Source organism: Microcaecilia unicolor, chromosome 2, assembly GCF_901765095.1.
Source record: "Microcaecilia unicolor chromosome 2, aMicUni1.1, whole genome shotgun sequence".
Taxonomy (NCBI): Eukaryota; Metazoa; Chordata; class Amphibia; order Gymnophiona; family Siphonopidae; genus Microcaecilia; species Microcaecilia unicolor.
Genome location: NC_044032.1, coordinates 343797802 through 343941980, shown reverse-complemented (window position 1 = coordinate 343941980; position 144179 = coordinate 343797802). Strand labels below are relative to the sequence as shown.

The 144179-nt window shown below is 44.8% G+C and overlaps 1 protein-coding gene and 1 long non-coding RNA gene across 2 annotated transcripts; one reads left to right on the top strand and one right to left on the bottom strand.

Moving 5' to 3' along the window:
* Nucleotides 1-40247: 40247 nt before the first annotated feature.
* LOC115463697 (zinc finger protein 184-like) lies at nt 40248-134155 on the top strand. The gene is made up of 6 exons (XM_030194417.1): nt 40248-40553; nt 70142-70268; nt 93904-94017; nt 97940-98068; nt 105418-105525; nt 132412-134155. Exons 1-6 carry the CDS (start codon nt 40530-40532, stop codon nt 133149-133151), a joined length of 1242 nt encoding a protein of 413 aa, XP_030050277.1. The 5' UTR covers nt 40248-40529; the 3' UTR covers nt 133152-134155.
* On the bottom strand, nt 92243-117652 carry LOC115463698. Its single transcript, XR_003941062.1, has 3 exons — nt 117641-117652; nt 115946-115952; nt 92243-92352 (listed from the first exon to the last, which is right to left on the bottom strand). It is a non-coding gene; the product is annotated as an uncharacterized LOC115463698 (long non-coding RNA).
* Nucleotides 134156-144179: the final 10024 nt, after the last annotated feature.

The following is a 144179-nucleotide window of genomic DNA, read 5'->3' as shown; positions in this document are numbered from 1 at the left end:
GGCAGCGGCGGAGCCATGGGCTTTCTACTATCCTGGAAGGAATTGCATATCCCCTGCAAATGCTTAATTACCCCAACCTGGTATCTGCTCATGACGGTGTTACACTGTCTAGGCAGTAGCAACCTCTCCAATTAGAAAGGAGCTCAGTATCCAGTAGGTATAATAAGATAGTTTATTAGCATCAGCATCTCACCCAAAGATAGTACAGGCAGGCAGGTATTCATATGGTTGAGCAGCACTTCACAACACATCCTCTCTCTACAGCCTTCTGGAGTCTTCCCTTGTAGCCTTCTGATCTAATACCCCTCAGACTGCTCCTTTTATACCATTTGGCCCCATTGATTCCAATGGACCCTAGCTTTCTCACCAGGGCTCTTGGCCCTTATCAGTTGATAAGGATGACTTCATCATATTCTCAAGCTCTTAAGTATAAACAAGATATGCTCAGAGCGCATCTTGTGAGATGACTTCACAGGTCATCTTGCTCTCCTCAGCTCCCCCCTCCCCTTACTTGCTTCTGACACACTACTATCTTTCAGTTTAATCAAAACATCTTGCTCATGACTTCTCACAGGTGCCAGTGCCAGAATTGTTGACAAGAGCAAATGCCCCTCCCTCTATTTGCTCCCAATTACCTCATTTCAGCATTTGCTGCAGTGAAATGTATCTTGTGTCAGAAGTGATCTTTGATTTTAAAAGGCCTAGCTCTTAGCCTGAGCCATTGGCCTGTATTTTACTGAGAGCAAGGGCTAGCATATTTCTACAGTTTGGAGCCACTGTTGCGCACAATAGAAGCAGACCCTGAGATCTATGGAGTACAGCTCCTGGCCCATTCAGTGAAAGTCTTTGCATTTGCTGATGACTTATTCCTAATCGTGACCTGCCCACAGGATTCACTCAACAGGCTGTTATCAGTTATAGATGAGTTTGGGTTTCACTCAGGGTTTACTTTGAATCCCCAGAAGTCAGTGGCTCTCCCCTCTAGTTCGGAGATAAAGACGGAATGGGAGGGACCTTTCCCATTAAAATGGGTGTTATTTAACTGTAATATATATTCTTAATATGGACAACTTGGAAAATCAAGTGGGGAAGGCCTTGCATAGTTGGCAAGCGCTCCCCATATCTTTGATGGGGAGGGTGGCATTATACAATATGATATTGTTTCAAATGTGGATATATATGTACCAAATGTTACCTATCTTTTTACGCTGTAAGGACGAGAGGTGGCTGCATAAACAGCTAAATAAATTTTTATAGCAAAGTAAAAGAGCTCGCATGACAATTACAAGAGCTATGCTCCCACATGACAAAGGAGGCCTAGGACTCCTAGACCTGTGTCTCTTTTCTATAGCGAGCTGTATGCGCCATCTCTCGGACTGGTTTCGTAATACCCAATATTTCTCCAATACGCCATCAGAAACTCAGTGGTTCTGGGGCAGACACTTTGCAAGTTGGCTCCATACCCCGACGGGCCAGGGGTCGGATTTGGGGCCGGCATCCCCCATATTTAAGCCTCTGCGGCAAACACAGAGGTGGATAAATACGTTTTTTGCCCTCAACAACTTGACTTCCCCTTTGCTGCCCATCAGAGGCAACCCAGAGTTTCCAGTGGGGAATACCTCCAGAACATTTCAAGAATGGGAGAAACGGGGGGTGCGCTATGTGTACCATGTGGTAACCGAGCAAGGAACAGTAAAACCTTTTTCAGATCTTTGTCAGGAGTTTAAATTGACTAAACGAGATAACTTTGCATACTTACAATTACGACATTATGTGCAATCCTTACCGAGGACCTCATTGGACTTGGAAATGTGGGATAGCTATAATTCTATGTTTGGTTTGGACACCCAGTCTCGTATACCATTGAAATACTTTCATTCGCATCTCAGAGAGAATGTACCGCAGTATGATTTTGGCAAAGAGGCGCAGCAGTGGAGTGTGGAGCTGGGAGTACAGGTCACACAGGAACATTTGAAAACTAGTCTCATGAGGACTTACAAACTGACTGAGAATGTGAGTTGGTGGGAGACTCAATATAAGTTCATATTCTGCCTCTACATATCCCCTCACAGAGCATATCGGGCCACGTTAAGAGCTACGGACATCTGTCCAAAATATGGGACAACAAATGCACATCTAGGACTCATGTTTGGGACCTGTCCGAAGGTCCACAGGTTTTGGAACAACGTGGCAGTGCATGTGTCTGATATGTGGAGGTTAAAATGGCATCACTCCCCAAAGCAACTATTAAATAGATTTACTTTGCAAGGCCAAGCACCAGCTGGAGTGGAGGCTTTCCTGCAGCGGACAATCTTGATGGGGAAAAAGGTGATTTTGCAAGTATGGCTTACAGCAGACAGTCCCACGATTGCCCAATGGCGCTCTCTAATGATTCAAATGTGCTCTCTGGAACGCAGGAGCATTTTGGACTTGGCTTCGAAAAAAGGGGACACTTTTTCTATAACATGGGCTCCGTTTTGGGACACTTTGACCCCAGTGACGAGAAGCAAAGTGCTGAATTCCTGAAGTAGGGGGGGAGGAGGAGGAAAGAGGGAGGGGAGGGATGGGGTGGAAGGGGTGTGGGAGGGAGGAAGGGGAGGGGGAAAACAAGACACTTAATGTATATTGGTTGAATTGGAACTTGTATTTCTGAAATAGATGTAAATCAGGGTTCTCTGTAAAATTCTCAGTTTGGAATTGGTGCTAATAAACAAGATATTTAAAAAAATGGATAGGCAATAATAAATGTCATGTCATGTAATATGTAACAATGGAGGCATATACTCTACAGATGTACACAAATTTCACTGAGTCAGAAGGTGTTTTAAAGTGTGCATATTGAAGAATGTTAAAAAAACAGAAGACACGAAATCTGTAAGAAAATAAACATAAGAAAAAGACACCCTGCAGAGGAAATAAAATCCATCAGGGTGGGTTTCTGGACTGGTCTGGTAGGACTAAAGGAAAGAAAATTATCATGTAAGACATTGTTTTTCCTTCTTTTCCAATCAGACCAGACCAGTTCAGAACCAGTGGGATGTAGCAAAGCGGTACCCAAAAATGGTGGGACCAGAAGATCAAAATAATATAAAGAGCAAGAAAAGGTGCAAGCTGAAATTTCTTGAAAAATTCCATAGTATACTAATCTCATAAAGAGACATAAGAACTGAAGGTCCATGAAGACAATGAACAAAAAGAGACATTAAATTACTGGAGGACATGAGATGGAATGCCCACAAATATTAAAAACTAGAATTGTGTCAAGAGAAATAAAGGTTGTGTTGATGTACCTCCCAATAGATCTTGATAAGGCACAGCCTAAGGACAATGAAAACAGAAGTAAGGATATGGTATCTCCAACTGAATTTCCTTTCCACTCCTGAAGTAGAGAGGTGTGGTAGCAGTGTTAGTCCACTCTTAAAGGTTATCAATAGAAATCAAACAAAATAAAACATGGAAAAGAAAATAAGATGATACCTATTTTATTGGACATAACTTAATACATTTCTTGATTAGCTTTTGAAGGTTGCCCTTCTTCGTCAGATCGGAAATAAACACTCCTGAACAAAATAGTGGAAGAAAAAAAGGAAAATGTCAAAATTTGAATGACAATGGAGATTCCTTTGTATCAAAGGGTCCATAATTAGAAAGAAACATTGCAAGTATAAACACCATCCTTAAAGCAAAAAAGGGAGGGTAGGCAATGCAATGAGGAAATTAGCCCAGTGGATTGAGGACAAAAGCTGGTACTGGACTTAGAGCCAAGAATGTTTTGACATAGAAGTTAAAATGTTATAATTAAGACCAGAAACATCCATAAGCCTGGAAACTACGAAGAACATTAACAGGAGTGCCATTATAGGACTACAGCATCTGGGAGAAATAATGATGAAAAAGCACACTGCAGCAGATAAAGAACCTAGTAGACCCCTAAGAAGGAATATAGTCCTTCTTTTGACAGCCAGGGAACTCCAGGTAGGAAAGAAAAAGGAGTGAATGGTAAAGTTCAGAAGAACCACGACTGCTGAGAGGGGGGCAGGAGGGTAAGATTCCCTGGGCCCGGCCATAGAAAAGTTGCTTGTTTTCAGTAACATCTCTGCTGCATAGGCCTGAACTATAATTGAATTCTTCAGCTGTGAAAAAGAACTGGATTCCGGAACCCTGAATAATAAATAAGTTGCATAGCACATGCTTGTGTTCAGAAGCTGTGGAGGGGCATTTTTAATATGATTTCTAAATCAAGTTTCGGTTGTTTTGCTGAAAACATCCAAAAATCAAGTGGCGAACATAGCAATTTTCAAACCAGAAAAACGTCTTTTTGATTTGAAAATGGCCATTTTCTAGATGTTTTGTGCTCAGTGGGGCCGATATTCAGACCACAGGAGTTAGCTGGGCTGCCTCTTGAGGTTGGCGCTGAGCTCGGATATTCAATGCAGAGCCATTTACAGTGACCAGAATTAAATATCCAATTATTTTTTGCCGGTTTAACTTAACTGGCCAAGTCGATATTCAGCGCTGGCCAGTTAAGTTTAAACCACCCAAAGATAGGCTTGCTATTTTGTTGGCCTGCACAAAAGAGGTCTGGGGAAGCCACTGATTCAAATCAAATGACCTTTTAATTTGTTTACACCACTATGTGAAGGAAAAATGTTTTTAACCATTTCACTTGCTTTGCCCCAATCAGGAATGTGTGAAGTTCCTAGCTCTGAAAATACGTGAGAAATTCCTTGCAAAGTATAACTAAGGATGTAAAAAGCCAGGAGATCATTTGCATCTTGTAGCTACCTACACTTCGCAGAAACTGGTACCAATCTGCAAACATTTTTGTAGGTTAGTACATAAGAACATTAGCGTTGCCATACTGGGACAGACTTAAGGTCCATCAAGCCCAGTATTCTGTTTCCAACAGTGGCCAATCCAGGTCAATACATTTTATGCTGCTTATCCTAGAAATAAGTAATACGTTTTTCCGAGTCCATCTTAATAATGGCTTATGGACTTTTCTTTTAGGAAAATAGCCAAACCTTTTTTTAAACCCTGCTAAGCTAACTGCTTTTACCACATTCTCTGGTAACAAATTCCAGAGTTTATTTATATTTTCTCCGGTTTGTTTTAAATTTACTACTTGGTTTCATTGCTTGCCACCCCCCCCCCCCCCCTCCCGTCCTAATATTTTTGGAAAGAGCAAAAAAGCAATTCACCTCTACACATTCCATTCTACTCAGTATTTTATAGACCTCTATCATATCTCCCCTCAGCCATCTCTTCTCCAAGCTGAAGAGCCCTAGCTGCTTTAGCGGCTGGAGCCGCTGCTTTTTAACATTTATAAATGATCTAGAGATGGAAATAACTAGCAAGATAACTACATTTTTTGATGACACAGTTATTCAAAGTTGTTAAATTGCAAGCAGACCTTAAGAAACTTTGAGACTGGGCATCTAAATGGCAGATAACATTTAATGCGACTAAGTGCAAAGTGATGCATGTGGGAAACAGGAACCCAAACTATAGCTATGTGATGCAAGGTTCCACATTAGGAATCACAGCCCAGGAAAGGATCTAGGTGTCATCGTTGATGATAAGTTGAAACTCTCTGATCAGTGTGCAGCGGCAGCTAAGAAAGCAAATAGAATATTAGGAATTATTAGGAAAGGAATGGAAAACAAAAATGAGAACGTTATAATGTCTTTCTATAGAGCCATGGTGCAACTACACCTTGAATATTGTGTGCAATTCTGGTCACTGCATCACAAAAAAAAAAATACCCTGGATTGAAGGAGTAGCCTAGTAGTTAGTGCAGTACACTTTGATCCTGGGGAACTGGGTTCAATTCCTAACACAGTCCCCTGTGACTCTGGGCAAGTCACTTAACCTCCCCATTACCCCAGGTACAAATAAATACCTGTACATACTGTATAAACTGCTTTGAATGTAGCTGCAAAAACCACAGAAAGGCAGTATATCAAGTCCAATTCCCTTTTCCTTTCTAATTTCCTCAGGAGTTTTTCATTAGGTACTTTGTCAAGTGCCTTTTGAGAGTCCAGATACACAATATCAACCAGCTCACCTTTATCCACATGTCTATTCACCTCTTTAAAGAAATGTAGTAGGGGGTTATGTGTCACCATGATACGGAGCGGACGTTGAGAGGCTAAGCTCCGTATACATCATCCAAAAATCAGCGAAATAACCGCATCGTAGTTGACCACGAGACACAAAAGAGACACTATAAGATCCGGAAATACTCGGTGATATATCTGGGAACAGTAACTCTGAAGGCAGGAATGGCAGTGAAAACGGTCCGCAAAGACAGAGAGCGGCCGAGAGCGGCGACACACAAAATAGCTGAACCTAATAGCCCGGGAGAAGCGACGGCAGGATCAGCGTGGGTTGCAGAAATTACCGCCGAGATTAGGATGGCAGTGGAAGCGGCACTGGATAGCAAACTGCCAGATTTATGACCGGGCGGAGGAAGCACATGAAAGGCTGGACTCTATTGGTTTGGAGCTTGATGCTGGATTACAACGTACCTCAGAGCTAGAGGAGCACACTAGGACGATTCGGGCTGACCATAAGGCCTTGGAACAGAGAGTGGCAGACATGGCAGCTAAAATTGACGATTTAGAAAATTGTAGCAGAAGAAATCATTTGAGACTGGTAGGACTCCCGGAAGGAATCCTTGATAAAGATTTACTGACATTTTTGGAGGACTAGCTACCAAAGGAGTTACGGATTGAAACGCAACTGGAGAACTTTTGCGTAGAACGAGCACATCAGGTTGGACCGAAACGACCCTCGATGACTCGACCAAGAGTAGTAATCTTCAAAAGTATGAATTTTCGGCACAAGCAGCAAATACTAGCGGAGATCAGAAAAGGGCATCAACTCCAGTATCAAGGACAAAAGATATTATGTTTTCAGGATTATTCACAGCATGTGCAGCAGCTTAGGAAAACATTCTCGCCCCTTTGCACAGAGCTCTATAAGAAGATTAAGTTTGCACTATTATATCCCGCTAAACTTAAAATCACAGACAACGGAATAACTAAGATATTTGAACAGGTGACGGAGGCTAAAGAATACCTACAGCAAAGAAATATAACAGGAGCAGGGGTGGATAGAACACCAGAAAACTGAATCGATGGAAAGGGCTTATATAGATTAACGGACACAATTAAAATAATGGTGGAACGGTAGTTGATATGAGGCTGATAGAACTGCCTTAAGATGTGAGTACGGATTGATTGACTATATCAAAGATGGGAAGCTATGATAGAGTGATGATTGAAGAACATCTCAAGGAATGGGGATATATAATTTAAATAGGGGAAGATTTGGACACTTATGGGTAATGAGGAAATATGACTGCATTGTTGTGATCAGCCAAACGGAGGGATGGTTTGGAGGCTTGATAGGAAGGGGGAGGATGGGGAGGGGTGGGGGGATGAGGAGAAAGGGGGAAGGGAGGGAGGTAAGATAAAAGATGAGAACCTGGAAGATACTCAGAATAATGGGAAGGAGGGGCAGCATGTACGTCAGAAAAAAATAGAGATGCAATATGGTGGGACAGGTAGGCATGCGGGACTACTAAAGCTGGGATGGCGGTCTTGATGGTATGGGAAGTATAGACTGCTAATAGAGACCATAAGAGCAGAGATAACATGAAGGAAATGACAATATACTCTTGGAATGTGGGAGGCATTGGGTCACAAACGAAAGAAAATATTGAGTGCTTTGAAGAAAAAAGGAGCCTCAATAGCAATGTTACAGGAAACACATTTAACCTCACAGGAACATAAGAAGCTCCAATCCTGGTGGGTAGGCACAATACTAGAAGCCCCTGCGGTGGGGAAAAAAGCAGGGGTGGCGATATTGTTTCATCAATCGCTGCACGTGGAGCAGAAATATGTATATATGGATCCTGAAGGTAGATTCATCATAGCAAAGGTAAAGGTTAATGGATTAATGATGCTACTGGTGAATGTATGTGCCCCCAATGTTTATAGTAAAAAAATTTTCATGAAGCTAATAATGAAAACTCAGCAGCTAAAAACCCAAGAACCACACATAAGGCTAGTGATAGGGGGAGACTTTAATATCATGGCAGATCCAAACATGGATAGAACATATAATCCACACGACAGCTCAGGAGACCTCACTAAGGGGATTCCACTGATATGTGACACATTGGAAGTGATAGATGCGTGGAGAATTTTAAATCCAGACATTTGAGACTATACCCATTACTCACGAGCACACCACACTCAATCTAGGATTGATTACATCTTGGTAAATGAGGGAGGACTCACCTAAATACAAGAGGCGGGAATAGAACCCACAATTATATCGGATCATGCAGCGGTATTTGTGAAATACACCACACAGGGAACACAGAGGAAACAGCATAGATGGACATTCCCTCTAGAACTCTATTATGATAAAGAATTTTTGAGCTGTATTAGGAGAAAATGGATGGATTACAAATTTTACAATGAGACACATAGATCAGAGCCCATCCTTTATTGGGAGGTGGCTAAGGCTGTACTATGTATGTACTATGTATGTTACTATGTTACGAGGAGAAAAACAAGAAATTGCAAGGGGCAGCAACATACTCCTCCTACAATTCGACATGTCCAGTGCCTTTGACATGGTTGACCATGAAATACTATTACATATACTAGAATACTTCAGAATAGGAGGCACAGTTCTCAAATGGTTCAAAGGATTCCTGACCACAAGATCATACCAAGTAACAATGAAAGCGGACAGATCACCCCCATGGACACCTGAATGTGGAGTACCCCAAGGATCCCCCCTCTCACCAACCTTATTCAACCTGATGATGATACCTTTGGCTAAACTTCTAGCAACTGAAAACCTCAACCCTTACATATATGCAGATGACGTCACGATCTCCATTCCGTTTAGACACGATCTAAATGAAATTACCAATGAGATTAACCAAAGCCTCCAAATAATGCACTCCTGGGCAGATGCATTCCAATTGAAACTAAATGCAGAGAAAACACAATGTCTTGTTCTCACCTCACAACATAACACAAAAAGCTTCCCTACCATAACCACACCATACTGTTCTCTGCCTATCTCTCAAAACTTGAAAATTCTAGGAGTAACCATAGATTGAAACCTCACTCTCGATGCTCACATGAAAAACACAATGAAAAAGATGTTCTATTCCATGTGGAAACTCAAAAGAGTAAAACCTTTCTTCCCGAGATATATATTCGGCACCCTGGTACAGGCAATGGTGATAAGTCATCTTGATTACTGCAATGCACTGTACACAGGCTGTAAAGAGCAGAACATCAAAAAACTCCAAACTGCCCAGAATAATGCGGCCAGGCTCATATTTGGAAAAACCAAATATGAAAGTACAAAACCCTTAAGAGAGAAACTCCACTGGCTCCCACTTAAGGAACGTATTGCATTCATGATCTGCACAATGGTACACAAAATCATTCACCCAGACGCCCCAATCTACATGTTAAACCTTGTGGACCTACCTCCCAGAAACGCCTCAAAATCATCCCGCAAATTTCTTGACTTGCACTTCCCCAACTGCAAAGGACTAAAATACAAGACGATGCATGATACCACCTTCTCCTACATGAGCACGAAGTTATGGAACGTACTACCTAGAGACCTGAAAACAATCAACGAAACAACTATCTTTCGCAAATCCCTCAAGACATATTTCTTCAACAAAGCCTACAATGAAAACCCAGAACTGTACTAATCCACCTCTGAAAACCCATCACCTAAGAAAACCCATCGTTTAATATACCTACTAAATTCCTTCTTTCTTCTCTGTACTTCTCCCCCTAATTAATCTCTGCACAACAATAATTGTACCTGACATCCAGGATTAACTGTGTGTAACAAAACTATGTAAGCCACTTTGAGCCTGCAAATAGGTGGGATAAGGTGGGATACAAATGCAATAAATAAATAAAAATAAATAAAATGTAATTGCATACTGCAGCCAAAAGAAAAAGAGTAGAGAAAAAGAGATACTAAGACTGGGGAAACAACTGATTAGATTAAGACAGCAGTACGGAGATAGGGCCCAGAGGCCAATAAGAGAGCAACTGCTGGCAACGCAGGCAGCCCTAAACATGCTAATTCACCAAAGAACACTTAAATCGGCCACGTATTATCAGTACCAGTTGTATAGATTTGGAAATAAACAAGATAAATTAATGGCAGGGATGATCAAAAGAAAGAAAGAAAGAGGTACAGAAAATTCTCTCTCTACAACATTTCTCAAGCAAGCTAGTACACTCAGATGACAAAATTTGACAAGTGTTTTTGACATATTATAAAAAGCTGTACAGACCAGCAACAGAAGAGCATTTAGACCCGGAGATGTTTTTAAGTAATGTGGAGCTGCCCAAGCTAACGGAGGCACAAAGGGCGAGATTAAATAAAGCTATTGATCTGGATGAAATCACCAGAGAAATCAAAAATATTGCCCTACATAAAGCCCCAGGACCGGATGGATACCGGGCAGAGTTCTACAAACTATTAGAAGTAGATGTAGCTCAGCCGATAATGCATTAGTTTCACAAGGCAGTAGAGATAGGGGGGACTCCCGGAGACTTCGCGAATGGCAGATATAGTGGTGTTTCCTAAGCCGGGGAAGGATCTGGATAAGCCTGAATCATACAGACCGATCTCGTTAATTAATTATGAAGCTAAAATGTTTGCGGGGATCTATGCTAGAAGGTTGGCAAGGATACTACCAGATTTGATAGCACTGCCTCAAGGAGGATTTATTAAAGGGTGTCAGATAGCTAAGAATATTGGGAGGATATTAGCCTCATTGGAATGGATGAGAATGAGGAAGGAAGACTCTTTATAATAAGTTTTGATGCCGAAAAGGCGTTCGATAGGGTTAATTGGGAATTCCTGTTTAGCACTATGACGGCTTATGGATTTGAGGGAACATTTGTGAACGCAGTAGCCACGTTGTATAACAGGCCACTAGCAAGGATCTATGTTAATGGAGACTACACTGAAACATTTGAGATTAGTAGAGGTACACGGCAGGGGTGCCCCTGTCCCCTCTATTATTTGCTCTAACACTAGATCCATTCATCAGGACGATACTGGGAGACCCAGAGATCAGTGGTATCCATATGGGATATCATGAATTCAAGATATAGGCCTTTGCTGATGATCTTTTAGTTCATCTATCTAGACCAACGGCCACACTACCGGTGTTGCTGGAAAGATTCAAGGAGTATGGGTTCTTCTTTGGTTTTAAATTAAATATGCAAAAATCGGAGGGAATGCCCACTAATGACACACTTCCAGGAAGATGGGAAGGAAAGTTTCCATTAAGGTGGACAGTAGGAAAATGTAAATACCTAGAGGTTATGTTAACAGCGGATCCGCAGATGATATATAGGAAGAATATAGATGGGCTCATGCAGCATTCGAGACAGTTAATGGCTCAGTGGCATAATCTGCCTTTGACACTCAGCGGCAGAATTAGTATGTATAGCATGGTCCTTTTTCCCAGATGGCTTTATATACGTAGACAACTACCACTATACATTCAAAATAAAGAATTGCGACACCTTAGAAAGCTGATTTCACATTTTTGCGGGGGAGGAAAGAAGCCTAAAATTAGAGAAATTGTATGGAGGGATGAAGGTAGGAGGGTTGGGGATGCCTAATTTAAGATGGTATAATTGGGCGTGTTTGATGAGACACTTGGCAGATTGGGTAATGGGAACGGAAGAGTATACACCGTGGCAACTAGAAAGAACGCTGTTTAAGCCGCTCCACCCTTACTATTTATTACATGCATCAACACAGAGGATACCCAAAGAGTGGAGGAAACACATATTATTAGCGCCAATGAGACGCACATGGAAATATGTGCTGCAATTATTGGGGAGGAATCCATGTTGTACGGTCATGATACCACTGATTGGGAATGCTGAATTTGAACAGGGGATAATGGACGATAGATATGAAAAATGGGCAAAGGAGAAGGGGTGGTGGTGGTGGCGGATCTACTGCAAAATACAGGAGCGATTAGAACTAAAGAACAACTAGAGATGATAGTGGGGAAGAATAATATAGATTGGTATTCGTATCTGCAGGTGTTTACTTATACTTCCAAATTGCTACAAACAGCTTGCTCCAGGGAGATTTTTTCACTATTAGAATTATTTTTTTTACCACTGGGGAGTCAACATGTCACGGTCTCGGGGCTGCATAGGGCAATAGTAATACCAACACCACCCAAAATATATGACGGGGTAGCACATAAGTGGACAATACACCTAGGGAAAGAAATTAAAGATGGAGACATCATAGGCTATATAAAAGAGATTAAGGACAAAGTATTTAGTGCTTGACATAGAGAAACTCAATATAGAATAATTGTGAGAGCATATTTCTCACCCAAGCAGGCATTTTACGCTGGCTGCATATTAGAAATGAGTTGCCCTAAATGTGGCCACACAGACCCAACATTAATACCCATGTTATTGGCATGTACGTATGTGGCACACTTTTGGGATAGTATTGAGCGATATTGTGAGCGCAAACTGAAAAAACAAATAAACTTGACATCTCAGATATGTATACTAGGATTTAGAGGCACTAGAAGTAACTTCGGACGGCCAGAACGTCAGTTTATTTATAAGGCATGTATAGTAGGGAAACAATGTATAATGCAATATTGGATACGGGAAGAAACACCATCATTCTGGCACTGGCGGAATACTTTGCATGTATTAGCTATATGGGAAGCTAAAGACGCCAGGGGAACTATGAAACGTAAAAAGAATTATTGGTTGACCTGGGAACCTTATATTCAGTCACTATCTAGTAGGACCCGCAGCTTAGTTTTGAACATCATACAAATGTAATGGATAGGGGAATGTATCTCTGTACGAGTTTGGAGGAGGAAGGAAGGAGGGAGGAGGGGGATTGAGGGATAATTAGGGGTGTGTTGGAGGAATTTTGTATATGAGTATAATAATTACATGCTGTAGCCTTATAATTGTGTTAATTGAGCTTTCAGGTCATAAAGGGGGAATTAATATGGGGGGGAGGGAAGGGGAGGGAAAGTATCTTGCTAAGGATGTAAAAAGAATTGAAGCGGTGCAAAGAAAAGCTACGCAAATGGTATAGGATTTGCGTTACAAGACGTATGAGGAGAGACTTGCTGACCTGAACATGTATACCCTGGAGGAAAGGAGAAACAGGGGTGATATGATACAGACGTTCAAATATTTGAAAGGTATTAATCCGCAAACGAACCTTTTCCGGAGATACGAAGGCGGTAGAATGAGAGGACATGAAATCAGATTGAAGGGGGGCAGACTCAAGAAAAATGTCAGGAAGTATTTCTTCACGGAGAGAGTGGTGGATGCTTGGAATGCCCTCCCCCGGGAGGTGGTGGAGATGAAAACGGTAATGGAATTCAAACATGCGTGGGATAAACATAAAGGAATCCTGTTCAGAAGGAATGGATCCTCAGGAGCTTAACCGAGATTGGATAGCAGAGCCGGTAGTGGGAGGCGGGGCTGGAGGTTGGGAGGCGGGGATAGTGCTGGGCAGACTTAAACGGTCTGTGCCAGAGCCGGTGGTGGGAGGCAGGGATAGTGCTGGGCAAACTTATACGGTCTGTGCCAGAGCCGGTGGTGGGAGGCAGGACTGGAGGTTGGGATGCAGGGATAGTGCTGGGCAGACTTATACGGTCTGTGCCAGAGCCGGTGGTTGAGAGGCGGGGCTGGTGGTTGGGAGGCGGGGATAGTGCTGGGCAGACTTATACAGTCTGTGCCCTGTAGAGCACAGGTACAAATCAAAGTAGGGTATACACAAAAAGTAGCACACATGAGTTGTCTTGTTGGACAGATTGGATGGACCGTGCAGGTCTTTTTTCTGCCGTCATCTACTATGTTACTACGTTACAGTTCCTACTACATGACTGGAGTCCAGAGAGGTTGTGAATTACTTCTACCTAAGCAAGTTAAGGTTTATAATAGAGTTATATAAGCTGGAACTTCAGTTTGCTGCAAGGAGAATTCTGGGAAAAGCAGTAAATGTGACCTTCTCCTTCGCTTGTTCCCTTAAACAACTTGTGTTATGTAACTATTATGCCTCATTTTTGTAGTTTGGGGGGAGGCCTCGATTAGCATCTAATGCGTGCTCTACTACACCCGGTTTACAATATGGACCTGGTGATAGTGTGGTGGTATTGGTTAGAAAATTCTTATCGTGTACAGTGAAGCAAATTTTTAATGATAAGTGTGGAAGGAGTATAATGATTAAAATTGCATTGCCAGGACTCACATTTCATTGACTAGCATTCTATGTCCCGAATCAATATAAGCATGCATTTTACAAGGGTCTGGTGTGCTTGGGGATGACTGAGAGATCAAGACATGCCCCTACAGTGGTGGAAATAAGTATTTGATCCCTTGCTGATTTTGTAAGTTTGCCCACTGACAAAGACATGAGCAGCCCATAATTGAAGGGTAGGTTATTGGTAACAGTGAGAGATAGCACATCACAAATTAAATCCGGAAAATCACATTGTGGAAAGTATATGAATTTATTTGCATTCTGCAGAGGGAAATAAGTATTTAATCCCTCTGGCAAACAAGACCTAATACTTGGTGGCAAAACCCTTGTTGGCAAGCACAGCGGTCAGACGTCTTCTGTAGTTGATGATGAGGTTTGCACACATGTCAGGAGGAATTTTGGTCCACTCCTCTTTGCAGATCATCTCTAAATCATTAAGAGTTCTGGGCTGTCGCTTGGCAACTCGCAGCTTCAGCTCCCTCCATAAGTTTTCAATGGGATTAAGGTCTGGTGACTGGCTAGGCCACTCCATGACCCTAATGTGCTTCTTCCTGAGCCACTCCTTTGTTGCCTTGGCTGTATGTTTTGGGTCATTGTCGTGCTGGAAGACCCAGCCACGACCCATTTTTAAGGCCCTGGCGGAGGGAAGGAGGTTGTCACTCAGAATTGTACGGTACATGGCCCCATCCATTCTCCCATTGATGCGGTGAAGTAGTCCTGTGCCCTTAGCAGAGAAACACCCCCAAAACATAACATTTCCACCTCCATGCTTGACAGTGGGGACGGTGTTCTTTGGGTCATAGGCAGCATTTCTCTTCCTCCAAACACGGCGAGTTGAGTTCATGCCAAAGAGCTCAATTTTTGTCTCATCTGACCACAGCACCTTCTCCCAATCACTCTCGGCATCATCCAGGTGTTCACTGGCAAACTTCAGACGGGCCGTCACATGTGCCTTCCGGAGCAGGGGGACCTTGCGGGCACTGCAGGATTGCAATCCGTTATGTCGTAATGTGTTACCAATGGTTTTCGTGGTGACAGTGGTCCCAGCTGCCTTGAGATCATTGACAAGTTCCCCCCTTGTAGTTGTAGGCTGATTTCTAACCTTCCTCATGATCAAGGATACCCCACGAGGTGAGATTTTGCGTGGAGCCCCAGATCTTTGTCGATTGACAGTCATTTTGTACTTCTTCCATTTTCTTACTATGGCACCAACAGTTGTCTCCTTCTCGCCCAGCGTCTTACTGATGGTTTTGTAGCCCATTCCAGCCTTGTGCAGGTGTATGATCTTGTCCCTGACATCCTTAGACAGCTCCTTGCTCTTGGCCATTTTGTAGAGGTTAGAGTCTGACTGATTCACTGAGTCTGTGGACAGGTGTCTTTCATACAGGTGACCATTGCCGACAGCTGTCTGTCATGCAGGTAACGAGTTGATTTGGAGCATCTACCTGGTCTGTAGGGGCCAGATCTCTTACTGGTTGGTGGGGGATCAAATACTTATTTCCCTCTGCAGAATGCAAATAAATTCATATACTTTCCACAATGTGATTTTCCGGATTTAATTTGTGATGTGCTATCTCTCACTGTTACCAATAACCTACCCTTCAATTATGGGCTGCTCATGTCTTTGTCAGTGGGCAAACTTACAAAATCAGCAAGGGATCAAATACTTATTTCCACCACTGTATATGATGGGAGATTACAACCAGGTCCTAGATTCAGCGATGGATCGGTCTTTGGGGTCCAGTAGTACTCTGCCTCATTCAGATCGAGGCATTCCCTATCTGTGCAAGGCATTAAACCTTGTGGATCCTTGCAGGTTCCTACACCCCATGGAGTGAGACTATATGCACATGTCTAAAGCACATGGGACACTCTCTCATATATAGATTACATCCTGCTCTACCACTAGGAGTAGCCTAGTGGTTAGTGCAGTGGACTTTGATCCTGGGGAACTGAGTTCGCATTTCCACTACAGCTCCTTGTGATTCTGGGCAAGTCACTTAACCCTCCATTGCCCCTGGTACAAAAAATAAGTACCTGAATATATGTAAACCGCTTTGAATGTAGTTGCAAAAACCTCAGAAAGGCGGTATATGAAGTCCCATTTCCCTTTCCCCCTTTCTATATTCCCTTCTATACAGAAGGCAGAAATGGGCCCCATAATGGTTACAGATCATGCTCTTATTTGGGTAGACCTGGAGGTGGGACCGATCTGTCATGTTGGGGACATCTTAGCGTTTTCCAGCATATTTGTACAAAGATCCCCACTTTCAGACCTATTTTCATACAAAATGGGAGGAATACAAGGGATTTAATGCACAACACATGAACACTCCTGTTCTATTTTGGGAGACCACCAAAGCAATTATAAGGGGAGATATAATAGCATATGTGGCAGCCCGTAGTCATAGCTCAGGGCATACTGCACCTGGAGAAGAAGTACACTCTAGCGAAGAGAACATATGTCAACCACCCCACGTTAGCAAACAAAAGTCCTGATAGCGACGCAAGTGGTGCTTAATGCGCTTACACACGAATGTATGAAAAAATGCTATTCTATAGGAAATTCCAATTTTATAGGTTTGATCACTGTACTGATAAATTATTGTCTCACGTAACCAAACGCTGGACAGGATCTAGATATATAACCACTGTGCGAGATGAGAGAGGACAACTCCATAATGAAACAGCCAAAGTTGCGGCCATACTTGAGCAGCATTTCAGAGATTCTTATGTTTGTGGGGTGTCCCCGGAGGGTCTGTCAGTTCTAGATTATCTTGTAGATTCGGGAATACTTAGGTTGTCCTTAGAGGCCCCCTGATAATGGCAAAGGAGCTTCAAAAAGCAATCAGACGCATGAAAACTTGTACAATCCCATCCCTGATGGATACGCCCCAGAGTTTTACAAGCTCCTGCAACTGGAGATATGTGGCCCCCTCATTGATTACTACAAATCGGTGGCAGAACAGGGTTCTCTACCCCCAGGGGCAAACGAAGACTTAATTACTTTGATATCAAAACTGGGTAAGCTGGGAGATGTTCGAGTCTTATCGCCCAATCTCTTCTAAATGTAGATTTAAAATTATTTGCTTGTATACTAGCAGGCCGGTTGTCAATATATTTGACTTTAATTTGTGAAGTGCAGACGGGATTTGTGAAGGGACGCCAGTCTGTTCTTAACGTAAGAAAAGTCTTGCTGGCAATGCCACATGCTCAACATATTCAGCTGTCAAGCATGGTGGTTAGCTTAGACACAGAGAAAGCGTTTGACCTAGTTGACGGGGCATATTTGTTTGATGTATTGAAATACTAGCCGTTGAGCCCGTAAAAACAGGCTAGTAAAGGAAGGGGGGGTTTGAAAGCCCCCCCCCCGGATAGGCCACCGCCCCACCCACCCCCCCACCCCCGGAGTCCCCTCCACCACCCCTCCACCCGGGCCGGGTACCTGGCTTCACTATTCAAACCGCCGGAACGCAGCACACAGCTCATCTGAACTGCCGTCGGCCTTCCTTCTTCTCTGCGTGTGTTCCGCCCTCGTGTGACGTAACATCGGCGAGGGCGGGACACAGGCAGGTAAGGAAGGCCAACGGCAGCTCAGATGAGCTGTGTGCTGCGTTCCGGCGGTTTGAATAGTGAAGCCATGTACCCGGGCCGGGTGGGTGGCGGCGGCGACTCCGGGTGGGTGGGGAGAGCAGTAGCGGCAACCCTGGGGGGGGGGAGAGCAGTGGCAACGGCGGTTCCCTCACTCGCAGGTGTGCAGGTTCCCTCTCTGTCACGCCCCCGTCATCACGTATTGACGCGGGGGTGGGACAGAGAGGGTCTCTACTGCGCATTTGTGAGTGAGTACGCCTCTTGCCATTTATATGTTTGATGTTGGACTAGATGGTTGGTATTATCAGGCACTGCAGGTTTTATATAGTTCTCCTCTGGCGTCTATATTAGAAAATGGTACTAAAACCTCTTCCTTCCCCATTGAGCAGGGAACCCGCCAGGGCTATCTCCTGTCTCCACTTCTTTTCTTTCTGTATTGGGAACCTTTCCTCCCCATGCTCCCAAGAACTGGATATCCAAGAGGCACACATGGGCATTCACGAACTTAAAGTTTTTTAGCTTTCACAGATGACCTGTATTTGGTATTGTCCCATCCCCGAGACTCCTTGGGAGGTCTTCTTGTCGCAGTGGAAGAGTTTTCTTACTACTCAGGATTTAAACTTAATCTACACAAGTCAATGGTACTTCTCCTACAACCAGAAGTGCAGACGGGATGGGAAATGAGACTTCCCCTTCCAATGGGCCTATGGATCTCTTAGGTATCTGGGGGTACACCTCCCTGGAGATTTGCATACATTACATGATGTCAATTTTCAACCGCTATTAGAATTCACGAGAAGCACACTAAACAGTTGGCAAACTTTTCCCCTCTCACTTTTAGGAAAAGTGGCATTGCATAACATGGTATTATTGCCTCATTGGTTGTATTTTTGCCAAATGTTACCAATTCTAATTACAAAGGGTCAAGAAAAAGTACTTGCCAGGGTTCTTAACTGTTATTTGTGGAATGGGAAGTGAGCTTGTATGTCATTATCTCGAGCATATTTACCTAAGAAAAAGGGGGGACTGGGTTTGTTTTTTAGATTTTTTTCCCTAACATGTAATATGCGTCAGATTAACAATTGGTACCGAGCAGTATCCCATTTCTCTTTTACATTGGTGGAGCTACTCCTTTTTTTTGTCCATACATGGAAATGGTGTTTTCCCTCTGGGAATGACGTTGGCATGGTTCTACTTCTGGCACCTACAGGGGATATGGTACTTTCCATGTGTACATGAATCTGGCAAGATACTCCCTTATGATTCTTTGAGAAGAGATTATCGATTGGAGATGCTTGATGTTTTTCCTTATATGCAACTGCAGCATTATATAAACTTATTGCCTCAATTGGCACTAACAGCTGAGATACACAAGGTTCTAGCTGAAGCCTACAGTTTGGAAGCGCAATTGCCTCTGTGAGCACATCATAAAATTCTTTTGGAGCTATTACTGACCTATGATATGACTGCTCTGGCACAACATTGGACAATGGATCTACAAGTCACCATTACCCCTACACAATTATCAAAGAGCTTATGCACCTATCGTACTTTGACCAAGAATATATTGCATAGGGAGCAACACTATAAATTTGTTATGTGTTTATACATATTCCCTAATCATTATTGCAAGGCGAACTTTGCATCATCGGATGTCTGCCCAAAATATCAACATCCGAAAGCAACTCTTGGCCACGTTTTGGCCATGTCCAGTGATTGCACCATTTTGGTTTAAAGTAGGACACCACGTCTCTCTACTCTGGAACCCATGATGGATGCCATGCCCGCAGTCTTTGTTTGCTGTATTTGATATATCATGACCTTTGCCACGTGGCTACCTGGGCTTTTTACAGCACACTATATTATTTGGCATAAAATGTATTTTGCAGAAATGGCTCCAAGTGGAACCTCCAACCCTGGCCCTGCAAACATCTTGGACTCAGTGCGGGGGTGGTGCTTCTGCGCATTGTGGGCAGAGTTTTGAACTCTTAAAAATGGTTTCATCTGGTTTGAACATTTGAGGGCGCGCGGGGTTTACACAGAAAGAGAAAGAAATATATATTGTGACAAGGCTAGCACCTGGGGCCCCATAGTGAAGCAGCTAAACCCAGAACTATGGCCCCCAGAAGCCCTTGCAAGAAGGAGAGAGGAGGGTAGCCCCAAAAAGATGAAATGGATTTCCAACCCCAGCAGGGGTAGCAATAGTGCAGGGTGAGCCAGTTACTCCCTTCCCCACTAGAGGGAGAAGGGGAGATGAAGCTCAGTTCCCTTGGCTTCGTTGCTAGTATATAATTCCCCCCCAGCTGTGAGAGGGGGAAGGCAGATTTCCTGGAGGCTCCCAATTATTTACAGGAGGAGGGAAAGAGCCTGCCACTGGAGCTTTCCCAGAGAGGGGGGGGGGGAGAGCAAGTTACCATGGAGTGGGAGAATACCAATGCCTCCCTGTCCAGCACATGAAGGCAGTGTGGAAGGCCACAGAGGTTGTGGGGCTGTGAGGTGGGAGGAAAACTGCCAGCCCTGTTCATTACAGGGTCCCCTCTGTGCTGTAAAGAGGACAGGTGAATCAAGTATTGGTTTCATTTGAAGAGACTGTTAATGAAGGTGTTTGAACTATTGTGCTGTATAGAAAAGCAGGCTGAACTGTTACTGAGCCCTTCTGAGGGGGAGGGGAAGGTGGTGCCCATGAAGTGGGCCTGAACTGTTGAGGAACTGAATGTTTCCTTGAGTTTTGAACCTGGCCTTTTTTTTGGGGGGGGGGGGGGGGACTCCATTATGATTTTGGGTGTGGAACTGAACTGAGAATAAAACACTTTGGCCCTGAGTCCAAATGTCAGCCTTGTTCTTTACCGGAAACCTGTGAGCCTAACAAGGCTGCCGGCACCAACCCAGAGTGGAGGCAGCGGAATCCTTTACAATATATAATCATTTCTTTTTTTTTGTTTTTAGGGTGGGGAGGGAGATGGGTACAAACATTGTTTTTGGAGACACAAGAAATGCAAAATTTGTACTGGTATGTTGTTGGATCTTTTGTACTTGTGATAATAAAGATGATATTTTAAAAAATTACATTTTCAATGTTATCATTACTCTGGGAAGCATACCATCTGATCTAGGAGATTTGCTACTCTTCAGTTTGTCAAATTGCTCCATTTCATCTTCCAGGTTTACAAAAATTTGTTTCAGCTTTTCTGACTCATCCGCATTGAATACCATTTCTGGCTCTGGTATCTCTCCCACATCTTCCTCAGTGAAAACCAAAGTAAAGAATTAATTTAATCATTCCGCTATGATCTTGTCTTCCCTGAGTGCCCCTTTTACTCTTCGGTCATCTAGTGTAGTGTTTCCCAAGTTGGTCCTGGAGTACCCCCTTCCCAGTCAAGTTTTCAGGATATCCACAATGAATATGTATGAGATTGATTTGTATATACTGTCTCCATTCTGTGCAAATTTCTTTTATGTATATTCATTGTAGATATCTTGAAAACCTGACTGGCAAGAAGATACTCCAGGACCAACTTGGGAAACACTGATCTAGTGGTCCAACTGATTCTTTTACTGGTTTCTTGCTTCTAATATACCTAAAAAAGGTTTTACTATGTGTTTTTGCCTCCAGTGCAATCTTGTTTTCAAAGTCTCTCTTTGCCTTCCTTATCAGCCCTTTGCATTTGACTTGCAATTCCTTATGCTGTTTCCTGTTACTTTCAGTTGGATCCTTCTTCCATTTTCTGAAGAATTTTCTTTTACCTCTAATAGCTTCCTTCACCTTACATTTTAACCATGCCGGCTGTTGTTTGGCCTTCCTTCCTCCTTCTTTAATGCATGGAATATATCTGGTCTGGGTTTCCAGGATGGTATTTTTGACTAGCAATAACAATTTTAACCATGCCGGCTGATGTTTGGACTTCCTTCCTCCTTCTTTAATGCATGGAATATATCTGGTCTGGGATTCCAGGATGGTATTTTTGACTAGCAATAACACCACCAAAGGGTGGAAGCAGAACCAAGTCCACATGGCCAGCCCAAACAGGAAGTAAGAGTGTCAAAACAGTTTATTGGGACCCTACACGGTCCGTGTTTCGGCAACAAGCCTTCCTCAGGGGTTCAAAAACATAAAAAACGATGTTTAAAAACATGAATCATAAAAACATAAATTAAAGTAATAATGATAAAAGGGACACACACAATAAATTAATAGGATCAATATGAAAGTACAAACATCATCAATGGAAAATATACATGAAAAACCACACAAGGAGGGACATTTTCGATATGACGTCTAAGTCCGACTTTGTCCAAAATCTGAATAGCAAAGAAAGTTATTTTCAAAAAAGAAAAACGTCTACCTTTTGTTTTCGAAAATAGGATTTGTTATTTGGACATTTTGTTTTTTGGTCCATTTTCTAAAAAAAAAAAAAAAAAACGTCCAAGTGCAAAACGCACAAAATCAAGCCATTTTGTGAGAAAAACATCCAAATGCAGACTTGTGCCACGTTTTGGACATTTTTCTTTTTTGAAAATGAGCCCAATGGTAACAGAAAATGAAAATGATAGAAATGATAATAAAAGGGACGAAGAAAAGGTACCAGCGATGGTTCACCATTTTGATTTATTTTGCACAGTTCCTCAACTTTTCGTTTTTGTTTTCTTTGGTTCATGTGGCTTAGTTTATTATATGTACACACTGGCACATAATCACTCCCTCCCGCACCACGTCGTCTTTTATATCCCATGTATATGGAGGGTACAGTTTATCTGTCATTTCATCTGGTGGCGGGGTTGTCTTTTTATCCTAGCACATTTTGTCTGTGCCTTTTTATGGGCTTTATGCTCTCTGCATTGCAGTTGTACCTCTTAAGTATTTTGGTATGTATGGATTTGTCACTTTTATCATTATTTCTATCATTTTCATTTTCTGTTTGTATTTTATACTTACATTTGTTTGTGATGGTATCTGTATTTTTAGTCATGTTTTTCTTTATTTGATGTATCTGCATTGGTTATGTTTGAATTTGAACCTTGATTTAATTTCTTCTTGATATCATTATATTGTTGCAATGTAATATTGTTACCTTGTGTGGTTTTTCATGTATATTTTCCATTGATGATGTTTGTACTTTTGTATTTATCCTATTAATTTATTGTGCGTGTCCCTATTTTCAATATTACTTTTATTTTTTATAATTTATGTTTTTATGATTGATGCTCTTACTTCCTATTTGGGCTGATCATTTGGACTTGGTTCTGTTGTGCTTGCTTCTTTTTTGTGGAAGGTGTGGACCCCTCCCCCTTTGTTTCCCCATTTTTGACTAGCATCCACATCTGATATAAATGTTTGATTTTTACAGCTGATCCTATAAGTTAGGGTTTGTTTGTTTTTAAATCATTTTCCTCATTTTATCATAGTCTTTTGAAAAGTAATGCTAACATATTTGATTTCCTGTGTGTACTTACTCCAGAGATCATATCAAATCTGATCATGTTATGATCACTGTTACCAAGTGGCCCCAGCACCTTTACCTAATGCACCAGATCATGCTGTCCACTAAGGATTAGGTCTAGCATTGTTCCCCCTATTGCTGGTTCCTGAACAAGCAGTTCCATAAAGCAGTACTCGATTTCATCAAGGAATTTTACCTCCCCAGCATGTCCTGATGTAGGCCCCAAAGATAATCATTTTCCCTGAAATCTCTGCAACACGATTAGTTCTACTGTATATATGTATTATTTGTACTATAATTCTTTCTTTGTGTGTTTTTCTGCAGGTTTCCCCTCCCAAGTGCAAATAGAGCAATTGATTCCACAGGGGGGAAAACTAAAACGTTCCTGTACGAACTCAGGATTCCTTATTACCAGCTATAGTATACACTGGGTTCGAAATGCCAATAGTGGAAAATTGGAATGGATCGTCCCACTACCAGATGGAATGATATGTGACACTAATCAAGAGGGGTAGTGAGAAGAGCATCAGAAAGATTCATATATGAACAACTAGCTGTTATATATTCCACTTTTTGGCCTGGTGGAAATAAAACCACTGAAAAGTTAACGGTTATTTTAACATTAAATAATCCTACCCATTGCATTAACAATTTGTCAAGATTCATTCTTTCATCTTAAGCTAAATATTAGTACAAGCACTAATTCTCTCAAAGCTTCATTATTGTAATATTATATACTTGGGTTGTACAAAATATTTACTGAGAAAACTCAGAATCATCGAAAATACTGTGATTCGTCTCATCTGTGGCTTAGGTAAATTCAATAGAGTATCTCCATCTCATGAAATACTCTACTTGTTGCCAGTGGAGGCAAGAGTCTTTTTTAAGCTTTGCTGTGTTGTCCATAAGATACTACAAGGAGTGGCCCCTAGCTATATGTATCACATGTTGAAAATATTGATTTCCAGGTGTGGAACTCGAAATAATCTAAACTTAAAATTCCAAGAAACATTTTACAGCTCTATTCTCATATCAACATAGTAACGTGGAGGGGCATAATCGAACGGGGCTGGCCATCTTTAAGGCCGGCCCCGTAAAGCGGCATCCCGACTGTATTATCGAAACAAGATAGCCGGCCATCTTTCATTTCGATAATACGGTTGGAGCCAGCTAAATCTCAACATTTGGGCCAGCTTTAGAGGTGGCCGGCATGGGTTTTCAGCAATAATGGAAACTCATGGCAGCCATCTCAAACCCGGCCAAATCCAAGGCATTTGGTCATGGGAGGAGCCAGCATTTGTAGTGCACTGGTCCCCCTGACATGCCAGTACACCAACCGGGCATCCTAGGGGGCACTGCAGTGGACTTCACAAATTGATCCCAGGTGCATAGCTCCCTTACCTTGTGTGCTGAGCCCCCCAAATCCCCCCTCAAAACCCACTGTCCGCAACTGTACGCCACTACCATAGCCCTTAGGGATGAAGGGGGGCACCTACATCTTATGGTGGACCTGACCTTTTTTGAGTTTTTGGAGAACATGCAGATTTGAAGGGTAAAGTGAGCTTAGGTAGTGGTTGGACCATGGTATAGTGGACCAGTTAATGTCAGACACAAGTGACGAGGGGTAGCAGGTAACTATATCAGTGGCCTGTCCCCTTTCGTGCATGGTTGTCATGTGGCCAAGAATTAGCTCGGAGAATGATAAAAAGGATTTGAGGCAGTTGAGCCTGACATCGTCTTCTAGTTCAAGTGGTAGATTTAAGTCACCCGTTATTAGCAGTCTGGGGAATTATGAGAAGCATGAGCTTAGGAGTTCAGATAGGCCTGCTTGTGCATTGTGCCAAGGGCCAGGAGGTCTGTAGATTAATAAGAGTCCGATGGAGCTGCAAGGTAAGGTAGAGTCATCCTGGAGTTGGCAGAGCATTAACTGAATTAGGTGCTGTGCCAGAGTTGATTAGATGGAAGTGAAAGACCTCCTGCTTGCTTATCGACCCTGGGGCAGTAGAGGGTGATGGTTCAGGGCTGTTTAGTTCTTTTAGCCAGGTCTCTGCCAGGAAAATAAAGCCAAAGTCACCTGATTCGATCAGATCATGGAGCAATAAGAGCATGTTTCTAGTTGACATAACATTGGCATAGATGCAAGGCACTGGAACATGGGGTATCCCAGCAGGGATGTCATGGAGGTAAGGGATGAGAGAGAGATTTGATAAGTTTCTTTGGCGAAGCTTGGGCACTGTCCTTCTTGGGTTGGATCCTGTCTTCCATTTTTAGGAGGTCGTTGGGAGGGCCAGGGGGACTGTGGGGTAAGGTTCAGAGTCCTCATCATTCTTCCTATTCTTGGGGATATGGTATGTAGAACAAAGGATTGAGATGGGTTGGTTTAAAGTGACCCCATGGTCTATCCCCATGTGGGCCAGGCCCACCTGAATAAGTAGAAGCAATAGACAGGTTTGCCACTTCATCGTGTAGTTTGTAGTACTGTCTGGTGGTTTTGGCTGGCAGAGATGAGCTTAGTCAGTGGGAATTTGCGGGTGTCGTTGGTTGGTTGGTTCAGAAGTGACCTGACTGGGTGTGCACCATCTCCATGCCCAGTGCTACAAAAAAGGCGCCTGTGCCTTATGCAGTGCACTGGGCGCCGCGGTAAAGTTCCCACAGCGTCTGATATCAGGGTTGGTGGGAGGAGCTGGTAGTCATGCTGATCTCAGCTGGGATGGGATTGCTCTGAGGTGGGTTTCGCCTAGCTCTGGTGGATGGGCTGTGTGTAGTGCAGCATGTGCTCTGAAGATCCAGCCGGGGTTGGATGCAGAGGTGTCCCGCAAAGAGAGAGGATCCTGAGCTGGATTCGGTGAACTGGAATTTAAAAGTTCCCACGGCGTCTGACATCAGGGCTGTTGGGCAGAGCTGGTAGTCATGCTGATCTCAGCTGGGATGGGATCGCTCTGAGGTGGGTTTTTGTCTCACCTAGCTCCGGTGGATGGGCTGTGTGTAGTGCAGCATCTGTATTGAAGATCTGCCCAGGCAGGATGCAGAGGTGTCCCGTGAAACCTGGATATGCGAAAAGCATGCTAGTCAGATTCTACTGTACTAGATATGTGCTGGACTGAATTGCTGCTGGGTGTGTTTTTCTTATACAATCTGGTTCAGTTATTTGATTCAACGTAATGTTTACTCATTACCTCTTTTTTTAAAATGAAGTATGTTTTTAAGTCAGTTTATTTGTTCTTTATAGTTTATTTTCTTGTATTAACAGTAGAACCCCTGACAGAGCCCAGTAGTGGGTGAAACGTGGCCACTTTGGGTGATTTTTATGTGACTCCCTGTTAAGAATAAAAGATTTTATCCTACTAAGGCGTACTCTGTTCTTCTTGCACGCCTCTTGGTGACTATAAAAAATTATTGGCCAAGTAGACTTGGGAGAGCCATAGTTCATCCCTGGAAGGAACTATGGGGAAACAAATCTGCTGGGCACTTATGACACAGACTGGCCATTGTCGGAGACAGGATGCTGGGTTCAATAGACCAAGGAGTTGGAGAAAAGACAGCAGACAGCCTGATATCACAAGGCTGAAGCTGTGTCCATGTTGTCATTGTTCATTGTTATCTGCAGGATACAGATATACACAGAGGAACTATCACTGTAGGACACGGATATACACAGAGAAACTATTTGGAATAACATTTCATCAGTTAGAATAGTAATTTGTCCTAAATCGTAATCATTGTGTCATTTGAAGGGCTGGTTATAGGGACAGCCTAGCACCCTAGCAGGTATTGTATTGATGCTGAGATTTTTTCACCTGGTAAAGGGCCACCAAAACAGACATCATGTTATGAGAATCAGGTGCTCAACATTCAGAGTTTTTATTTTTAAGTACAAAGGTTTTTTAAACATTACCCCCCTGTTTACTAAGCCGTGCTAGCGGCTGTCGTGCACTGCCGACACAGCTCATTCACTTTGAATGGGCTGTGTCTGCATTGCCACATGACAGCTGCTAGTGCAGCTTAGTAAACGGGGGGGGGGGGGGTGTAATTAGGTTGAAACCTGGGAGCATTTAAAATCTATTTTTCCTGTGAATGGATCAAAAGAGAAAGATGGTATGTGGAAACATACTCTTTTTGTTTTGTGGAATACAGTGGTATTGTTGCAGGAATTGATGCATGAATTACCCCTATTGTTAGCAGAATCTGTGGTACTTCAGGAGTCAAACAGCACACACCAGAATGAGGGAGAAATCTTCTTTATTTGCCAGCAAACAAAGTAGGACATCAGTTCTAGCTCTCTTCTTCCCTTTCTCAGCTCTCTGGATGTTATGGCTTCTGTCTCAGCTGCTTCTCTTCTTCTGCTGTCTGTCTTCCTTCAGCTCTCCTTCTTCTGTCTGTTCCTTCTGACGTAAGCTGCTTCTACTCCCACTTATATACCGTTCTATCTCCCTCCTAGCCCCCCTTACTCTCCAGATGGTAAAGAATAGATTGATCACCCTGCCTTGAACTAATTATTACCATACATATATTCCAAATATCAGTTACATAGGTTTAATATTTCTCAAACTGACCTATGACCTGGGGCCCCTCACATTAGACAATATGGCACCAGTCTCTTGCATTTTCATTATGATTAATTTCTCAGCTATAGCTTAAACTGGGTTCATTTAGGGGCTAAGGGACATTCTCATATTCCTAGTCAACTTCATACTAACTGCTAACTGAACTCTGGCATTCATTAAGGGGTCAAGGGCCAGTCTTACTTAATAGCATACAGCTATAGTTTGTTATTTCTTTCAGAAAGCCCAGTCCTACCTTTACCTATAATTAATCAAGGAGAAGAGAGTTGACTTCTCTTTCACCTAGCCAGGACTGCAGCTAACTCAAACCATATGCTGACCTTTTCAACTACAGTCTTACTTAGAAAGTCAGACAAAGAGTTGGACAGACATTAGATTTAAAAAGGTATTCTACATATTAACTACACAGAATAAACATATTCTAAAATAAGCATCCTTATAAGACATATTCTAAAATACACAGAAATCAGAATTCCTTATAACAAAATCTACATATCAAGAATTATTTAAACAGCATTCAGCCTACTTTTAAACTACAGCATGTCTGGCTCATGCCTTGTTCATAATAGTATACAGATGTATGTGGTAAGGTAATATCTTTGAACTATCCTTCACCCTCCATCACTCACAAAGGGTGAAAGAAGTTTCTCTCTCTGACCTTTTAACCCAGCAAAGCTAGATTTCTAAATAATCTAAACCATCTGGCATTCCTTCACTTTACTTGCAAGGTGAAAAGTTCACAACTCAAACACCAAGCTTTTAAACCCCAAATTTTTAAACAGAATTAACAATTAATATGATTTCTTATATATATAATTATGCCCATGCCGCCTCATTCCCCCCTTTGAGACTAAAATCAGCTTATGCAGAGATAAGTCTCACAACTCAAATTCTGGAGATTATAGTGATCCTAACTAGGAATAGGCTTGTAAATCACCATTACCTTACTTGTTAAGGTCCGACGGCATACTGCCGAAGCACATGAGGCCAGGAAACAAAACAACAACCCTGCTAAAACTAAGACTATTAGGGAAATAAACAAAGGACATATCCAGGAGGTCAATGACCACCACCAGGAGGTAAGGTCTAATCCTCCTCGGTAATCCTCCACATTAAGGCTGGCCAACTGTAGGACTTTATCCATAGCATGCCTAACTACATGCGTCCTATTTATGACAATAGTACAGCACTCTGAAGAATTTAGCACTGTGCAGAGGCCACCCTGGGCTGCAAAGAGGTAGTCAAGACCCATACGGTTATACCGAGAAACTATACTTAATTCATTAATTTGATCCTGCAATGCATTGACTACCACGTTCAGCTCATGAACTAAAACATGGAGTAGGGACTGAAGTCGCCGGGTAGCCATGCCTAGTTCAGTAATACCCGCTACCGGACCCCCAATTGGAATCCAGGCCGTGGCAGAAAGGGCTACAAGTCTCTTTTTAGTCAGAGGATAAGTAGAATTGATGTACTGGAGGGCTAATTCAATCGCCTCATCCTCTGTGGCAATGGAGGAAGGTAAGGACAAGGCCTCTCGCTTAGAGCGGTGCGGGGATGGTGGCCTGAGGAGAGGAATAACTTTAGGAAAATAATTCAAGGTTACCAATACACAAAAATCATATGTGGGGGGAAGAATCATGTGGAGGACATTATCACAGAGCCAGTAATGACCAAGGAGAGGGCGAGGAAAGTTCCCAATAAATGTTGGCACAGGATGGACATTAGGATGCCCATAATGCGAGCCCCTATCCCAGGGGGAACGAAGAAGAAATGGAGACTTTGTACACCATAGGTGCCAATCCCCAATTGTGACAAGCTGCTCATATGTTGTAAACCTTTCATACCCCGGGGACTTATGAAAGTAGAAAATAGGCCGGGACACTATAGTCTTCTCAGTAGTATGGTTAGGAGCCAGATAATCACCTTGGTCATAATCTGCAGGTATGGTAGTAGGGCACATACTGTAGGAGTACCTGAAGACACTATCCACACAGATTCCCCTTTTTCTGGGAGAACATTAGTATAGTTACAGGGAATGGGAAGAACAGTTGAGATGTTTCTTGTTAAACAAAACACTCCAGAAGCTGGATAGGGAGACGTAAAGACTGGCCTTAGAGAAGATTCAGAGGGGGAAGTAGCATTATAAAAGGACCACCAAGTATAATCCTGGCTCCAAGGGCCTGAACTCGAAAAGTAGGGAGGTATAAGAGCTGGGAGCTGCACAGGGACAGGTACAGCTGGAACATCTGTAGTATAAGGAGAAAATCGGGAACACACAATACAAGGGGAAGTAATCTTTGCCTGGCTAATTAGTTCCTGGACAGAGTGTAACCAAAGGTTGGAGCGAGTTGGGGTATTAGGAAAAAGGAGGCAAGGAGTAGAAAACAACAAAAGCATCCAAACTACTAACATTTTCTTTCTTCCTAATCTAAAACAAATACAGCAAACTAATTAAGCAATAATATTTCAACAGTCTGTGCTAATCACAGATTACTCTAATATAATGTTCTCAGTCTTTGAGTTCTTATACCAGTTGGGATAGACCCTCAACTGACAAGGATCAAGCTCTCAAATTCCAAGAAAGCCAGAATCAGGGCAAGAAAGAGTCTCAGTGTGAAGCCGAAGTTCAGCAGCTCCTGCAGTATGCAGTTGACCCTTCTTTTCAGCTAGTAGATTCTTTGGTTCGGGTCAAGCGCAACTTCAATGGCTCCGCTGGATCACTTTCTGCTCTCCACTGTCTAGGCTCCGTCTGATCCGTGCTGAGCTCAGTCTGGTCAGCAGACTTGATTCGAGACCAATGGACCCATGGAGTTATCCCTGCGACCTTCACAGCTGTAGGGGTAGAAAGCAAAACAGTAAAAGGTCCTTTCCACCGGGGCCCCAAAGGCTGGAGCCTCCAGTCTTTCACCCAAACTCTATCCCCTGGCAGGAAGGAATGTACCTGAGCCTGGAAGGGGACAGGGTTTATTTTTCTCACATAAGACTGAAGCTCAGAAATTATCCTGCCCAAGAGGGCTACCTGCTCCTGCACCTGGGCAGACCCTAAAATCCCTATGTCTCCCTTAATTCCCTGCAAAATGGCTGGGGGCTTCCCATACACAATTTCAAAGGGAGAGAGGGCTGTTCCTTTAGTTGGGGTGCATCGGAGGCGGAAGAGGGCTAGTGGCAGTGCCTGTGGCCATTTCAGTTGGGTTTCCTGACAAATCTTTGCTAGGCTATTTTTCAAGGTTCTGTTTGCCCGCTCAACCTGCCCTGAACTCTGGGGACGGTAGGCACAATGCAATTTCCAGGTAATGCGCAATGCGCGGGACAGGGCCTGAAGTGTGGCTTCAACAAAGGCGGGACCATTATCTGAACCTATGGCAAGGGGCAGTCCATACCTGGGGATGACATCCCTAAGGAGGGCTCGAGCTACTTCTGTGGCTTTCTCAGTGACTGTAGGATATGCTTCCACCCACCCAGAGAAAGTACAGACCATGACCAAGAGGTATCGGAGCCTACCGCTCCTGGGCATTTCTGTGAAGTCTATAACTAGAGACTCAAAGGGTGTTAGTCCTCTAGACTGAACTCCTGGTGGAATACGGGGTCCCTGACGAGCATTATTCTGGGCACAGAGAGTACATCGGGCAGAGGCAGTGGCAACCAGACTATCCAATCCCTCCAGCACCACTACTCGACTGAGTAGGCGGGCTAGTGCTGTTTTCCCTAAGTGTGATAGGTCATGGGCTTGAGACACTACAGGCCAAGCTAGGTGGCGTGGCACCAGAACTCTGGTATCAGGGAGATGTAACCAGCCATCAGGTCTCCTTACTGCACCTTCCTCTTGAGCCCATTTCTCTTCCGTTTGGGTGTACATAGGCGTCCATTCTTGCAGTCGAATTTGGAACAGGGGAGTCACAGTACTTGCTGAGGGTCCTCGAGCAGCTTCCTTGGCCACCCGATCAGCATGGCGATTCCCTCGGGCCACTGGAGTATCTATCCTTTGGTGTCCCCTGCAGTGAATGACAGCTACCTTTTTAGGGGCCCAAACAGCCTCTAGCAGCTGAAGTATTTCGGGTCCATACTTAACAGGTTGGCCTGCAGCATTTATGAGTCCCTTTTCCTTATACAAAGCTCCATGAGCATGTAGGGTTGTGAAGGCATACTTGGAATCAGTATAAATGTTGGTTACCAGTCCTGCTGCTAGCTCCAGAGCTCGTATGAGGGCCACAAGTTCTGCTTTCTGGGCTGAAGTTCCTTGGGGCAGGGCTCTTGCTTCTATCACCTTGTCCTCTGTCACCACAGCATAGCCTGCCAATCGCTTGGAGTTCTCCACGTAACTGCTTCCATCTGTGAAATAAATTACATCTGGGTCCCTCCAAGGAACATCTTTAAGATCTGGTCGACTGGAGTACACTTCATCCATGGTTTGGATACAGTCATGATCCGGTGGTCCCTCAGATGCTGGCAAAAGAGTGGCGGGATTGAATGTAGCCACTGTTTCCAGGTGTATCCGTGGATTCTCACACAAGCTAGCTTGGTACTTAACCATACGGTTATTTGTAAACCAGTGGTTGCCCTTATACTCCATGAGGGTGAGAACTGCGTGGGGGACTTTAACAACCAGTTCTTGCCCCAAGGTCAACTTATCAGCTTCCTGGACCAGTAAGGCTGTTGCTGCAATAGCCCTCATGCAGGCTGGCCATCCTTTAGCCACTCCATCCAGCTGTTTAGACAGGTATGCAACAGGCCTCTGCCAGGATCCCATCATCTGGGTCAACACACCCAGAGCAACCCCCTGTCACTCGTGGACATACAGTGAGAAAGGTTTCTCCACATCAGGAAGGCCTAACGCAGGGGCTTGGAGTAGGGCTTTCTTTATAGCATTCAAATGGTTCCTTTTCACCCCCCTTTGTGGCCTGATAAAGGGGTTTCGCCATCAGTGCAAAATTTGGAATCCAAATTCTGCAGAATCCGGCTGCTCCCAGAAATTCCCTAACTTCCCTTCTGGACTTGGGTTGGGGAATTGCAGCAACTGCTTGCTTCCTACTGACATCCAGTCTCCGACTTCCCTGGGAAATGCAAAAGCCCAGATACTTCACTTCTGACTGACAGAGTTGGGCCTTTGAGCGTGAGACCTTATAGCCTGCATCCAAGAGTAGCTCCAGCAATTCTCTGGTAGCCTCAAAACACTCTTCCTGGGTCACTGCTGCAATCAGGAGGTCATCTACATACTGGAGTAAAACTCGCTTGGAAGGCTCAGATTTAAAAGTCTTAAGGTCTTGTCCTAGGGCAGTCCCAAAAATGGTGGGGGAGTTCTTGAACCCCTGTGGCAGGCGGGTCCATGTATACTGAAGCTTCCTTCCTGTTACTGGGTTTTCCCATTGAAAGGCGAAAAGCAGTTGACTGGCGGGGGCCACCCGAATACAAAAGAAGGCATCTTTTAGGTCTAGTGTCGTGAAATGGGTAGCTCCAGAAGGTATCAATCCCAGCAGGACATATGGATTAGGCACTACAGGGTGTAATGAGATAGTGGATTTGTTGACCACTCGTAAGTCTTGGACTGGCCGGTAGTCCTCAGTCCCTGGCTTCTGAACTGGCAACAGTGGCGTATTCCATGGAGACTGGCAAGGACGAATAATTCCATGGGATAACAAACGATTCAGGTGTGCTTGAATCCCTTCCAGAGCCTTTCGGGGAATTGGGTATTGGCGAAGATGGATTGGCCGGGCACTTGGAAGTAAATCTACATGGACAGGAGGAATATTTCGGGCCAACCCTGGGGGATTATCTTCTGCCCATACCCCACTGACCTGAAAGCTGTCTGCCAGGGGTAGGTCAACTTGGCCATGCGACTGATGCAGCCGCCATTCTTCTTCAAGAGGGCAGCAGAAACTCAATATACCCTTAGGGCTGGATATCGGGGGCCGAAAGGAGACTGAAGTCTGGCCATCAGAGTCAAAGGAAATTTGGGCCCTAAGCTTGGACAGCAGGTCTCGACTTAACAAAGGGATTGGACAGTCTGGCATATACAGGAATTCATGAGTGACTGTGTGTGAGCCTAATTGGCATCTACGGGTCGTCAGGAAGGGCCTCCGGTTCTGCACCCCCGTGGCTCCCACCACTCGGACAGTTTTTCCAGACACAGGCGCTAATCGCTCCGTCACAACAGAATGTTCAGCTCCTGTATCAATCATGAATGGAATTGAGCGGCTCCCTATAGTTAACTTGACCATAGGTTCCTGGGAGCCCAGTTTAGGAACCCGGTCTGTCCTATTCGTCCCATTCTGCCATCTCGGCTATCCCGATGATGTCAGATTCAGGAGGCTCATACCTTCCCTCTCGAACTCGGCCTCGGCTTCCTCGATCTCCTGGTCCCCTTCTCAGTCCCTGGCGCCTCTGGGGGCATTCATCTTTCCAGTGCCCTCTTTCCTTGCAGTAGGCACACTGGTCCCTCTCCAATCTTGGTCTGGGATTCTCCCCCCGTGGCCGGGATTGATTAAAGGAATCTCGGGGCCTGGCTGGTGGTCCAGGGTCCCACTTTGGCTTTCCATTAGCTAGAGGTCGACCTCGGTTAAGGGTGGAGTTAGTAATGGCTGCCGCTAAAAGGTCGGCCTTCTTCTGCATCTTCCGGTCAGCCTCTCGGCGCACCTCCTGATCCCTATTAATGAAAACCTTGGTTGCGATCTCAATTAGCTGGGTGGTATTCATCCCTGCGAATCCCTCCTGACGCTGCAACTTCTTCCGGATATCTGGCGTACTCTGGGCCACCAATGCGCTATTCACCATTCTCTGGTTTTCTAGTGCCTCAGGGTCAAATGGGGTGTATGTTCTGTAGGCTTCAATTAGTCGCTCTAAAAAGGCCCCAGGGGATTCAGTTGCCCCTTGGAGAATTTCAGAGACCTTTGCCAGATTAATGGGCCTTTTTATGCCTTTCCTCATACCTTCCAACAAGTCCCGGCAATAGCCAGACAACAGTTCATAGTGCTGCTCATTATTTGGATCCCAAGCTGGAGCTGCGCGAGGGAACCGAGTTCTAACCCATTCCTCTAGGTCCGGTGTCCTCTCGGGGGCACGCGCTCGCGTGATAGCCTCAGCATTTTGCAAAATCTTCCGCCTCTCCTCAGTTGTGAAGAGGGTCAGGAGAAGTTGTTGACAATCAGTCCAGGTTGGGTTATGGGTGGCCATAATGCTAGCCACTAGGTCCACCACTGCCTGAGGCTTTTCAGTATAAGAGGGGTAATGCGTCTTCCAATTCAGGAGATCGGTGGTTGTGAAGGGTACATACTGGTAGGCCTGTGCCTGTATAACCTGACCCTCATTATTAGGATCCGGTCGAGTGGTGGTTACCTGACGCAGGGGCAGAACTCTCGAGGAGGTGGGAATGGAACCTGAGGCAGAGCTAGGAGCTACCCTCCTATCATGCTCAAAGGTGATTGCAGCAGGTCTAACCCATTCAGTGGAGGTGTGTTGAAACCCTGAGGGATGGGGAGGGGTACTCATAGACTGAGAGGTGGTCACAGGTGATTCAGTCCATTGAAAGGGATGCCGGGCCCCTGATGAGTGGGTAGGGGTACTAGAGGGAAAGGCTGGGCTGTCGGGAGTTGAGGAGTCAGGGGGTGCAGCCCAAAGCGGGTCTTGGGAGGTTAACAGGGGAGAATGTGGCAAAGGAGGGTAGAGGCTGGCTGAAAGGTCCACCCTAGGATGTGACGGGGTTTGCACAGAAGAGGAGCTATCCGGAGAAGCCTGTGCTGGAGAAGCTTGGGCTGGGCGGCGTGGATCTCTGGGGGTGGCACGGAACCCCAACAATGGGCCATAAGGTGGTGGCTCAAGATCTGAGGGGTCATCAGAGAGTATGGGTTTCTCAGGCAGGGTAGGGGCGGAAGCCACCGATTGGGTGGTAGGCTTCCTAGGGCTCTTTCCCTCTTCCAATTTAGATTTTCTAATCTTTCTTTGAACGCGGCCCAACATGAACTTTACTGGGGATCCCATATAAGTTTTCAACCAAGAGGGAGGGTCAGTCACAAGGCTGTCCCAGGAATCTATATAGGGGAGTTGTTCAAGATATTCTGGTTCTCCTACAACTATGCTGTAGACCTTCCGGATTACTTCAATATCTAAGCTGCCACTAGGGGGCCACCCCACTCCCATAGATGGCCACTCAACTTCACACAAGGTTCTTAGAGTACTTGAGCTTAAAGTCTGTCCATAATCATTAATTAAAAATCCTTTCTTGAAATTCTTAAGCATACAATCTAGGGGAGTATCAATTTTTCTAGATGATGTCCCTCCCATAATGCTTACAGTTACAACACACAAAGGGAGGGAAATTTTGGATTTGTGGTAAGGGGTCCACAGATCCGAGACACTAGGTAGACAGACAACAATCGCTTCCTTCCGTCGCTGGCCAATTGAACTCGCGTTAATTGGAAACGCAGCTATAAGAAGTCCGCACTCTTTTAACATTCATTCATGCATCACACATTCTGCACAAAAAATCCCACCCAACAATTTCAAATTTCTCAGATACAGATAAGCTCAAGCGGTTTCGCTTCTAATCTCCACTAGACTAAAAGCTACTAAGGCCTTCGCTGAGAGTTGATCAGACTCCCCTTCCCTCAATTTATGAGGGGCTGGTTTACAGTTTCCTAGCTAGGATTACAATACAGAATACAGAATACATACCCGGCTAATGTTCCTCAGTCAGTTGGGTGCCAGAAATTGATGCAGGGTCCGGGATCCCACCGCTGCCACCAAGAATTGTTGCAGGAATTGATGCATGAATTACCCCTATTGTTAGCAGAATCTGTGGTACTTCAGGAGTCAAACAGCACACACCAGAATGAGGGAGAAATCTTCTTTATTTGCCAGCAAACAAAGTAGGACATCAGTTCTAGCTCTCTTCTTCCCTTTCTCAGCTCTCTGGATGTTATGGCTTCTGTCTCAGCTGCTTCTCTTCTTCTGCTGTCTGTCTTCCTTCAGCTCTCCTTCTTCTGTCTGTTCCTTCTGACGTAAGCTGCTTCTACTCCCACTTATATACCGTTCTATCTCCCTCCTAGCCCCCCTTACTCTCCAGATGGTAAAGAATAGATTGATCACCCTGCCTTGAACTAATTATTACCATACATATATTCCAAATATCAGTTACATAGGTTTAATATTTCTCAAACTGACCTATGACCTGGGGCCCCTCACATTAGACAATATGGCACCAGTCTCTTGCATTTTCATTATGATTAATTTCTCAGCTATAGCTTAAACTGGGTTCATTTAGGGGCTAAGGGACATTCTCATATTCCTAGTCAACTTCATACTAACTGCTAACTGAACTCTGGCATTCATTAAGGGGTCAAGGGCCAGTCTTACTTAATAGCATACAGCTATAGTTTGTTATTTCTTTCAGAAAGCCCAGTCCTACCTTTACCTATAATTAATCAAGGAGAAGAGAGTTGACTTCTCTTTCACCTAGCCAGGACTGCAGCTAACTCAAACCATATGCTGACCTTTTCAACTACAGTCTTACTTAGAAAGTCAGACAAAGAGTTGGACAGACATTAGATTTAAAAAGGTATTCTACATATTAACTACACAGAATAAACATATTCTAAAATAAGCATCCTTATAAGACATATTCTAAAATACACAGAAATCAGAATTCCTTATAACAAAATCTACATATCAAGAATTATTTAAACAGCATTCAGCCTACTTTTAAACTACAGCATGTCTGGCTCATGCCTTGTTCATAATAGTATACAGATGTATGTGGTAAGGTAATATCTTTGAACTATCCTTCACCCTCCATCACTCACAAAGGGTGAAAGAAGTTTCTCTCTCTGACCTTTTAACCCAGCAAAGCTAGATTTCTAAATAATCTAAACCATCTGGCATTCCTTCACTTTACTTGCAAGGTGAAAAGTTCACAACTCAAACACCAAGCTTTTAAACCCCAAATTTTTAAACAGAATTAACAATTAATATGATTTCTTATATATATAATTATGCCCATGCCGCCTCAGTATATTATACAAATACACTTGATATGTTATCACTATTTAAAAGAGGGATTGAATAATGAGGGAAGAGTTACCTTCATGCAGAAGTTCTGTTCAGAGTCAGTCTAAATGTGCCAACACTTTCCAGTTCTGTTGTATATATTTATTTCTTCTTAAAGTCTGTTTGGATGTAAATGGCATGTTTTTTTCTGCTTAAAAAAAAATCTTTGTCTCCCAACTGTGTGTTTGTATATAGATGAATCCTGTTAAATGTATTTGCATCTTTAAATGCCTTTTTGATGTGCTCCAACAGAAAACGTATTCACAATATCAATGTCTCTGGTAACATTCAACCACTTGTATACACAAACCAGGACTCTTAGCCACCAACTTCAAGAAAGTGCTAGCAAAACAGTTCACACCAGTATAATGTGGCAGATCTATAATTTATATGTATAGAGTACCCTCAGATATAAACCGCCTTGTTTTGTGGATTGCTTGAACAAAGAAAAGAAGCAACAAAGAAGGAGGAAGATAACATCTATGCAGCCTTAACCCTTGTCCCTGAGGAAAGAGATTGAAACCCCGCGGAGTCGGGCAGTTCCAGGGAAAGGCAACTGATAAATGTTTTAACAAGGCAAGACAGTTCTGCCTGGGAGGCAAGAACTCAAAAGATAAGTGCACAGTTTTCACCTAGTATATACTATTTTAAAAGTTACAAGTGATTTTATAGCACTGTGGTGATTGGGATGCATAAAAAAATGAGCATATGTTGCTCTCCCCAAAAAATTGTCAGAGTTACCCAATGAAAGAAGTGCTATGCCACTTTTTAGCAGCATTATTGACTGCAGTTACAGTGGTTTATATCTGAGGGTACTCTATACATATAAATTATAGATCTGCCACATTATACTGGTGTGAACTGTTTTGCTAGCACTTTCTTGAAGTTGGTGGCTAAGAGTCCTGGTTTGTGTATACAAGTTTTTGATGTGCTGACATTGTGAAATTTGAGATGTCAAGGTTCCAAGGCTCCATTGCAAGCAGCAAACATAGCTGATAGGAAGTCCATTTTACACACTGTACGGTCTTATATAATATCTTTGAAGGAGTCCAGACATGACATGTCTATGTTAGACTTAGTTCGTAAAACTGGATTACAGGGGGTTTATAGTTTGCCTTGACAGTTTGCTGATGCTGTCTGACTTCCTGATTGGTAAACCTGAATATCAAATGAGAATCCTGTGTGCCTTTAAAGTAAGCCAAGATCATTTGGAGTTATTTTGTAGCAAAATTTGGTTTCTCAGGGGCTGTAACAACAAATCTTCAGCAGAGTTTGCTTGGGGCAAGCAATAAATAATAAAGGGGCCCCTTTTCCAAATTGCAGTAAAACTGCCTTTTTTCAGGAGGACCAGTAAATGGTAAGCAACATACTGCCGCGTGGCATACCAAGGGTGGGGCCCGGGTGCATGCTGCAAGGGGGTGAAGGAAGCAGCTACGCGGCTGTCGGCTCCACCGGTTCCCTGCTCCCTCTGATGTTACTTCCTGTTCCGGGGCACCCCCAGGAGGTAAGACCGATGTGCTTGGGGGGGGGGGGTGTTATGATTTGCGGGAGGTGTTATTCACTGAGGGGGATGATGCACTGGGGGGGGGGGGGGTGCAGCGACAATCCACCCTGGGTGACACCACTGTGCTGAACAGCCATTTACAGCTGGAGCCCTTACTGTCTCCTATTTAGGAGGTGATGAGGGCTCCAGCGGTAACCCGGCAGTAACCGGGCAGCATGCAGCACTACCGATTACTGCCGGGTAAACCCCCTGGAAAATGGCGTGCGGCAAAGGTGGGACTACCACCGGGCTCGGCAGTAGACACTAATTGTCGTGTGCCAAGCCAGCACCTACCCCTCCTGCCATATAGTAAAAGGGTTCCAAAATCTTTTATCCTTCACCTTTTAAGGCACTGCCTATCCAATTGGTCCACCTTTAGACTTTTTACAGATGGACCACACATAGGCAGTCCAGCCTATTGTTTTAGTAGGCATTCGCTATTGATTTGTGTGCCTACAAGCTCCAGCCCACAGAATGGCCCAAGCACGCTCTTGCCGTCTCCTTTCTCCAACCTCCTTACAATAGACCTTAATTACACTTAGCATAGCTTTCCTTTTATAATACGTTTTTACCAACTGCCAGCTGGATCTTGACAGCCCATTTCCTGTCAACTTCAGATCCACCTTAACAGGCGGAATCCCTTCAACGTGACCTCAGAATCAGACAGGAGCTTTACGCATGCTCTGCTGTCTTTTCCAGTGTCTTTAGGCAGAGCAGAAAAGATTCTGAATTAAAGCGGAAACTTTCTGCTATACACTGTTGCTTTGTCTGCCTTTAGTGTGTGCAGAGCTGCACAGAGTACAAAAGACTTCAAATTAAACCTGAAACTTTCTGCCTCCCCTGGACTGGAAATCTCTACAAGCCCCGGTCCAAGATCTGCACTGCAGTGGGGAAGAGGAGGGGCCTCAGGTCCTCCTGTTTATGTATTCATCTTTCCAGGAACAGGAAAATCTCTAGCCTGAATCCATCCCACTAACTGAAGAATTCAGAGGAAACAGGAGGGAAATGTCTACCCTGGTTTCTGATCAGGTAAGAAATTCTATTTCCAGTTGCTACTAAAGGGCTCCAGCACTAAAAGGAAAACTATTGTCTGTGCAGCTCTTCCAATCTTCCGTTCTCACAGCAGAGTGCAAACATTTTTCCATTTTTCCATGCATGGGAAAGTTTAGTTTTGATTTTGAGATCAGCAAGAGGTGGGGGGGGGGCAAACATTCTCTCTCTTACACACACATGAACACATTGTTATTCTCATAGATGCACACTCTCTTTTTCACATATAGAGGTTGATGTACTGCAGTGTGAAAAAGTTCAACCAAAGGGACCAGCTTTGCAATAAAGTTTAGCATGTGGTCCAGTCCACCACTTATTAAAGTTTATTTGGATCTATTTATATTCTAATAATAATAAAATAAAATTGGAGGGGACCAAGATGGTATTTGCAGGCTGCTGCATTCTTCTAAGCCTGCTGAGAGTTTGGGACTTTCTATTAAAAAACAAAACAAAAAAACTTTTTCCTCATGCCTAAATCCAGGAATAAAGTTGAGAGGGTTCTTCTCCTCACTCTGGGCATTGATCTGAACAGTTAGCTCAGAACTCTTTTCAGAGCTTTATTGAATCTAAAAAAAATAAGACAGGAGCCAGCATGACCTCAAAAGGCTGAAGCCAGTTTCCCCCCATCAGCCGCTGTCATCTTGGTACTCTAAAACAAACAGCTGCTGCATCCACATTGTTATTATTTATTTATTTCTTTATTGCACTTGTATCCCACATTTTCCCACCTATTTGCAGGCTCAATGTGGCTTACAGAAATCTGTTATGGCATTACCGTAACAGAGAAGACTACTACTACTACTTGACATTTCTAAAGCGCTACTAGAGTTACGCAGCGCTGTACAGTTTAACATAGAAGGACAGTCCCTGCTCAAGGAACTTACAGGTTATGCAGTTATACAGTGAGACATTCTGAATAAAGGAGCATCAGGGTTGTGTTCTATTCATTAAGGATTTTCGTGGTAGGCTTTGTTAAAGAGAGAGGTTTTCAAGGCTTTGCGGAAGCTATTTAGTTCATTGATCATTTTCAAGTGGATTGGTAGTGCATTCCACATCTTCGTGCTTATGTAGGAGAAGCTGGACGTATGTGTTAACTTGTATTTGACCCCTTTGCAACTGGGGAAGTGTAGGTTGAGAAAGGTTCGGGAGGATCGTTTAGCATTTCTGGGTGGGAGGTCCACGAGATCTAGCATGTAGGTCGGGGCGTCTCCATGAATGATTTTATGAACAATCGTGCATATCTTGAACGTGGTGCATTCTTTCAGTGGGAGCCAGTGTAGGTTCTTTCTTAAGGGTTTTGCACTTTCATATTTTGTTTTACTGAATATGAGTCTGGCTGCAGTATTTTGGGCTGTCTGGGGTTTCTTGACGGTTTGTTCTTTACAGCCAGCGTAGAGTGAGTTGCAGTAGTCCAGGTGGCTTAGTACCAGGGATTGTATTAGGATTCGAAAGATGGCCCTTGGGAAAAAAGATTTTACTCTTTTGAGTTTCCACATGGAGTGGAACATCTTCTTCGTTGTGTTCTTCACGTGGTTTTAATTGGATTTTGCTCACACCTCTTTCAGTAGTAGCTCAAGGTGAGTTACATTCAGGTACACTGGATATTTCTCTGTCCCAGGAGGGCTCACAATCTAAGTTTATACCTGAGGCAATGGAAGATTAGGTGACTTGCCCAAGATCACAAGGAGCAGCAGTGGGATTTGAACCGGCCACCTCTGGATGTCAAGACCGGTCTAACCACTAGGCCACTCCTCCACTCCATTGTTCATAGTTATTTTATCTCACTTATATTTAGAATCATGCCAGCTTATGCTGTATTGGTGCTGAAATTTTTTTTCACCTAGTAAAGAACCAACAAAACAGATAGCATGTTATGAGAATCAGCTGCTCAATATTCACGGCATTACTAACACCCCCTCCCCCAAGCCCCGCAACTCCACAATACCCGGCGAGCGCTGCTCCATCTCAGCACAAGCTGCATCTTTCAGCCAATGCTCCATGTCCCTGGAAAGTCACCAGTCTCCTTCAGTAATCCATGTAATAACCCAGAATTGACTGGAATGAGCTGGTGGTGGTGGGTTACTGGTACATTATCATGCTGTGCATGGTGTCATTAGGATTTCTGCCACATCCCTGGAGTGGGAGTAGTGATGGCAGCACCTGCTTGCACGGTCACTTGCTGGCAGGAGTCGGGCAAGTTTATGGGGGGGGGGGGAGTAATGTTTACTCATGTGCAAGTGACTCCACACACAACCCTCTTCCCCAAGGAGGTTTAGTAAGATTAAGGAGGCAGTCATAAGTGTTTGCTATTGTTTTTATATAGAAATATCTTTATTGTCATCATAAACAAAAATAAAGGCATATATTGCAGCACTGAAATCCACAATACAGCTTTGCAAGTAACAAAGCAAGCTCTTGAAAAAAACCCATTTTGAACATAACCCTTCCCCCCCCCCCCCCCAATACTCTCCTAACAAAAATGCAAAACCTAGGAGGTTTAATAAAACAGTATAAACCTCACAAGTTTGCTGTTGTTTTGAACTAACCAATATGGCGACAAAAATCCACCCACTGGCTTCAGCCCAGATAATGGGGCAGATAGGCTTATGCCATCTGCTGTTATTAAACCTCTTTGAAATCTCTAGATGACAGGGACATTCCTGCTGAGCAGGGGCTGTGGAGGAAATAGGTAAAAGCTTTAGTAGTTTTTAAAGTGGAAAGCATAGGATCCAGCTTCCTTTTCTTCTTTCCCCATAGTATACTCTTGGCCATAGGTATTGGAATGTGGGGAGCCACAGGTGCAGCGGCACCACTAAATGTTCTTTTCCCCTGCTCTGTGATCCTCAGGACAGTTGATGCTGCAATAGGCATAACTGCAGAAGCATTGCAGGCAGTAGGCATGGGGCCTTAAGTATCTGTGCATGCTGAAGGCCTGTCTGTTTCTGCACCATCTGAAACAGGACATTCTTATAGGACTGGAGCCAGCAGGCCTTGAGCTCAAGACCCCTTATTATCCAGCCACAATGCTTTTGCAGTTACGCTGATTGTAGCACTGCCACTCCAGGAGAGGGAAGTAAGAAAAGAAACACATTGCAAGGGAGGGGTAGCTGGAAGGAAGAAGAAAGATACCAAAAAACATGGGGGTAAGGGTTGGGAAGGGAAGGAAGATGCTGAAGAGGGAAGGAGGGAGGGTTGAGATGTGGGGAAGGAGAGAGTTGCTGGACACCATGGTGGTGGGCTTCATGGGATGGTGGGTAAGAGAAGGGGAGATGCTGAAATTGGGGACAGAGCTTCTGCTGTTTCTACTCTTTGGCAGCCACATCCTCCAGATTCTTCAGATCCTATGCTGCTAAGCCACTATAGCTGTGTCTGATCCTTCGGGTTGCATCCCTGGTGGTTTTTAAAGTTGAAAGTGTAGGATCCAGCTTCCTTTTCTTCATTACATTCACTTTACTATTGCTACTTACCATTTCTATAGGGCTACTAGAGGTACGCAGCGCTGTACACTGACCGTGTAAGAGACAGTCCCTGTTCAACAGAGCTTACAATCTAATCAAGACAGACAGACAGGACAAATAAGGGAATTACATAAGGTGGGAATGATAAAACAGACATGAGTACTGAACAGTGAATCGGAGTTACTACTATTTTACCCTTGCTGCAGTCTTGGTTATTCTCCAGGCATTGGATCCAGAAGATCGGGCTTGTACATGTCTATTTCGCTACCTCTGCCCCAAGGAAAAGAGATTATCAAGGGTTAACTGAGCACAGAGAAGAAAAGGAAGCCACATTCTATGCTTTCAAAGCTGCAACAGCTCTGGCAGCTTTTAAGGTGGAAAGCAAGGATCTGGGGAATCCTGAAGATTTTAATTTAATTTAATAGAAAATATATTTTGTGCAGGTTATTACCAACATAGAAATGTACTAAGAAGAAAAATAATGCAAAACAAAGATTAAAAAAAAACAAACTAATACTGCAAATAAATTGCAGTTAAAAACATTAACTTCCAATGCTCATCCCTCAAGATATGACCTGAATGTTATGTTTACTAGTCAGTGTAGACACCATATCCAGATGCTTTTCCAAACAAATGTGCCTTCAGCTGCTTTCTAAAACTTTTTTGCTAATAATTTGTAAAGTCAAAGGTAATATGTTCCGCGTAATGTAGGCCCTGCCACCTGAAAAATAGAAAAACACGACTATAATTGAATCTGACTATTTTTAAAATGTTCTACCTTGCACCATGTCTATTCTGGGTGGCTTACAACCAACATACAAAATCCTGCAAAAATATAGCAAAAGACAAAAAACATAAAGCCATAAAATTATAATTTTAAAAAATTCCACTATCTAGGTTCTTCATCATCTCTAAATTAATGCTCAAGAAAAGGCTTGCTGAAAAATGAAGGCTTTCAATTTCTTTTGAAAAGTAGGTATTAACTCAGTCTGTCATTAAGTGATAGATCTTTATATGGTACCTGGAAAATCCGCACAGAAAACATTTCTACCTAAGTGTATTCTATAACATTTCTGCGCGGTTTATATAATACACTTATCGCCTGTCCATGCGACTATATTTAGTCACGAGCAATTACACCAAATAAAACCTGGTGTAAATACCAGTGTCTTAAGTTAGACGCAGCGCAGGTATATTCTATAACACTACGCGGAAAATTTTTGAAATGCTCACGACCTGCCCATTCCACACCCATGGCCATGCCCCCTTTTTGAAAACACGTATTAGAATTTACGTGGCCCACATTATAGAATGTGCTTAGAAAGTTCTGCGTGTAAGTTCTAATTAGTGCCAATTAGTGGTGATTGCTTGTTAACATCCAATTAACAGCACTGATTGGCTTGTTAACATTAGGTTATTCACATTATTATGGAATACGCTTGGATTTCCGCGCAGAAATCTAAGCACAATATATAGAATCCGGGGGAAAGCGCTGTGTCAAAGAGTTCCAAAACTGGACCAGCAATCATAAAGATTGAATCTCTAAATGTCCAGAAAACCTTTCCCCAGTGATCTTAAACCTCTAATTGGTCTGTAAATTCTCAAGGTAGATAGCAAACACAAGGGAAGCACCTCATGCAATGCTTTAAAAATCTATAGAGCAATTTTAAAACAAATCCTCCATTGCACTGGCAACCAGTGAAGCTGTATTAGAGTTGGTGTAATATGTTCGCAATGAATGGTTCCAGAGATCAATCTCACGCTGGCATTCTGAGTCGCTTGAATAGCTCTAATCAAATGCATAGGTAACCCTAATAATAAAACATTACAGAAATCAAACGGTGGAAAAATAAAAGCCTGTACCACCAAACGAAAGTTATTACCACTCAAAAAATCGCGAAGATTATGCAGACTTTTCAATTTATTAAAAAAACATGCTGAACAGTTTTCTTCACATAAAACTTCATAGACAAAGGTGTCTAGGGTAATTCCCAGATATCTCATTTCCCTCAAAATTGGAATATCTATTTCATCACAGGAAATCGGGAAACTCCACATTACTAGCACCTGATAAAGAGAGAGTCTGAGTTTTTTGATATATTCAAACAGAATTTGTTTGCAGTCAGCTGAGATTTTACTGTACTTAGTAACTAAAAGTGGATACTGAATTCCAAGGCAATCACCTTACATAAAGGAACAATATAAATATTGAGCAATAAAACTGAAGATGAGGAGCCTCGAGGTACTCCAGAATAAATGCTTTTCCAAGAGGAATAATCTGACCCTAGTGTAACTTGAAATTGTCTATCTTTCAAAAATTACTCAAACCATCGTAAAGAAAAGCCAAGAGACACCAAGGGCTTGTAATTGTGACAATGATAAATCATGATTCACAGTATCGAATGCTGCTGAGTCATCTAACATTACCATTAAGAATTCAATACCTCGATCAAAGCCACAACAAATACTATCCAAAAGAGGCAAGTAAATTCTCTGTATTGTATTTTGCTCTAAAACCAAATTGAAATTAATCTAAAAGAGCATAGAGCATGCTCCTCTGCAAATTTCTGTAACTGCTCTAAATTGAGTTTCTCAAGAATTTTTCACAAAAAAGATAGGCTATAGGTCTGAAATTATCAATATTAAAGAAATCCAAAGAAAGCCCCTTTAATAAAGGTCACACTATTGCTCTTTTCAAATAATTTGGTACTCCACCTCAAAATAATACATTCACGTTATTGTCAGTCACAGGAGCAATATTATTGCCAGTCGATTTCAACACAGAAGTAGAGCAAGGATTTAATATATTGGTTGAATTATTCATTGAGCAAATCATTTCACTGACTACTCTGATCCAAAGTTTCAATATAAAATTCTTTATGCAGATGACATTCTTTTGCTTTTTCCTACATCCCCTTCTCACCCAGATCTTGGTAATTTGCAAACGTGTCTTACTGTGGTCTCTGGTTGGCTCTCTGACAATCACTTGGTCCTGAATACCAAGGATACTGTCACCTGTTGGCAGGGCCGCCGGGAGCCGGGCCCGGGACAAGGCTGCCCCCAGCTCCCCCCCACCTGAGGTTGCCGCCCACCCGAGATCGCCGGGCCCCTCGCCGCCCACCCACCCGAGGTTGCTGGGCCCCCCTCCACCCGCTATCGGGCCGGGCCCTCGGAACTAACCTTAAGCCTCCTTTCACTTCGCAGCAAGCAGCGGCAGGGCAGACCTCTCCTCCTTCCTTCCATGCCCCGCCCTCATGGACGTTACATCAGGCGAGGGCGGGACATGGAAGGAAGGAGTGGCCTGACCTCCTGCTGCTTGCTGCGAAGTGAAAGGAGGCTTAAGGTTAGTTCTGGGAGTAACGGAGGGCGGGCCAGGCGGCGGCGCCGGGCCCCGGGACTTTTGTCCCCCCTGTCCTCCCCTCTCGGCAGCCCTGCCTGTTGGATTTCAGGTCCTTTTACTCCTTTGCTAGTCCCAGTCCTTTTTGACTTTCCTGTTCCTACTGCTGATTTGTTTAAATACCTTGGTGCTTTCTTTGATTCTGCTCTCTTTTCTCCCCCAAGACTCCTCTGTCTTACAACGTGGCTTTTTCTCTCTCGGGTGTCTCTGTTCTATTTCTAAATTTCTAGAATATTCTGACCTACATACTTTAATCCATGCTTTTGTGATCTCCCACCTTGATTATGCTGATATGGTCTGTGGTGAAACAGGGAGATTTCAAGCCTGTGAATTGTATTTTAGTTTTCATGTAGTGTGTTTCTCTTGTTTGGCCAGCAAGTGGTGTTTGTTTTCTGTTTTAAAGCTGTTGCAGAGAAAGCTGTTTTCCGTTTAGCCCTGTGGAAAGGCAACCTGCAGTGCTATTGGCCAGATAGTTTCAAAGTTGGTGCTGTGGGTTCTGATTGGCCCTAGAGTTCAAATCCAGCCAGGAGGTACTGGATTTTCCCCAGTCTCAGATAGGGAGTGCAGAGGGTAAACCTAGGGTTACCATACGTCCGGATTTCCCCGGACATGTCCTCTTTTTGAGGGCATGTCCGGGGCGTCCGGCGGATTTTGCCCGCGCCCACGTTTGTCCGGATTTCTGGACAAACGTGGGCACGGGTGCGAGCAGGCGCGTGCGTGCGGTGGGCGTGTGATCGGCGCCGTGGGTCTGGTGACCTGGTCTCCCGTCCCCTCCCCTTCCTTACCATGTTCCCTGGTGGTCTAGTGACGTCTTCGGGGCAGGAAAGAGCCCCCTCTTTCCTGCCCGGAGCGCTGCCTCCCCTGTCTATCATCTTTCTCGGTCTGGCTGGGGATTCAAAATGGCCGCCGAGAGTTGAACTCTCGCGAGGCCGCTTCAACTCTCGGTGGCCATTTTGAATCCCCAGCCATACCGAGGAGGATGCAGCAGGCAAGGGCAGGCAGCGCTCCGGGCAGGAAAGAGGGGGCTCTTTCCTGCCCCGAAGAGAAGACTCTACTAGACCACCAGTAAGTGAGGGGGGGGTATGTGATGGGGGGGAGGGGACTATGTGACGGGGGGGGGGGGAATAGGGGCGGAACCCGGACCTGAAGGGGGCGTGGCGGAGGCGGGACATGAGGCGTGGCGGGGCGGGGTAGGGGGCGTGACATGTGTCCTCTTTTTCAGAGGACACAAAATGGTAACCCTAGGTAAACCAGAGGCATAGCCAGATCTCACAGTGGGAGGGGGCCAGAGCCCAAGGTTGGGGGCACATTTTGAGTGCCGCCTCGCTGCACCCCCCCCCCTCACACACACTGCCTCCCCCCCTTCGCATCCTCTCGCCGCCTCGCCCCCCCCCCAAACAAAAACCTTTGCTGGCGGGGGTCCCCAACCCCTGCCAGCCAAAGCCTTCTTCAGTAACGGTCTCCGGCGCAGCCGCGTTCGCTGCCCTGCTCGTCTTTCTTGCTTCTCCTGTGCACGCTGACGCTCCTTTACAGCCTAACCAGGGTCCCGGATGAAATTTGCGGGGGCCCAGGCCCCCCGTAGCTACGCCCCTGGGGTAAACATCTCTGCCCTGAGGGCCCCCTCCCCCCCCCAGCTCTCCAGCCAGCATACAACAGTTTTTCTTTCTGCCCTCCAGCTGCCATCTCTGCCGGCCCATGGTGATACTTACACAGCACAGTCAAGTGGGACCGTGACTTTCTGCAGAGTGTGGCTGCTTCCTTCAGGAGAAGGCAGGGCTGGCCCTGAGAAAGAAGCTGCAGCATGCAGAGAGCCATGGTCCTACATAGCTTACTGTGTGATTATCACCGCAGGCCGGCAGAGATGGCAGCTGGAGGGAAGGAAGGAAAACTATTGCAAGCCAGAGGGAGAGAGGCAGGAGCAATGCCAGGGGGAGTGGACAGGGAGAGAAACAACAGCAGTGCCAGGAGGCAGCAGGGAGAGAGCAGTGGCGATCCTAGCCTGCATGACACCCGGGGCATGCCGCTGGGGGGGGGGGGGGTGCCGCGATGCGTGCCTGTCAGCTGAGTTCGCTAACTTCGCTGCAGCTCCCTCTGCTCCGGAACAGGAACTGTTCCGGGGCAGAGGGAGCTGCAGCGAAGTTAGCGAACTCAGCTGACAGGCGCGCGCCGCGGCACCCCCCCAGCGGCGTGCACCTGGGGTGGACCGCCCCCACCGCCCCCCCCCCCTTGGTACGCCACTGGGAGAGAAACAGGAGCAGTGTGGGGGGTGTGCAGGGAGAGTTACAGGGCAATGCCAGGTGGGGGAAGGGGAGAGAGAGGTGAGGTAATGTTAGATGGGGGGGGGGGGGGTAGAGACAAACAAGCAAGGCATTGGACCTAAAGTAGTGAACTGGATTGGAAACTGGTTGACCAACAGGCAACAGAGGGTGATGGTAAATGGAAACTGCTCAGAGGAAAGGAAGGTGAGTAGTGGCGTACTTTAGGGATCGGTGCTGGGGCCGATTCTGTTTAATATATTTGTGAGAAACTTTGCTGAAGGTTAGAAGGAAAAGTTTGCCTTTTTGCAGATGGCACGAAGATAGCCAAAGAGTGGATATCCTGAGGGGAGTGGAAACTATGAGAAGGGATCTCCAAATGGAAGAATGGTCAAAGGTCTGGCAGTTACAATTTAATCGAATACGAATTCTGGGTGTAATTATATTTACAGGTATTGAGTATTATTAACTCAAATACTAAAAAATCAAGGTACCTAATTATCTATTAAAATGAAGCTTAAATCCAATATATAATGCCTTTTATAAATATTATATGGTGCTCAGAGTGAAGAAGTGCACCAAAAGATAAAAATACCTTCCAATGCACTGTCTTAATAATATCATTGTACCAGATACCCTAACCACCCTCCTCACAGATGCAAAATTGTTCAAACTGTATAAGAGTAAATGCAATAAATCTCTTGCTGAAAACATAGAAAGAATCATTGAAATATGACATCAGATAAGAGCCAAATGGCCTATCCAGTCTGCCCATCCACTGCAAACACTGTCTCCTTTCCCTAAGAGATCCCACGTGTCTGTCCCACTCTTTCTTAAATTGACACAGTCCTCGTCTCCACCATCTTCACCGGGATGAATGGTGCATGCATCGGCATTCCTGAGAAGTGGGATGTCTTGCTGCTGCTTCATTAAAAAAAACCTTTTGCAAACAGCATTCATTGTTAGTAAAGTTTTATAAAGAATAATTAAATCTCCTATACACACTCAACTTCAGTGTCCAAAAACATATCTGGGGAAATAGGGCAATCCAATGCTGGTCAATCCAATGCAAATCTCTCTGTTTCTCCAATTCTATACATCTCTCAGTGAAAGGTTTGTGCAGTGTGCTGAAGAGTGAATTTTTAATGTCACCATCCTCATCTGTTCCCAACGCGGAACCACGTTTCACCTCCAGTGGCGTCTTCAGGAAAACAGAATTAAAAATCAAATGATGTATTACTAACTCATTCCTACCACTACTGTATTATAAAACTAACATATATTAAAATTTTATATTATATTTTACCACTTCCTAAATTTAACATATACACTTTCTCTCAGCTACCAAGGAAAGGCTGTCCTCAGCTCCACCATCCCTCATCTCAGGAACGCCGATTCATGTGCTGTTCATTATTGTCCCTTTAACCACTCCTATTTAAAAAAAAAAATCTGATAGGCTCCCTTCTCTGCTATTCCTCTGGAGGATCCACTCAATTTCTCTATTCACCCCCCTCGAGGAGACACTGGCCTAATCAAAAATAAATCATTCTTTTTGAATTAAAGGTCTGGCAGTTAAAATACTAAAGACACTTGAAGACACTAGGGGTACAGCTTCTTTTTTACCTTCAGGACCAGGATCGAAGCAGACAATGCAGTAGCCTTCTCCATCCAGGCCGACCAGGACACGTCAACAGCAATGAGAAAGCAGAGAGTAATTTATAATTTGTCTTCTAAAGTGTTATCGGAATATCAGTATCAAGTTTTGAGTTTAGGACTTTCATTTATACCTATGCATTGCTATGATGCATTTTCTATGTGACAGGCTTATTTTCGAAAGAGAAAGACGCCCATATTTCGACCCAAATCGGGAGATGGGCGTCCGTTTCCCGTGGGCACCCAAATCGGTATAATCAAAACCCGATTTTGGGCGTCCTCAACTGCAGTCCGTCACGGAGATGAACAAAGATCGAAGGCGGGGCTGGGGCGTGGTTATCGGCCGAGGAGAGATGGGCATTTTTAGCTGATAATCGAAACAAGAAGGGTGTTTTGACGAGAATTTGGTCCGCTTTATTTGGACCCTTTTTTTCAGGTCCAAGTCCCAAAAAAGTGCCCCAACTGACCCAGATGACCACCGGAAGGAATCGGGGATGACCTCCCCTGACTCCCCCAGTGGTCACTAACCCCCTCCCACCAAAAAAAAACTTTTTTCCCCCAGCCTGTATGCCAGCCTCAAATGCTGTACCCACCTCCATGACAGCAGAATGTGTTCTATCCTGTGACAGCCTTTCCCTGGTTCTGATGTGGCTCTCAGGTAAGTGTGACACCTTTTCTGTTAAGGGCACTGCAGAGTCACATCAGCAATGCATTGTGGTGGGTGTAGGGTATTGGGCTCCGTGATTCCACTAGCTTGTGTTAAATGCTCACGATGTTGGTAGTTGGTAGGCTCAACTCCCATGGTGCTTTTCCCTCTGCTTACTGGGTCAGAGTGTGCCCTGTTTTGTTTCCGGTAGTCCATGAGGTAGTGGCCATTTGTGTAAGACACTTTTAGATCCCTTTCATGTGATAGCCACGTTACAGCACTTAGTTCTTACCTTGAATGTTGCTGAAAGAGGCCACTGTACACCATTGTGCCAGCTCGGACCTACTGCTGATCTCAGTACCAGCGAGACTCGTTGCCAGAGGGGCACAACCTCTGATCTGCAGTTAACTGTGAGTAAGCATGCTTATTAAAATAAAGGACGTTTTCAGCGAGATTAGTCTTCAGGTGTGAACTGCTTTGCCAAGGTTATACACCAGCAACAAGTCCTGTCCCTTGAGCACCTTTAGTGGGTACTGCAGTACACTTCAGGCAGGCAGACCCAGGCCCATACCCCCCCACCCCCCACCTATAACACTTGTGGTGGTAAATGGGAGGCCTCTAACACCCACTGTACCCACATGTAGTTGCCCCCTTCACCCCTAAGATCTGTGGTAGTGTTGTACATTTGTCCCTCCCACAACCAAATGGCTTGGATTGGGACGTTTCTGAGCTGGGCATTTTTAGTTTCCATTATCGCTAAAAAAAAAAAACGCCCATCTCAGAAGGGACCAAATCCATGGCATTTGGTCCGTCCAAACCGTATTTTCGACACGAAAGATGGACGCCCATCTTTTTCGATAATACGGTCTGTCCCGCCTCTTCACATACCCGTTTTCAGACATAGACGCCCATGGAGATGGGCGTTCGCGTTCGATTATGCCCCTCAGTATGTACATACAGTACATTTTTTTCGGACATTGAAGCTATGTTTGTATTTTGGAAATGAAGAAGATAAATGTTGAAAAGTCCGGTGGTGGTGAGCAGAATTTTTATGTTGCTACATCAATTACCTTCTGTGTTGTTGCCACCGGGTCCTGTTGATCCAGTGATTGATACTTTTCAGTAGCTGGTTTTGAGAGATGTTGTAGAAATGGAAGAACATCTTCAATATCCATTTAACAATTTATCTCAAATTCAATGGACAGCTTTGAAGGATCTACAACAGGACACTTCTATAGTTATCTGTAGAGCAGGGTGGGAGGTTTGTGGTCCAAGATAAGGTCAAGTATATTGAGGAAGGTGGCAGTTGCTAGATCATTCTTTTTATAATCTATTAGATAGATGTAGACCCTAAAGAGTGTTATTAGCGGAAGGTTCGTGGGTTACTTGTTCAAGCCAATCATAAAGGGGTGATTACCTTGCTGGAATTTAAGCATTTGTATAAGCAATATCTTGTGGTACTCCTGTATTTATTTTATCCTCAAAATCCATAAATCTTTACAGAGGACCCCAGTGAGACCCATAGTTTTGGGGAAAAAAATCTTCATTTGAACCTTTGGCTCAGTATTTGGTTCACCGTCTCTAACCCTTTGTATCATGCATGGATTCTTTCATACGTAACTCTTCACATTGTTGCAAGTTTTGGAGTCATTCCAGTTTGTTGGACAAGATTCTATTATTTTGGTAACATTAAATGTCAGTACTCTCTACACCTATGTCCCTCAACAGAGAGCTTTAAGTATTATAGACAGGTATGTTCAGCAATTGGGGATTTCCATGGATAAAATAGTTTTCTTAAATCAGATTGCTAGATTAAAAATTATTTTCCAGTTTGGTGATACATTTTATTTACAGATAAAGGGGGTAGCTGTGGGAGCTACTGTAGCTCCCACAGTTGCATGTTTATATATGGCAGATTTTGAAAAATCTTTTGTGTATTAGTCTGAATTTGCTGACCATGTCTATGGAAATGTTTCATAGATGATTTTTTTATATATATGGTCAGAGGATGTAAGAAGTTTGACTACACAAAGACTCCAGTATTTTTTCTTTATCACAAAAACATTTTATTGTATTGCAATGCCCGCTAACCTCACTAGCACTGCTGCCTACTATTAAAACCTCACACATTCACTCCTCCGCTCACCTTGCACACCTGTATTTTATTTAAATACAAAACAGTTGATTTTACATTTTAAACTGCATACTTATACTGTTTCGTATTGTGCATATGTTTTGTCATGCTTATACATTATATCATACTCAAATAATCAAAACTCAGTCCTGCCAGCTAAATGGTCCTTTTCCTACAAACGCCACGCCTTCCGCATGGACGCAGTGAAAATGTTTCCACATAAACGCTGGATGACTGTTCTTCATGGACAAACTCTGTATGTCCGTTAAACCTCCGTTGGCTGTTCAAATACGCCACCTCCAGTCAGTATGCATCACAATACAGGTGCTGTGTGCTCGGTGACTAACTCAACAGTCCACCATATCTTTTTCATGTTATGCCGGCTTCTCAATGCAAGGACCGCATTTCACAAATCTTCCTCAGGAGGAACCACCATCAAATTTGTTCTACACCTCCAGTGGCTGCATGCCGGATTGAAACTCCCTTAGGGCTGAGTCACAGACGCCGCCCAGGAAATCACTGAAGTTTGCAAAGATTTTTACAATATCTTAACTTGCTAACATTACATTTGCTTTGCATATTGGGGGACATGATAATTGATTTTTTTTAGATATTCATGTCCAGTACTGGGAAGGTCTTTTTCGAACATCAGTTTTCAGGAAGCCCACAGATAGAAATACCATCCTTCATTATAGAAGTTTTCATCCTAAAAGGTTGAAGGATGGTATTCTGGTGGGACAATATTTGAGGTTCAGGCATTTATGTAGTACTCAGGAGTTCTTCAAAAATCAAGCTCATCAAATGTTTGACAGGTTTAGACAGAGAGGTTATCCAAATAAAGATGTTGTTTTGTAGGGACCAGCAGTCATGTAAGGAGGAGCGCACTATGAAGTAAGTGTATATTACCGTATTCTCATCATAATAAAACAAATTATTTGTAAACATTGGTCTATTGGTTGCATCCCCAATTTGGTAGTATCCCCTGTTTTGCATATCCTAGAACCCGTAATATGGGTGAGATGTTATTAGTATTTAGGAATTTAGATCAATTTGACACAAAATAGGGGGGACATATGTGTTGTCACAGATGTGTATATAGTAGATATGCCTTCATTAAACAGTCAGTTGTTGTTCCAAGCACGGGAATAGAAGTTAGATTGAGATGTGATTCAGACTGAGCCCCAAAATGTTTTTCTCTTTGGGCTCCTTGAGCCAGTTGAGTCCTTTTCTTCATATGAAGACAAAGGGCACAACCAGTTGGGCCACGAATGGGTATCAGTACCTGAGATGGTCCAGTTGCACCGAAAACAATGTTTGAAGCCACTGGGAGTCTTCGATGACATGGAAGGGAAGACTGCCCTAGCCAAATCAAAAAGCTCGATGGTGCTGAAAAAAGTGCACCAAAAAAGGGCAAAAATCCCGGCCGAGCAGGCCTGCCCGTGACTAAAATAAAAGAAAACTTGTACACAGGTCCAATAACTATAAGGAGAGGGTTCTTTTTTTTTAACAACAAAATAAAGAGAAATAAAGTGAAAAAAAAAACCGCGAAAAAAGGCACTGAGACTCTCCCAGTCGACGAAGTGGAGCCAGGAAAATTAGCTGCTGCTTCTCACGTGTGAAAAAGTAACTGAGAAGCGCAGCAGGTGGGAAGGCAGTCAGCGCATGTGCAATCAGACGTGCAGCGAGCTAGAAGGCTCCAGCAAACGTTTTTGCTATTTGGAATGCCGGTTCCCGGGCCGGCACGGATCGCCAACCCCACTGTAACTGTGAGAATAATCAGTCTGCTGTCCTCGGAGAAACAATGCGACAAGGTGATGGGCGTGGCCAGAAGGATGCTAGGCTACATAGCAGGGGCGTAGCTAGGTGGGGGCATGGGCCCCCACAGATTTAGCCCTGGCTCCCTCTACTTTCGACCCTCCCGCCGCCGACCCTCCCCCGCCACTTTCAACCCCCCCTCCCCCCTCCCACTGCCACCGCCAGGTACCTTTGTTGGCAGAGGTCCCTAACCCACGCCAGCCAAAGTCTTCTTCAGCACCGGTCTCCAGCGTGTTCACTGATCTGTTTCTGTCAGTCCTGACTCCTGATGTCCTGCATGCACGTCCTGTATGTAGCCCCGTATAGGATGTGCATGCAGGACGTCTGGACTGACAGAAACAGATCAGCGAACACGCTGGAGACCAGCGCCGAAGAAGACCAGCTGGCGGGGGTTGGGGCCCCCTGCCAGCAAAGGTACCTGGCGGCAGCGGTGGGGGAGGGTTGGCGACGGGAGGGGGTCGAAAGTGGTGGGGGAGGGGCGGTGGCTGGGGGAGGCGGGCTAAAATGTGCCCCCCCACCTCGGGCTCTGGACCCTCCTCCCACTGAGGTCTGGTTACGCTCCTGCTGCATAGAGATGGGTTTAAATTAAGTCATTGGTGAGGCCCCACATGGAGAATTGTGTTCAGTTTTGGAGGCCATATCATGCTAAGGATGTAAAACACTTGAAATGGTTCAAAGAAAAGCAATGAAAATGGTATGGGGTTTACATAGTAAGACGTACAAGGAGACCTGAACACATATACCCTGGAGGAAAAGAGAAACGGGTGATATGATACAGACGTTCAAATATTTGAAAGGTGTTAATTCAGAAACAAACATTTTGTAGAAACGGGAAGGCGCTAGAACTAGAGGACATGAATTGAGGTTGAAGGGGGCAGACTCAGGACTAATGTCAGGAAGTATTTTTTCACGGAGAGGGTGGTGGATATGTGGAATGCCCTCCCGCGGGAGGTGGTGGAGATGAAAACGGTAATGGAATTCAAACATTCATGGGATAAACACAAAGGAATCCTGTTTAGAAGGAATGGTTCCGTGAAATCTTAGCGGAGATTAGGTGGCAACGCCAGTAATTGGAAACAAAATGGGAGCTGGGAAGACTTCTACTGTCTACGCCCTGATAGTGACTGAATCGATAGGGATGGACTTGAGTGTACATTTTAAGGGGCTTCGATGTTAGCTTCAGAACTTAGTACAAGAACTGTACTGGGCAGATTTCTACGGTCTGTTCCCTGAGAAAGGCAAGGACAAATCAAACTCGGGTATACATATAAAGTATCACATACCATGTAAAATGAGTTTATCTTGTTGGGCAGACAAGATAAACCCTATCTGCCATCGTTTACTATGTTAATATGTAAAGCCTCCTTCCTCATGTTGAGACAACATACTGCTGTCCTGACCTATGAAAAGAGGTCTTGGCCTTCAAAAGCTAGTCAAAATTGTATTGTTAGTTCAGTTATAAACACCTTATTTTCCATGTGTGTTTTATTTGTTAATTTATAATGTATTGTTTGGAATATGCCAGTTTTTGACATTTACACCTGCTATTTTGCACAGCAGAAGAGGGCATGTGTCACTACTTCTTTTTCCATGGTTGTTGCATTATATGCAAAGTCAGGCTTTTTGGGGGTTCAATTTAATTTTTGTGTACATATTCTTATTTTTAGTTTGTATTTTGTACTTGGTGAGAGTCTGTGTTCTGCATGTGTGAAGGAGACGGGGCTCTCTGTTAGTATTGAATATCTGTGTAAGGTCAGTCCATGCAAATCAGGCTTATTTAGTTTTCCAATAGACGAATTGATGTTCTCATGCCCACTGTGTTTTTCCTAGATTGGCCCTTGTTATGTGACTCTTGGAAGTTAGTGTTGTTATGGTATGGTAGAATTGTTTTATAGGTTCTGAGTGACGTTTGTAGGGTTTTTTTTAAGTACTTCACAACTATATCTAGTACTGGATTTTGTTTTCGGATTTAGCTTGTGCTTTTTTCAGTTGTAGCTCATTGTGAGTTACTTTCAGAGGGCTTACAGTCTTACTTGTCCAAGATCTCAAGGAGTGGCAGTGGGATTTCAACCTTGGCTTCCCTAATTCTCAGACTGCTCCTCTAAGCATTAGGTACAATTAATACAGATGTATTCCAAACATGTTTGGTAACTCAACAATAAACTAAAGGCCAGCAGATCTGAAACCTGGTGGCCATTTGACAACCTACTACAAAAATGAATAGACGACATTTTGTGGTTTCCTGTAACCACAGGATTTCTGTTACAGTGCTGCTGAACACCACATGGCCTACTGGAAGATGGTGGACTGCGGTACTAAGGCTCATAGGCGCCGACTCCGTGGGTGCTGTGGGTGCTCAAGCAACCCCAATAATTTGGCAGTGGCACGTGACCGCTCCCTCCCTGCACCGTCCGTCCCGACTCCTTGCCCTGCTGCACCGCTGTGCTGTCCGTCCGCCCGCTCGCTCCGCCTCCTACCTGGCTCCTTCAATGTTCCGGACTGACTCTGTCTCCGTGTGCAGACACTGCCTTCGCTGTCACCGTCGGAAGCTTTCCCTCTGGCTCTGCTCTGTTCAGTTTCCGGCATCATGCTGCAACAGAGAGGCAGAGCACAGAGGAGCTTCCGGTCCCCGAAGAAGCCCGAACTTAGGCAGTGGTGGGGTGGGCAGGTGGCACCGCGCGTGAGTGCATCATGTCCTCGGTCCTCCTGTCCCTCTCGAGTCCCGGGCAGGCTCCCGCTCCAGTCCCTGCATGCTTCCTGCCATGGCCCGCCCTGCACAGTGTGCAGCAGTTTCCTGTCCCGCATAGGCGGGACTCGCGGGATGCTGCAGGCAGCGGAGGGAGAGCTCGGGAGCGCAAAGGCAGCTGTGTGGTGTGCTTTGAGAGCGAGCCAGAGAGGACGAGGTACAAAAGTGGTCATTATGTGATCAAATTTGACTTAACAACTGAAGGAAATAGAACAAAAATAAAACCACCTAAAAAGGAACAGCTGCAAAAGGTTAGGAGTTTATACCAGTTTTCAATATTTATTTATTTATTTATTTGTAACACTTATACCCCGCGTTTTCCCACTTATTAGCAGGTTCAATGCGGCTTACATAGAATATTGTTTAAAAATATCATCTTGGAAGCCCAGGCCCAAAATACCAGTGCATTGAAAAAAGGCTGAAGGAAGGCCAAATGGTTGCTGTGATGGATAATAGATGAAGTGAAAGAGAGTCTATTATAGCCAAAAAGAATATTTTTCAAACAGTAGAAAGTGGACCCAAATGAAAACCAAAAAAAAATAGAAAAAGCATTGCTAAGGCAATCAAAAAAGTGAATTTGAAAAGAAGCTTGCTCCAGAGCTAAAAACTAATGGGAAGAAAAAAACTGTCCCAGACACATTCAGGGCAATTATAAAAATGGGTGTGTGTAGTTATGCACATCTTGCACATTTAAGTGGTGCTTTAAAGGGTACTTTTGTGTGCAATTTTATGAGACAGCACTTAAGGGGGGCCCTTTTACTAAACAGCAGTAGAGCTAACGCGTGGGTACTGCATGCCAAATCATCACTACTGCTGGGGTAGCGCAGGCGCCTGGCGGTAATTCTGAAGTTGGAGGGGGAGTGGGGGATGGGGGAAGAGGGGGGAAGGGGAAAGAGAGGGGGAGAGGGGGGAATGCACCACTTGTAAAAAAATAAAAAAAATTAATTTTCAGCACCCCCAATCATTTTGAAAAGTTGGCTCCTATGCTAGGAGAGCCAAGTGTTAAAGTATCTGCATATATTTCCAGAATACTGCAAATATTGTTCTGTTTAGTATATTGTATTGCTTTGGTGCATTATTTTGATTTTTGGTCTATAATTCCTTGAATGTATTCAGTTTGCATATTACCATCAGAAACAGAGGTATGAGGGTGGGGGGACACAGAGCCACACAGTGAAGAATTCCTTCCTTGTGTTAAAAGGCTCCCCAGTCCCTTTCCTGCAGACATAGTTATTGCCCCTACCCCAAGGATTTTAATTTGCTCTGTTCTGCCTAGCCCCACCCTATACTCCATCTTAGCCCCACCCACTTTAGTCTTCCCAAACAGCTGAGTCACTGACCACCTATGCTAGTCCTCTCTCCTCTCATTTCTGTCCAGTTGTCACGTCTGTGGCCGTGACCACCCTCAGCCTTACCTTCTTTCTGGGGGTCAGCAGCTCTGCTGGCTTCTGTCTGTCTTTGTGTTAGTGTTGGCTCTGGCTTTATGTGCTGATTACTCCACTAGACCTCACCTGTGTGGGCTCTGCCTCTCTAGGGAGCCAGCATCTAAGATGGCTGCCACCGGCTCTGTGCCAGCTTCCAAGATGGCTCCTGCGTGTCTTTTCTGTGGGCTCACTTCCTATATATGTCAAGCCTCTCTTTGGGGTCAGTGTACTTCCTGCTTCTGTCCTGCTGGTGGTGACTCATCAGTGAGAGCCTTCATAAGGAAGTGCTGTGCTTGCATTCAAGGCCTTTGCATGGTGTCATGCCTAAAGGTCAGTTGGTTAGTGAGAGTTCTGTTGCGCTGCTACTAAGCCTGTCTCTGGGTTCCTACCCATCTGCTTTCTGTACTTGTGGACTGCTAGTCCTTCCGGGTGGGCTCTGCCTCTCTGTTTGTGTGTCTGGGGACTGCTAGTCTTTCTAGTGCTTTCCTCAGTGTTTGTAGCCTCAGTCTTTGTTCTCAGCCTGGGTTCGGAGCTACTCAGCTACAGCCGGGGTTTATTTCTCTGGCTGTGTGTGGAGCTGCTGTAGCTTCAGCCCAAGACCCTTGGCCTGTTATTCCTGGTTTTCTCTCTTACCCTGAGCCCTGCTTTGCCCAGCCTTTATGTTAACCCTGAGCCCTGCTTTGCCCAGCTTCTATGTTTACCCTGAGCCCTGCTTTGCCCAGCTTGTGTGTCAACCCTTAAGCCTGTTTCTACTTAGCTAGTGTTATCTGGTTTCCCGCTCTGCCTAGCTAGCATATTTCCTGAGTGTATATCCTGAATCCTGTTTCTGCCTAGTAACATAGTAGCATAGTAGATGACGGCAGAAAAAGACCTGCATGGTCCATCCAGTCTGCCCAACAAGATAAACTCATATGTGTATACCTTACCTTGATTTGTACCTGCCTTTTTCAGGGCACAGACCGTACAAGTCTGCCCAGCAGTATTTCCCGCCTCCCAACCACCAGTCCCACCTCCCATCACCGGCTCTGGCACAGACCGTATAAGTCTGCCCTCTACTATCCTCGCCTCCCAACCACCAACCTCTCTTCCCCCACCTGCTCCGCCTCCCAATTTCGGCTAAGCTTCTGAGGATCCCTTCTTACTGCATAGGATTCCTTTATGCATATCCCACGCATGTTTGAATTCCGTTACCGTTTTCATCTCCACCACCTCCCGCGGGAGGGCATTCCAAGCATCCACCACCATCTCCGTGAAAAAATACTTCCTGACATCTTTTTTGAGTCTGCCCCCCTTCAATCTCATTTCATGTCCTCTCATTCTACCGCCTTCCCATCTCCGGAAAAGATTCGTTTGCGGATTAATACCTTTCAAGTATTTGAACGTCTGTATCATATCACCCCTGTTCCTCTTTTCCTCCAGGGTATACATGTTCAGGTCAGCAAGTCTCTGCTCATACGTCTTGGAACGCAAATCCCATACCATTCTCGTAGCTTTTCTTTGCACCGCTTCCATTTTTTTAACATCCTTCGCAAGGTACGGCCTCCAAAACTGAACACAATACTCCAGGTGGGGCCTCACCAATGACTTGTACAGAGGCATCAACACTTCCTTTCTTCTGCTGATCACACCTCTCTCTATACAGCCTAGCAACCTTCTCGCTACGGCCACTGCCTTGTCACACTGTTTCGTCACCTTCAGATCCTCGGATACTATCACCCCAAGATCCCTCTCCCCCTCAGTACCTATCAGACTCTCACCACCTAACACATAAGTCTCTCGTGGGTTTCTACTCCCTAAATGCCTCACTTTGCATTTCTTCGCATTGAATTTTAATTGCCAAACCTTAGACCATTCTTCTAGCTTCCTCAGATCCCTTTTCATGCTTTCCACTCCCTCCCGGGTGTCCACTCTGTTGCAAATCTTAGTATCATCCGCAAATAGGCAAACTTTACTTTCTAACCCTTCGGCAATGTCACTCACAAATATATTGAACAGAATCGGCCCCAGCACCGATCCCTGAGGCACTCCACTACTCACCTTTCCCTCCTCCGAGCGAACTCCATTTACCACCACCCTCTGTCGTCTGTCCGTCAACCAGTTCCTAATCCAGTTCACCACTTCGGGACCTATCTTCAGCCCATCTAGTTTATTTAAGAGCCTCCTGTGGGGAACCGTGTCAAAAGCTTTGCTAAAATCTAAGTAGATTACGTCTATAGCATGTCGATGATTCAATTCTCCAGTTACCCAATCAAAGAATTCAATGAGATTCGTTTGGCACGATTTCCCTCTGGTAAAACCATGTTGTCTCGGATCTTGCAACTTATTGGCTTCCAGGAAATTCACTATCCTTTCCTTCAGCATCGCTTCCATTACTTTTCCAATAACCGAAGTGAGGCTTACCGGCCTGTAGTTTCCAGCTTCTTCCCTATCACCACTTTTGTGAAGAAGGACCACCTCCGCCGTTCTCCAGTCCCTCGGAACCTCTCCCGTCTCCAAGGATTTATTAAACAAATCTTTAAGAGGACCCGCCAGAACCTCTCTGTGCTCCCTCAATATTCTGGGGTGGATCCCGTCCGGTCCCATGGCTTTGTCCACCTTTAGCTTTCCAAGTTGTTGATACACACTCTCTTCCGTGAACGGTGCTGTATCCACTCCATTCTCAGGTGTACTTTTGCCAGTCCCTCGCGGTCCTTCTCCAGGATTTTCTTCAGTGAAAACAGCTAGTGTTATCCGGTTTCCCGCTCTGCCTAGCTAGCATATATCCTGAGTGTATATCCTGAACCCTGCTTGTATATCCTGAGTGTATATCCTGAATCCTATCTCTGTCTAGCTAGTGTTATCCGGTTTCCTGCTCTGCCTAGCTAACGTATATCCTGAGTGTATATCCTGAACCCTGCCTGTATATCCTGAATCCTATCTCTGTCCAGCTAGTGTGTATTTCCAGGGTGATTATCCTGTATCCTGCCTCTACCTAGCTAGTGGGTTTACCCTGTGGGTATTCCCTGAACCCCCTTCTGCCTAGCTTGCATGTTGCCCTAGTCCTTGCTCCTTCTAAGCTCTTGTACGTCTTGTCTTCATAGTCTGTCTTGTGTTTCTGGCTTAGCAGCTGCGTGCAGTGCTCAGTGCAGTCTAGTATTTAGTATTGCTTCCTCGTGTTTCCTAGACCCAGGGTGGGTCCTCTGGATCTCCAGTTCCGGCCTTGTCCTGCAAGCCCTGCCGGCCACCCGCATGCTGGAGCTCAACTCCAGCGGAACGGTGGCTAAGTGCAGATGAAGCGGTTCCTGTTCTGCCGGTTCCAGTTGCCTACTTCCAATCCAGAGTTCCAGTCCTGTCCTTCCATATGTCCAGTTCCAGGGTGGTCTTGCCTGCCTCTGCTGCTCCTCAGCAGGGGTCCAAGGGCTCACGATTCCCGGTTCTGCCCCGAGGACCTGACAGAATGCAAAGGCCCTCGAGAACGCGACACCAGTGCAATGTACTGTCTCCTCTTTTCCCTGGCCAGCACCTTTCCTCTCTCCTTTTTTCTAAATCCGTTCACCCATATCCTTTGTCCTTGCTGTCTTACCTTCATCCTCCTTTGCCTTCCTCTCCGTTCCCATCCCAAGTTCACTCTTTTCAATCCACAGAATGCTCTCCCCTCAATCCCTCCTACCTATCTATAAAACATAATCCCCACATCCCTTTTCTTAGCTTAGAAAGGTTCTCCTCAATACAAGTCCTCCTCAGCTCTAGACAGTTCTCTCTGTATCTTCTCCAGCCATCAAAGTCATTGACAGAGCGTGGGAAGGGCATAGAGGCCCCCTCCTCCCTACACACCACTTATATTTTGCTCCACTTAATGTAAGCATGTAAAGTATGTTTTTTAATCATCACTTAATATACAACCTTATAAAGCCAGGCAAATCAAAGTGGTGTGCAATACTAATAAGGAGTAATAGAAGAACTCCATTAGCAGATAGGATAGAAAGGACATGGACAAGAGAAACAAAAATAGACCACCAACATCAGAACCCTATAGACAGCACAGATCAACAAGTTGCAGAACACCTTATTGCAGTGGTTCCCAAACCTGTCCTTGGGGCTCCCCAGCCAGTCATGTTTTCAGGATATCCACAGTGAATATTCATAAGAGAGATTTGCATACAGTGGAGGCAGTGCATGCAAATCTCTCTCATGAATATTACATAAGTACATAAGTATTGCCACACTGGGACAGACCAAAGGTCCATCAAGCCCAGCCTCCTGTTTCCAACAGTGGCCAATCCAGGTCACAAATACCTGGCAAAATTCCAAAAAAGTTCAATACATTTTATTCTACTTATCCCAGAAATAAGCAGTGGATTTTCCCCAAATCAATTTAATAATGGTCTGTGGACTTTTACTTTAGGAAGCCATCCAGACCTTTTTTAAACCCCGCTAAGCCTACCGCCTTTACCACATACTCTGGCAACAAATTCCAGAGTTTAATTACACGTTGAGTGAAGAAAAACTTTCTCAGATTCATATTAAATGTACTACTTTGTAACTTCATCGCATGCCCCCTAGTCCTAGTATTTTTGGAAAGAGTAAGCAAATGATTCACGTTTACCCGTTCCACTCCACTCATTATTTTATAGACTTCTATCATATCTCCCCTCAGCAGTCTTTTCTCCAAGCTGAAGAGAACTAGACGCTTCAACCTTTCCTCATAGGGAAGTCGTCTCTTCACCTTTATCGTTATTGTCACCCTTCTCTGTACCTTTTCTAATTCCACTATATCTTTTTTTGAAATGCGGCAACCAGAATTGAATACAATATTCGAAGTGCAGTCGCACCATGGAGCGATACAAAGGCATTATAACGTCCTCACTTTTATTTTCCATTCCTTTCCTAATAATACCAAACATTCTATTTGCTTTCTTAGCCGCCACAGCACACTGGCTCTGTCTCATTAATCCATGTTTTTGAATATGCTCTGTAATTTTGTTCTTTATAACAGTTTTTACCATTTTGCCCAGCACCGACGTCAAGCTCACCGGTCTATAATTTTCTGGATCCCCTCTGGAATCTTTTTAAAATATTGGCATTACGTGGGCTACCCTCCAATCTTCCGGTACCACATTCGATTTTAAAGATAAATTACATATTACTAGCAATAGTTCCGCCAGTTCATTTTTCAATTCTGTCAGTACTCTGGGATGAATACCATCCAGTCCAGGAGATTTGCTACTCTTCAATTTGTCAAATTGCCCCATTATGTCCTCTAGGTTTATAGAGATTTCATTCAGTTTCTCTGACTCGTCAGCTTTGAATACCGTTTCTGGCATCGGTATCTCTCCCAAATCTTCCTTGGTGAAGACCGAGACAAAGAATTCATTTAACCTCTCTGCTACGGCTTTGTCTTCCCTGATTGCCCCTTTTATTCTTCGGTCATCTAGCAGTCCAACCAATTCTTTTGCCTGCTTCTTACTTTTAATATACCTAAAAAAAATTTTACTATGTGTTTTTGCCTCCAACGCAATCTTTTTTTTCCAAGTCCCTCTTTTTTCTTTCCTTATCAGTGCTTTGCATTTGACTTGACATTCCTTATGCTGTTTCTTATTATTTTCAGTCGGTTCCTTCTTCCATTTTCTGAAGGATTTTCTTGTAGCTCTAATAGCTTCCTTCACCTCACTTTTTTATGTTTCAACAATTTTTATTGATGATTCCACATGGTAAACACTTCCATATGATTCAATATATACGTTATAACAAACAGTTTCACCTTGTACATAGTATCCTTAGGCTTCTATCATCAAAGTTTTTATTAATCTCTTCTCCCCTTTCCCTTCCTTCCCTTCCTCTTAAATGCCTTTGAACCCAATCCTTGTACAGTTAAAGATCATGTGTGCAATGATAAACAATAAACTCAAACATTAATTTCCAATAATTATGACTCATGTATTATTCTATGTTCTATAACCCTACCTATATTCCAGTCGTGTTTGTTGGTGATTCCTCTTGACATATTGTTCCATAAAATTACACTCCTAACTGATAATCCACAAGTCTCTCTTATATGCTAAGAATATTGCACTATCCAATGCTATTCCACCCCTTCCTCCCACCTCCCTCCCCCTCTACTCTTATAGACTCCTCTCCTTACTTCATGGTCTATCTTACTCTGCCCCTCCACAGAACTTAACTTCCAGAGTGTGGGATGTTATCTGCCGTCCCATTTGGCAATTTATAATACTTTCTGTGTGGATCCTTATCTATACATTCCCCCACGAACCTCACCCAATCAAAGATTACTGAGACTCCCCCCTTCTTTCCTCTTACAGTACGGACAATTTATTTAACACCGTGCTTCTCGCTTTATGGGAAATACTTTGCAGATATTTGTTCCAGATAGAAATAAACGCCTTTCTTTTCTTTGGGGAGCCCTGGGCTGCTCTAGCCTCCCAAAGTAATCATGAAGCCTTTTCCAAAATGTTTTCACTTTGTCCTTCACCTCACTTTTTAACCATGCTGGCTGTCGTTTGATCTTCCTCCCTCCTTTTTTAATACGCGGAATATATTTGGCCTGAGCTTCCAGGATGGTATTTTTGAACAGCATCCACACCTGGTGTAAATTTTTGACCCTCGCAGATGCTCCTCTAAGTTTTTTTTTTTCACCGCTCTTCTCATTTTATCATAGTCTCCTTTTTGAAAGTTAAACTCTAACGTATTGGATTTCCTGTGTATACTTACTCCAAAGCTAATATCAAATCTGATCATATGATCACTGTTATCAAGCGGCCCCATCACCATTACCTCCTGCACCAGATCACACGCTCCACTAACGACTAGGTCTATAATTTTCCCTTCTCTTGTAGGCTCCTGTACCAGCTGCTCCATTAAGCAGTCCTTGATTTCGTCAAGGAATTTTACCTCCCTAGCATGCCCCAATGTTACATTTACCCAGTCAGTATTGAGGTAATTGAAATCACCCATTATTATCGTGTTGCCCAGTTTGTTAGCCTCCCTAATTTCTGATAACATTTCTACATCTGTCTGTTCATCCTGGCCAGGCGGATGGTAGTACACTCCTATCTTTTTCCCCTTTACACATGGAATTTCAATCCATAAGGATTCCAAGTTGTGTTTTGTTTAATCTGTTTGATTCAAGGCCCTCCTTAACATACAATGCTATCCCTCCACCAATTCGATCCACCCTATCACTACAATATAGTTTGTACCCAGGTTATCCTCCTTCCACCAGGTCTCAGAGATGCCTATTATATCTAATTTTTCAGTTAGTTCAATATATTCTAACTCTCCCATCTTATTTCTTAGGCTTCTGGCATTCACATATAGACATTTCAAACTATGTTTGTTCTTCCTATTTACATCATGCTTAGCACTTGACAGTATTAATTTACAATCTTTTGTCTGATTTTTATTTTTATTTAAGGACACCTAATCTACTGTGGTCTCTTTTGCAGCCTCACTTTCAGGATACCCTATCTTCCCTGTTTTGGTGATATCTTTAAAAGATACCTTATTCCAAACCATGCGCTTTTGAGCGACTGTCGGCCTTCCCCCAGTCTCTAGTTTAAAAGCTGCTCTATCTCCTTTTTAAATGCCAATGCCAGCAGCCTGGTCCCGCCCTAGTTAAGATTGAGCCCATCCTTTCGGAATAGGCTCCCCCTTCCCCAGAATGTTGCCCAGTTCCTAACAAATCTAAAACTTTTCTCCCTGCACCATCATCTCATCCATGCATTGAGACTTCAGAGCTCTGCCTGTCTCTTGGGCCCTGCGCGTGGAACGGGTAGCACTTCAGAAAATGCTACCCTAGAGGTTCTGGATTTGAACTTTCTACCAAAGAGCCTAAATTTGGCTTCCAGAACATCTCTCCCACATGTTCCTATGTCATTGGTACCCATCCACATGTACCAAGACAGCCGGCTCCTCCCCAGCACTATCTAAAATCCTATCTAGGTGACGCGTGAGGTGTGCCCCTTCGCATCAGGCAGGCAAGTGACCAGGCGATCCTCACGTCCACCAGCCACCCAGCTATCTACATGCCTAATAATTGAATTACCAACTACAACAGCCATCCTAACCCTTCCCACCTGGGCACTAGCTCCTGGAGACATCCTCGGTGCGAGAGGATATTGCATTCTCTGGTGTGCTGGTCTTGTCTACAGGATTACTTCCAGCCTCACCAGGGTGATGCTGTCCTTTTAGAAGGCCTCCCTCCTCCAAGGCAGCACAGGGGTTGTCAGATTGGAGGTGAGACTTCTCTACAACATCCTTGTAGGCCTCCTTTATGTACCTCTCTGTCTCCCTCAGCTCCTCCAAGTCTGCTACTCTAGCCTCAAGAGAATGGACTCGTTCTCTGAGAGCTAGGAGCTCTTTGCATTGAGCACACACATATGACATCTCACCAACTGGGAGATAATCATACATGTGACACTCAATGCAAAAGACTGGATGGCACCCCTCTCGCTGCTGGACTACTGACTGCATCTTAGTATTATAGAGTTGTTTAATTAAAACTTTTTAAGGTGCTAGGGATATCAGATGAATATAATGATCCTTTTGACTGTTGTAATTTGTAATTTATTTAGGGTTTGCTTCTTAGAAACTAATTTAATGTAATTGTGGATATCCTGAAATTGCTGGCTGGGGAGCCCCCAGGATAAGTTGAGGAACCACTGCAGTATTGCATTCATTTCATTTTATTTCATTTATTAATATTTATAGACATATCCCAACGTATAGTATGCTATGCAGTATACAAAGTATACTGGATTGGCCGCTGTCATGGACAGGATGCTGGGCTCGATGGACCCTTGGTCTTTTCCCAGTATGGCATTACATTACTTATGTACTTATATAGACCTGGCCTTCAAGATACCACCAATCCAAAGACCTGTAATTGCTTCCTAAAGGTCATGTACCTCCCTGTGTTGGCATTACCGCATCGGCAGCTGCTAGCGCGGCTTTGTAAGTAGGAGGGATAGTTCCACATTGAATTCCAAAGAAGAGGACCTGCTACAAAAACCAACCTTGTGTAGACTCGACTCGACCACACCTCTGTGATTAAAGACACTAAGGCACTACCAGCTGAGGCCTGCTAGCTGATTAAAGCACACTCCTAAAGAATCTCTGTCAACACAGAGAAGTCTGAAAATCAAAACAGCTAGCTTTAATTTGATACACTGGGCTACTGGTAACTCTTAAATGCACAATGATTACTATCCCTGTGCAAGAAAGATCATCCCATTCTCCTCCACTCCCCTTTCCCCGATGCTCCTCCACATTTCTCTTCCCATATTATTTCTCCTGCCTAAATCTCTGTTTGTATTCTTCTCACTGTCCACCTTGGAAATCATCACTCACCAGCCCTTCCTGGCTTCCTCTGAGTATCTCTGCCTGACATAAGAACAAAAGAATAGTCATAGGTCAGACCAGTGGTCCATCTAGCCCAGTATCTACTACAATCTAACCTCCAGGCCTGAATTTGACAGGGTTCTGACTTGGCACAGCTGCAGCAGTGGTGGAGTCAATAGTGGTGTAGAGTCTTATCTACTTTAACCCCACCCTGGCAGCAGGAGGAACAGATGGCTCTAACCTTGCTTAAGTCTTCTCTTTTTCCCCTTCCCTAGGTCCGCTGCCACAACTGGCCCTTATTAAACATTAACTTCTGGTGTGTGGCTCATGCCGTGAAACTGGCTGCTTTAATAAATGTCTCCTGTCTTCTGACACCAAGATGTCAGCCTTTATCCCTAACACCTGTTCTGCTGCTAAAGCTGCTATGTTTCCACTGGACCACATAGGCTGATACCTTAGCATCTCATTCCCTGAATGTGTTGATGTTTTCTCTTGCCTCCTGCTCAAATCAGCCAACACCTGAGGTTTCCATTGTTTTTCTGGAGACCAAAAAAAACATATGTACAAAATACTGAGCTCTCTAATGCTATAATATACTGAAAAGCATCTCGGTGACAGAAGCCAAATAGCAATGTATATTACACACACATTACAGTGAAGCTTGAAGGGAGAGAGGCTGAAGGTGTCCTCTTTGCTGTTCCAGGCATTAATCACATTCAGTGATGTTGCTGCTTATTTCTGGGAAGTGGAGTGGGACGTTCTGGGAGAATGGCAGAAGGAGCTGTACAAGAAGGTTATCAAGGAGATTCACAACTTCCTGATATCACAGGGTAAATATGATCTATCGCCTACCGCCCATAGACACTTGTAAGATGGTTGATAATATCTTACTTGTGCAGGAAAAATCTCAGATACAGGTCAAATGGGTGCATAAAATTTAAGGATAGATATTCAATGATGGTTCAGGTGGGTAGGAGAACCTCCTATCTGCTTAAACCATGCTGTGCTGGCTAGCCACAAATTTCCAGCAGCAGTTAACCAAGTAGTGCCACAGAAGATCAGCTCTAACCACCCAGGCACAATCTGGGCAGTGCCAGGACAGCCTGGGGACTGATTCATGGCAGAGCTAGACGATACGTTCGTACTGGCGATATTCATTGCCAGTCCCTGCATACCTAACTGGGCAAACTCAACCACAGAAAAGTCAGTCTTAGTTTTGCCTAGTTCAGTATATGGATATGGCACTGAATATTGGCTGCCGCTGACTTATATATTCGATGCCAGTGCAAAGGTATGGCCCAACGCTGGCAGAAATCAGCGTTTAGGAAGTGGCTGAATATAGCGAAGATACTTACCTGTAGCAGGTATTCTCCGAAGACAGCAGGCTGATTGTTCTCACGTGTGGGTCGACGTCTGCATTGGCCCAGGAATCGGCATTTTGCAAGCAAAATAAAAACAAAGCTTTGCCAGTCTCTTCTGGCATGCATGCAGCGCGCACCAATTTCACGCCCGTCGCAAGCGTGCCTCCTCAGTTAAATCAAAACGCATATAAATAAGAAACAACTCCAAAGGGGAGGTGGGCGGGATTGTGAGAACAATCAGCCTGCTGTCCTCAGAGAATACCTGCTACAGGTAAGTATCTTCGCTTTCTCCGAGGACAAGCAGGCTGCATGTTCTCACATGTGGGGTATCCCTAGCAACCAGGCTCACTCAAAACAATGAACAGTGGTCAACTGGGCCTCGCAATGGCGAGGACATAACATAGATTGACCTGAAACCATGAACAACTAACTGAGAGTGCAGCCTGGAACATAACAAAAATGGGTCTAGAGGGGTGGAGTTGGATTCTAAACCCCGAACAGATTCTGCAGCACTGACTGCCCAAACCGACTGTCGCGTCGGGTATCCTGCTCAAGGCAGTAGTGAGATGTGAATGTGTGGACTGATGACCACGTTGCAGCCTTGCAAATTTCTTCAATGGAAGCTGACTTCAAATGAGCCACTGACGCAGCCATGGCTCTAACATTATGAGCCGTAACATGGCCCTCAAGAGTCAGCCCAGCTTGGGCATAAGTAAAGGAAATGCAATCTGCTAGCCAATTGGAGATTGTGCATTTTCCGAAGGCGACTCCCATCCTGTTGGGATCGAAAGAGACAAACAACTGGGCGGACTGTCTGAAGGGCTTCATCCGCTCCACAAAAAAAGGCCAATGCTCTCTTGTAGTCCAAGGTGTGCAAACTGCTTTCACCAGGGCGGGTATGAGGATGGGGAAAGAATGTTGGCAAGACAATAGACTGATTCAGATAGAACTCCGACACCACCTTTGGCAGAAACCTAGGGTATGTGCGGAGGACGACTCTGTTGTAATGAAACTTGATATAAGGTGCATGCACTACCAGGGCCTGAAGCTCACTGACCCTACGAGCTGAAGTAACAGCCACCAAGAAAGTGACCTTTCAGGTCAAGTACTTCAGATGGCAGGAATTCAGTGGCTCAAAAGGAGCTTTCATCAGCTGGGTGAAAATGACGTTGAGATCCCATGACACTGGTGGAGGTTTGACAGGGGGCTTTGACAAAAACAAACCTCTCATGAAGCGAACAACTAAAAAGGCTGTCCAGAGATAGGCTTACCCTCTACATGGTGATGATAGGCACTAATCGCACTAAGATGAACCCTTACTGAGTTGGTTTTGAGGCCAGACTCTGATAAGTGTAGAAGGTATTCCAGCAGGGTCTGTGTGGGACAAGAGCGAGGGTCTAGGGCCTTGCTGTCACATAGATGGCAAACCTCCTCCATTTAAAAGAGTAACACCTCTTCGTGGAATCTTTCCTGGAAGCAAGCAAGACTCGGGAGACACCCTCTGAAAGACCTAAAGAGGCAATTTCTAAGCTCTCAACATCCAGGCTGTGAGAGCCAGAGACTGGAGGTTGGGATGTAGAAGCGACTCCTCGTTCTGGGTGATGAGGGTCGGAAAACATTTGAATCTCCACGGTTCCTCGGAGGACAACTCCAGAAGAAGAGGGAACCAAATCTGACGCGGCCAGAAGGGTGCATTCAGGATCATGGTTCTGCAGTCTTGCTTGAGTTTCAGCAAAGTCTTCCATAGTAGGGGTACGGGAGGATACGCATACAGAAGACCTGTCCCCCAATGCAGGAGAAAGGCATCTGACGCTAGTCTGTCGTGGGCCTGAAGCCTGGAACAGAACTGAGGGAGCTTGTGATTGATCTGAGTGGCAAAAAAATCCACGCTTGGAAGATCTTGCGGACTATGCCTATGTTCAGTGACCACTCGTGAGGCTGCATTATCCTGCTCAATCTGTCAGCCAGACTGTTGTTTACGCCTGCCAGATAAGTGGCTTGGAGAAACATGCCGTGACGGCGTGCCCAAAGCCACATCTGGACGGCTTCCTGACACAGAGGGCGAGATCCGGTGCCCCCCTTCTTGTTGGTGTAATACATGGCAACCTGATTGTCTGATTCAAAATGATTTGGTTGGACAGCCGATCTCTGAAAGCCTTTAGAGTGTTCTAGATCGCTCGCAATTCCAGGAGGTTGATCTGAAGACCTTTTTCCTGAAAGGACCAAGCTCCTTGAGTGTGAAACCCATCTACATGAGCCCCACCCCCACCTCAGGAGGGATGCATCCGTCATCAGCACTTCTTGTGGCTGAGGAATTTGGAATGGATGTCCCAAGGTCAAATTAGATCGAATCGTCCACCACTGAAGGGAATTCCGAAAGTCAGTGGACAGTTGTATCACATCCTCTAGATCCCCCGCAGCTTGACACCACTGGGAAGCTAGGGTCCATTGAGCTGGTCTCATGTATAGACGTGCCATGGGAGTTACATGAACTGTGGCGTCTCAACATCTGCCGAGCCATGATCTGTTGAGACGCTCGCACTATGGACACTAGGGACAGGAGGTTGTCTGCCCTTGCCTGAGGAAGATAAGCACGAGCTGTCTTTGTGTTCAACAGAGCTCCAATGAATTCCAATTTTTGAACTGGGGTGAGATGGGACTTGGAATAATTTATCATGAGCCCCAATAACTCTAGCACTTGAATAGTCATTCACATGGACTGTAGAGCACCTCCGAGGTGCTCTTTACCAGCCAATCGTCGAGATAAGGGAACACATGCACTCCCAGTCTGCGTAGCGATGCTGTGACTACCGCCAGGCACTTTGTGAACACTCTGGGTGCAGACACCAGACCAAAGGGCAGTACACCGTACTGAAAGTGCTGTGTTCCTAGCCGAAATCGAAGATACCTCCTGTGAGCTGGAAGTATCGAGATGCGTGTGTAAGCATCCTTTAAGTCCAGAGAGCATAGCCAATCGTTCTCTTGAATCATGGGAAGAAGGGTGCCCAGGGAAACCATCCTGAATTTTTCTCGGACTAGAAATTTGTTCAGGGCCCTTAGGTCTAGGATGGGACGCATCCCCCCCTGTTTTCTTTTGCACAAGGAAGTACCTGGAATAGAATCCCAGCCCTTCTTCCTCTGGTGGAACGGGTTCGACCGCATTGGCCTTTTGAAGGGCGGAGAGTTCCTCTGCAAGTACCTGCTTGTGCTTGGAGCTGTAAGAATGAGCTCCCGGTGGGCAATTTGGAGGTTTGGATTCCAGATTGAGGGTGTATCCTAACCGGACTATTTGAAGAACCCACCGGTCAGAGGTTATGAGAGGCCACCTTTGGTGAAAAAAATCAACCTCCTCCCTACCGGCAAGTCGTCCGGTACGGACACTTTTACTGAGGCTATACTGAACTGGAGCCAGTCAAAAGCCCATCCCTTGCTTTTGCTGGGGAGCACCAGGGGCCTTAGGCGCTCGCTGGGGCTGAGCCTGGGCAGGCTGCAGAGAAGCAGGAGTGTACCTACACCTAGCATAGGAATAGGGAGCAGTCCTCTTACCCCAAAAAAACCTCCTAGATGAGGAGGTAGCAGCAGAAGACGCCCGGCGGGAGAGAGAATCCATAGCATCATTATGCTTCTTGATCTGGCCAACTACATTCTCTACTTTCTCACCAAAAAGGTTATCCCCCCTGGCAAGGAACATCCACCATCCACTGCTGGACCGAATGATCCAGGTCAGAGACTACTACTACTACTACTACTACTATTTAGCATTTCTATAGCGCTACAAGGCATACGCAGCGCTGTACAAACATAGAAGAAAGACAGTCCCTGCTCAAAGAGCTTACAATCTAATAGACAAAAAATAAATAAAGTAATCAAATCAATTAATGTGAACGGGAAGGAAGAGAGGAGGGTAGGTGGAGGCGAGTGGTTACAAGTGGTTACGAGTCAAAAGCAATGTTAAAGAGGTGGGTTTTCAGTCTAGATTTAAAGGTGGCCAAGGATGGGGCAAGACGTAGGGGCTCAGGAAGTTTATTCCAGGCGTAGGGTGCAGCGAGACAGAAGGCGCGAAGTCTGGAGTTGGCAGTAGTGGAGAAGGGAACAGATAAGAAGGATTTATCCATGGAGCGGAGTGCACGGGAAGGGGTGTAGGGAAGGACGAGTGTGGAGAGATACTGGGGAGCAGCAGAGTGAATACATTTATAGGTTAGTAGAAGAAGTTTGAACAGGATGCGAAAACGGATAGGGAGCCAGTGAAGGGTCTTGAGGAGAGGGGTAGTATGAGTAAAGCGACCCTGGCGGAAGATGAGACGGGCAGCAGAGTTTTGAACCGACTGGAGAGGGGAGAGGTGACTAAGTGGGAGGCCAGCAAGAAGCAGATTGCAGTAGTCTAAACGAGATGTGACAAGGGTGTGGATGAGGGTTTTGGTAGAGTGCTCGGAAAGAAAGGGGCGGATTTTACGGATGTTGTAAAGAAAGAAACGACAGGTCTTGGCGGTCTGCTGGATATGAGCAGAGAAGGAGAGAGAAGAGTCAAAGAGGACCCCAAGGTTTCGAGCTGAGGAGACAGGGAGAATGAGAGAGCCATCAACAGAAATAGAAAACGGGGGGAGCGGGGAGGTGGGTTTGGGGGGGAAAATGAGAAGCTCGGTTTTGGTCATATTTAATTTCAGGTGGCGTTGAGACATCCAGGCAGCAATGTCAGACAAGCACGCTGAAACTTTGGTTTGGATGCAAGGTGAGATATCAGGGGTAGAAAGGTAGATTTGGGAGTCATCAGCATAGAGATGGTAGGAAAAGCCATGGGATGAGATTAATGAACCAAGGAAAGAAGTGTAGATAGAAAAGAGGAGGGGACCAAGAACAGAACCCTGAGGTACGCCGACAGGCAGAGGGATAGAAGTAGAAGAGGATCCACCAGAGTGAACACTAAAGGTGCGGAGGGAGAGGTAGGAAGAGAACCAGGAAAGGACAGAGCCCTGGAATCCAAGTGAGGACAGGGTATCGAGAAGTATGTTGTGATCGACAGTGTCAAAAGCAGCGGAAAGATCAAGAAGAATGAGGATGGAATATTGACCTCTGGATTTAGCCAGTAATAGGTCATTTGAGACTTTAGTAAGTGCAGTTTCGGTTGAGTGGAGAGGGCGAAAACCAGATTGTAATGGGTCAAGAATAGCATGTGAGGAGAGAAAATCAAGGCAGCGGCGGTGAACAGCATGCTCAAGTAATTTGGAGAGAAAAGGAAGGAGGGAGATGGGTCGGTAATTAGAGGGACAAGTAGGGTCAAGTGAAGGCTTCTTAAGGAGAGGTGTGACCACAGCATGTTTAAAGGCAGCAGGGACAGTCGCAGTGGAAAGTGAGAGGTTGAGAATGTGACAGATAAAAGGAATAAGAGTAGGAGAGATGGCATTAAGAAGGTGGGTGGGAATGGGATCAGAGGAACAGGTGGTACATTTTGAGGAAGAAAGGAGAAGTGTAGTTTCCTCAATAGTAACTTCAGGAAAGGAGGAAAGGGAATGAGGGGAAGGAGAGAGAGGGGAACGGACTAGTGGAGGGAGAGCTGGTGAGGTAGAGAAAGCAAGGTTTATCTTTTGAACCTTGTTGTGAAAGAATTCAGCAAGGGTCTGAGGAGATAATGAAGGGGGAGTTGGGGGAGGGGGCACCTTGAGGAGAGAGTTCAATGTGGTGAAGAGAAGTCGAGGATTAGAGCCAAGAGAGTTGGTCAGTTGGATATAATAATCCTGTTTGGCACGTAAAAGAGCAGATTGGAAGGAGGTCAGCATGAACTTAAAGTGTAAGAAATCAGCAAGGGCCCGAGATTTCCGCCAGAGGCGTTCGGCGGAGCGGGTACAGGAACGTAGGTAGCGGATATTAGAATTCAGCCAAGGTTGGGGTTTTGTACGCCTTACAGGGCGGGTCATCAAAGGTGCAAGAGTGTCTAAGGCAGAGGATAGAGTATTGTTGTAAGAAGAAACAGCCTCGTTGACAGACGTGGATGGTGCCACAGTAGAGAGGAGGTTTGAAACATTGGAGGATAGAGATGAAGGGTCAATATCGTGAAGATTCCTAGATAAATTAGATAGGATAGGACGGGACTGGGAGGGAGGAGATTTAAGTGTGAAAGTTATAAGATGGTGATCAGAGAGGGGAAGATCAGAGGCAAGGAAACTAGAGGGTGAACAGTTGGAGGAGAAGATGAGATCAAGACAGTGACCATTGTGATGAGTGGGAGAGGTAGAGCATAGTTGGAGATTAAAGGAGGATGTTAAAGCGAGTAACTTGGAAATATAACAGTTGGAAGGATCATTAGCAGGAATATTAAAGTCACCAAGGATGAGAGAGGGGGAGGAAGGATCATGGAAGAAGGCAAGCCAGGCGTCAAAGTCACTGAGAAAGGATGAAAGGGACTTATCAGGGGGACGATAAATGACCGCTATTCGAAGAGGCAGAGGAGAGAAAAGGCGGATAGAGTGGACTTCAAAGGAGGAAAAACAGTGAGATTGAGGTGGAAGAAGGGGTTGAAATCTGGAGGAGGGAGAGAGAAGTAGTCCAACACCGCCCCCACGGCCAGCAGGGCGAGGAGTATGTGAAAATAGATAACCGCCATGGCACAGGGCTGCGACTGAAGCAGAGTCATCAGGGTAAAGCCAGGTTTCTGTTATGGCGAGCAGATGGAGGTGACGCGAGATAAAGAGGTCCTGGATATAGGGGAGTTTGTTACAGATAGAGCGGGCGTTCCATAGGGCGCAAGAGAAGGGCAGAGAAGAGGAGGGGAGTAGAGGAATAGAGATGAGGTTAGAGAGGTCACGGTGAGATCTGTAGAGTTTGGATAATAGTTGGTGAGGAGGGCCAGGATTGGGATTGATGTCACCAGCTGAGAGTAAGAGAAGGAGTAAAAGAGAGCGGAGGAGAGTAGGAGAGGTGTGGCCACGAAGGCGTCGAAGGCGAGAGGTATTTAGGTGGAATGGGGAAGGCAAAATGGAGGGAAGAAAGAGACGGAGATTAAAAGCCAAGAGGGAGGAAGAGGGTAGGAGAGAAGGTGAGTGATGAAGTCAATGGATGGGAAGTGAGTTCCTGTAGCGGAGAGAGGTAGGGGGTGAGGGAAAAGATTAGGAAGGGACAGAGCTAGGAAGAGAATGTGAATAGGGGCCATAAACGATTAAGGTATTTTAGTAACTGGAAAAAGATTAGATACAAAGAGAAAAATGCCCCGGCGCGCGGCACCTAGAGCGGAGGCCCTGAGTGGATCGGGGTGGACCTGGGTGTCACCCCGGAGAAGGCTGTAATGATATGCAGATGAGCTGCAAATCCTCTACAGCACCTGAAAGGCAGCCGGTGGTAGAGGTGGGCACCTCTCAGCTGAGGAAAGGCTTACCAGGGGTTAGGCCGAAGCCAGCATTCCTCCCCCTATGGGTCGCCTGATCCTAGCCAAAAAGCACCTGGAAACTCTGTGTACTTGGAGAGAAGGCCCTGGGAAGATCGGGGTGGAACTGGAGTCACCCCGGATACAGCTGTGAGGAAATGCAGAAGGGCTGCAAGTCCTCCACAGCACCTGGTGGGAGCGCTGGGCACCTAGAGCGGAGGCCCTGAGTGGATCGGGGTGGACCTGGGTGTCACCCCGGAGAAGGCTGTAAGGATATGCAGATGAGCTGCAAATCCTCTACAGCACCTGAAAGGCAGCCGGTGGTAGAGGTGGGCACCTCTCAGCTGAGGAAAGGCTTACCAGGGGTTAGGCCGAAGCCAGCATTCCTCCCCCTGAGGGTCGCCTGATCCTAGCCAAAAAGCACCTGGAAACTCTGTGTACTTGGAGAGAAGGCCCTGGGAAGATCGGGGTGGAACTGGAGTCACCCCGGATACAGCTGTGAGGAAATGCAGAAGGGCTGCAAGTCCTCCACAGCACCTGGTGGGAGCGCTGGGCACCTAGAGCGGAGGCCCTGAGTGGATCGGGGTGGACCTGGGTGTCACCCCGGAGAAGGCTGTAAGGATATGCAGATGAGCTGCAAATCCTCTACAGCACCTGAAAGGCAGCCGGTGGTAGAGGTGGGCACCTCTCAGCTGAGGAAAGGCTTACCAGGGGTTAGGCCGAAGCCAGCATTCCTCCCCCTGAGGGTCGCCTGATCCAGAGACACGCAGCCATGAGAATTTGCGCATCACTACCTTGAGCAGCGATCCTGGATGCTACATCAAAAGTGTCGTATGTATCCCTGGCCAGGAATTTGACACGCCTGTATAGAGGGGGAGCAATCCTCTCAGCGCCGATGCTTCTCGAGTGCCGATTCCTTCGACGCCCCAAAGCTCCTGGCACCGCGTGTCTAAGGAGAATGATGACAGTTCTTCTTTGCCTTCACTCGACGCCCGTCATCGAGACTCTTCGGTACTGATGAGGAGGACATGGAATCCTCGGGGCTGGGTCCGACGAAGGTCGGTCCCGGGGGGCCTGCATAACAGGAGGCCTCGAGGCAGGTAGAGACCCACTCAATGCCTCACTGCGCGAGTTGGTCTTTCAGCAGCCATTACCTCCGCTCCCAACATCGATGCTTCCCTCAATGTCGATGCCGCCGACCTTGGTACCGATGTCGACGTCGAAGGACCGGACCAAGCCCCAAAAAGCTTTTCTTGTTGTGCCTCTTGAGACGCTTGGGTCCGTTTCTTCATATGAAGACACAGAGTACAAGAGGCTGGGCTATGGTCGGGCCCAAGGCACTGGGTACACCAGGTGTGGGTATCCGTAACTGAGATGGTCCGGTTGCACCGAGTACAACGTTTGAAGCCGCTGGGTGTCTTCGATGACATGGAAGGAAAAACAGCTTCGGCGAAATCAAAAGATGCGATTGTGCCTCTTAACAAAAAAAGGCACAAAAAAATAAGGGAACAACCCGGTCGCATTGAAAAACAAAGGAAACTTTAAAAAGTGAAAAAAATGTAACAGACACTACGGGAACTTTTTTTTTTAAAGACAATTGAAGTAAAATAAAGAAATTTAGAAGAAAAAAGCGAAAAAGCTCGCGAAGACTCTTTCCTGGGCCTGAGAGGAGCGCAGATAAAAACCTACCGCACCTCAACGCAGAGAAAAGAAAACTGAGGAGGTACGCTCATAACAGGCGGGAAATCAGTCCGCGCATGACGTTGCGCGCTGCACACGTGCCAGAAGACTCTGGCAAAACTTTGTTTTTATTTTGCTTGCAAAATGCAGATTCCTGGGCCGAGGCGTACATCGACCCACATGTGAAAACAAGCAGCCTGCTTGTCCTCGGAAAATGACCGGTTAGTGCCTGGCAGTAGAGAATGACACGGGGATGGGGACAGAGCTTGTGGGGATGGGGAAAATCTTTGTCCCTGTCCCCATGTCATTCTCTAATTTATATGACAGTGTTTTGATTTTTTGGCAAAATAAGCAAACGTTCTGGCCAAAACTTGCATGGGGGATCCTATGCATTCTTGCTACCAGCACGTCTTCTGAGAGGACATTTTCTATTGTGGGAAGGACTGTGGAAGACAGGAGAGCTAGATTGAATCCTAAGATTGTTGATAACTTATTATTCATCCACAGATTAAAAAATCATAATAGTTCTTTATAGGGCATATTTTTCCCCATTAGGGCATACACAGTGGGTTGTATTTTGTACCCCTGGATATTTTAACAGGGTGGATTAAGGTTCCTTAGGGTAGTAGAAGTCAACTATTGTTGGGATTGTAAGGACAGAGGGTGGCGGTGTGGGCGGGGGGGTATTATAGTTGCTTGTTCTTGTTCTCGATTGTGATTTATAAACAACAGTTATACAGAATGTTGTTCCTTTTTATACTTTAATAAAAAAGATTTAAATATAAAATCATAAGTGTTTGAGGCTTGTGCAGATGAGGACTGAGCCCGCAGGGATGGGGACAGAGCCCACGAGGCGGGGCAGTGACAGAGCCTGTGGGAATGGGTTGGGGACAGACTTTATCCCCGGGTCATTCTCTACCTGGCACCTGATGAAGCTGCTGTGACTCTCCAAGGCTACATGAAAAACACCACTAATGGAGGCCTAACAGAAACAAGCCTCTGTATGCAGTAAGAAAAAAATATGTTAAACTAGTTGTTTCATGTAAGATAGTTCACCTCACTTTGCTGTACAAACTAAAACTAGCACAGGGGACTAGGAGGGAAGATTTATCTCTGATTCCTACCTGAGAAGCACGACTTCTGTGTGAGGATGTGACATGTTAATTCTGTACTATATAACTAAACTGTTCAGCATGTAAACCACTCCAGATGGTAAAAAGTGGTTACAGGTTAAATATCCTCTTTCTTCCTTTTATTGGCCACAAGACAGAGTTATCTTTAAATCTTAGGATGTGGGTTTTCCTTCTCAGATGCACCTAATAAGAAGGCAGGATACCCTCTCACTAGGGGGCACATGCTTGCAAAGGAAAGTGGCACCTGAGAAGCCTCCACCTAGGAGACTCACAAATAGAAATAGCCATACCAGAAATCCTCGTTATCGACATTGCCAAGTAGCAAACTGCAGTTCTCTATTCTGATCAAGCTTTGTCAGACAAATCCACAGATTCAGAGATACATATATAATAGAGAGATAATGGGGCTGTACTTAAATAAACAATTTTAATTGCTCGATTAATCACATAAACCATTCAACAGAGTTTATTTTCAGTAACGTAGTCCCGACCATGTAAGAGGTTCTCTCTCCCTTCCCCGGCACACACCATGCATCATTCCCTCTGTCTCCCTCTCTCTCCCCCTACCATCCATCCTCACTATTTTGCTTTCTCTCTCTGTCTTCCCCTTAACATCACTGTTCTCTCTCCATCATCTAGCATCGCCCCATCTCTCTCTCTCTCTTCCCCCACCATCCAGTATTACTCCATCTCGCCCCCCTCTACACACCACTACCATCTAGTTGCCCCATCTCTTTACATTACATTACATTACAGCTCCATTTACAGCTATATTCCGAATTTACCTGTAAGGTTCAGTGTGGATCCCAGTAAGATAATCCAGTTCTCAAGTTAGATACTGAGAACATACCACTTAAATAGAAAAGTTTTTAAGTTTTTCTTAAATATTTCATTGTTTGTTTCCAACCATTGGCAAAACTTCCCAGATTGATAAGGGATCGTTAGAGAATTGACATGTTTATATCTCATACAAACTGTACAAGTCATTAGTGAGGCCCCACTTGGAGTATTGCGTCAGTTTTGGAGGCTGTGTCTTGCTAAGGATGTAAAAAGACTTGAAGCGGTCTAGAGAAAAGCGACAAAAGTGGTATTGAGTTTGCGACACAAAACGTATGAGGAGAGACTTGAAGACCTGAAGAGGTATAACCTGGAGGAAAAGAGAGATGGGGTGATATGATAAAGACATTTAAATATTTGAAAGGTATTAATTTACAAACAACCTTTTTCCAGAGTTGGGAAGCTAGTAGAACTAGAGGACATGATTTGAGGTTGCAAGGGGGCCGACTCAGGAATAACATCAGGAAGTACTTTTTCACAGAGAGGGTGGTAGATACCTGGAGTGCTCTCCCACAGGAGGTGGTGGAAATGGAAACGGTGATTGAATTTAAAAATGCTTGGAATAAACATAGAAACATGATGGCAGATAAAGGCCATATGACCCATCCGGTCTGCCCATCCTCTGTTACCCTTAACTCTTCTTTTTTCCTAAGTGATCCCACATGCTTATCCCATGCCTTTTTAAATTCTGGAACAGTCCTCAATTCCACAACCTCCACCGGGAGGCCATTCCATGCCTCCACCACTCTTTCTGTGAAATAGTACTTCCTTGTCATCAAGCAGATGAATCCATTACGAGTGGGTTGTGTCCATCAACCAGCAGGGGGAGATAGAGAGCACTGAAAAACCATAGTGCCTCATGGCCAGCTAGCTCCATCTGCCTCTTCAGTATTCTCTATCTCCCCAGCAGGGTGGTTGCAGCTTGTTCAAGCTCCTTCAGAAAATCTGCCTGGGGTGGCTCCTATGCTTTTGCCAGTTGTAGCAGGGGTGTTGTGGCTGATGGTGCCCACTTTAAAGGCAAATAGGTTAGCCCTTTCCCTGCCTTACCCAGCCCCCGATGTGGAAGTAGACAAATAGGCACGCCCTGTCCCTGTCTGTGCCCACGCTGTGGATGCAGGCACATAGGTTCACCCTTTCCCTGCCTTTCTCACGCTACTGATCCTCCGGAGTTGGAAATTTGCCTCTTTCGCTGTTGCCTCAAACTTTCCTCACAGCGTTAAAAAAAAAAAAATGTTGCGTCACTCTTTGGCTCTGCGATCCCAGAAAAGAGGTTGTCTTCTGATTGTGCAGCATGACCGGAGCTCGGAGACTCGGTCTAGTGAGGTAAAAGCATTTTGTAGCTCCTCCGGGGAGGGTCCGCGTTCGGGACGATTTTGGCACGAATCCGCCATTTTGAATTTGTGCCGTTTTCGGCGATGGCTGCTGAGAAAGTAAAGCGCTGTTCCGTTTGTGGTAAACGCAAATCTGCAGTGGGGCTCTGTAAGGCGTGCTTTTCAGACGGTAGAGTCGTCCTGAGCATGGCGAGCGATGTTCCTTCCCGCTCCGTGGAGCTGGCAGCGGGCGCCATTTTGCAACAGCATAGTGCGACCCCCGCTGAGGCGGAGGGGTTTAAGCCTGGAGGGGCGCCTCGTGTAGAGGCTAATAAAAGAGCGGTTTCCCCAGGACTGGAACCAGGAGGCCAGAGTGAACCATTTTCCCCTGAATTTGTTTTATTGCTGCATAATGCATACATGTTAAAAAGAGCTCTTCCGCAGGGGTCCTCTGCGGCCCTGCTTTCTGTATCCCCTCCAGTGGAGTCTGGCCTTGGATTACCGTCAGGTGCGTTTTCCCCTGACAGATGACCACAAGACAAGCGCAGAAGGGTGGATTCCCCTTCAGAGAGTGGCGCACCCCCGTTTTCCCCTCTGTGGTTGGGATGTGAGGACTCTGAGGGGTCTGGCAGGCCTTCATGGTCTGGAGAGCCAGAAGAAAGTGCAGGATTGCCACCGGATCCAGATGATCCTTCCGCGGTGAGGATTTTCCACCGTGATGAGCTGCAGGTCCTCTGTATAGAAGACCCTGGGAGTACTGAGACCTCCTCCGGTAATCCGAGGATGGCAAGTACTAAGAAGCCTGCTCGAGCCTTTCCTTTGCATGACTCCATCCAAGAGCTCATCACGGCTCAATGGGCTGACCCCAAGGGGCCTTTGAAAGTCGCCAGGGCTATGGGGCAATTATACCCTCTAAGTGAGGAGCATTTGGCGCGCCTAGCAGTGCCTAAAGTGGATGCCCTAGTCACGGCTGTGACAAAGAAAACTACCCTCCCAGTGGAAGGAGGAGTTGCCCTGAAGGACATGCAGGACCGACGCCTGGAGGCAGCTATGAAACGGTCCTTTGAAATTTCAGGCCTATCCTTACGAGCGTCTGCATGCAGCTGCTACGCTGCCCGAGCCTGCCTCGCTTGGTTACAACAGGCAGTGGAACAGCCCGGAGATGGAGCGGAGTCCCTTATGGAGGTGGCACGCGGATGTAGTCGGCCTTGTCATTTTTGGCTGACGCCCTTTATGATCTGGTCAGAGCTTCAGCTAAACAGATGGCTGTAGCGGTGGCGGCTCGCCATCTTCTGTGGCTACAGCATTGGGCAGCTGCTGTGGCCTCTAAGCAAAGGTTGGTAAAATTGCCCTTTCAAGGCCTTCTCCTGTTTGGTGAGGAGTTGGAGAAAATTGTGAAAGGCCTGAGGGATGCCAAACCCCAGCGCTTACCCGAGGATAGGCCGCGGTCTTCTTCCAAGGGTCAGGCGGTTCCCTCCTCTTACAGACCTCGCTTCCATGAAGCTAGAAGGTACCGCCCGGGGCGTTCTGCTGGGTTCACTTCGCATGCCTGTTTTCAGCAGAGGAACTCCTTTTGCTCAGACCTGGAGTTCAAGGGTGACCCTCTCAATGATGGTTCGCCGGCCCCCTCCTCGATTCCTGTGATAGGAGGACGACTTTCCCTCTTTCTCGAGGAGTGGGCCAAGATTTCCTCAGATCAGTGGGTCTTGGACCTGATCAGAGAAGGCTACAGAATAGAATTCAGTGCCCCGATAAGAGACGTGTTTGTGGAGTCCCAATGCGGTTCTGCCGCCAAACGGACAGCGGTAGAGGAGACCTTGCAAGGCTTGCTTCACATTGGGGCGGTTTCCCCCGTGCCTCCTGTCGAATGTGGCTCTGGCCGTTACTCCATTTACTTCGTGGTGCCGCGAAAAGGAGGGTCTTTTCGGCCTATCCTGGACTTAAAACAAGTCAACAAGTCTCTGAACGTGCGGCATTTCCACATGGAAACCCTGCGCTCCGTCATAGCGGTGGTACAGCCAGGAGAGTTTCTCATGTCTCTGGACCTGAAAGAAGCTTACTTGCACATGCCAATTTGGGCCCCCGCACCAGAGGTTTCTGCGTTTTGCTGTGATGGGAAAACATTTCCAGTTTCGGGCCTTGCCTTTTGGTCTCGACACAGCTCCCCGAACCTTTTCCAAGGTAATGGTGGTAGTAGCTGCTTTTCTCAGCTGAGAGGGTATCCGGGTTCACTCGTACCTAGACGACTGGCTCATCAGAGCAGACTCTGCAGAAGAGAGTCATCAGGTTACAGCCAGAGTGGTCTCAGTACTGCAATCTCTGGGCTGGGTCGTCAATATAGCCAAAAGTCACCTGACCCCCTCTTAATCTGTAGAATATTTGGGGGTCCGGTTCGACACAGCCTCGGGGATGGTCTTCCTACCCGAGCAAAGGCGGTGCAAGCTTCAGAACCAGGTCCGTCTGCTCCTGAGGATACCTCGCCCGCGAGCTTGGGACATAGTCCAGCTGTTGGGGTCGATGACGGCCACTTTGGAAGTGGTGCCTTGGGCGAGAGCGCACCTGAGACCTCTGCAGTGTTCCCTGCTTCAACGGTGGTCTCCAATATCTCAGGATTATCAATGCAGACTCACGTGGCTCCCTGCGGCCCGGCTCAGTATGGAGTGGTGGCTCTCAGACAGCATGCTGCGGCGAGGAATGCCGCTAGCGCTCCCCGATTGGTGCCTGGGGGTAACAGATGCCAGCCTGAAGGGCTGGGGTTCACATTGCCGGGGAAGGCATGCCCAGGGTCTTTGGACACCCGAAGAGTCGGAGTGGTCCATCAATCGCTTGGAGTTGAAAGCAATTTTCCAGGCGCTTCTGGCCATTCAATTGACCCTGGAAGGATTGGCTGTCAGAGTTCTGTTGGACAACACGACAGCAGAGGCCTACATAAATCGCCAAGGAGGCACTCAGTGCATAGCACTAGCAGCGCAGGCCGTGCAGATTTGCCACTGGGCCGAGCTTCATCTGCAGTTTCTGTCAGCAGCTCATATTGCAGGCCAGAGCAACGTGCAAGCCGATTATCTGAGCAGGAATCAAATCAACACAGCGGAATGGGAATTTGCAGACGAAGTATTCCTGCAAATATGTGTCAAATGGGGAAAGCCTGTAATGGATCTTATGGCGTCAAGCACAAATGCCAAAGTCCCGTGCTTCTACAGCAGACGGAGAGATCCTCGCTCGGCAGGGTTGGATGCCTTGGCTCAACCCTGGCCTCAGGGCCTCCTGTATGTGTTCCCTCCATGGCCCTTGATAGAGCAAGTACTCCTGCAGTTTTCGGCTCCACCAAGGAGAGGTGGTTCTCATTGCCCCGGATTGGCCCAGGAGGCCGTGGTATGCGGACCTCCGGCGGATGCTGGTAGAGGATCCCCTGCCGTTACCTCTGGTACCGAACCTGTTGTCACAGGGCCCGGTGACCATGGAGGACACCTGCCGCTTTGGTCTTACGGCATGGCTATTGAGAGGGCGCAATTGAGAGACAAGGGATATTCCAGTCATTTCCACTCTCCTACAGGCCCACAAGTGTTCCACTTCCATGGCTTATGCCAGGATTTGGCGCCAATTTGAGGCTTGGTGTGCTTCTAAAGCAATCACACCCATGCGGGCTTCTGTCTCGCCGATAGTTGACTTTTTGCAGGATGGTTTACAAAAAGGCTTGGCCTATAATTCCCTGCGTGTTCAAGTGGCAGCCTTAGCATGTTTTCGAGGGAAGGTCACTGACCTCTCTCTGACTGCTTGCCCGGATGTGACACGGTTTCTTAGAGGGGTGCTTCGGCTCCGTCCTCCCATGCGGGCTCCATGTCCGGCCTGGAACCTGGGGTTAGTTTTAAAGGCCCTTCAGTGTTCGCCCTTCGAGCCGCTTAGGCGAGCTTCGGTGAAGGATGTGACCTTAAAGACGGTCTTTTTGGTGGCTGTGACATCGGCGAGATGGGTATCTGAGCTCCAGGCGCTGTCCTGTCGAGACCCATTTCTGCAATTCTCAGAGTCCGGCGTAATGGTACGTACGGTGCCTTCCTTCATGTCTAAGGTGGTTTCAGCGTTTCACCTAAACCAGCCTATTTTCCTGCCCTCCTTTTCTAAAGAGGAGTTTCCAGAAGCCTATGGGCAGTTGCACCTTCTGGATGTGCGAAGGGCTCTGTTGCAATATCTGCGCATGTCAAATGCCTTCAGGACCTCTGACCATCTTTTTGTTCTTTTGTCAGGTCCGCGCAGAGGGTCTCCAGCGTCTAAGGCCACTATAGCCCATTGGCTCAAAGAAACTATCTTTTCAGCATATCTGCTATTTGGACGGCCTCCGCCTGAAGCCTTTAAGGCACATTCCACAAGAACGATTTCCTCTTCTTGGGCTGAAACTGGAGCACTCTCTCTTCAAGAGATATGTAGTGCAGCTACTTGGGCTTCTAAGCTCTCGTTTGCCCGACATTACAGGCTGGATGTGGCTGCCAGGAGAGACGCGCATTTTGGAGCACAAGTGCTGGCGCGTGGTGTGGCTTGTTCCCACCCTATCTAGGGATTGCTTTGATACATCCCACTCGTAATGGATTCATCTGCTTGTTTCAAATACTGAAGAGGCAGATGGAGCTAGCTGGCCATGAGGCACTATGGTTTTTCAGTGCTCTCTATCTCCCCCTGCTGGTTGATGGACACAACCCACTCGTAATGGATTCATCTGCTATGACTAAAGGAAAGAAAATTATCAAGGTAAGAACCTAATTTTCCCTTCCTTAGATTACTCCTAAGCCTGTTCCCTCTTAACTTCGTCATAAACCCCCTCATTCCAGAGCTCTTCTTCAGTTGACAAAGGCTCTTTTCCTGTACATAAATGCCCTTGAGATATTTAAACATCTCTATCATGTCTCCTCTCTCCCTCCTCTCTTCCAGTGTATACATGTTGAGGTTCATAAGCCTGTCCCTATAATTTTTGCGTTCAGGACCACTTGCTAATTTTGTAGCCACCCTCTGGACCGACTCCATCCTGTTTATATCTTTCCGTAGGTGCGGTCTCCAGAACTGCACGCAGTACTCTAAATGGGGCCTCACTGGAGACTTATACAATAGCACTATCACCTCCTTTTTCCTGCTGGTCATGCCTCTCTTTAAGCACCCAAGCATCCTTCTGACTTCGACCGTCGTTTTTTCTACCTGTTTGGAAGCTTTAAGGTAATCAGACACAATCACCCCCAAGTCTTGCTCTTCCTTCGTACACTGAAGCACTTCACCCCCTATACTGTACCGTTCCCTTGGATTCTTGCGACCCAAGTGCATGACTCTGCACTTTTTGGGATTAAACCTTAGTTGCCAAATATCGGTCCATTCCTCCAGCTTCGCTAGATCCTTCCTCATGTTGTTCACACCCTCTAGGGTATCCACCCTGTTGTAGAGTTTGGTATGATCCGCAAAAAGAGAAACCTTACCAGACAGCCCTTCCGCAATATCGCTCACAAAGACGTTAAAAAGAGCCAGCGCTAGGACCGATCACTGCGGTACTCCATTGACAACATCCTTTTCTTCAGAGCAAGCTCCATTTACCACTACCCTCTGCCTCCTTCCATTCAACCAGTTTTTAACCCAATCAGTTACTCTAGGTCCCATACCGAGGGCACTCAATTTATTTATCAGTCTCCTGTGTGGAACCGTGTCAAAGGCTTTGCTGAAATCCAAGTATACCACATCAAGCGCCCCTCCCACGTCCAACTGTTTGGTCACCCACACGAAGAAGACAGATTCATCTGACACGACCTGCCACTAGTGAAGCCATGCAGCCTCGGGTCCTGCATTCCATTTAGTACAAGAAATCTCACAATCCTCCTCTTTAGAAGTGTTTCCAGTAGCTAACTCACCACCGAGGTCAGACTGACAAGTCTGTAATTCCCAACCTCCTCCTTCCACTCTTGTGAAAAGGAACCACATCTGCCCTTCTCCAGTCCACTGGGACCACTCCATTTTCTAAGGAAGCATTGAAGAGGTCTGTCAGCAGAGCCGACAGAACTTCTCCAAGTTCCTTGATCACTCTCGGGTGTATCCCATCTGGCCCCATCGCTCTGTCTACTTTTAGTTTGGCTAGCTCCTCAAGAACAGAGTCCTCTGTAAACGGGTCTTGTCTACCATACATCCATCCCCTTTAACCTTTGTTTTCTGCAGCCCTACCCCCGGTCTTTCATCCGTGAACACAGAGCTAAAATAATTGTTAAGCAGTTCAGCTTTATCCTTATCATCTTCCACATATTTCTCTCCCTCAGCTTTGAGCCTCACAATGCTATTATGGCACTTCCTCTTGTCATTTACATAGCTGAAAAAGGTCTTATCCCCCAATCTTTTTTTACAATAAATGTTTATTAAATTGTTGTTGAAAAAGTTTACATCAGTACAAAAGAATCAAACACTATCCATCATATCAAAATACCTCATCATATTGAACACAGTACTTCTTATCACCTAATTTTACCGTGTTAGCTATCTTTTCCTTCATTTGCCACTTTGCTTTCCTGATAGCTTCTCCAGCTTTTCTTCGCTTATTCAGGTATTCTCTCTTGTCCTGAGTCATCTTATAATGTGTGAAGGCTAACCTCCTTACCCTTATCTTTTCAGCTACTACATTTGAGTACCAGAGTGGCCTTCTTTTCCTCTTACTGTTATGTAATTTTCTAACATAAAGGTTAGTTGCCTTTAATATAGCTTCTTTCAGTCTTTTCCATTGCTGTTCTACATCCTTCAGCTGTTCCCATCCTACTAACTGTTCCCTGAAAAATTCCCCCATCTCGGCAAAGTTAGTTCCTTTGAAATCCGGGACCTTCAATCTCGAATGAGCCCTCTCTTCTGTTTTAATATTGAACCACACCAAACGATGATCACTAGATTCCAAATGTTCTGCCACCTTGACATCAGAAACGTTCTCTCCATTTGTAAGTACCAGGTCCAGAATAGCTCCATCCCGCGTCAGTTCCATTACCCACTGCTGGAACAGTTCTTCCTGTAGGGAATCTAAGATCTCTTTGCTTCTAGACGACCCCTTGGCCGGGACACCCCAATCAACATCCAGCATATTGAAGTCTCCTATCAGTAGTACTTCCCCTTTCCTAGCTATCTTGCGGATGTCTTCAATTAAGTCCCTGTCCATTTCCTCCAACTGTGAGGGTGGTCTGTATATCACTCCGATATAGATACATTTTCCTTTCCCTCTTTCCAATTTAACCCACAGCGCTTCTTCCTTACCCCACGTATCCTGCAGTTCCGTCACTTGGATATCATTCTTAGCATATAATGCCACACCTCCACCCTTTTTTCCTACTCTGTCCTTTCTGAATAGATTATAGCCAGGTATAGCAACATCCCAGTCATGGCTCTCCGAGAACCACGTCTTTGTGACCGCCACTAAATCCAAGTCTGCTTCCATCATTGTAGCATCAAGAAATAGAAGTTTGTTTCCCATACTACTGGCATTGGTATACAGGGCTCTCCAGACGTTACTCTTTTTTTTTCTCTTCTATAGAGGTATTAGGTGTCCTACATTCCTTGGGGTTAATTATGGCTTTGTGGTCTTTTATACCCATCCCCATCAATTTTAGTTTAAAGCACTCTTTAGTACTTTAGCCAGCCTGTTGCTGAAGACACTCCTTCCCTTCCTTGACAGATGGACACCATCACTGCTCAGTACCTCTTGGAAAATCATCCAATGGTCTATGAAACCAAAGCACTCTCGTCGGCACCAGCCAAGCAGCCATGCATTTGTCACCAAGATGCAAACTTCTCTCATTCAGCCTTTACCTTCGACAGGGAGGATCGATGAGAACACCTCCTTTGCACCTAGATGCTTCATCCTCTGACCCAAAGCCATGAAGTCTCATATGATATGTTCAGTAGGATATTTAGCTATACATTTGTGCCAACATGGATGAGTAGCATAGGAGCGTGGTCCATAGGCTTGATGAGTCTGGGCAAATTTCCCACAATATCGCAAATCTTGGCACCAGGTAAACAGCACACCTCCCTGGACAACATGTCTGGCCGGCAGATTGGCGCTTCTACCTCCAGGGCTGTGAACCAGTTCTTTAGTTGAACAGCAGGTGGAGTTGGAGGATTGATCTTGTGGGCCTTGGTGACTTGCTTCCAGCTGTGCTCTGTCTGCCCAAGATCTTCTCTCCTTTTGCTGGGAGTCCTCAATGTTTTGATCTGCATCTCCAGGACAAATTTCTGGTTGTCCCAGATGTTTCTTGGTCTTGCCACTTCTTCTCTTAGTTCTTGTACTTCTTTCATGAGGGATTCAATGTATGTACATTTATCACATGAAACCAGAATCTTGTCTTGGTCCAAGGGTTTGGTCTTGACAGTGGTAGAAGCTGTAATGAAAGCAGTAGCTTTAGGGGCTTTTGTTTCTTTACCATAGTTCCAAATGTAGGGGCTGTTGTACTTGTGATAATAAAATATGTAGCCAGTCAGACAACTACCAATCCTATTTTTTCTCCTACTCCTGTTCTATGGGATATAGGGGGCAGGTAGTTAATGTGTAGTTTTAGAGTAAGAACTGTATAGAATCCTGTATAGAAAGAGAATGGAACCAAACAAACTTAGCAGTGATTAGATGGCAACTCCCAGTAACTGGGAGGCAAAGCCAGTACCAGGCAGATTTCTCCAGTCTATGCCCTAATCATGGCTAGACAGATTTGGATGGGCTGGAGTGGTGCTTCGATGTTTGCTTCAGTAGTTGGAGAACAAGGCCAGTGCCGGGTAGACTTCTATGGCCTGTGCCCTGAAAATGGCATGGACAAATAAAGATCATTTATACATATGTAGTATCACATCATACCTTATACTATGAGTTTATCTTGTTTGAGGAGACTAGATGGACTGTACAGGTCTTTATCTGCCATCATCTACTATGTTACTAAGGAGCTCATTTTCAAAGCATTTAGAATTATAAAGTTACATAGAGGCGTGTTTTCAAAGCACTTAGACTTACAAAGTTACATTGTAATCTATGGAACTTTGTAAGGCTAAGTGCTTTGAAAATGAGCCCCATAGTAACCTATGGAACTTTGTAAGTCTAAGGGCCCAGCAACGTTATAGGTGCATTAAAGTTTTTAACGCGCGTTAACCATGTACGTGCCTACAATATCCCTATAGGCACCTACTTGGTTAGCGCACGTGCTAAGTGTAGTCGCACTAAAAACACTAATGCACCTTAGTAAACAGGGCCCTTAGTGCTTTGAAAATACGCCTCTATATGTAATACCATCAACAGATGGGTAATTTAGCTTTAATTGACTATTTGAATGAAGAGTCTTCCCGGAGGAAGAAAATGACAGAATCAATGTGAATGGCAAAGACGCAGAACCATGAATAATATTGAATATTAGCATACATAATTTAAACAGCATTTGTGCTTCTGTAGGAATCCCGTTTGTTTGCCTGGCAGGTCAATGTAGCTGCAGTATTCTGCAGTCTTGTTACATAACATCTTTGAGCAACCAACATAAAGTAAGTTACAGTAATACAATTTGCTAATTGTAAAGGCGTGTACTATTAAACTGAACTGGGTAAAGAAAAATTGCCTCAGTTTCCAGAAAACCTGCCTGGTCAATTGAGCAACATGATACTCAGAATTCAACATAGGATTAAAGGAGATGCCAAGCACCTTCAGTGTTTCTTTTTTCAAGTATACGTTCTATAAAGAGAGTGCATTATCTGTATGTGGTGGTGTCAAAGTCCATAACCAGATTATTTTTGCTTTATCAGCATTTAGTTTAAGACAATAATTTTGTGACTATACTTTCGCGACCATGATTCAACAGCATCTATACAAGCCTGGAAAGACCAGGCTTGTATGGATGCTTGGAAATGAGATGGATGAGGGAAGATATGATTGAGTTCTACAAAATCCTGAGTGGTGTAGAACGAGTAGAAGTAAATTGATTTTTTTTTCACTCATTCCAAAAGTACAAAGACTAGGGGACACTCAAGGAAGTTACATGGAAATACTTAAAAAGAAAATAGGAGTAAATATTTTTTTCACTCGACGAATAGTTAAGCTCTGGAACTCTTTGCCGGCGAATGTGGTAGCAGCAGTTAGCGTATCTGGGTTTAAAAAAGGTTTGGACAAATTCCTGACAAAAAAGTCCATAGTCTGCTATTGAGAGAAGACATGGGGAAGCAACTTGCTTGCCCTTGAATTTGTAGTATGGAATGTTGCCACGATTTGGATTTCTGCCAGGTACTTGCGACCTGTCTTGGCCACTGTTTGGAAAACAGGATACTGGACTAAATGGACCATTGGTCTGACCCAGTATGGCTGCTCTTATGTTCATGTTGGAATTATATTAGAGCTTTGATGTAACCTCTCATTTCTGGGACCAACAGAGTCAGCGGCAGCATGCACAGGGCAATGTCTTCGCACCTGCCTTTTTCTACTTGTTGCTGCCTTGCAGATCAGGAGAAGCAACAGGCCCGGTGACCAACTGAGTGATCAATGGGGAGAGGAGAGGGAGGCAGATGGGGCAATACAGGATGGTACTGGTGGGAAGGGAGAGATGTGGCCATGCTGGATAGTTGGAGGGTGAGAGAGAGAAAGACAGAGGGGTGAATCAGACCGAGGGCTGTTAACTGCTAAAAATTTTAACACACGTTAAAATATTAAACACATAAATTGCATTGTTAACTTGTTAAATGTGAAGCCCTAATAACACAGAACCAGAGAAAACCTCCAGAGGTTCTGCAAGTACAATTTAAAATGTAATATTGTTGTTTTATATTGACAGGCTATTCAATTGTTAACCCTGATGTTATTTTCAAGATTAAAAAGGAAGATGAGAAATATTTCACTCAACACTGTGATTGGGAGGAAAAAGAAAACACAAATAACCCCACAATTGGTAAGTAAATGTTTTGGATTATTTTGGTCAAACAAATAGATGATTAACATAAAACATTCAGGGGTCCTTTTACCAAGTTGTGGTAAAAAATGGATTTAGCATGCCCTTACGCGGGTCTTTCCCGCATGCTAAGGCCATTTTTACCGGTGCCAGAAAATGGCAGATTTTCCATATTCTAAATTAATGACCACGCACTGATGTTAATCTTAAAAAAAAAAATCATTTTGTTCACAAATACTGAAGAAAGAAAATTGAATGACACAAAACCTAATTTTAATAAATGAAACCTCAGCTGCCACAGACAGTCTACATAGAATGGCTACAATCACTGATTTATAATGGAGCTCCGAAAAAAGCAACAGCAGAAAATAACTCCTAAAAATAGGAGAAAAAACTGCTGTTGCAAAAAAAAAAATGGACATTACCATTAATATAAAATTGCAAATCAGTTTCTTCACTATCAATGTGCATATATAGGCAGAAAATGAAATAAAAAACTAAACCTGTGCACAGGAAAAAGTCACTTAGCTGTAAGAAAAAAACCCGACACTCCACAATCTGTGTCTCTATAGTCTGTAAATCCAATATAAATCCACTGTAGCACGAGATGTATAATCCTCGACAAGGGTCTTCCTTGTTTCGAGCGCTTCTTCAGGAGGAATACCACACAAACTTCCAGCTTGGTTCAGAGATGGTGATCACTGGTATAAGAACGCTCTCAGAGGAAGAAACTCCTATTCACTGATGTCAGCTTCCACACAGATCCCCAACATTTAAAGAATCCTACACTTAGAAAAAGCCTTCCATTCCATAGGTCCGTTAAGACCATGTGGGGCTACAGTTTTAAGCTTGTAAATCCACTTCTGCTCTCTTTGATGTAAATTCCAGGCAATATCTCCTCTTCTACCGTTTTCTGTAATTTGGTCAAAAGCAAAACATTGTAACTGTTCAAAAGTGTGATGTAACTCCTGACAGTGTTTCACCAGAAGCATCTCAGTTTTATCAGAATTAATACAATGTTTAAGCTCAGTTAATCTAGTTTTGAGCATACACTTGGTCTGGCCAATGTATTTTAATCCACAAGGACAAATAATCATGTATTTTACTGCTTTTGTCAAACACAGCGTAGAGCATCTAATATCAATCCAAATGCACTTAACGTCCCAAAATCTAGATGTTTCATGTGTCAGATCACACATCTGCCACATCTAACATGTCCAGGGGTAAGAATATCTCTTGAAGTCCATACATCTGAATGACACAGAAGATCTGATGGAGTTTAAAAAGGGGTTAGATAGATTCCTAAAGGACAAGTCCATAGACCGCTATTAAATGGACTTGGAAAAATTCCGCATTTTTAGGTATAACTTGTCTGGAATGTTTTTACGTTTGGGGAGCGTGCCAGGTGCCCTTGACCTGGATTGGCCACTGTCGGTGACAGGATGCTGGGCTAGATGGACCTTTGGTCTTTCCCAGTATGGCACTACTTATGTACTTATGTACTTGAATAAGGTACCATGCATTGTGCTTGAGAAAAAAACCTCATGAATTGATAGTCTTCCAATGGTTTCTAACAATCTTTGCAATTCTAAGTTGTATGTTTCAGCACATACGGTATCATAGATTCCTGTGTCATTTGTTTTGTATTACCTAATAGCAGAGTTACATCACACTTTTGAACAGTTACAATGCTTTGTTCTTGATCAAATTACAGAAAATGATAGAAGAGATATTGCCCGGAGTTTACATTAAACAGAGCAGAAGTGGATTTACAAGCTTAAAACTGTAGCCCCACATGGTCTTAATGGACCTATGGAATGGGATGCTTTCTTCTAAGTGTAGGATTCTTTAAGTGTTGGGGATCTGTGTGGAAGCTGACGTCAGTGAATAGGAGTTTCTTCCTCTGAGAGTGTTCTTATACCAGTGATTGCCATCTCTGAACCAAGCTGGAAGCTGTGTACCTTATGAATCCTGCTGTCTAAAACATCTGTTACAGGTTTGGTACTGTTCACACCCTTCCTCCCTTTCTAAAAATTCTTTCACTTTCATGCCCTCAGCTGAGGGCTTAAGATATTTCCCACTGTGTCTCAGAGAGTTATAATAAACTAGTAAAAAAGGCCCATTTCTGTTTTAAAGGAAACGGGCACTAGCAAGGTTTTCCTGGGAGTGTGTATGTGAGAGTGCTGTGTGAGAGAGAGTGAATGTTCGAGTGTCTGTGTTTGACAGAGTTGAGAGTGGGTGCGAGTGTGGGTGTAAGAATGAAGAGTATGTGCCAGGGTCCACCCTCCCTCCCAGTTCCAGGGCCATCATCCCCTCCCCGGTCTGTCTCCCAGTTGCAGGGTCCCCCCCCTGCCTCCCAGTTGCAGGGGGGGTCCCCCCTCCCTCGCTTGCTCGCTCCCTCCCTTTTTCCCAGTTGCAGGGTCCCCCCTCCCTCCGTCCCTCCCTCCCTTCCTTCCTTCCTCCCTGTTTCCCCGTTGAAGGGTCCTCCCTGTTTCCCCCCCTGCCCCCTCCCTCCCCCTCCCCCCCCCCCAGTTGCTGGGTCTGTCTGTCTCCCCCCTCCTTTTGTCCTTTACGTTTTAAGACACTGTGATCAACAATTTTAAAAGGACAATGTGCAGCAGCAGCTCCTAGGTTTTGTTGTTTTTGAGTGTATGCCAATGAGGGCTGCGTAGGGGAGTGGAAACAGATTAGCGAATGTGCTTCGTTGCTTACCATAGACTTGCTGTGCTGTCTTCCACTCCTGTGTATTAGACGTCCTGCAGCATCTTGTAGGTTTGCTTGCTTTGTTGTTAGTGAACGGGGATGAGCGATGCGCTGGAGTTTGACCCGCTGGTCTTTCCAACCGCCCTCTTGCGAGTGGACCCGGACCGTCGCTGTGATCTGTCACCGGCCTCCTCGACATCCTATACGCTTGCCGTGTCGCCGCCCTCCCTCTTCGTCCTCTCCAACAGTCCAAATCCAGAGTTGGAGAGGGAGGGCGGCGCCGGTTTGTTGACGGCGGTTATTCTGCACGTGTGGTTCGGGAGGTTGGCAGCCACTCTGTTGCGATTCCTAAGCAGGGGGAGGAGTAGGGAAACACTGCCTACTGCTCCCCCTGGCTGTTACTCCTCCCCCTGCCTGGGTCGCTGTTTCCTGCTGACGTCACTGATCTACTCCATGAAGCAGACCACCTCCAGCGGAAGCCACGGTCCCAGGCAGCCTCAGAACGTTGGAGGTGAGAATTATTATATAGGACTAGCAGATTTCCATTAACGGTACCAGTAAAACCTGATTTTTGATCTGTGACAAACATCCAATCTGTTTTATCAAAAGAAACTCCTTGTGGCATAAATTTTTGGTGTGTCTTATACAGTAACCATGTACACATCAGACTTTTTGTTTCTCTTAAGAAATGGAATTACAGAACTTGGTACTAAAATTACCTGGCTACTGGTAGAATTTGGATTTATGAAGATGATCAGTACAGTAGCATCTCTTTCTTCTTAGCTCTGCATCTATGTTGATGCCTATGAAAACAGCATAATTCTGAGCTCACTTGTTCTCACCAGGGGCGTAGCCAGACAACAGATTTTGGGTGGGCCTAGGCAAGAAGTGGATGGGCACCAAATGTTCTCCCCTACCAAAAGACATCTCAGCTGACAGGAAAATGCTTCTTTCCACCTTGGCAGTCTGCAGCAGGCATGCGCTGAAAACTGAACATGCGCAGGTGCCAGTATCGTGGAGAGTAGCGTTTTCATTACCATCAGGGGGAATTATTTGGCTGGTAGAGCTTGGGATCTTCACCACCTACCACTAAACATGTGCTATTGTTGGGTGGGCCTGAGTCCTACGTGGATGGGCCCTGGCCCACCCAGGCCCACCTGTGGCTACGCCACTGGTTCTCACTTTTCTAAATTAATTGTAATCATCTTTTCTATGACAGGTTCCTCCAATATTGAACCAGACATTTTAATCCGATTTAAACAAGAGGGATTTAGGATTGAGCCTCAGGGATCTGAGGCGCATCAAAATTCAACTGTTGCTGGCACACATGAGGAACCACATGAAGCAGGTGATTTAGCATGGATTGAAGGTGGTGATTGGCAGATCTAAACATTTAATAGAATTAAGATGAGGCTCGGTGAGAATAAATTGTAACAATCACAGACCCTGACTTCTTACCTTTGTTCTGTGGATAATTTGTTCTATTTACTTTGTGCCCGCTATTGAATGCAGTGGTCAGCATTTAGGCAAAACGCCAGCTGCCGTAGTTAAAATTAAACGAGATATTCAGAGCTTGTACCGGGATACCAGCCAGCACAGAATATCCAGATTGAGCAGCATCCTGGAAGTGCTATATCAACTATACTCAGACTGCTAACCAGATAGCTAACGGGATAATGTTAAGGAAGCCTTGTTGCTGTCCTGACTTTATCAGGTTAGCAATCTGAATATGGCCGCTAACCAGATAACCTCTGGATCTGCCGACCCTCTACTTTCTGGTCAGAGGAAATATTCAGCAAAACTGTCTGGTTAATGTTGCTGCATATCCCTCTTAACAAACTCTTATCCTTTATTTCTACTTGTCTTTCATTTCTAGGGATCTCTGTTTTTGCCTTTTATTCTTTGTTTCTTATTCTCGCATACCATTTTACTACAGCCTGTCTCTCTTCTCTTCTCCTCTTCGAAAGGCCCTGACCAGAAAGGCAGTCTTCTACAGGAAAGGAGATGGGATGTGGATCAGTGCTTTTATTGTAGAAAAAAAGGTGCCGGTACTCATTATGGGCGGGGTCACCACATATGGCCCCACCCCTATTATAGCCACACCTGTATTAGCCACACCCCTTATACCAGCCATGGCGCATATAAACAGACATCATTGAGAATATTATACTAGTATAGGAGAAAAAAATAACGTGATTTTTTTTCATTATAAATAATTTCTGTAAGCTGTTACAGCTCCAGTATACCCAGTGCAAAATAAGACAGCAGATGTAAATTCACAAATTGGACATATTCCAAACACTGAAATGAAAATAAAATGATTTTTTTTCCACCTTTGTTGTCTGGCGACTTTGTTTTTCTATCCATATTGGTCCCAGTCTCTGATTCTGCTGCTCTCTATCTGTTCTCTGAACTCCTTTTCCAGGGCTTCCTTCCATATATTTACTTTCCTCCTCTCTTCTTCATTTCTTGCCCTACATCCATAAGTAAAAGCTGGGTCCTCCTCCGTGGAATTGACTGGAGGAGGTATAATGTGGATCCAGCTTTTGCCTATTTTTTTCCATCCATGTGCAGTTTTTCTACTCTCTTCCCGTTCCCTCATCTCTATCCATGTGCATCTTCTTCTTTTTTCTTTCCTCCCCTCCATCCATGTCCAGCACTTCTCCTCTCTCTTCCCTCCCCTGTATCCATATAAAGCAATAATTCTCTCTCCCCTCTCCTCCATCCAAGTCCAGCATTTCTCCTCTCTCCCCGCCAACTCCTCCATCCATCCATGTCCAGCAATTCTCCTCTATCTCCTGCTCTCCTCTCCATCCATTTTCAGCATTTCTCCTCTCTCCCCTGCCCTCCCCTCCCATCCATGTCCAGTGATTCTTCCTCCGAGTTCCAGGGTCCCCCCTCCCTCCATCCTCCCTCCCTCCGAGTTCCAGGGTCCTCCCCCCCCTCCCTCCGAGTTCCACAGGGTCTCCTTCCCTCCCTGTTCCACAGGGTCCCCCCTCCCTCTGAGTTCCAGGGTTCCTCCCTCCGCCCCTCCCTCTGAGTTCCAGGGTCTCTCCCTCCGCCCCTCCCTCCGAGTTCCAGGGTCCCTCCCTCCCCCCTCCCTCCGAGTTCCAGGGTCCTCCCTCCCCCCTCCCTCCGAGTTCCAGGGTCCTCCCTCCCTCCGAGTTCCAGGGTCCTCCCTCCCTTTGAGGTCCATGCCCCCTCCCTCCAAATTAAAAGTCATCTTGACTTACCTCGTCAGGGTTATGGCGGCCAGCAGCAGCGGTAAAAAGCGTGCAGGCTCGGCGCTTACTTCAGTTTTCCCTTCACTCTCAGCTCTGGTCCTGCCCTCATTTCCTGTTTCCACAAGGGCGGGACCAGAGCTGAGAGAGAGAGAAGGGAAAACTGAAGTAAGCGCTGAGCCTGCACGCTTTTTACTGCTGTTGCCAGCCGCCGTAACCCCGACAAGGTAAGTCAAGATGACTTTTAAAATTCGGAGGGAGGGGGCCTGGACCTCGAAGGGAGGAAGGGAGGGACGATGACCCTGGAACTCGGAGGGAGGAAGGGAGGGACGACGACCCTGGAACTCGGAGGGGGGGAACACCCTGGAACTCGGAGGGAGGGAGGGAGCGAACTTCCGGAGTCGGTGCCTATGGGTGAGCCGGACCTCACAAAAAAGGTGTCGGTACAAAAAAAGTACTGGTGTGGATACTAGACAAGCTTTTTTCCTCTTGCACCGAGGATGGGTCTCCAGGAGCTTCAGCCTAGGAGGGAAGGGTTAGGATGGCTGTTGTACTTGGCGATTCGATTATTAGGCATGTAGATAGCTAGGTGGCTGGTGGTCACTTGCCTGCCTGGTGCGAAGGGACCTCACATGTCACCTAGATAGGATTTTAGATAGTGTTGGGGAGGAATTAGCTGTCTTGGTACATGTGGGTGTGACATAGGAAAATGTGGGAGGGAGGTTCTGGAAGCCAAATTTAGGCTCTTAGGTAGAAAGCTCAAATCTAGAACCTCTAGGGTAGCCTTTTCAGCAGTGCTCCTCGTTCCACACACAGGGCCCAAGAGACGGGCAGAGCTCCCGAGTCACAATGCGTAAATGAACCGATGGTACAGGGAGGAGAATTTTAGATTTCTTAGGAACTGGGCAGTATTCTGGGGAAGGAATGAGCCTATTCTGGAATGATGGGCTCCACCTTAACCATGGTGGGACCAGGCTGCTGGCATCGCTGACGGTCGTTCAAAAGGGCATGGTTCAGAACAAGGTATCACCAAAACAGGGAAGATAGAGCATCCCGATAGCAAGGTTGCAATAGAGACCATAGTAGACCAGGTGTCTTTAAATAAAAAGCAGACAGATTTTCAAGATTGCACATTATCATTGTCAACTGCTGAGCAAGATGTAAATAGGAACAACAAGCGTAGTTTGAGGAGTGGAGGAGTGGCCTAGATGTTAGAGCACTGGTCTTGAAATCCAGAGGTGGCCGGCTCAAATCCCACTGCTACTCCTTGTGATCTTGGGCAAGTCACTTAACCCTCCATTGCCTCAGGTACAAACTTAGATTGTGAGCCCTCCTGAGACAGAGAAATAGCCAGTGTACCTGAATGTAACTCACTTTGAGGTACTACTGAAAAAGGTGTGAGCAAAATCTAAATAAATAATAATAGTTTGCAATGTCTATATTCAAATGCAGAAACTAAGAAATAAGATGGGAGAGTTAGAATATATTGTACTAAATGAAAAATTAGATATAATAGGCATCTCTGAGACCTGGTGGAAGGAGGATAACCAGTGGAACACTGTCATACCAGGGTACAAATTATATCATAGTGATAGGGTGGATCGAATTGGTGGAGGGGGGTAGCATTGTATGTTAAAGAGGGCCTTGAATCAAATAGACTAAAACTCCTGCCATAAAACATGTGGGGATAGGCTCGTGGACCTCAATATGTATACACTGGAAGAGAGACAGGAGAGAGGGGATATGATAGAGACGTTTAAATACCTCAGTGGCATTAATACACATGAGGTGAGCCTTTTTCAAATGAAGGAAAACTCTGAAATAAGAGGGCATAGGATGAAGTTAAGAAGAAATAGGCTTAGGAAGAATCTAAGAAAATACTATTTCACGGAAAGGGTGATGCATGGAATGGCCTCCCGTTGGAGGTCGTGGAGACGAAGACTGTATCAGAATTTAAGAAAGCATGGGACAGGCATATGGGATCCCTTAGGAAAAGGAGGAACTAGTGGTTATTGAGGAAGGGCAGACTGGATGGGCTATTTGGTCCTTGTCTGCCATCATGGTTCTATGTTTCTAGTACAGACAGATGCTGATATTGTCTCAACTAAACTACTGTAATGCAGCTTATGTAGGCTGCAAAGAAAACCTACTACGATCATTGCAGACCGTCCAAAACACAGCAGAGAGATTGATATTCAAAAAGTCAAAATATGATAGAGCAATCCCACTACACATAATGCTACATTGGCTCCCAATCAAGGCCAGACTGTTTTTCAAAACCAGCACAATCATCTTCAAAATACTGTTTGGCAGGTCACCGGACTACATGCTAGACATGATCAAACTATCACCAAGAAATGCAGACCCAGGAACCAGAGGTTACCTACTACTTCACCTGCCCAACTGCAAAAACGTACTATACAAGTCCACCAATATGGCGGGATTTAGCTACCTGGGCTCAAAATGGTGGAATTCAATTCCCACAGTCATAAGAAGCATTGTGAACTACCTCCAGTTCAGAAAAGACCTAAAGACCTACCTCTTCAGGAAATTCTATTAGTAAAAAATGCACTAATCACTCTGAAACAACAATACGCAACACAACCTCTAACTGTAACGTATCTTTTCATATAAGAAATGAACTAAGACATATCTTCTCAAAAATTCCAATGACTATTCCATACGCACTAATAGTTATCTTGCCAAACACTGTAAAACACAGCATCATTCAACCTTGTAAATGTAATTGAATCAATGTAATATCTAACAACTGTTAAATGTAAGCCACATTGACCTGAAACTTGTTTTTGGATAACTGTGGGATACAAGTAGTAATAAATAAATAACTATAAATTCCATGTGTAAAGGGGACAAGGATAGTGATAGGAGTGTACTACTATCCACCTGGCCAGGATGAACAGACAGATGTAGAAATATTATCAGAAATTAGGGAGGCTAACAAACTGAGGAACACAATAATAATGTATGATTTCAATTATCCCGATATTGACTGGGTAAATATAATAACAGGGCGTGCTAGGGAGTCAAAATTCCTTGATGAAATCAAGGACTGCTTTATGGAGCAGCTGGTAAAGGAGCCAACAAGAGGAAGTAAAATTCTAGACCTAGCTCTTAGTGGAGCACATGATCTGGAGCAGGAGGTAATGATGCTGGGACCACTTGATAACAGTGATCATAATATGATCAGATTTGATATCAGCTCTGGAGTAAGTACACACAGGAAATCCAATATGATAGCTTTTAACTTTCAAAGTGGAGACTATGATAAAATGAGAAGAATGGTGAAAAAAAAACTTAGAGGAGCAGCTGCAAAGATCAAAAATTTACATCAGGCGTGGATACTTTTCAAAAATATGATCCTTGAAGCCCAGGCCAGTTATATTCCATGTATTAAAAAAGGAGGAAGGAAGGCCAAACGACAACCGGCATGGTTAAAAAGTGAGTTGAAGGAAGCTGTTAGAGTCTCTCTTTGCCTTCCTTATCAGCGCTTTGCATTTGACTTGCCATTCCTTATGTGGTTTCTTATTTTCAGTCAGATCCTTCTTCCTTTTCTGAAGGATTTTCTTTTAGCTCTAATAGCTTCCTTCACCTAACTTTTTAACATTGCCAGCTGTCGTTTGGTCTTCCTTTCTCCTTTTTTTAATACATGGAATATATTTGGCCTGGACTTCCAGGATGGTATTTTTGAACAACATCCACACCTGATGTAAATTTTTGACCTTCACAGCTGCTCAGGGTTTTTTTTTTCACCATTCTTCTCATTTTATCATAGTCTCCTTTTTGAATGTTAAATGCTAGCATATTGGATTTCCTGTGTATACTTACTCCAGAGCCGATATCAAATCTGATCATATTATGATCACTTTTATCAAGCAGCCCCAGCATCATTACCTCCTGCACCAGATCATGCGCTCCACTAAGGACTAGGTCTAGAATTTTTCCTCCTCTTGTCAGCTCCTTTACCAGCTGCTCCATAAAGCACTCCTTGATTTCATCAATGAATATTACCTCCCTAGCATGCCCTAATGTTACGTTTACCCAGTCAATATCGGGGTAATTGAAATCACCCATTATTATTGTGTTGCCCAGTTTGTTAGCCTCCCTAATTTCTGATAATATTTCTGCATCTGTCCATCCTAGCCAGGTGGACGATAGAACACTGCTATCACTATCCTTTTCCCCTTTACACATGGAATTTCAATCCATAGAGATTCCAAGATGTGTTTTGTTCTTTGCAGAATTTTCAATCTATTTGATTCAAGACCCTCCATTCAATCCACCCAATCACTTCAATATAATTTGTACCCTGGTGTGACAGTGTCCCACTGGTTATCCTCCTTCCACTAGGTCTCAGAGATGCTTATTATATCTAATTTTTCATTTAGTGCAATATATTCTAACTCTCCCATCTTATTTCTTAGGCTTCTGGCATTTGCATATAGACATTGCAAAACTATGTTTGTTGTTCCTATTTACATCTTGCTCAGCAGTTGATAGTATTAATTTGCAATCTTTTGTGTGCTTTTTATTTAAAGACGTCTGGTCTACTATGGTCTCTATTGCAACCTCGCTATCGGGTTACCCTGAGTTCCCTGTTTTGGTGATATCTTTGAAAGATAGCTTGTTCCAAACCATGCTTTTTTGTACAACTGTTGGCCTTCCCTCAGGTTCTAGTTTAAAAGCTGCTCTGACTCCTTTTTAAATACCGATGCCAGCAGCCTGGTTCCTCCCTGGCTAAGGTGGAGCCATCCTTGATCATTCTTGTATCCAGCTTTGATTGTTGTATAGTTCATGGAGTAATATTTTGTATTTCCCACTGTGTTTGTGCATTTGTCACTTATTTTTCCTTGTGTGATGATCTACTTCCTCTCTTATGAAGTCTTTCACTCCTTTTTGTTCCCTCTTTTATCATGTCTCTGTCTCTTCCTTCATCACCTATTGTGCCTCATCCTTTTGTAACTTTTTATAATCATTCTTTATGTCTCACTATTTCTGAGCTCTTTCAGTGTTGTTTCAAGGTACTAACCCTTCATCCCACCCTGAAGTTTGTGGGTTTTGTTTTCTATGAGTTATGCAATGCTTGGCAGCCAGAAAGAAACAAGCAGGTTGTCCCTACTAGAAGAGGCTATAGTAAAGGGGACAGGATGCCCCCCCCCCTCCCCATACTGGAACAAAAGAGGAAGGAAGGTATGATGACACACATACCCTCCACTAGAAATATAAGGAGAAAGGGAGGTGTGGTGATAACCAATATAACCAACAAGTTGGAAGGAGCTTCTGGTCATTCTCTGTCATAGCTGCAGAGGATTCTTTATTCCTTCTGCAAGGATATGTACATTTTCAGAGCTCACGTGACTCTTACTTTATCATTTCACTTCTATCAGAGTGTTTCTTTTCTTAAATCAGCTTTTAAACAATATAAGATATTGAACATATTTTCTCATTTTTCTTACAGGTATCCCAGATTACAATCCTGACCCCACAGTAGAGATCCTGAAAGTTGAAGAGCTTCATGTCACCGACCAACTGGAGGAAGAAGAGGAGGATACTGATACCAAGAGAGGTGTCATTTTTAATATATCTCTTGCTATCTACTATTATTATTATTAGCGTTTGTATAGCGCTACCAGACGCACGCAGCGCTGAACACCTGACACAAAGAGACAGTCCCTGCTCAAAAGAGCTTACAATCTAAATAATACAGACAGACAAGACAGTTACAGATGAGGGAAGTACTGGGTGAGAAGGAAGGAAGGAACAAGGGAGGGCAAATGAGTAGAGGCTAGGAGCCAAAAGCAGCAGTGAAAAGGTGGGTTTTCAGCATGGATTTGAAAAATGGTAGAGTTGGAGCTAGACGTATAGGTTCAGGAAGTCTATTCCAGGCATAAGGTGCCGTGAGAGAAAAGGAACGAAGTCTGGAGTTAGCAGTAGGGGAGAAGGGGGACGACAAGAGAGATTTGTCCAGTGAGCGGAGTTCACGGGAAGGAATGTAGGGAGAGATGAGAGCGGAGAGGTAATGGGGGGCTGCAGAGTGGATGCACTTAAAGGTCAGTAAGAGAAGTTTAAACTGTATGCGGAAGCGGACAGGGAGCCAGTGAAGTGACTTGAGGAGTGGGCTAGTGTGGGTATAACGATTCTGGTGGAAAATAAGTCGTGCCGCAGAATTTTGGACAGATTGGAGAGGAGAGAGATGGCTGAGCGGAAGACCAGTGAGAAGTAAATTGCAATAGTCCAAACGAGAGGTGACAAGGGTGTGAATAAGGGTTTGGGTAGCGTAATCAGAAAGGAAGGGGCGGATTTTGCTAATGTTTTAGGTAAAGAAACGACAGGTTTTGGCGATCTGTTGAATATGTGCAGAGAAGGAGAGAGAGGAATCAAAGATGACTCCAAGGATGAAAAGTAAACTGTTGTGAAACGTTGGAAACCATGTGGCATTAATAGATATTACTGTATGGAGTGACAAATGTATAATGTGGTCATAATATTTTGTTTAATAAAAATTTCTAAATTAAAAAAAAAAAACAACAAAGATGACTCCAAGGTTACGAGCCGAGGAGACAGGGAGGATGTGAGAGCCATTAACAGAGATAGAGAAAGGGGGAAGAGGGGAGGTGGGCTTAGGGGGAAAAATTAGAAGTTCAGTTTTGGTCATGTTAAGCTTCAGATGGCATTGAGACATCCAAGCAGCAATGTCAGACAAGCAGGCTGAAATTTTGTCCTGGATTGAGTTGATATTTCAGGGGTGGAGATGTAGATCTGAGAGTCATCTACGTAAAGATGATATTGAAAGCCATGGGATGAAATCAGGGTACCAAGGGAAGAGGTATAGATGGAAAAAAGGAGGGGTCCAAGGACAGAACCCTGAGGCACACCAACTGAAAGTGGGATGGAAGTTGAAGAGGATCCACCAGAGTGAACACTGAAAGAACGAAGAGAGAGGTAAGAGGAGAACCAAGAAAGGACAGGGCCCTGGAATCCAAGTGAGGACAGCGTATCCAGGAGTATAGTGTGGTCTACAGTGTCAAAGGCAGCAGATAGGTCAAGAAGGATAAGGATAGAATAGAGACTTCTGGATTTAGCCAGTAGCAGGTCATTAGAGACTTTGGTAAGTGCAGGTTCAGTAGAGTGAAGAGGGCGAAAACCAGATTGGAGAGAGTCGAGAATAGGTTGAGAAGAAAGAAAGTGAAGATAGCGGCGGTGAACGACACGTTCAAGTAATTTGGAGAGGAAAGGAAGAAGGGAGATAGGGCGATAATTGGAGGGACAGGTAGGGTCAAGTGAGGACTTTTTAAGGCGTGGAGTAACAACAGCATGTTTGAAGGCCATAGGAACTGTTGCAATGGAGAGTGAAAGATTAAGGATGTGATAGATGACTGGGATGACAGTGGGAGAGATAGTGTTAAGTAGATAAGTGGGGATGGGGTCAGAGGAACAGGTAGTGCATTTGGAGGAGGAAAGAAGGGCAGTTTCTTCAGTAGAAACTTCTGAGAAGGAGGAAAAGAAGGAGAAGAAGGAGAGTAGGGGGTGAGGACTAAGGGAGAGAAAGGTGGGGAAGGTTTGGATGAAAATTCAAGGTTAATTTTACGGATTTTATCGTGGAAGTGCTCAACTAGGGTCTGAGGAGAAAGAGATGGGGGAATTGGGGGCGGAGGCACCTTGAGAAGAGAGTTCAGTGTGGCGAAGAGAAGTTGAGGGTTGGGGCCAAGGGAATTTGTCAATTGGGTGAAGTAACCCTGTTTGGCAAGAGAAAGGGCTGACTGGAAGGAGTTAAGCATGAATTTGAAATGAATGAAGTCGGCAAGGGTGCGGGATTTAAGCCAAGAACGTTCAGCAGAGCGGGCACAGGAACAAAAGTAGCGGATTTTGGAGGTTCGCCAAGATTTGGGTTTGGTACGCCTAGTAGGACGGGGCATGGGAGGGGCAAGAGTGTCCAGAGGAGAGAATAGTATGATAGGAGGGAAATGGCTTCATTGACAGATTGAGATAGAGTGGTGGTAGAGAAAAGGTTAGAGACATAAGAGGATAGAGTAAGGGGGTCAATAGCCTGAAGATTCCTAGATGTGGGGGTTGAGATTGGGTGGGATTGGGAAGGAGGGTGCATGAGTGTGAAGGATAATAGGTTATGGTCGGAAAGGGGGAAATCTGAGGAATAGAAGTTGGAGGGAAAGCATTTAGAGGAGAGGATAAGGTTGAGACAGTGACCATTTTGGTGAGTGGGTGCAGAGGAGCATAACTGAAGATTGAATGAGGATGTTAATGCAAGGAATTGGGAAGCATGAGAGTCAGAGGAATCATCAGTGTGGATATTGAAGTCACCAAGGATGATGGAGGGGGATGTAGGTTCGTGGAAGAAGGAAAGCCAGGCGTCGAAGTCAGTGAGAAAGGATGAAAGAGATTTATCAGGGGGTCGATAAATGACAGCTAGTTGGAGAGGCAGAGGAGTTAAAAGGCGGATGGAATGGACTTCAAAGGACAAAAAGCAGTGAGATTGGGGTGGAAGAAGAGGTTGGAATTTGCAGGAGGGAGACAGCAGCAATCCTACACCGCCACCGCGGCCGGTAGTGCGAGGGGTATGAGCAGTGCTTTTTTTGTAGAAAAAAAGGTGCCGGTACTCATTGTGGGCGGGGTCACCACACATGGCACCGCCCCTATTATAGCCACACCCACATTAGCCACACCCCTTATACCAGCCATGGCGCATATAAACAGACATCATTGAAAATATTATACTAGTATAGGAGAAAAAATAATGTGATTTTTTTTCATTATAAATAATTTCTGTAAGCTGTTACAGCTCCAGTATACCCAGTGCAAAATAAGACAAATTCCAAACACTAAAATGAAAATAAAATGATTTTTTTCTACCTTTGTTGTCTGGTGACTTTGTTTTTCTATCCATATTGGTCCCAGTCTCTGATTCTGCTGCTCTCTACCTGTTCTCTTAACTCCGTTTCCAGGGCTTCCTTTCCATTTATTTCTTTACTTTCCTCCTTTCTTCTTCTTTTGTTGCCCTGCATCCATAAGTAAAAGCTGGGTCCTCCTCCATGGAATTGACTGGAGGAGGTATAACATGGATCCAGCTTTTGCCTATTTTCTCCATCCATGTGCAGTTTTTCTCCTCTTCCCTTTCCCTCATCTCCATCCATGTGCATCTTCTTTTTTCTTTCCTCCCCTCCATTCATGTCCAGCACTTCTCCTCTCTCCTCCCCTCCATCCATGTCCAGCATTTCTCATCTCTCTTCCCTCCTCTGTATCCATATAAAGCAATAATTCTCTCTCCCCTCTCCTCCATCCAAGTCAGCATTTCTCCTCTCTCCTAGCCAACTCCTCCATCCATCCATGTCCAGCAATTCTCCTCTATCTCCTGCTCTCCTCTCCATCCATTTCTCCTCTCTCCCCTCTCATCCATGTCCAGCAATTCTCTCTTCCCTGTCCTCCCCTCCCCGTCCAGCGATTCTCCTCTCTCCCCTCCATGTCCAGCAATTCTCTCTTCCCTGGCCTCCCCTCCCTGTCCAGCGATTCTCCTCTCTCCCCTCCATGTCCAGCAATTCTATCTTCCCTGCCCTCCCCTCTATGTCCAGCAATTATCTCATCCCTGCCCTCCCATCAATGTCCAGCAATTCTCTCTCCCCTGCCCTTCCCTCCCATTCCATGTCCAGCAATTCTCTCTCCCTTGCCCTTCCCTCCCAGCCCATCCCATGTCCAGCAATTCTCTCTCCCCTGCCCTTCCCATGTCCAGCAATTCTCTCTCCCCTGCCCTTCCCTCCCATCCCATTGATTTCCAGCAATTCTCTCTCCCCTGCCCTTCCCTCCCATCCCATCCCATCCCATTGATTTCCAGCAATTCTCTCTCCCCTGCCCTTCCCTCCCAGCCCATCCCATGTCCAGCAATTCTCTCTCCCCTGCCCTTCCCATGTCCAGCAATTCTCTCTCCCCGCCCTTCCCTCCCATCCCATTGATTTCCAGCAATTCTCTCTCCCCTGCCCTTCCCTCCCATCCCATCCTATGTCCAGCAATTCTCTCTCCACTGCTCTTCCCTCCCATCCCATTGATTTCCAGCAGTTCTCTCTCCCCTGCCCTTCCCTCCCATCCCATTGATTTCCAGCAATTCTCTCTCTCCTGCCCTTCCCTCCCATCCCATTGATTTCCAGCAATTCTCTCTCCCCTGCCCTTCCCTCCCATCCCATCGATTTCCAGCAATTCTCTCTCCCCTGCCCTTCCCTCCCATCCCATCCTATGTCCAGCAATTCTCTCTCCACTGCTCTTCTCTCCCATCCCATTGATTTCCAGCAGTTCTCTCTCCCCTGCCCTTCCCTCCCATCCCATTTATTTCTAGCAATTCTCTCTCTCCTGCCCTTCCCTCCCATCCCATTGATTTCCAGCAATTCTCTCTCTCCTGCCCTTCCCTCCCATCCCATTGATTTCCAGCAATTCTCTCTCCCCTGCCCTTCCCTCCCATCCCATCGATTTCCAGCAATTCTCTCTCCCCTGCCCTTCCCTCCCATCCCATCCTATGTCCAGCAATTCTCTCTCCGCTGCTCTTCCCTCCCATCCCATTGAGTTCCAGCATTTCTCTCTCCCCTGCCCTTCCCTCCCATCCCATTGATTTCCAGCAATTCTCTCTCTCCTGCCCTTCCCTCCCATCCCATTGATTTCCAGCAATTCTCTCTCTCCTGCCGTTCCCTCCCATCCCATTGATAGCAGTTCTCTCTCCCCTGCTCTTCCCTCCCATCCCATTGATTTCCAGCAATTCTCTCTCCCCTGCCCTTCCCTCCCATCCCATCCCATCCCATTGATTTCCAGCAATTCTCTCTCCCCTGCCCTTCCCTCCCAGCCCATCCCATGTCCAGCAATTCTCTCTCCCCTGCCCTTCCCTCCCATCCCATTGATTTCTAGCAATTCTCTCTCCCCTGCCCTCCCCTCCCATTACTTCCAGCGATTCTCCGCCTCTCTCCTGCCCTCCCATCGACGTGCAGCGATTTTTCCGTCCCTCCCCTGCCCTCACCTCTCCCATATCCAGCGATTCTTTGTCCCCCAGCGTCCTCCTTCACTGCCTGCCAGCCAGTCGGACTCAGCAGCGAACGGTGCAGGCAGCGATTGGCTGGCAGCGTCGTAGCTTCCCTCTGCATGTCCCGCCTACAACTTCCTGTTTACGCATAGGCGGGACTTGCAGAGGGAAGCTACGACGCTGCCAGCCAATCGCTGCCTGCACCGTTCGCTTCTGAGTCCGACTGGCTGGCAGGCAGTGAAGGAGGACGCTGGGGGACAAAGAATCGCTGGATATGAGAGAGGTGAGGGCAGGGGAGGAACGGAAAAATCACTGCACGACGATGGGAGGGCAGGGGAGAGGCGGAGAATCGCTGGAAATAATGGGAGGGGAGGAGAGGAGGAGAAAAAGGTGCCAGTACGCCGTACCGTTGCGTACCGGCACAAAAAAAGCACTGGGTATGAGAAAAAAAGATAACCACCATGGCAAAGGGCCGCAACAGAAGTAGAGTCATCAAGGGAGAGCCAAGTTTCAGTTAAGGCCAGTAGATGGAGGGAACGAGAAATGAAGAGGTCATGAATGCAGGGAAGTTTATTGCAGATGGAGCGGGCATTCCTTAGGGCGCAAGAGAAGGGTAAGGAGGAAAGGGAAATAAGAGGAATAGAGATGAGATTAGAGACATTACGATGTGGTCTGCATAGGTAGGAAGAAGGCAGAAGAGGAGGACCAAGATTGGGATTGATATCACCAGCTGAGACTAAGAGAAGGAGTAAAAGAGAGCGGAGGAGAGTAGGAGAGATGTGACCACGAAGGCGAGAGGTACTTAGGTAGAATGGGGAAGGCACAATGGAGGGAAGAAAGAGATGAAGATTAAAAGCTGAGAAGGAGGAAGGGGATAAAAGAGAAGGTGAGGTGATGAAATCAATGGATGGGCAGTACGTTCCTGTATTGGACAGTGGTAAGGAGTGAGGGAAAAAGTTGGGGAGGGACAGGGCTATGAAGAAAATATGTATAGGGACCATAAAAGTGTGTGGGTACTTTCAGGTGCAAGGTAGGAGTAGTAGTTGAATTTTCAGGTGCAGATGAGGTTGGAGATGAGCAGGACTGGAACAGCAGGACTGGAGGCTGGAGCAAATGAGGCTGAAGACGAGTAGGACTGGAACAGTTGGACCGAAAGGCTGGAGCAGATAAGGCTGAAGACGAGCAGGACTGGAACAGGCTGGAACAGTAGGATCGAAGGCTGGAGCAGATGAGGCTGAAGAAGAGCAGGACTGGAACAGGCTGGGGGAGAAGGATCGAAGGACTGGAACAGTAGGATCGAAGGCTGGAGCAGATGAGGCTGAAGACGAGTAGGACTGGAACAGGCTGGAGGAGAAGGACCAAAGGCTGGAGCAGAAGACGCTGAAGACGAGCAGGACTGGAGCAGGCTAGAGCAGATGATGCTGAAGATGAGGAGGACTGGAGCAGGCTGGAGCAGATGAGGCTGAAGACGAGGAGGACTGGAAGAAGCTGTAACAGTAGGACTGAAGGCTGGAGCAGATGAGGCTGACGACGATCAGGACTGGAACAGTAGGATCGAAGGCAGGGGCAGATGAGGCTGAAGACGAGCAGGACTGGAACAGGCTGGAGCAGAAGGACCGAAGGCTGGAGCAGAAGAGGCTGAAGACGAGCAGGACTGGAACAGGTTGGAGCAGATGAGGCCGAAGACCAGCAGGACTGGAACAGGCTGGAGCAGAAGGACCGAAGGCCGGAGCGGAAGCGGCAGAAGACGAGTAGGACTGGAACAGGCTGAAGCAGATGAGGCTGAAGACCAGCAGGACTGAAACAGGCTGGAGCAGAAGGAGAGTAGCACGGTAGAGGTAGGGGCAGATGAAGCAGGTTGGATGCAGGCTGGAGTTGAAGAGCAGAGGTTGGAGATGATGATTAAGGTTGTATGTAGGCTGGGGCAGGTGATGCGAGCAGGAGGAGAGGATGCAGTCCAAGGATTATGATTTCTGAACCTGGAGCAATGGAGGGTCAAGTGACCTGGCCCAGAGTCACAAGGAGCTGCAGTCGGAAGCCCAGTTCCCTAGATTCTCAGTCCGCTGTGTTAACCAATGGGCTATTCCTCAAGGACCTCCCTTTGGTGAGGTTCAGACAGTTACAGTTCTTGCAGAAACTTGGCTTTCACCTTTCATCCCTCGCTGCTCCGATAACCATGCAGTGGAGTGAAGGAAGAACACGCTGCTACGATTACCATTCACCGATTACCTCGCTACCTGCTACAGCTGGCTTGAGACTACTGTGGAATATTTTCAAGTTTTATATATAAAGGATGAATTTTTTTCAGGTTTTCAGTTAAATATTTGTTTTGAAGTCATTAGAATTTAATTGCTTTTATTAGTCAAACTCTTGGGGGATGTGGAGAAATGGGGAAGAGTGAACTCTCATTGTTTGGTCAGGTGACCACTTTTAAAATGAACATTTTACCCAGACTTCTTTACTTACTTTACTTTACTTTACTCACCCTTCAACATCTTCAGTCCTTCTGTGACTGTTCTCTTGTGCTTGACTGCTTAAATATTTTTAATTTAAATGCTTTACTTTTTGTCTATTAGATTGTAAGCTCTTTGAACAGGGACTGTCTTTCTTCTGTGTTTGTACAGCACTGTGTACACTTCGTAGCGCTCTAGAAATGTTAAATAGTAGAAGTAGTAGTAGTACGTTAATCACTACCTATTTTTAGTAACTGAGTCAGTGTTACAGGGCATGCAGAGGGCAGTGCAAAAATGTATTTGGAAAGAGAAGCCACCTAGAGTAGCACGATCCACTTGGAGAAGGTATAAATTAGATAGAGGGCTGGGAGTTCTTGATCTCAGCACCTATTACAAAGCGGCACAGTTGAGGCAGCTTTGGGATTGGAGGGATGAGTGTTGTAAATTCTATCTATTGGCCCGCTTTGCGCACCAGGAGTACCCTTTTCCAAGGACAAAAGGTCTGCGCTTCCATTATCTGTTGGGCTGCCTGCCTAAATTCTCTTGAAAGTCCATCCCAGTAATATTCCTGGTGTACAACTGACTCTAAGATAAGGCCCATGATCATGGTCTTATGTCTATCAGGATCTAAATGAATCATTAGTTATCTGTGTACCCAAATGTATTCTATTAAAATGTAACAGTATTTTGTACAGGCAATGAGTGTCAATTGTATTTTCTAATTTCGTTGGTAGAATAAAAAGGAAATAAGGAATAGACAGAAATTAAGACAAACATAGTTTTAGGAAGATAAGTATAATTTATTTCTTACCCAAACACAAGTCTTCAAGTTGGTACAAATTACAGATTCAGTCTGACAGCTCACCCCGAGTAGGGTCTTCAGTTCGGTACCGATTCTGGAAGTAACCGGACAGAACTTCGCTGCTTTCAAGGCGTTGGGGACGGACTCCGAAATTAAGCCCAAATCACCCTTCTTTTATACTCTCTTCTCTCAATAGAAGTCTATGGCTGGACCTATTTTGGGACCTGTTTTTTTTCAACTATTTCTCAATTTCTGTGGTTAAACTGTCGTGTCCTGCCATCTGTTGTTCTGTACCCAACTCTTTCCGTTCCAGCTATTGCAAGTTATTTCGCAATTTCCTCTTTTGTCAACATGTTTTTCTCTTCTGCCAGAACATCTTATTCTTAGCATATCAGTTTCACTTCCCCTTTTTCTATTATCTTATGATCTAAGTTTCATCTTATAGAAAGACAAACTCCATTTTAATAAGTGCTACATTCAATTTGTACCTGATTTTGTTCTATAAGGCCATTAGTAGGTTATCAGGCCTAGGCAGTGCTTTTCAGCTGTACAAAGCTATGTAGTTTGGCCTGCCACTATTCCAGTGGATAGATCTTAGGGTAGAACACATATTAACTTGCAGGAAAAGCAAGTCCATGCTCAGCCAGTCATAGATTTTTAAACCTAGCTGGTATTTTTACAGCCTGAGTCCTAAAATCTGGCCTTCCACCCTTTCGGTGGGCATCCAGTGAGGGCCTCTTGCTGTAGTATAATTATACATTCCCCACTTGTCACCCCCTCTGGAGAGGGGTGACACAAAGCTCGTCAAGCTTGTCATCATCCATTCCAGAAGGTGGTAAGCTATCAAACGAGAGGGGGAGTTTTGGTCTTACAAATTGTTAGAAGGTATGGTGCAAGATAGGAAACTTCATTCTCAGGTGATATATTATTTGGGCATATGGAATTCCCTTTATATTACTCAATCCCTTGGGCCTTAATCTTGATGTTACCCCTCTTGAGGCTAACTCAAACCTGTAGTGAGAGAGGTTTTATGAATGGGACAAATCCATGAGTTCATCTGCAAAATCTCATGAAGTATAGGTATGTGGGTAATAGCAATTTCAGGTGGATCATACTAATAAATACTTTCAGGTCTTGCTATGACTTCTATTGCATCTGTTGCATAGTACATGGGGAGATAATCTAATGTATCTATCTCAGTGGTCCTCGGAAGGAACAGTGGTTTTGATTAAGCATTGTTATGGTGGCTCAACAAATATATGGTTAGTACTCAGATTGCAGGCTGTTTTAGGTTGTAGGTATTCAGAATCCTTAAACAAGTATGAGGTTGTCATATCCAGCAAAAAGGGTCAATCCTAGGAAAATTTATATTAACAAAGGTCATGCATGGATATTGACATATGCATAATGACCTGGAAGTATGGGAAGCATTTTATATATCCGTTACCCCACTTGGAGCTTAGTCAAACCTACAGAAAGACATGCAGCTTAAGTAAGCCTATACCAAAGTTAAACAATTGCATAACAGGTTGATACAAGCAGGGTTTATACCTGCATTACATAAACAGAAATAACGGGGAAACTCTTAGAAAAACAATTAGAACAATAAAGGAAATAATAGGAAAATAAAAATAAAACCTTTTCAATATATATAGACAGGATTGCTGCTAAACTGGAAAATAAAACAAAATATGAATCTATAATGTCCATAAACAGCAACAGTTAATCTCAAATGAAGTATCAGTTCTGAACTCTCTTTCATCGATCATGGTTGAGGCGGTGGAAGCGCTGAAGAATCTGGACGGAGATCTGGAAGATCTAACAGGGCTGGATTTTCATGGTTGGCCTGCTGAAGGAAGTGGCTGGTCTTGAGATGGTTAGGCTGGTAACATCAGGTTCTGCGACTGAGTAAACACGTATATCTTTCACATGGACCCAAGACTTGTGGTCCAGTAGTTTGCAAGGTGTAAAGATCATTGCCACAACCTTAGGGGATCTAACATCATTTGGGCCTGGATAGACGTATTTATGGTGTACAAACTTGGATCTTTCCATGTCTTTATTCTAGGCATATACCATCAAGTCCATCAAGAGTCAGAGGCTGGCAAAGGAATAAGCAAAATAACTGTATGCCTGAATGATACATTGCTATATCTTGGTGGGCATAATCAGTGTGAATTGAATAAGCAAAAATAATATATAAATGTCAAGAGAAATGAAAGACAATGTAAACATGGAGAAATCAGTGCTAATTAAGTGCAAAAACAAAAGGGAAACCATAAGGGTTAAATAATGAAAAGCCAATTTTCATAAATAGCAATAGTATATATAAAATTATATCTCCTGTTTGGTAGGGGTCAATTGCAACCCTCTTAATACTAGAAATTGGGATGTGCATAATATATCCCCACTTCTGGCTTGCATAACGTGCGAGACAGATTGGTAATTTTAACGAACACATGATCAAAATAACAATGGTTAAGTATATGGAACAAAAAAAGTACAAAAACTAACAATAAAAATTTAGAGATGATGGTAAATGTTCAAGTTATTGATGTATGGAGGGCAATGTGTTGCCATCTATCGCCAATAGATATGGAATCTTCACCTGCGATGACTAACATTCACCAAGGGTTGAGCCCTCAGCTGCAGGAGGCCAGCAGGACTTACGAGCTAGACGATTCAGAAAGAAGGGTAGAGGCCAAAGCTTCTTGCAACTCCAGTAAGTGGAGAGCCTATCTCTTTCGCTCATGGACCAATCGATGTATCTGTTGAAACTCACACTCAATAATGTCTCGTATCTCACACCGGGTAATGTTGGGGTCTGTGCATCTGTCCTTTAATGTAGCGATTCTTTGCTGCAACATAGCCTTCAGATCAGACACATTATCGGGTAGCTCTTCTTTGCTAGCAGTCGTCTCCTCGGTGAGGGACGTCAGCATCAGAGAGGAGGGCCGTGAGGTGTATCCCTACTATGGTGTGTCCCCAAAACAGAAAAGTATCGAAAATGAAAAATTAAAAAAAATTAAAAAAAATTAAAAAACAGGGAAAAAAAAAAACACTCTGAAGGGTGTAAGATAAAAATAGGCTTAATAAAAAAAAAATAAAACCAAATATGATACATCTGAATTGCAGCAAGGCATATTCAGAAGGCAATGCCAGAAAAAGGTTCCTTTAAAAAGACAAATGAAAAAAAACATTCAAAAGTTATTGACCTTCACATAGAGTTTAAGTAACCCTTTTTCAATCAGACAAAGAAGTAGGAAGAAGCATATCGCTTCAAGACAAAATCACCACGTGGCAAGAGTTAGTTGAAGCAAGGTGTTAGTTAAATACACAAAGCATACTGTTTTAAATAGAAAGGAATCAGAAAGTTGAATGCATAATTTTCCTTATTTATGACTGAAAGCTTCACCAATTCTCAATTCAAGAATACTACAAAATCTATGATCAGCGCAAAATGTTCCCCCAAATGGCCAGTTCAAGGGAATATTTCTCGCATTTATTCCATAAAACGGATAATGGTTATTAAATATTGCTTCTTTCTTAGACAAGGAAATAATGAAAAGCTTTCAGATATCACACATACCATAGAGAGATTTCAAAAATGAAGGCTTTATATTCATGAAAAAACTAAAGAAGTGAATGTAAACAGCGTAACAGTTAAAGCAGAAAACATTTTAACAATGAGCAATACACAGCTTTTATTTAAAAGGGATCCCGTATAAAGTAAAATGGCATAAATAAGTCAGTTCAGGTATATATAAAAAAACATAAAATGAATATCCTCTGGGGATCGCTCATCCCTGCAGTTGATAAGAACTCCCCAGGGAAGGTATGCATAGAAACAAATAAATAACTTGCTGACTTAGTTAGGTCATTTGTATGGTACCATAAATATACACTTGCTATTAAACCTAGAGGAATATAAAATAAAGACATGTTACCTGTAATGGAAACAGAAACATCAAACCAACACATATACAGAGAAATGGTTACCGGATACTAAATGAGGAGCCGAGTAGTTTTGAGTAACTGAGAGCAACAAAATCAAATCGTGTTCGGATTACGCCTAGTCATTATGGGGTGGGTAATATTGATCCCTAAATCTGTGGTCACTGCGGACGGTGTTGATCCGGGTTCCATAAAGGGAATGACTGCCGTTCAGGGGGATTTTGACGGATCTGCGATTTTCTAAATCTATATGGCTGTGTCTGAAGACATTCAGCAGCATAATGACCGTATTGTTGGCAGCGATAACAGAGCACATCAGGATAGCGATCAGGGCTAGGCCAGGAACGATAGTCTCGTTGTCGCCTAGTATCTCCAAGAGGGCCCCTTGGGGGACCTCGCTGGGGTTGAGAGCGACGACCTCTTTCTTCAGGGTAATCAATTCTACGGTCTGGGCGGTAGGGCCGTGGGCCCTGATTTCGGGTGTTATTGTCATAGCGTTGATCAGCATACATAACAATAACAGGGGGAGAAGTGTTAGGAGTATTGGTATTGGTGTCAGAGCTCTTAGAGGCTCTTTTCTCTTTGAGATCTTCAGTCTGTAGCACCTCCAAGTTAGTGTGTACTGTCTTACGATGTTGGGCTTCATTTTGCTTGCTTTTAATAAGTCGTCTGCAATGATGAAGGATGTGTTCACGAATTTTAGGCCATTTTTCTAATTGGAGACCCACGGTGTTCTCTAACTTAAGTTTAATTTCTGAAGGTAAGGTTCCCTTCAGTAAATGGTAGAATACTGGGAGGGCATTATCAGAGTCAAATTTTTCCTCTGTTTCTTCCTTATAGAGGTCTTGGAGTCTGAGTAAATAGGCCTCAATAGGCTCTGAATCCATTTCCCATCTTTGGGAAGTGATAACCGAAAAGTCTTTAAGGGTCGGATACATGGTCCGGATTTCCTGGAATACTTTGGTCTGAATTTCTGTCAAAGGGTTGCCATCATACTGAGTATCGGTGGCAAATTTTGCATAGCCCGATTGAGTGAATATGTCAGTGATACTAGCGTGTGGGGTTCTGCCCAGGAGCGCTTTCATATCACCTACTGATAGAGTAGTCCCCAGGGTTATGTCCTGTAATTTCTTTAACCAGCGGTTACCTCCCTGTGCAATATCCGGGAGCTGTAGTATGAGGCTATTCAATTCAACAGCTGAAAGTGGGGTGTATTCCGTATGAGGGACACCACCTGACATTTTATTCAGCAGGGGAAAAAGTTTCACTGATTTAAGGAGATCAATCGAGGTGGTTGGGGGAAACTGATTCTCATACTTTTTCCAAACCTGAAGACCTTGGATTAGATAGAGGGTTGTTTTCTGATCCCAATGGGGGTCAGGGTGGTCATAAATAAGATCTCTCACTAGTGAGAGTTTGTCAGACCGCAAGGATCCTTCACGTGGGAAGAGGGCGGACTGGGGCTGAAGCGCCTCAGACCATCCTGCAAGATTATCAATCCATGGTTGAACATAATACCATGAATTTTCATGTAATGCTACATATTGGGCGGGTGTGCTAGGTAGACCAGATAAGCCAGGTTCTGTATCAATGTTTAGACCTGTAGGGCGACGGGGACCGTCAATGACTGCAAGGCAGCGACTAGATCCCTCATCAGTAATATAACTTTGAGGGTGGCGCTGTCTGGTATGATGTGAAATAACATCATGTTGTTGGGGTATTTTGGATTTGGATGCAGCAGATGCAATAGTATCCGGGAGTACTGAAATGGACTTACGTAAGGAACGAAGTCCTTCTGAAACGAATGCGAGGTCATCTCCCATACTGGCCAATGTGGTGCCATGTTGTGGCATACAACATGCCCCTGAAGGAACGTGAGTGTCAGGGGGACGGGTCTTGGGTAGTTCAAGGTGAGATGAATCTCCTTCCACCGAGGAGGAGAAATTTAGCACTGGGGGAGGTTCATTTCGAATATCCTCCAGGTCAGATTTAGCCGGGAGTTGTTGTTGCAAAACTTCCCATGCTTCGTCTAATGGGGAGGATATTATTTTTGGTAGATCCCCAGTACCTGGTTTGGCTGGAAGTATGAGAGGACGGCGGAGACGAGCCAGTTCCTCTGCTAATTGGGGAATTTTACCCTTGGGGCGTGCACCCAATTGCTCCCATCTAGGAGGAGTAGAACACTCAGGTTCTAGAGTCGGCATGGAAGGGTTCACTGGAACATGGGGCGCTTTAATAAAACCCCGATCATAGAGTTCCTGACAAATAGCCCGTGTCTGTGTAGCAGGACTACGTGGAATGAAGCCCATCTGTCGTAACTGAGACAAGATAGGGTAATGTAGGGATGTGGGAGGCAAGAAACCAGTTTGGACAGAGGAGTCCAAATGTGGCGGTGGAGGTGATGTCTGAGTTGAATGTCCCATGTGTGGGTAGGTAGCCGTTTGAGTAGTCATGTGTGAGGTCAATCCTGATCCTGGCACAGGACAGGTGGAGGTCTGGGCAGCTACGTCAATTTGACTGATAGCAGGGTACTGGACGGTGGCCGGAACTGATGGGTTCGGGACACAAGGATATTGCTCAATAATGGGAGGGGGTATCTCCATCTCATAGCCTCCAAGAGTACGATATACATGAGGCGGTGGTGGGGTTAGCGTCTGGGTTGTTGCTTGCATCGTTGGAGCAGAGGTAACAGTGGGTAATTGGGCCGAAATCAGGGCTACTGGTTGGGCCACTGGGATTGTTGAAGGGGTTAAAGGCGTCTGAGTTTGTACTGACCCCTGAGATATTGGAATTGAGTTTTTTTGTGATGAGGGAAGAGATAGATCAACAACACCGGCGATGTGCACGGTAGTAGGTGGGTCAAATATCATAGGAGCGGGAGATACCGCAGGCAGCGGGGGAGTTACTGTCTGAGATCCCTGAGAATTCTGCAGCAGAGGACTTGTGACCGGTTTATCACAATATCCTGGGGGTATCGGGGTATATCCCACTGCACATGGTAGAAGCTTTGTCGCACCTGCAGCGGTAGCAGCATCATAGGGTGGTGGGGCAGTAGGTATTACTGCCTCCTGGTAGGGAGCTTGGTCGCAATCGGACTTACCTAAACTCCTATCGTTCTGGTTTTGTGCAATAAGTATGAATTTATTAATGGCAGCTAAATGTTTATCCCTAGATTTTCCTGTTTTGTGGGACTCATTGTAACAGACCAGAGCTTGAAGTTTGCCCTGATCAAATGAGCCCTTTGATGGCCATTCCAGTCCTTGATCCTTAGCGGACCAAGCGGTATGCCAGGTTTGACATAACCGGGTAAGTTCTTTTCTATCAGCGGGAAAGAAATTAAGGACTCTTTCCAAGGGAGTAGGGGACGAGGAAGTGGGCATAGTGGGATCAGAAATAGGGGGAAGACAATTCACATAGGAACTCATAGAAGAGTGTATTCAATATAATGCAATATCTACAAGTGAGATGGTTCAAATCAAAATGCTGAGGTCTATAACAGGGGCAACTAAACAAAACCATGCACGGGAAAATTATCTAAACAAAAGAACATGCATCATGCGTATAACAAAAACACTTATACTCACGCGTCTTCAAGAGCGTCCCATTGGCGGAACCTAAAACATAAATTACTAATTGGCGGAAAGCTCAATGCTTTTGCCGCAGGTTATATTAACAAAGAAATGATAGCCATAAACATGAGAATAGTGCAGGAGTCAGTTGTGTCACTTACTATATATAACCTACTCTAAAAATACTGCCCTCCAGAGTATGCTTCTATAGAAATTGACCATGGGATAACACTCGCCATGAATTTTGACATGGGATAACACTCGCCATGTGATGGGACTACACTCGCCTGGGATCGCACATGGGATAACACTCGCCATGAATTTGGATATGGGATAACACTCGCCATATTGAAAACCCCAAAAGTGGGGGAAGCAAAAACTCCAAAAAAAGATTTTAGCGAACAGCGAAAATAAGTTCTCTAAAATTAAAGGGCAGCGATCTAATTGGTTTTCGCCGGTTAGAAATATGGGAATACACTCGCCATATATGGGAATACACTCGCCATTTTGTCGCTAACCCCCAATAGATGCTTAAATATTCGTCTAGAAGAGAACAAAAATTTAGGGCCCCAGTCAACCTGTCTAAATTTGCAACTAAAGGATTTTAGACGTCTCTGTATATCCCCAGCGCGCATCTGTACCGGTAACTTCTATATGGGCAATAGTCCAATTCAGTGAATGCAGGCCATTCCAAAAATAGAATGGGGTTCTGCTTAAAATCTAATAATTGCGATACCGTCATCCACCTTCGATGGATGTAAGCCCCAGGCATCGATATCAAACCCAATAGTTATAGCGTGACACTGGTATATAAGAAAGTATAGTATGTTCCAGGGAAAAGCCCCTGAAAATTACTATAGAAGTGGTAGAAAAATAGAGAGAAAGACGAAATATTCCAAGGCAAAACAAAACAAATGTAAGCTCTTCGGGGAAGGCACAGTCACAAAAAAGTCATTAGTTGGAACACATTAGCCAGAACTAAAAATGCCAAAGACATCACTTGTCATGCAGCAATGGAAAATAGAATTTTCCATCCAACAAGCCAGTGAAAGGAAACACCGATTTCAACAAAAGGCAAGAAAATGTATATTAACAAAGACATATTAAATATAAGAGAAGCATATAAATCAATAAATTTTGAAACAGGACACCAGAATCGTGGTGTAAAGATGACAAGCTCATACCCATAAATATACACTCAGAAAAGGGACATAGTAAATAAAATAAACCCGAATGCAATGGCAGGAAGCTTTTGTGGCTAAATAGGTGAAAGGGGAAAAAGAACAAATTAAAACATGTGATTCTTACATCAAGAACTTCCAATGATACGGCATAAAACATACATACTAGTCAGTGACTGAAATGATATGTCTAAATGATGACAAACAGAACAACTGCAGCATTAGAAGGAAAGAGAAGGTTGGGTTATAAAGGACCAACAGGAAATAACTGAAGTGAAACAACGCTGTATTCTCATGGCACGCAGCCATCATCTTCTCAACCGGAAAGGTAAAACTTATTTTATATGCATATCTATTAATGTAAAAGCAAAGAAATGTTTCTCTATAGTTCAGAATACTTCCACTATCATATAAGTTATATAAGGGGTTATCTAACTGTTAATGTAACAATAATCCATTGTAATTTCATGTGACTTTCTGTGTTGCATCCTAGTTCATATCAAACTTGTTATAAAGACTTACACAATTTAACTCTTTATAGAACCATATTATTTAAAAGCGATTGTCATTCTCAGGACGTGGAAATATTCATCCGGAAACATTATAACATAAGTCATTACTGCAAGTGTTTAAAATAAGCCAGTGCAGGCTGTATGCACTCGGAGGACGAAAACCACAACGCAAACGAGGAAGTGCAGTATTTCCTGTAGATAACGTTATAATATAGTCAGGCTCACCGATGATTAAAAAGTATTAAAAAGCATCCTAAAAAAACTAACACGATAGTACGGTGCAGGGGCTGTAGCTTATATTTCTTTTAAACGAGTACGCCATTAAAACAGAGCACAAGAAACCAAAACTATATGAGTATCGGAGATCAAAAGCATATGAGAATATTATCTAAAGGGTGTATAAGATCCCCTCATATCTAGGGCAGTATAATACAAACAGATAGGAAAATAAATGACAAACCTTAAGCATTATTAATTGAAAGTATAACATTGTCCCAAAACAAATTGTGAATTAAAAGGGTGTGATAACAGCTACTAGGACAAGTACAAATTTAAAATTACAACTGAAAAATAAAAAGGAATACATTTCACAGTAGCAACTATACAGGAGCAATTAACAAGGACAAGGCAATAGAATAGCGACTATGAAATAACATTAGTTATATTTTATTTGACACCCAGTGGATTAAACACGCAAAAGCAATAAAAAAGTGAGTAATGCAAACCGGAAGATGGCCGTATACTATGATAGCCAGCCATAAATTATAGTATAAAGTACTGACAGTACATGAAGGAGAAGAGCATGCTTCTGAAGTCCAGATAGCTTAGAAAAACAAGTCACAGAGACAGGGGACAGGAGAATGCTGTATAATGGACAAGAGACCTTTTGCAAGGAGAAAGTATAGGTGGAAGTGAGATAAGTTTAACAGTCTTACAGCCAAAGCTGTGACAGGAGTGAGGGGGTACAGAAAAAGTGACAAATTCACTCTGAGAAGCAGTAACAACGGCAGCTTACTGTCAGGATCGGTGCAGGACTTTTAGGACTTTTAGCAAAGACAAAATACAAAGGTAGAAGACTTAGAGCGTAGTAATAGTTACATATATAGTGAGTATGACAGAAAGGTGTCGAAAGTGGCAGAGACGGGATTAATGTAGAGAAAAGTAAACCCGGAAGTGTAGCTAAAAGTGGCTACGGGGAAACTATGCACTTATATTCAAAGTCAGATAAATTATCTGTGGTTTCCTGTAGTTTCCGGTAGCTATAGAATTATTTAGAGTCAGATCAGGACTAGCAATCATTTGGAAAAAGCACATAAGTTATTGTTCTGTCAGTTTCCAGCTATACGGCCCTTGTACTGAAATGCTTTTACAGCTCTGAATATGGTTCCTTAATAAGGCTGTGTTATAACATATTGAATCAAGCAGTCCAAATACAATGCTTAATGATGACGAACAGAACAGGCTTAGCATTTGAGGGAAGGGGGGGTGAAAAGTTACCGTTCTATCCATAGGCAGAAAACACATATCTGTGAATAAGATTCCGTTTCAGCATGGCTAGGAAGTCAGCACAGTCTGAGGAAACATTGTGGTTAAGATATATACGGGTTTACAGAAGATTGTTAAAAGGATTTAATGTTGATGCAGATGTTAAAGGAAAAGGAAAATAAAAACCAGAAGGGAAGTGTGCTTCCTGTGCTTAATTTGAGTTTAGTGCTCACTGCAAGCATCGGACATTACGGCTACTGAAAATAGGACTAAACAGCACATAAAAACTTTATGCTGGTATAATTAATCAGGATAGGATTTTATCAAATCAAACATATAGAAGTTCTTAGAAACTATTATGTAAGGAAGCAGGGAGTTAATGTGTGAGGAAGTATGACAAATCTAACTACGTTGCTATTTTACTTGCTCAGATAGACCGCCGTAATCATTCTGTGTTCATATAAAAGCTGTCAATTCTACACTTGATACGGCAACTCCTTCAAAGCAAAAAAAATTTTTAATGTCTTCTACTGTGTCTTTAAAATAACGGCAATCTAAATTTCCTTACTACCAGTATATCACTTGATTCTGTAAAGTAAGGGTTAATTTTTAGTTTCCGGACTAAGGCTTCCTAGACGATTACAACTGAATTTATGTGCTAAGAAGTATTTTGTTTTGGCATTCTCTTGAGCCTTCCTCTGTTATAGAAGCTGAACAATCAAACTTAGCACAATTGAAAACCCATTTTTAGAAGGAAAATGCATTAAAAGGGCAGACACTATAGCATTATATCCAAAGGGTTAGAAAGTAAAGGTCAAGGGATGAACGAAAACTGTGACATAATCATAAAGATATAAGCGAGGAAGTAGAGAGAAAGAAAGGCATTCGAGACAGCTTCATTTCTCTTAAGAGAGGTCTGGCGACCATCAAAATCTAAGAAGGAATTCATTACACGCATTTATAAATGGAGAAGCTAAGGATATAGAAAAATGTGACTCGGGCAGAAATAAATCCCAAAAGCAGTGAGAAAGCAGTGGCGTGAGACACTAGAGAGGAAATCCTGGGTCTTACTGAGTGCAAGATCTACAGACAGATAGACATGAAAGCAGAACAGGAAAAAAAAAACAATGGACGGCCCTAAAACACAGGGACAGTTGCCTTGAGAGGAGGACAAAGAATAAGGAGAGATGGAGATAACACAGGGATGGCTAGGAAAGCAGGAATAAAAAAATGAGCAGCATAGCACATGCAGAAAACTATAGTAGGGAGAAAGGTTAGTGGGATATAGGTTAAACTGGCATAAGGTTAAAAACACCAGCTTCTTAACGGCAAAACAAATTTTGTGGTTTCATATGTAGCTTGCATCCGGAAATGCTACAAGTATAGGAAATATATGCATATTAATCATGTCACATAAAGACAATGGCAAAAACCAAATACCGGAGTGAAAACCACCCTCTTTTGACTGGACCATAACAGAACAAAAACCTAAGGGGGGGCCACGCATGCAAGTACGGATTATTAGGTAAATGTTCCCTTAATTAATCCTATAAGTAAAAGTAATTAGAAAAACCATTATACAGATGTAGTTTAACTGTAATGGCAGGAAACCAAATCATATTACAAAAGGATGTACCGCAATAGTAACAAAAGGGTTTTAGAGCAAAGCTGTAAAAAGACAGAATCTGAAATGTAAGGGTTTCTGTAACAGAGAGGAAATAGAGAGAGAAAGGAAGCTAAGCGAGCCATGTGTGGTCACACAGAAAAGTCAAGGTTAAAAATGCAGAACCACATTGTGGGTTGCGATAAGATCTACCAGTCTGTGTTTTGCAGCATAAAAAATTATAGAGGGAAAACGAAACCCGTCTCTAAGTTCAACTGTTCAAAGTGTCAGAAAACGGGGGAAGGGAAGAAGAAAAGATAATACAGCAATTCACAGAGACAGTGCGGGACAATTTCTTACAAGGTAGAAGCAGAATCGGAGGTTTAAGTGCAGCGCTGAGAAAAAGAGCGATTAGGTGCAGAAAAGACGCAGACCGGAATGATGTCAGAGAACTGCAGTGAGAGAGAACAGGGATCAGAGTAAGTACGAAGAGAGCCAGAATAGGCAAGTGAGACGAAAAGGAGGGGGGTAATAAAAACAGGGCAATAGGGGAGGGCAATCAGGACAGAGAGATATCCTAGTTGAGAGCGCAGGACATACAGGAGGGCAGATGGAGTGTACTGTCCAAGAACTGCAATGAGCAGTGAATGAGGGCTTGGACAGAGGTAGGAAAGGGAGAAGGATGGAGAGGATGGGAATAGGAATTGGAAGCAACAGAAAAACGGCCAAAATCAAAGGATCATTAGGCAAGAATGCCAGCATAAAGACTGATCCAAAGAATTGAGCGTGAAAAATACTCACAGCATAAACACGATCGCAGTCTCCTGGCCGCGTAATTATGCGCCAATCATACACCAAACGTTCACGTGCACACACCTCACAAATCAAAAGGAAGGACAGAAGAGAGGGGCAGAAAAAGAACAGAGAAGAAAATGGAAAGACAGGAAAGAAATTTTTGAACACATAGATTAATCCCCTCTGTGTGCAAAAATTAGCGCGGGCGGGCAAAAGGTCAGTGTTATCAGCGATCGGGGGTCACCAAATGTAAATTCTATCTATTGGCCCGCTTTGCGCACCAGGAGTACCCTTTTCCAAGGACAAAAGGTCTGCGCTTCCATTATCTGTTGGGCTGCCTGCCTAAATTCTCTTGAAAGTCCATCCCAGTAATATTCCTGGTGTACAACTGACTCTAAGATAAGGCCCATGATCATGGTCTTATGTCTATCAGGATCTAAATGAATCATTAGTTATCTGTGTACCCAAATGTATTCTATTAAAATGTAACAGTATTTTGTACAGGCAATGAGTGTCAATTGTATTTTCTAATTTCGTTGGTAGAATAAAAAGGAAATAAGGAATAGACAGAAATTAAGACAAACATAGTTTTAGGAAGATAAGTATAATTTATTTCTTACCCAAACACAAGTCTTCAAGTTGGTACAAATTACAGATTCAGTCTGACAGCTCACCCCGAGTAGGGTCTTCAGTTCGGTACCGATTCTGGAAGTAACCGGACAGAACTTCGCTGCTTTCAAGGCGTTGGGGACGGACTCCGAAATTAAGCCCAAATCACCCTTCTTTTATACTCTCTTCTCTCAATAGAAGTCTATGGCTGGACCTATTTTGGGACCTGTTTTTTTTCAACTATTTCTCAATTTCTGTGGTTAAACTGTCGTGTCCTGCCATCTGTTGTTCTGTACCCAACTCTTTCCGTTCCAGCTATTGCAAGTTATTTCGCAATTTCCTCTTTTGTCAACATGTTTTTCTCTTCTGCCAGAACATCTTATTCTTAGCATATCAGTTTCACTTCCCCTTTTTCTATTATCTTATGATCTAAGTTTCATCTTATAGAAAGACAAACTCCATTTTAATAAGTGCTACATTCAATTTGTACCTGATTTTGTTCTATAAGGCCATTAGTAGGTTATCAGGCCTAGGCAGTGCTTTTCAGCTGTACAAAGCTATGTAGTTTGGCCTGCCACTATTCCAGTGGATAGATCTTAGGGTAGAACACATATTAACTTGCAGGAAAAGCAAGTCCATGCTCAGCCAGTCATAGATTTTTAAACCTAGCTGGTATTTTTACAGCCTGAGTCCTAAAATCTGGCCTTCCACCCTTTCGGTGGGCATCCAGTGAGGGCCTCTTGCTGTAGTATAATTATACAGTGTTCTTATGAGATATGTAACAATAAAAAAAACACTATTTACAAAGGGTACCACTGCACTTTATGGTCTGGGCATGATGGGAGTTACAGGCAGATAGATAGCTTAGCTTTATTGAGAACCCATCTACTCATCTTATTCTGAAGTTTTGTTGGAAGAATCGGGAGAGGATAGATGGGAAGTTTTCAGATCTTTACTCACCCCTATTAGTTGGGAGCAGGAGAGTCTGTCAGGCCCACAGATTGCTCTGTGTTTGAGGTAGAAATGTTTTTGCAGCTGATTGAAAATAAACAAGCTAGCTTTCTTTTTTTTAACAATAAATTTTTATTGCGATTTGAAAAATGGCAAACCATTCACAATCAGTGGTGCACAACATTAAACCTATAGACAACCTAAGTAAACCCCCAACCCTCTCACCCACCCCCAAACATCCCATTCCGTAGAGCCAGAGCTCCCATTATAACTCCTCTCTTCAAGTTACCCCCTTAGACCCCAAACCCTACCTCCCCTCCCCCATCTACTAAATCTGTACCCAATAACCGATCCAGAAGTACTCATTCCTCAGCTGTATGGTCATATCGCCCCAAGCAGCGTTCAGTCAGTTTCTCTAATTCCAACAAATCGAGTTTTGAGAACCAGTTAACTAGTGTCAGTCCATTACTCCGCTTCCAGTGGGCAGCAATAAATCTTTGCTGCAGCTAAACAGAGTCTTTTGAGGCGTCGTTGCCATTTCAAGCCTCTACAATTACCCCAGCCAAGTAGGCACCACGTGGGATCACACGGGAACAGAATTTCCAGATTTGCAGATAAACTTTGTGTGACTCCCTGCCAGAATCCCTGTAGGTGTTTGCAAGTCCACCATATATGGAAAAAAGTCCCTGTGTCTTTCCCACACCTCCAACATAGATCTGTAGTACCAGGAAACATAGCTCTAAGCCTAGCCGGTGTATAGTTCCATCTTCTCAGAACTATGAATGCATTTTCTTTAATCAAAACACATATAGAAGCTTTCTTCACCTCCAGACATATCCTTTTCCACTCATTCACACTTAACTCACCCCCCCCCCCCCACCAAATCCTCCTCCCATGCCTTCATGTAGGGGTATTTAACAAAGGCAAACCCTCTGATAAACCAGTAAATGTGACTGATAGTTCCCCTGTGCTTCCCGATTGAGACCCACAAATTTTCAAAATGTTCAGTTTCATCAGGGTCCACCCGCAGTCAACCCTGACTAGAAATGTTATGCCTAACCTGTAAGTATGGGAAGAAATCTGAAGAGGATAAGCCATGGCTAAAGCTTTCTTACCAGTTCCAAAGAAATTTAGGATCCCTGGTGGGGAATTTTACACTTTCCTGAGAGGAAAGGAGGAGGGTGGGCGGAGGGGGCTCACTAATTTTTAAGAACTCTGGTTAACCAAATAGAGGGTGAGGGGATTGATCTCCCATTTATATGGAGTACTTATGCGAAGGAGCTTTTACAAGCTCCTATACATGGTAGAATGGGACGAGGATTTGGATATGATACTTGATGACCAAATATGGAGGAATATTTACAAGAGAGCTAATAGGATGTCCATATTGGTGAGTGTCAGAATCTAATTGGAAATTACTATTGATATGGTACATGGCCCCCGCATGCTTGAATAAAATATTCCACTATTTCACAGCTAGAGTCTTGAGGGGGCGTTCTGAAAGGGGAACACACATGCATATGTGATGGCTTTGTCTTGTGGTTAACACCTTTTGGGATATAGTTTTGATAGAGATGGGAAAAATTTGGAGGAAGGATTGTGGATTGGATCCCTTATGGTGTCCTTTGGGGTGGTTCTGCTATGACCCACATATCAAACAAGAATTGTGTTATTTACCAACTGTGAAAGCTATAGCTCTTAATTGGAAATTGGATTTGCTACCTACTATAGAAGTAACAAAAATCAAAGGGGAAAAAACTCTGCTCAATTTGAAAATATTCCAACACAAAATATAACGGATCAAATCAACCTATTGCACGAAAATGAATTGATCATAAATGAAGGAGAGGACCTCAGACTGGTAACAACTTAATCTTGATCTTAATTAATAAGATTGCATATATTGTCACCGTACTTTAATCATAGGTCCCTACCAACCTTCTTCCTCGGTGTTCACACAACCGTACATATATAAATATAATGTAATGCAAAATAAAACAGCCACAATATAGAGCAAGGCTACTTAGCTTGTTGCAGCTTAAACTGAGGGCCTCCCCAACGGTCCCATTTCGCCAGGTCAAGCTTCATCAGGGGAAGGACGCCCAAATGCAAGCCACTGCTTGATTAAATGATGGCCCAATCCCAATGTGCCAGCAATTCAGCAAAACATAAGTGAACCTACCTACTATACACCAATAGAGGAAAACACTTGGGAAACTGGTCCTCTTGGAATACTTAACTCTAACAGCACAGAATAAAAACAATGAGAGAGAACAATGGGCCCAACTAGGAGTTTGTTTATTTACAGTAACAATATACCGCCTTAACTAACACGTAGACCTAGGCGGTTTACAATCTGAAACAACAATAAAAACAAAATAATAGAAAAAGAAAGGGACTACAGTGTTCTGATAGGAAAGAAGCCAACGCTCATACAATTAGAGCCAGTACATGACCAAACTGGAAAAAGGCAAAGAGAGGAGGGAGAAGGAGTGTGTTTAAACCAGCAGCAACAACCTACAAGCAACTAACTTGGGAGATTAAAAGCCTGATGGAAAAGCCAAGCCTTTAGCATGGTGTTAAACTTTTTAAAAGATGGTTCTGCATGATTGTCCTGAGGGAAGGTGTTCCAATGTGCAGGGGCAGTAAAGAAACGGTACAGTGTCTATTGGATTCTAAACTGGCTTGTTTGGGATTCGGCAAAACAAAACAGTAATCATTGAGTGATCGTAACAAATGTATGGGTGAGTATGGAATTGTAAGATTGGCCAAATAATCAGGAAAGGCCAACCAGAAAGCCTTACAGATAAGGGTAAGAAGTTTATGGACAACTGCTCAATGGGAAGTCAATGGTATTTCTGAAGCAAGGGTGAGACATGGTCCTTTCTTTTTGCATGGCAAGAAAACTTGATCGCAGTGTTTTGCAATGGTTGAAGGCGCTTTAAAGAATAGCGAGGGGATCCTAAATAAATTGTATTACAGTAGTCAATTCTTGATATCAGTAGGGAGAGGATGAGCATGTGAAGGGAGGGGGAAGGGGCAATGGGGACATGACCACAGAAATTTTGTACAGTTAGGTTTATTAAATTGTGCAATGGTACAAGAATGTGCTAGGATGCAGTTAAACTACCTTGTTGCTGCTCATTTGTTTATGATACATGGTTGTATCCTGTATTGAAAAATGTCAATAAAAAATTTATAGTAAAAAAAAAACCCAAAAACTAAAAACCTTACTTGCTTGAAATGTAGATGCCTGAGGTTCAGGGGCCAAGGTCTAAAATTAATCCTGGGTCTTCATCATAGTTTTTTTGATTTGGGGTTGTTGTTTTTTTTGTTAGTAACTGTGTAATCGGCGTGAAGGGAAACACTGGACATAAGGATGAGGTAAAATTAAAAATGGGCATGACCTATTTCCTTCTCTACATGTGGTATTTGTACCAGTCTGCAGGTAACACTACTTTTTATGTGAGAGTCTTTCCTTCTCCAGAGCTGTAAGAAATTAATATGATCTAATTTTTATCCAACAGATGATGAATTTTGGAACAACAGGGAGGAGCAGAGAATGTGTGATGGGCAAGAGGGAGAGGAGTGGACACAGAGAGAACCCTTGAGAGACAACCTAGATCATTCTGCTGACTGCAGAAGCGATATCACTAGAGTAACACCAACCAGCGTGAAAGAACAAGCTCAAAAACGAGAGAGACAAAACATACACACTGAAGGGGAGAAAAATTCCAACTACTATCAAAATCGCATGCAAATCCAAGGCCCAGAGGAAGGCAACAGACCATATCAGTGTACAGAATGTGAGGAAAGATTTATTAGGAAGTCAAGTCTCAGGGAACATAAAAAAATTCACAGACAAAACAAGCTTTTTAAATGTACTGAATGTGAAAAATTTTTTAAATACAAATCACAGCTTACAATTCATGAGAAATTTCACAATGGACAAAAGCCATTTAAATGCTCTGAATGTGAAAAATGTTTTCGCCAGAAAGTTCACCTACAACAGCATGAAATGATCCATGCTAGAGAGAAACCATTTCAGTGTTCACAGTGTGGTAAATGTTTTCGTCGGAAAGGCCACCTGCAACAGCATGAAATGATCCACTTGGAAGAGAAACCATTTAAATGTTCTGAATGTAATAAATGTTTCAGCTATGAATATGGCCTAAGAAGACATGAAAAGATCCACATTAGAAAGAAAGCAATTAAATGTTCTGAATGTGATAAATGCTTGTTACAAAGGCCACCTACAAATGCATGAAATGATTTGCATTCGATGCCCATCTTTCGACTTGGACAAACATTCCCAAGTAATAAGTAATGATCCACCAACACCTATAAAATGCAACATAATTTGCAAAACAAAAGGAGAACTCTTTAAAACAAATGAGAGCAGTAATCAAGGAGAGACAAATGGCAAATGTAGAAGTACAGCAGAAAATACAAAGAGTTACTTCAGGTTAGGTAGAGGTGAACTTAAAACCTAAAGAAGAGAAGTTGAACTAGTGCAGCCCTGGACAGTGGATTATGGATGAAATGCTTAATAGAAAGCATAGAAAAACTGGTAAAACAATAGATTTTATAAAACAGAACTGGAAATAATTATGTATCTCATTATTGGCTGTGACATTCTGATGGCATGAGACCTGCATACAGAAAGGTACAAAAAGATAGCATGATTCATGCAATGACAGCAGATATTTAAAAGCGCTTATCTACAGTGACAGCTGATGCCAATAAGTGTCCTATCAGCCAGTATTCAGGAGCACTATCCAAATAGTGTCACTGAATATTTATATAGTCCGCCTGATAACACCAGCGTGGATCAAGGGCAGAGCATGGGCATTCCACCTAATTCTAAGTATAGGCAGCGATATTCAGCCGTTATCTGCATAGCTATGTGGATAAATTTCATCCAGCAAAAAGGCTGTCCTAACAAAGTACACAGCTCTATGGATAGCCACTTGCTAATAAAATTGCAATGATTTAAATGCTGAAGCCAGCTTTTAAAAATTATGTTGGCTGTGGTGTTTGACTAATGACCTATCCATAAACACTAATATGACTTCTATGTCATTAGTTTGTGTGTGTGTGTGTTTGGGGTTTTTTTTTTTACATTGGGGGTAGGATGTTGGGTGTTTGGGATGGTTTTTATGTGAAACAGCAGATCTGGGAAGATCAGAGTCCACTCCTTGGGTCTTTACTTGGGCCTTGTAGGCCCATTGTTATTTCTTGTTGAAATAAACCATGCTTTAAGTGCTTTTTTATGCCTATCGTTGGGGGGGGGGGGGGGAGGAGAGGGGTAGTTATGAATTGGAGTTTACTATGTTAATTTTCATTTTTTATTTATGACCAATTTGATGAGCGGATCACATTGTTGCACTGTTACGTAAAAAGATGGGTGGGGGAGAGGGTTAGGGATGCAAGTTCCTCTGTAATAAATTGAACAGTTTGCTTGTGTTGTGGATTGAATGTCTCTTTATTGGTTCAATAAAAATTATTTCAGCATAAACACTAACATGACTCTACCAGAAAAGTACTTTGATTACAACTTTTTTTATTATTATTTAAAAGAGATCTTTACTCACAATATAGTGCCCTTGCGCTTCCACCACAGAAATCTCCTGGATACCACAGAAGACATTGACTATTGCAAAACTGCGACGAGTTGGTCGCAGGAGCTAGGAATCGAGCTTACTGTGGAGATGCTTCAGAAGTTCCTGTTGGCTATTTTGCATAGACCGTCATTCATTCAACAGTGGGAACAACAGTACAAGTTCGTCCTGAGGGCCTACATGTCAACGGCCAGAGCGCAGAAAGCGGGCTTTGGCACAGGGATCTGCCCCAAGTGTGGAGAGGTGATGGCAACATTAGGGCACATGTTCTGGCTATGCCCGGACATCAGACAATTTTGGATACAAATAATAGTAGAAATTGGACAATGCTGGAAGCGAAAAATAGCAGTTAACCCACTGCTTTTGTTTGACATCTTTAATACTGCAAAACCCATACCACCGGGGTACATAGGATTTCTACAAAGAGCGACATTGATTGGGAAGAAAGTGATTCTGCTTAAATGGAGGGAGGAGCAGGCACCAACTAGAGAACTGTGGAGATCAAAAATGACAGAATTATTGCATTTAGAGCTATGTGGATCTGCCACCCTAGTTGACCAGGGGAAAGACCAGAAAGTCTTCAGGAGTGTCTGGGAGAAATATTGGAATACTCTACAACCCACGTCCAAGCGCCGAATCCTTCACAAGTTGGCCGGCAAGCATGGACATAAAGCAACACCTTCTACTGCATAAGATAGTGATATTTACCTTAACCACAATATACCATAAGGGAAAGGGAGGGGGGTGGAATTGCTGACAGTGCAACAACATGTTAGCAAAGGTGGAGAGCTATAAGACACCAGGCTCTCTATGCCTTTCTTTTTTCTTTTGACTGTTGATGGTTTCAGCAATTGAATGTAATGTTGAATTTCACTTGTTTGAATGATGCCCAGAAATCAAAACAATTTTAAATAAACTCTGTAGGGGTGGGGGTGGAGTTGGAAGGGGGGGGGGATCTGTTAAAACTTTGATGATGAGATTGTCACTAAGCTTGCACACAATTTGTCTTGTTTTTCAATGGACACGCACTGAGTGTGTTGATTGTTAATTTTGTTATATCATCAATAAAAATTAATGAAACATAAAAGAGATCTTTATTGAAAATACAAAAACCATAAGAGAGAGAGAGACTTATTTTGGACACAATAAACTGAAGATACGTACTTGTAGCAGGTATTCTCCGGGGACAGCAGGCTGATTGTTCTCACGATTGGGTCGTCGTCCATGACAACCCAGGAGACCAGCAAAATTTGTATAGCAAAACAAAGAACTCTCCAGAACGCTCCGTCGCACGGGCAGAACACACCGCGCATGCGCGAACTGCTTCCCACCCGCAACGCGAACGTGCCCTCCTCAGTTTAATAAAAAGCAAAACAGAGAACTGGAACAACTCCAAAGGGGAGGAGGGGTGGGTCTGTGAGAACAATCAGCCTGCTGTCCTTGGAGAATACCTGCTTACAGGTATGTATCTTCACTTTCTCCGAGGACAAGCAGACTGCTTGTTCTCACGATTGGGGTATCCCTAGCAGCCAGGCTCACTCAAAACAATGAACATGGGTCAATTGGGCCTCGCAACAGCGAGGACATAACAGAGATTTACCTGAAAACAAACACAACAAAGTGAGAGTGCAGCCTGGAACAGAACAGAAATGGGCCTAGGAGGGTGGAGTTGGATTCTAAACCCCGAACAGATTCTGCAGCAACGACTGCCCAAACCGACTGTCGCGTCGGGTATCCTGCTGAAGGCAGTAGTGAGATGTGAATGTGTGGACTGATGACCACGTTGCAGCCTTGCAAATCTCTTCAATAGAAGCTGACTTCAAGTGAGCCACTGACGCAGCCATAGCTCTGACATTATGAGCCGTGATATGGCCCTCTAGAGTCAGACCAGCTTGGGCATAAGTAAAGGATATGCAATCTGCTAGCCAGAGATTGTGCATTTTCCAATGGCGACTCCCCTCCTGTTGGGATCGAAAGAAACAAACAACTGGGCGGACTGTCTATAGGGCTTTGTCCACTCCACGTAAAAGGCCAATGCTCTCTTACAGTCCAAGGTGTGCAACTTGTCTTCAGGGCATGTATGAGGACGGGGAAAAAATGTTGGCAAGACAATTGACTGGTTCAGATGGAGCTCTGACACCACCTTCGGCAAGAACTTAGGGTGAGTGCAGAGGACTACTCTGTTATGATGAAACTTAATATACGGTGCATGCACTACCAGGGCTTGGAGCTCACTGACCCTACGAGCTGAAGTAACAGACACCAAGAAAATGACCTTCCAAGTCAAGTACTTCAGATGGCAAGAATTCAGTGGCTCAAAAGGAGCTGTCATCAGCTGGGTGAGAACGACGAGACCACATGACACTGGTGGAGGTTTGACAGGGGGCTTTGACAAAAGCAAACCTCTCATGTTGCGAACATCTAAAGGCTGTCCAGAGATAGGCTTACCCTCTACACGTTGATGATAAGCACTAATTGCACTAAGGTGAACTCAAAGCCCACCTTTTCAATGTCGCCTTCGGCACCTAACCTTTATGCCTCTATTCAGGAAATCTAGACTGCCCCAATTTGACTGCCCTATTTGACTGACTGTACACTTATCCTTTAGATTGTAAGCTCCTTGAGCAGGGACTGTCCTTCTCTGTTAAACTGTACAGCGCTGCGTAACCCTAGTAGCGCTTTAGAAATGTTAAGTTGTAGTAGTTGTAATTGGTCTTGAGACTCTAATAAGCGCAGAAGGTATTCAAACAGGGTCCGTGTAGGACAAGAAAAAGGATCTAGGGCCTTGCTGTCACACCAGACGGCAAACCTTCTCCATTTGAAAGAATAACACTTTTTCGTGGAATCTTTCCTGGAAGCAAGCAAGACTCGGGAGACACCCTCTGAAAGACCCAAGGAGGCCATGAGAGCCAGAGACCGGAGGTTTGGATGTAGAAGCGACCCCTCGTTCTGGGTGATGAGGGTCGGGAAACACTCCAATCTCCACGGTTCTTCGGAGGATAACCCCAGAAGAAGAGGAAACCAGATCTGCCGAGGCCAGAAGGGAGCAATCAGAATCATTGTTCCTTGGTCTTGAGTTTCAGCAAAGTCTTCCCTACTAGAGGTATGGGAGGATACGCATACAGAAGACCTGTCCCCCAATGCAGGAGAAAGGCATCTGACGCTAGTCTGTCGTGGGCCTGAAGTCTGGAACAGAATTGAGGGACTTTGTGATTGATCTGAGTGGCAAAAAGATCCACTGAGGGGGTGCCCTATGCTCGGAAGATCTTGTGGACAATGTCCATGTTGAGCGACCACTCGTGAGGTTGCAATATCCTGCTCAACCTGTCGGCCAGACTGTTGTTTACTCCAGCCAGATGTGTGGCTTAGAGAAACATGCCATGATGGCATGCCCAAAGCCACATCCGAACAGCTTCCTGACACAGAGGGCGCGATCCGGTGCCTCCCTGCTTGTTGGTGTAGTACATAGCAACCTGATTGTCTGTCTGAATCAGAATGATTTGGTTGGACAACCAATCTCTGAAAGCCTTGAGAGTGTTCCAGATCACGCGTAATTCCAGGAGGTTGATCTGAAGACTTTTTTCCTGAAAGGACCAAGTTCCTTGAGTGTGGAGATCATCTACATGAGCTCCCCACCCTAGGAAGGATACATCCGTCGTCAGCACTTTTTGTGGCTGAGGAATTTGGAATGGACGTCCCAAGGTCAAATTGGATCGAATGGTCCACCACTGAAGGGAACTGCAAAAGTCAGTGGAGATATGGATCACATCCTTTAGATCCCCTGTAGCCTGGCACCACTGGGAAGCTAGGTTCCATTGAGCTGATCTCATGTAGACGTGCCATGGGAGTTACATGAACTGTGGAAGCCATGTGTCCTAAGAATCTCAACATCTGCCGAACTGTGATCTGTTGAAACGCTTGAGCCATGGACACGAGGCCAGGAGATTGTCAAGATGGGACGGGATAACTGATTACGAACCCCAGTAGTTGTAGTACTCAAGTAGTCATCCGCATGGATTGTACAGCGCCTGCCGCCGAGGTGCTCTTCACCAGCCAATCGTCAAGATAAGGGAACACATGCACTCCCAGTCTGTGTAGCGATGCTGTGACAAATGCAAGGCACTTTGTGAAAAGTCTGGGCACAGACGCGAGGCCAAAGGGCAGTACACAGTACTGAAAGTGTGGAGTTCCCAACCGAAACCGAAGATACATCCTGAGAGCTGGGAGTATCGAGATGTGGGTATAGGCATCCTTTAAGTCCAGAGAGCATAGCCAATTGTTTTCCTGAATCATGGGAAGAAGGGTGCCGAGGGAAACCATCCTGAACTTTTCTTGGACTAGGAATTTGTTCAGGGCCCTTAGGTCTAGGATGGGATGCATCCCCCCTGTTTTCTTTTGTACAAGGAAGTACCTGGAATAGAATCCCAGCCCTTCTTCCCCTGGTGGAACGGGTTCGACCGCATTGGCCTTTAGAAGGGCGGAGAGTTCCTCTGCAAGTACCTGCTTGTGCTGGGAGCTGTAAGAATTAGCTCCTGGTGGGCAATTCGGAGGTTTGGATTCCAGATTGAGGGTGTATCCTGACCAGACTATTTGAAGAACCCACCGATCGGAGGTTAAAAGAGGCCACCTTTGGTGACAAAATATCAATCTCCCTCCAACTGGCAAGTTGTCCGGTACAGATACTTTTTCTGAGGCTATGCTGCACTGGAGCCAGTCAAAAGCCTGTCCCTTGCTTTTGCTGGAGAACCGCAAAGGCCTTAGTCGCACGCTGTTGACAGGAACGAGCGCGCTAGGACTGAGCCTGGACAAGCTGCTGAGAAGCAGGAGTGTACCTACGCCTATTGTAGGACTAGGGAGCACTGCTCTTCCCTCCAAAAAACCTCCTAGATGAGGAGGTGGTAGCAGAAGACGCCCGGCGGGAGAGAGAATCTATAGCATCATGGTGCTTCTTGATCTGATCGACCATGTCCTCTACTTCTTCAGCAAAAAGGTTATCCCCCCACCGGCAAGGAACATCTGCCATTCGCTGCTGGGTCTTATGATCCAGGTCAGAGACACGCAGCCATGAGAGTCTGCACATCACGCTACTCGGGATGCCACATCAAAAGTATCATAAGTACCCCTGGCCAGGAATTTACGACACGCCTTCTGCTGCCTGACCACCTGGTGAAAAGGTTCGGTGAGCTCCGGAGGAAGTGCTTCAACCAAACTAGACAGTTGCCTCACCAAGTTCCACAAGTGGATGCTCGTGTAGAGCTTGGTAAGTTCGAATCCTAGCTGCGAGCATAGCGGCCTGATACGTTTTCCTCCCAAAAGAATCCAAGGTCCTAGACTCTCTGCCTGGGGACGCCGAGGCATTGTCCCTATTACTCTTGGCTCTTCTGAGAGCAGAATCCACCACCATGGAATTGTGAGGCAGTTGAGACTTCACCATTACAGGCTCTCCATGGACTCTGTTTTGGGACTCAGCTTTCTTGGAGACCACTGGATTAGAAAGAGGGAACGACCAGTTTCACATAAGAACTTCCCTGAGTGTGTTATGCAAGGGAGCCGTTGCAACCTCTGTAGGTGGAGAAGGATAATCCAAGACCTCGAGCATCTCGGCCCTGGGCTCATCCACAACCTCCATAGGGAAAGGAATGTCCTTAGACATTTCGCAAACAAAGGAGGAAAAAGAATATCTCCACCTGAGAGTCTATCTTCTTTCAATTGGCTGAGTGGGATCAGAGGGAACCCCATAATACTCTTCTTCAGAAAAGTATCTGGGATCTTCCTCTTCCTCCCACGAGCGCTCATAATCGGTATCGGACAAAAGTTCTCTAAGAGCAGCCCGAACGCGAGCCTGTCTCGACGTCGAGGAACGATGGGGATGTCGAGAAGTTGACCCATGCCTGGACTGCGGCGAAGCTTCCTGTGCCGACGTCGAGGGAGAATCGACCCGGGTGGCGGCCGACGCCAATGCCACAAGTGGCACCGAGGATGGGGACCTCACCACAGGCGAAGGCCCAGATGCCGCTTCCACAGTCGGTACAGAAGGCGCAAGCACCCCTGGCACCGAAGTAGATTGGCGCAGCGGTCCCTCCAGAAGCTCTGAAAGAAGGGCCCTGATACGCTCATTGAGAGCTTCCATCGGAAAAGGCTGGAGGGGTCAGTACAGGAGCCGGTGGCAGAATCTGAGGGGGCTCGAGAGCCGGTACCAGGCTGCCAGAAGACCAACGCATCGGCACCTCCTGTATAGAGGGTGAGCGGTCCTCCCAGCGCTGACACTTCCCGGGTGCCAAATCCCTCGGCTCCCCGGAGCTCTCGGTACCACGCATGGAAGAAGAACAATGATGGTGCTTCTTAGCCTTCGCTTGATGCCTGTCATCGAGACTCCTCGATACCGAAGAAGAGGATGTGGAATCCTCACGCCTCCTCGGGGCCAGGTCCGACGAAGGTCAGTCCCGGGGGGCCTGCATAGCAGTAGGCCTCAAGACAGGTGGAGACCCACTCGATGCCTCGCTGCTCCCAGCGCGATGTGGCCGTTCGGCAGCCATTACCTGCGCTCTCGAAGTCGATGCTTCAGTTGACGCCAATACCACCAACCTCGGTACCGATGTCGATGCTGACGTCGAAGGACCGGACCGATCAGCAAAATGTTTTTCCCGTTGAGCCTCCTGAGACACTTGAGTCTGTTTCTTCATTAAAGGACACAGCTTACAAGCAGCTGGAAGATGATCGGGCCCAAGGCACTGGAGACACCACGAATGGGGGTCGGTACCCAAGATGGTCTGGTTGCAGCGAGTACAATGCTTGAAGCCGCTGGGTGTCCTCGATCACGTGGACAGAAAAACGGCGGCTGCGAAATTAAAAGACTCGATGATGCCAATAAAAAGGCACAAAAAGGAAGCAAAAACCCGACTGAGCAGCCTAAAAACCGGCCATGGCGAAAAAAGAAGAAAACTTAAACAGAATGAGAAAAAAACTAAAGAAATAAAGGGTAGACTAAAGTTCTACTACTTTTTTTTTTGTGTGTGAAAACAAAAGAAGAAGGAAGAAGCGGGACGCAAAAAGTCTCCTGGGCCTAAAAGGAACACAGCAGAAAACACCGTGTTGCCTCAGACGCAGATGAGAAAAAACTGAGGAGGGCACGCTCACGCATGCGCAGTGTGTTCTGCTCGCATGACGGAGCATTCTGGAGAGTTATTTGATTTGCTATAGAAATTTTGCCGGTCTCCTGGGCCGTTGTGGATGACGACCCAATCGTGAGAACAAGCAGCCTGCTTGTCCTCAGAGAAAGGTATCATACAGCCTTGCAAAAGAAGTAAGTATACAACAAAGAAAGATACATGGTCTGCTGTGGAGAATGAAGAGGTTGGGATCATGTGGGACTTTTTAGTCCTACTGAAAAGCTTTCATGCAAGAAGACTTCATATGTGATAATGAGGAAAAATACAAGAACAACATTGCTAGTATTATTTTTCAGGGGTGTCGGGTATGTCTTGCTGTTGGACAGAATTTATTCACATGAGCAGCAGTAGTGGGGGGTATATAGCCTGTTCACCCCAAGCTACCCTGTTCACTGCTACTGTCTGCTGCTACTGGTCCATCATCATGAGGCGGTTAATAAATCCCAATAAATAAAAAAACCAAGATTGCTTCTCCTTCATTCTCGTCATCATTTTTCTAATCAGCTTGAATTAATTTGGGGTTAATCATCCCCTAGGTTCTGCCAGGTACTGCAGTTCAGCTGTCTAGTACCAGAGAGAACCTCGAGAAGGCTGATTGCATCCCAAAACTGACTCCATAACCTTACGAAGGGATTATTAACTGATATTAATAAAGAGAAGGAGAGCTAGTTTAGTTCTAAAGGTTATAAATTTATTCTTACTGACCCAAAGCTGATTACAGAATATTTCTACATGATATCACTTTTACTTCTGAGACACCAAAGAATATACAAATGGTTGTAGGAATACAGTATCCCAGCTGCAAACAGGTGCTTTCTGGGTCTTAGTCTTGTGTGATATATCTTACCACTCAAGAGTATTCAGGGGAAAGCAATTGGGTCATTTGCCAATTCTATTGCGCTACATCGGTTTCCCCTGGAGAGAGAGTAGTGGCCGCCCCTCTCTAACTTGAAGCAGGAAGTACGCCGACTTTTATAGGTTTACTCAGGATATGGGTAATATGACAGTAAGCACATCTGATAGGATCTATGTTATGTCATGGTTAGCACTGATTGGCTATGCTAATGAGTAGCTTTATCTCGTGAACATGTTCTCATCTTTAGCTTGCTTAACCACAAACTTTTGCAATTCCCTTGCACCTGGCTGTTCTGACCACCATATTGCTATATCTTCCTGAGGAGCCATTTTGTACTGTTTCTCAAAACCAGCTGTTACCACCAGGTTGAGCAACTCTGAAGTTCAAGTCAGAGACACAGGCCTGTAAGTTTTTCTCTCATTTTGGATCCTGAGCCAAGGTCAGGCCGGGGCTGCCAAATAATTATACAGCCCTTGCCCATGGAATGACCTCCAAGGTCGCGTTCATGAAAACGAGGAGCTGAACATAGTCCCACACTCGGGGAGCGCGACAACTCAATAAGGTCCATACCTGAGAAAGGAATTTGATCCTTCGCCCCTCGGGGAGAAACACTTTTCCCCCGCTTCGTATCAAATTGCACTCCAAGATACTCCAGATTCTGAGTAGGAACCAGATGACTCTTGTCCATATTGACCACCCAACCTAAGGATTGCAACACGCAATCACTCGGTTGGTGACCACTCGACTCTCCTCTGCTGTCGTCGCCCGAATCAGCCAGTCGTCGAGATATGGATGCACTTGAATCCCCTCCTTCCGCAGGAACGGCGCCACCACCACCATGACCTTGGAAAAAGTGCGTGGGGCAGTGGCCATTCCGAAAGGAAGGGCCCGAAACTGGAAGTGCTGACCCAGCACCGCAAATATGAGAAATCTCTGATGGGGCTGCCAAATGGGAATGTGCAGGTAAGCTTCCCTCAAATCGAGAGCCGTCAAAAACTCGCCTGGTTGAACAGCAGCAATAACTGCCCTTAATGTCTCCATGCGGAAGTGACAAACCCGCAAAAACTGGTATACTTTTCTGAGATCAAGAATAGGCTGAAAAGCCCCTCCCTTCTTTGGAACCACAAAGAAGAGGGCGCACCGACCTGTGCGCCTTTCGAGAGGAGGAACAGGCACGATAGCCCCTATCCTTAGCAGGTCTCGCAAACACTGCAGAATCGCTGTCCTCTTGGCCCGCGATACACAGCGGCACTCCAGAAAAAAGTCTGTGACGGGAGAGAAGAATTCTAGCTTGTAACCTTCTCGCACCACATCGAGGACCTACTGGTCCGAAGTAATTCTGGCCCACTCTGGAAGAAACAGAGAAAGCCGACTACTGATCTGCTCTCCTCCCAAATGGACCTGCGCCCCATCATTGGGAAGCCCGAGAAGGAGAGCCCCCTGACGAGAGGGAGGTCCAGCTGGATGCTTCTCATTGTGAAAAGAAGAAAGCTGCCCAAAATGAGGATGCTGAAAGGCTGCGTTGAACCGCCTCGGATGATACCATTACGTCTCTCTGAAACGTGACCTCGAGGCTCCCTGCCTGGACGTAGACTTGGGTCTATCCTCCGGAAGACGCTGAGAATTGGAATCCCACAAATCTTTGACAA

Excerpts from the sequence above, each read along its gene's own strand:
- LOC115463697 (XM_030194417.1), top strand. The coding sequence starts at position 40,530 with ATGTCTACCCTGGTTTCTGATCAG. Across the intron at positions 40,554-70,141 it reads CTACCCTGGTTTCTGATCAG|GCATTAATCACATTCAGTGA; the intron begins GTAAGAAATTCT and ends TTGCTGTTCCAG. Across the intron at positions 94,018-97,939 it reads CACAAATAACCCCACAATTG|GTTCCTCCAATATTGAACCA; the intron begins GTAAGTAAATGT and ends TTTCTATGACAG.